Source organism: Centruroides sculpturatus, unplaced genomic scaffold (genome assembly GCF_000671375.1).
Source record: "Centruroides sculpturatus isolate CEXI.00-Female unplaced genomic scaffold, Cexi_2.0 scaffold578, whole genome shotgun sequence".
Classification (NCBI taxonomy): domain Eukaryota; kingdom Metazoa; phylum Arthropoda; class Arachnida; order Scorpiones; family Buthidae; genus Centruroides; species Centruroides sculpturatus.
In genome coordinates this window covers 251,827-396,005 of record NW_019384924.1, presented here as the reverse complement: position 1 = coordinate 396,005, position 144,179 = coordinate 251,827, and the positions used below count along the sequence as shown (strand labels likewise).

General features: G+C 26.9%; 2 protein-coding genes across 2 annotated transcripts; one reads left to right on the top strand and one right to left on the bottom strand.

Moving 5' to 3' along the window:
• The first annotated feature begins 32,025 nt into the window (after positions 1–32,025).
• On the top strand, positions 32,026–102,038 carry LOC111631903 (guanylate cyclase soluble subunit alpha-2-like). The gene is made up of 9 exons (XM_023376238.1): positions 32,026–32,329; positions 98,571–98,623; positions 98,972–99,093; positions 99,207–99,877; positions 100,049–100,367; positions 100,952–101,118; positions 101,184–101,327; positions 101,394–101,548; positions 101,619–102,038. Exons 1-9 carry the CDS (start codon positions 32,141–32,143, stop codon positions 101,833–101,835), a joined length of 2,037 nt encoding a protein of 678 aa, XP_023232006.1. The 5' UTR covers positions 32,026–32,140; the 3' UTR covers positions 101,836–102,038.
• Positions 102,039–141,360: 39,322 nt separating this feature from the next.
• Positions 141,361–143,024, bottom strand: LOC111631897. The gene is made up of 4 exons (XM_023376232.1): positions 142,943–143,024; positions 142,821–142,872; positions 142,571–142,738; positions 141,361–141,456 (listed from the first exon to the last, which is right to left on the bottom strand). The coding sequence occupies exons 1-4, from the start codon at positions 143,002–143,004 to the stop codon at positions 141,361–141,363; spliced, it is 378 nt and encodes a 125-aa protein (XP_023232000.1). The 5' UTR covers positions 143,005–143,024.
• Positions 143,025–144,179: the final 1,155 nt, after the last annotated feature.

Genomic DNA, 144,179 nt, shown 5'->3' with positions numbered 1-144,179 from the left:
AAGAGCAAACCGCTGAACGTAAAGAGGTGAAATTTGGTACACAGTTAGGGTACGTCATGAAAACGCACACTAAGAAGGGATTTTTCGAAAATCCCCCGCAGGGAGAAAGGGAGAGCATTAAGGCTTAACCGGAAAAACGGCTTCTATGTACTATTTTAGATAGGATTTTTTGTTTTATCTGCGTTTTAGTAGGGTATGCCATGGCAATGCACACTAAGAAGGGATTTTTCGAAATTCCCTCTCGGGGAAGGGAGAAGGAAAGAATTTAGTCCTCATCGAGTACTTATGGGTATTAAATTAATAACATTTTAGACACTGTTATAAATATTTTTATATATTTCAATTTTTTAACCAAATGTTCGAACCGTTTTAAATTCGAATTTGTTATTGCATATTGGTTCGATTATAGAACGATTGTAAACGTTCCAGAAAATTGATCAAATTGAAAACAGTTCGTTTGATTCTCAGCAATTCTCACCATTCTCAGCGGTAGTGTTATATAACAATGAATATGGTTGTTGAAATACTGAATATAAATGGGGTTTGCTTGCAAAATCCTCGCGGGAGAATTCGCGGGTAACAGCTAGTTAATCATAAAAAAGCAAGAAGCTTAATTTTGAAAATAGAGAAGAGTTTACAAGAAATTGTAAATGTCAATAACGAGTAAAATTTTTATTAAGTCCAACTCCACTCGAAATATGACACATGACTTCCCTCTATCTGTTACCCTCACGACCATTAGCCACCAAAATTTAATAGGATCACTGCTCCTTATGTACAAGTTACAATAACAATTTACGTTTTTTTTCCTTACCTTTACCTCATCTTGAGATATTACGCGAAACAGACATCAACACACGCACACAAACATTCACGCACAAACATATCCATGGAATTCCCCTCGTTTTTGATATTTCGGGATTCAGAAGCTCTCAAAACGTGCATATTTGCAAAAAAAAAAAAAAACCACCCGAAGGGTCAAATGATCCCTAACAGCCGGGAAAGTAAAACAAATATTTAATTGTAAGTGCTTATATTTTTAATAATATTCTGGGATTATAAATCCAGTTTTCAGAATAATTCATATGTAAATCATTTCAATAGCTCTTTTCTTCGTATAAAAAACCATAATATCTGTATTGAACGTTTTAAATAAGACTCCTCAGTAGCTTTGACTTGCATAAATATATTTTAATTGTATATTGATACAATTAAATACAATTAATCGAAGTTTTATTTACTATTTACTTGTAAATGAATTTTTATGTTCTTAAGTATAACAGAATAGAAGGTCAATATTAATTAGTTATTAATACTGTATTAATAACTTCACATCTAAATCGGTTGTAAAAGTGAATTTAACAAAGTAATTTGTAGATAAAAATTCATCTTAAAGCATAAATATATTATTTTCGAATTGTTGAAAATTGCATAAAGAAAACGAATATTGATAGGTAAACACTAGAGAGCTGAAAATATAAAAATAATATTAGTAGATTTTTTTATAAAAATAATGAACATACATTCAAAAGAAAAAAAACAATTTAATAAGAGAAATTACTTTGAATGCTGCTTCATTGTTCAATATTGTATTATTAAAGATGATCAGACCAAATGGTGGTGTAGATCTTTTGATCATGCAATTAAACTAAATAGAAAAATATATTAATTAACTATCATTAATATATTTATAATTTAATTCATAAGTTTAGATAATAAAATGAACAATATATTATTATTATTATTGTAATAAAATATTATTACGATAGGGTCTAGTATTGTGCGGGCTTGATACATAAATTTATGTTTTCACAGGTGGAGAACCCTCGGATGCATAGAAGTAATACTAACTATTAATATATGTTCTGACTTATGAAATTCGGTACATTTACTAAAAACATACTTAAAACATTTTAAACATATATATTGTTTTTCTATAGGCCTAAATATTCGGATAAATTTTTAGGCATTCATGTTGGACTCCGTGGAATAACGCACAAATGTTAACATACGTCGCTTGGCGTGAACTAGAATCTTTTTTCTATTTATTACATCCTCATATTATAAAACGTACTGTAAAATATAGGTTGCGGCAGAAAGAACGTTTTGATTTGGAACAATAAAAAAAATACAAAGCAAGAAAGAGAAAGAAATCTTTTATACCTGATAAGTAAACAGTATGCCATTGTCATCCACTAGGTTTGAAAGAGTATAGTAAATCAATTAAATGGCGACCGTCAATATCGATGCAGTTTTGAAGTCTCTTTCGGAAATATTTGCATTGATCTGCGGACCATGTCCAGCGGAATCGCCATGATTTCTTGCGTAATTGCTGCATTGAGTTCTTGGAAATCTGTTGGTCGGTGTTGGTACACTTCTGATTTGAGATAGCCCAGCAGAAAAAAATCACATGGAGCCAAATCTAGCGAACGCGGTGGCCAACCAATATCACCCCGTAAAGAGACAAGATGGCCCGAAACAAGTGTCTGAGAATTCCAAGTGACCTTCTAGAAGGCACTTGGAATTGGCCACCGCGTTCTCCGGATTTGGCCCAGTGTGATTTTTTTCCACTGGGCTGTCTCAAATCAAAAGTGTACCGACACCGATCAACAGATTTGCAAGAACTCAAGGCAACTATTACGCAAGAATTCTTTCGAATATTCATTCATTCTTTTATTGAACATATTATAAAAATACATGCCCTGATCCCGTCATAGACACTATCGGGGCATAAAAAATATTTGTTAGATACATAATAAAACACTGTAGTATACATGCTGATTCAGTATTAATTTGAGTGAAGTAAGTAAACATGTACAGTATACGAGTTTTACAGTAAGTATACATGCTGAGACCAGTTTACACATTGTTAGAAATATAAATTATAAAACAAAGTATACATGAGAATAGGAGAGTAAAAAATATAAAATCATTTTATGTAAAATGTCACCACGTGACATCTTGTTACGCGGTGAAGATGTTGTACAGATAATAGAGGGAACTGACAAAACTTATGCCAGGAACAGTAAGCATCAATTCAATAGCTTACTTAAGATCTGAAAAGTTTTTTGAGCAAGTCTTTTAAAAGTGCAGTAGATCTCGTTGGATCTCCAGATATCCACAGGTTGACATAGCCAGTCAACGTCTAGGTTTGAAAGAGACAGGCGGAGCTCCATACGTTCCGTCTCTGTAGACACACATTTGTAAAGATAGTGTAAGGCATCGTCTCTTATCATGCAGATGGGACAAAGGTCTGAGGTCCTATTAGTAAACCTTGGCAAGTAGCTAGCGAATCTTCCGTGGGTTGCTTAGTAGTTGCGTTGTGAAGTGATCAGGTACGTACCATCTGATTTTGAAGAATTGTTTTAAAGCTGGAACAAAGCGATAAGTGATGCTTTGGTTGAAGTTATTCCAACGTACTTGCCATTCTTCGATAGCCTCTTCCCATAGAATGCGTTTAAGAGTACAGTTGCTCATCTTCTGATAACTTATAGGGATGGATGGATCAAGGGCTGCCTCTTTATAGCGAGCATGTCCGCCCGCTCATTTCCCACCAAACCCTGATGAGATCTGACCCAAGCAATCTTGTAGTAGTTAGTTGAGGTTTTAGTTGATTTCTAATTTCTACTGCAATAGGATGCAGTTTAGTGCTGTGTATAATATTGTGGGCTGATAGAGAATCCGTGTGGATGTGAATATTAGTATATAAAAGAAGTTGTTATTAGCGCATTTGATGGTTTTGGCAATAGCCAAAAGTTCTGCCTGGAATACACTACATCTACCATGGAGTCTATATTTTTGATTGTGAATTTCCAGGTGGTTATCAAAGACTACGAAACTACAGCCAACCTCACCATCAATCTTCGATCCATCGATAAATATGTTGATGTCCGTGTTGGTATGTAAGTCAGTGCGAATCACAGTGTTGCTTTCTGGAAAGGTTGTTTGACAGAATGGAAAAGATCGTCCAATATCCTCAGGTTCTATGTTAGTTGATTCAACTTGAACTGCTTTACCCCAGATGAGTTGATGTATCTTCGTCTTCCTTGTGATTTCAATGTCTATGGGTAATTTGCGAGCTAAAACTTGAAGACTATTGTTGTTTATGGTCCGATATGCCTTGATGAGAATAAGTAGAGCACGTCTCTGCACGGACACTAACTTTCCTTTAGTGTGGACCTTAGAGACGGCCTAGCCACAAGTACCATAAGCGAAGCTGGTGATCGGGATGTAGATACCGTCATATATAATAGAAAGAGATTCAGGAGTTAGGCCCCAGTTTCTCCGGGCCACCTGAGCGAACGCCTGAAAAATGAGTCCAGTCCGGGCAGTAGTGTATTCAACATGAGCATCCCACGATAATCGAAAATCAAGGACGACGCCCAAGTACTTTAGTGATTTTTCTACTTTTATTGTTTTGCCATTCATTCTTAAAGTAGGAGGTCTGCGATATAGGTTGGGTTTTCTGGGCTTGTTGAATACTATTGCTTTAGTTTTATTCGCATTGAAGTGCAATTTATGTTTCACTCCCCAATTATGGATTTGTTGTAGAATCGTGTTGCCTTTCTTCTCTACATCTGCTCTCGATCTGCCAGCGATCAGCATCATCACGTCATCTGCATATGCTGTGCATGAATTTTGTCCAAAGTCCTCCCTGAGAAAGGCTTCAAAAGTTAAGTTCCAGAGCAATTACGCAAGAAATCATGGCGATTCCGCTGGACATGGTCCGCAGATCAATGCAAAATTTCCGAAAGAGACTTCAAAACTGCATCGATATTGACGGTCGCCATTTAATTGATTTACTGTACTCTTTAAAACCTAATGGATGACAATGGCATACTGTGTACTTATTAGGTATAAAAGATATTTCTCTTTCTTGCTTTGTATTTTTTTTTATTATTCCAAATGAAAACGTTCTTTCTGCCGCACCCTGTATTTATTGATAGTTTTATGAATTATTTTACAGTAGAGCCTCGATTATCGTACTCAATTGGGGACTGGGGTTGGTCGGATAATTGAAAAGTCGGATAACCGAAAAGTATGAAAAAATCCATTATTAGTGTAGTATATTATTATATCCCATGTAATTAGTATATTAGTATACTAGTATATCGCTATTAACCTACTTCGCGTTGAATTTTCATCGATGTTAAGCCTAACAAAAATTTTTAAAAATAATAATCGTCGCTATTGTATCGTTAAAAATAAGAAAATTAAGCCTCGTTTAAATACTGGCTCCTTTTCATGGTCGAATGACTGTTGCCAGCTAAAACACGTAAAAATAATATTAAATTAGCCAAGACATAGCCAAATATTGTAGCGCCACATCACTAACGGACATTTGAAATTTGCCGACTAGGACGGTCGGTTAACCGAAGTGTCGGTTAATCGGGGGTCGGATAATCGAAGCTCTACTGTATTGTTATTAATAATTTCGGAATTGAGCCAAATCCCGACACACTGTAAAGATCCTCGTCCAAAAAAGGAAGACCATCGTTAAGTTTCCTTGAACTATAAACTCACAGAAATTTCTTCCAATTAAGAAAACATACAAACATTATTAGTAGTGGTTTGGGTGGCACTAATCACACAATTAATTTCAGATGTCGATTAAATTAAAATTAGAAATAATTTTTAAAATTGCAATAAAAATTTGTTGAATGGAATTATTTCAGATCGCAAAATTAATTTTTCAATCACAAATCTTAATTTTATTTTAACAATAAGGCTGTATTAATTATTAAATTTGAATTAAATTAATTTTATTTTAACAACTAGCTACAAGGACCCGCTTCGTTGGGTTTTTATTTGTGGGCAAAAAGTAACGATAGTGAAGATTAAGATAATTACATTATAGTCAATCTTACCCGTTTTCACAGAATGCAAGAATTAGGTCCCCCGTTTCCAGACTAATTAGAGAATTTTTACGTCCAGTCAAACGAACTATTTTCAATTTGATCAATTTTCTGGAACGTTTACAATCGCTCTATAATCGAAAATTTTTAAAATGAAAATAGAAAATCTTCCACTTTCAACCACTNATATCAAAGTGAAGAAAGCAATTGATAATCTAATATTTTTATGTTCAACTATAAAAACCTCAAACTTAAATATCCATCTGAAACTATATAATACTATAATAAACCCTATCATCTATTATGCAAGCCCAATTTGGGCCTTGGATTATTTATATAAGCTTGAAACGCTGCATATTTACTTCGTAAATTATTTCAGCTAGAAAATACAATTCCCGGATACGCCATTCGACATGAAACAAGCCGTATTTGGACTTTTCCACATTTACTTAAACGAATTATAAAATTCCACTACAGACTTAAATTTAAAAGTGATGATAATATTGGTTTTTTACATCAAGAAATGATAAAGCACAGTAAAAACGACAACAATACTCAATTATGGCAATATAAAATTCATAAATTATTAAATACATTCGGAGTATCAGAATTACTTTTTGCAAACACAATTCAAAACTGGAAATATGAATATTCCCTCTTAATAAGTTCTACAATATCACAATCAATTAACAGGGATCAGATTTCTCTAAATCAAAGTAACTACCATCCCTGGTATATTAATATTCTTAACATTCCCTCTTTTCAACCTTACATGTGGGTACCAATAGATCTTAATGTTAAACGATTAATTATTCAATTACGACTCAATAAATATGCGCTGTTCGTCAATAAAACTTATATTAATCTATCAAATACTCGTTGTCAATTATGTCAAACTGAAGATTTTTCTGTACTTCATCTTTTGCAAAATTGCCAATCTCTAAATAATCTGCGTGAACAATACGATATCATAAATATATGTAATGGTAAATCATTTCTAGACTTCAAAAATGACTTAAAAAATATCAACAGAAAAAATGCTTATAGAATTTATAATTTTTTTTGTCAAATTCACTGAAAAAATTACTTTTTAATATTTAATTATTTGATTTACATTATTATTTTAAATCATTATCAATGTATCATAAACTTATTTTGGGTTTGTATTGTTTAAATTCACTAAATGTTGTTGTTATTTAAGCGGTCTTGCTAGACCATGTCAAGTTATAATTAATACACTTACTTGCAATTTGTATATTATTCATGTAAACCGAAATAATATTTGTTACTGTGAAATTGTATTCCCCCTTAAAAAAGGTAAAATTTTCCTTGGAAATAAATAATAATAATTATTAAATGTTTTTATAAANTCTTGGGAGGACAAGGGTTTAAAGTAGGGTGAATACTAGCTGGCGGTATATTTTTAAATATTTTAAAAAAATTAAAATTTTAATTGCAATTTCCGACTCCCCCGATTTAATTAAACTTATATATAATAAAATATATTAATTAAAAAAATTAAAAAACTATTGGAGGTCATTTTTGACATCAGAAAGTAGCTTTAAATAACTTTACCGAAGTCAAATTCTTGCACTACAACTTTAGAACAATTAATTAAATTTGATAAAAAAATCGCATTAAAAAACAATTAAGCGTTAATTGCGCGTCATTAAAGGTTGATTAAAATCGCAATAAAATTTTTTTGCGCGGGTAAAAATTTTTGAAAACATTTGGAGACTTAAAAAACATTCCAAAAATCAAAAAAAAAAAAATTTTCGGGGGCCGAAAGAACCGCATTTTCTGTAACGCTATGTAACCTGCCAGAGTTAACTCGGGTCTGGACGTTAAGGGGTTTTAATACACTTCTCCCAATGCAATAGAAATGCATTAATGCCAATTTGATGGAAATCACAACAACAAGAAGCCAAAAAGTCATTAAAGGTATTTTTTGTTGTGTTCTTTTCCTTGAAGACTTTTCTTGCCAAAAAATTGTCCAAATGTATAAAAAAAAGTAATAGTCTGTTAGCAAAAAGTTTGGAGAATAAGATGGATGGAAAGAATTTCATTTGAATACTTTCATTTTTATGATGAATAATTAAAGAACTGTGGACCTCTAAATGATGCTCCTTATCTCTCACTGAGTTTGTGTGGTACCCATTTGTTGAGCTTCTTGACTTTCCCTAACATGTTTTACACATTGAGAAATGATTGAATAATGTCCAGTATGTTCAACCTTTCTGCAACTTTTTGGACAGTCAGAAGAGTTCAATGATGATCTTCAATTCTGATTTTTGAGATTTGTATTCCTGGAATGAAATTTTTTGAATCAATCACTGGTGGCCTGCTCACTCACAGAACCTTCACCGAAAGTTTTATTGGTATTTCGGGTTGCTTTGGCTACATTATGTCCTTATACTAAAAAATATTATTCAATTTCCTTTTTTCATGCCATCAGGAAAAGTACTCTTAAACATGTAGAACTCACAATATAAATGACATTACATTTTTAAATTTACATATATTCATGCTCTTCCAATTGCAAACACACAGCACTGTTTGCATGGAAAAAAGTTGAACTACAAAGCTGGAAAGTTTAAATTTTAAAAAATGGCCATTTCATTTGCAATGACACAATATTAAAATTTAGGTTGTAGGTAATTAATGTATCATTTTGTAATTCTAGAGAGCAAGCACGAGAGATGTTTTATCATGCATACAATTCGTATATGGTAAGTAGAATATCAATATTTTCATATTAAAATAATAAACAAATATATTTGTTTTTGAAATAAGAGTACTATTGCTATGAAATTGATATACATTGTAGATGCTAAAATGTAAATTTAAAATTCATTAATAGAATAAAATAATCAAAATTTAGAAAGACCCAATTTGATATTAACACTAAGAACCTGATCAATTTTTTAATTTAGAGAGGTTAAAATACATAATTACTGACAAACAGCATGATTTAGATTTAATTAAATGAAAAACAAATGTTTTCATCCATTTGAAACGGTCATCATCAGATTTAGAACTAATAGAATGCATGTTTTAATATTAACATTAATAATTATAAATAAAATTAATTAATTTAAATTTAATGTTAATAAGAGATGGCGCCTAATGCTTACCTCTAGAGCCAAATTGGTTACATGTTTTAATAGAACAAAAATTTAAATTTTTAATAGTAATAATATAATATGAAAACTAATGAAATAATTTATTTTATGTTAAAGTTATATCATCGTAACAATTCATACACTTGCATATTTATTTATATTTGGTTAAAATTTAATACATACCTATAAACAGTCTAATGCTTACTTAAGTAAAGGAATTACATAATGAATTAACCATGTTTAATGAATAAAAAAATATTATTGTATTTCCTTAATTTTAACAAGTATGATGCACCTTTTTTACCCATATTTACTGTTCAAAATAGACACATATCTTAGAGTTGATGGTATTTACATTTGCTCTCCAGAACAGCAATCAGCAGTTTCTGCAAGTAGACCACATGATACATGTATGCTTCAATAATAAATGTTTTGAGTGTATTAAGCATTCATGAGAGTTTACTGGTAAAAAGCAAAAGTTCCTTTTAATATTTAAAGTACTGTACCTTCAAGACATTATTATGATGTAGAATTAAAACAAATAATTATTGTATAAGCAAAAGAGCATGGAAATAGAGCAACTGAATATTACACATTTCATGGTATTTATATTGTTTCCCCAGCTTATTTAACAAAAGTTAATAAAATTGATTATTTAAGTTTTCCCTCTATAAAAAAATATCTTAAAATTCAGTTCACACTTGTGTTTTAGAATTGAAGAGGTTTGAGCAAGTTAATGCAATGCTTCATTTTTCCACTATTTTAAGAAAATACATTTTGAAAGGTTGATCAAATTATCAAATTGCATTTGGTAACTGAATGTTGTTTGCAGTTCTTTATTATTGTTTTAGGTTTCTTAAATGGAGTATTGGCATTATTTATGAAGAATTATGATGCACTTACTTTCTATTGAAGTTTTTTCAGAGGCACTGTATCAGTATTTTGTGGCTTGGTACTATGTTGGCTCTAAAGAATAACAATTGTATGTTGCAAGTTTGAATGTATTCAAACCTCCAACATACAACCTGTACAACCTTCAAATGAATATTCAGACAGATTGTTGACCAGTTGGTGCTACTTTGTCATTTGGCATCACCATTTTTTATTCAGAATTTGCCTTATATCATTTAAGAAATCAAAAGAATATCAAGATCTCTATTACTCAGAAAAGAAAGAAAGGAAACCTTTTTTAAGAATATAGAATTTTTTGATGTTTCTGTATCTGGGTTACAAATGATGGAAGCATCTGTACTATCATGGTCTGCCATGATGTCCCAATTGGGTTAGTCTGCAAAATGAGTGGCATTTGATGGGAACATAATATATTAACTAGGGAAGGGAGTGGGATAAATACATTTCATTCTTTATTCCATGTTACAGTAACATTAAAAGAGAACTTCAACTGACTTGACTGTGACAAAGGACCAAACTACTGTATTAAACCATTAACTACATAGTTCCCCATCATGCATGATGGAGAACACTCTAGTATAGCAATAATTGAACTGAGTAATCTACTCAATTCCATCTGTGACCCAGATACAGAACCATAACAAAAATTCTGTAGCCTTGAAAAAGGTTTCCTTGCTGTTTTTTCTGAGTAATAGAGATCTTGATATTTTTTTGGTTTCTTAAATGAGATAAGGCAAATTCTAAATAAAAAATGATGATGCCAAATGACATGAAGTAGTGCTAGCTGATCAACAATCTGAATTTGGATATTATTAAAATAAAATTAAGATTTGTGATCGAAAAATTAATTTTGTGATCTGAAATAATTCCATTCAACAAATTTTTATTTGCAATTTTAATTTATTCGATAGTAATTCACTCAAAAAATTAATTTTGTGATCTGAAAAAATTCTAATCAACAAATTTTTATATGCTATTTTAAAAATTTATTTGTAGTTATAATTTAATCGACATCTGAAATTAATTTTGTGATTAGTGCTACCCAAACCACTACTACTAACATTTCAACTACAGACCTATGGTCAGAAATAGCCGACATAATTACTTGGCCAATAATCAGATTTGTTCGATTACAGATAAATTGAATAAAATACAAAATGGCATTAAAGAATTTAAAAACCAACAACAGACAGTAAACGAAAAAAGTAACAAGATGGCAATAAAAGAGTGGAAACTAAAAACTGAAAAAGCACAAATGCAATTTAAATTTAATATTTTAATATACAGCTCTAATTCATATAATACAATTGTTCAGCTAAAGAATATAATAAATTAGCATTATTTGATTATTTAATTAATATTTTGGAAACGAAAAATTTGACTTTGAAATAAATTAACAACGTATTACATGTTTATAACTCAAAAAACTGCATTATATATTTAACATTGAAATACTGTAGAATCAAATATTAAGTAAAATATTTCTGCTTTTATTATAATAAAACAAAATAAAGAACTTGGCGAATGACAGAAATAGGCATGTCATCTGACCCACTTAAAAATTTAAAGGATTTCTATAATGATTTTAAAAAATAAACCGTACAATTTAAATTTCGTAAAAATTACTTAAATAGCCAAATGAGTATACATACTGTATGTATAAATAGCCACTTTGTTATATTAAAGCATAAATAATAAAACTCACGATATTACATTCTTCTGATGACGACGACTTTACACTTAAATGTAATAAGTTTCTGTAATATTTTTCTCCCTATAAAACAAAATTTTTATTAAATAAAAAATAAATAATATATTCTATTTTTAAAGAGTACTTGCCTTTTGATATATTAAATGGAATAATCTTAAAAAAAAGCATTGGATAATAAATAAGACGAAAAACGCAATGACTCCAAATAAGAAAGTTTCTTTAGAAGTAATCGTAAACACCAATTCGTACATTAAATAAATTATAAAAAATGTTATATTTGTAATTACGAAAGTAATAAGGGGCGATAAAATGTCATTTAATTTTTTGATAAATTTCCATATATTGTAGTAAGAACTTACAACATTGTTGATGTAAATTGCGTGTTCTTTGTTAAAATTTTGTTCTAGGCCTATGTACTCTATTACAAAATCTAATATTTTAGATAATGTCACAATTAGAAGAAAAAAATTAAGCAATGTGTAAAAAACGACACCGGTTGAGTAAACGATAAAAAAAGTGTCTATTATAGTCAAAAGAAGTATTTCAATGTTACTAATGCCAATTCGAGTACCTGATGGGAATCGCCAGCTTAAACACGATATGGCATTTGCTATTATCGATATAAAAAGTATGCAAGAAATTAATGGTATCCAAATATACACTATTCGATTTAAATGTTGTTTGATTTTCCATTCAGTTAATTCTGAGATGTTTATCTCTTTTATGATATTAAATAATGATAAAAATTCCTTGTCTGCATCATTATATAAGAAAATAATTAGAATGAAGATAGTAAATGCATAACACATAATATTTGTAGTTTCAATTATAAAAGCGTCTTGTTTGAAGACTTCTATAACACTGATAGAATGATAATCTTCTTCAACTCCGCTACCTAAGACGATCCGTAAGCTTCTTCGAATACCGTAGACAAACACAAAAATAATAATTATGCTATATATTTTCAGAAAAATCTTCTTATAATACTGTCCATTTAAGTTTGCATTTATATAAACCCCAAAAACTTGCATACAACTTTCCATTATTCTGATCATTTGATAAAGCTGCTCAACCATGATGAATTATTTTACTTCTAATTACTTTTAGTATCCGCAAAAGACAGATGCTAGAAGTTTATATTAAAATGAACAGTTTAAGAACTTATATTTAGAAAGCCTTCTCCATATTATTTAGAGATAAACTACATAAACATTTTATAAAATTAAACATTGTTTCATGTAGACTACTTAACGAATAATCAATATATATCTATGCATTAGAGCTGAAACCAATTTCATTGTATGAGGAATGTTAATGGAACTGAAAGCTTGCTTACTATCGATTATCGATTTTATGGAATTAATGTTTTACATGTTAGCGTTGCAGCAAAATTTATGAACATGTTCAAATAATTAATATAGAAAATTAAACAATTGGAGTAAAGCTGATTTCAGTTTAAGAAAAAATTTATAAATAAAGCTTCTTATTTTAAAGTTTAATAAAATTCACTGTTATAATTTTAAAATCTTTTATATATTATTTTATATTCAGACATGATTATAATGTGTGCTCTAATATACATTCTGTATTTAAAAATTGTTATCTGTTATAAAAATTTATTCATTAACAAATTAATTTTCATAACTTTTATATATGAAATTAGTTTGAAATTTATCTTTGATATTTGAAGAATCTTAGATAACACTTAATTTATTTCAGTTAATTAAAATAGTAGCGAGACCATTACAGTAAATTAATTCGTGGTTTCATAAATTTTGATGGCGATATAATAAGTCAATATTTCATATCTAGTGTGGTAAGAGCATAAGTCAGCTGTACAATTTAAAAGATCTTTTGTGTATTTCCATAAATATCTACTGAAGGAGCCCAAAAAATGATCAAATATGATATTACAATAGTAAAATATTTGCATATTATGTGCAAGAAGATCTTTCGCAAATTAAGAAATTCGTAAAATAACTAAGAAAATTTTTAAGGTCAATGTTCATGGACTGCAAAATGAAGTTGTCCAAGAATGATCATGTGCTAGAATATGTAGAGAAATATAGGAAAGAAAAAAGATTTATATACAGAATTTAAACATATACAAAATAGCAGATAAAGTTTCCATTGTAATTATTGATATAATTTCTGTCGTAACATTTTTCTGCTTTAATATAATATGAGGAATGAAATGTTTAACTGAATGTATTTAAGAATTTTGTGTTAAGTAAGCGAATTATCTTTTAGTATGGAAATTATTTATGAAAGGCTGTAAATCACAATTGATAATACTTTTACAAATCTGAAATGTACAATGAACAGAAAATATCATTGTTTTATGCATTTAAAACAGAAAAATAATTCCACTAGAGAATGTTTTGAAGAAAGAGTTTCTTGCTATAAAACTTTGCACACGTAACAAGTAGATAAAGAAATGATTACATTTTCATTACTAAAGTACTTTTAATTAGAGTGCAATGGAAAGGTAGCGGTCATATGTCAGTATGTAGTAAAATCTCTTCTGGTGATGATACAAGTCGATATATGTGTGAGATTTCGACCCTTTTTCATTTCCACTTTCCTCCTGATTTGCGTTTTAGTCCAGTAAAGAAAGCAAAATCGTGTTAATAATTTAGCTAATCGTCGACCACCGAAAACGAGGAAACTTTCTCTTTTTTATGTCTCGTGATACCCTCATAAATAACATCGTTCACCTAGCCGTTCCCATCAACAATCCGTAGGATGTTGGGACTTATTTGAAAACACAGTGGAAACATACGATTATTTATGATGAATACCTGTAAAATTAAATAAAATTATGAGGTAAGGAAAGTCTTAACGCCAAGGAAAAGTATCAACAATCTGACCGAACCATCCGGTTCGCGACATCCCGTGTCAGCCAGACCCGAACACGGCTCGAACTCAGAGCTATTACATCAAAGATCACATGATAATTCGCTTCTCCGCTAAATTCATATAAAAGGGACTCGTACCCGATTGTCAGGGCGGGCGAGCACCAAACTCCTAGTGGACCTTGTTCCTGTCCTCCACCTTGACCACCAGCCCTATCCCTCGTCGCCAGAACGCTTATCGAGATATCGTGTTTTTTTTTCTTTCTTTATGTAAACTCTCTGTTTTGGTCAACTTAAACTTTAAGATAGCTTAACTGAGCTAGGGAATTAATATCCCGTTTTTTTATGTCGGTCTCAATTCTTGTCAATCGGCTGTCGCTCATATTTACCCTTCCAGTGTAATCTCATTTTTGTTTTTATATTCAACCTGTTCTGCCTGTTTAAATGGTTGATTACTCGTGTATCGCCGACATCTTATCGACGACCTCGCTGAGCCTCCCACTCGACTTATAGACCTTCTATCCCAAGCCATCCGTTGATCTAGTGAGCCAGATCGTCGCCGATGAGAGGGGTTTAGAGTCTCTCTATATCCCTTCTCTACTCCCCGATTTCACACATATGGCGCGAATTGAAGCAAAGAAATTTAAAGTTGTCCTGTAACAGATTCTGTCATTTATTCTGCAATTGTTGAGCTAGTTCGCTCACAATCGTAATGTCTGCAACTGTCTTCATAGCATATTCCACACATATTTGTCGAGAGGTTTGAGACTTGGCTAGCCAGAGAAAGGTGTGAACCTCACAGAGACATTGTTTAAAGATTCTGTCAGTATGAGGTCTGGCTTTATCACGCTTGTATATAGCCTCATAAAATCATGATTTCATAAGCAATACAATTGGCTGTAAAACTCGTTTTTTACCTCTCGATTGCTCTATTGTGGAGCTGGCCGAAGTCAAGATGGCTTTTAATATAACTGTGACGATCCAAAACCCTTTTGTTTTAGAACAATATCACTTTTCTAATAAACTTCGTGATTAGGTAAAAAGGGAAAGAGAGGGACTTCTGCGGTCGATGACCGAGATGATCTCCTCGAAAAAAATCGTTAGTATATCAATAAACGAAATCTCCTCCATTTGTTTAAAGGTAATTCTATAGACGTTAATATCAACAAGACGGGAATAAGAGATGTTTTTACCCCCTCTTTGGTTGCACGTGACACGTTGTTACGGCAATAAATCGCCTCCTTCGTAGTCAAACGCGACGTTTGATATAAACAATATCTAGATAGTTGACCAGGTTAAAGAAATTATTGTCAGATGAATGTTAATTTATGGATGAGAGCCGTCAAACCTATAGAAATTTATATTATAAAATCATATCTTCTAGACACTGATAGCAATAAATTAAACAAACTTCTCTGTGTCAATTGTCAGTACAAGCTAGGTCTAGACATCAACACACTAACAGGTGTGCGTATAAATCATGAATGATGTCATAGTTCTCACTCCCTCAAAAATAGTATAAAGAGGGTTTGGACGCAGTCCACAGGGCGGCCATCCCCAAAAAACGGACATTCACAAGGCGGACATTCACAAGGCGAACATCGACCGCCACATCTACTGACTAATACCGCCATACTGCCGTGACGATCCAGGAACGTTTTTACCAACGATCCATATTACGGATCGGGAACTTAGAGGTATTTGTTTTTGGATATCTATTTGTATACTCTCTCTCTGCGAAACCTCTCTCTGCGAATTCTCCCTCAGAGAAATCTCTCTTCTAGAGATCTGTCTCTCGTCTCTTAACTTAGAGAATAGAGATTAAATGTTTCATATGAAAGACGAATCATTGTCGCGACATAGAATAGAATTTTGTAGATCTTCTCCTTAGCCTTTGATATGTACTATTTTATAGTTGTTTATTAAATGTGTTATTCTTGTTTAACCTGTGTATTCATTTGGGAACCTGTCAACTTACTCACTGACCTCCCCACTCAATTTTATTTTGCCCTCCTATAAAGCCATCCTCTGACAGAGCCGCCGGTAAGTGGGGACAACTAACCCCCTCGGTTCTCACATAACCCTCTAAGTTCCCACGGGTTGGAAAGAGTAAAAAGAAAATTTACCTGCAGGATGTTGTTAACGTACTGAACCGTATGGCTTTTTAGACTGTAACGTAATGTGTGATGGCGTCCAAAGAGAAGTGAAATTCGTCAATACTATAATCCAATCAGACACTTTTTAGGATTCCCGTCATTAACACCACTCCAGATGGTACTGTATATATGGAATGAGCAATGATAGACGTCTTAGGAAACAATAAAAATGAATTTCCACTTTTTACAGATGTTGTTGAATGGTGTCTCTTAATACTACATTCTGCAAAGAGTATTTTTCTCTGGTTAGAGGACAAGGATGCCTTTGGTATTTAGAGAACTTTCTCCATGCCCAGTATAAACTTGGCCAAGCTCAAATTGGGGGCGGCTCGGTGGTTAGAGAAGAGCCCAACATATCCGAAACGATTCACCAACGTTGCTCGTCGGGATTTGATTTCTGATCCCCAGAATTGTATACTGCGCATTATACGTCACGCCCATCCGGCCGTTAGGTATCTTATATTAAAATTCTTCATTATTATTCAAAATGATTTAAAATACTGTATAATTAACATAAATTTCTCTAAGGTTATTAATGAAAGTATATTATTAAATAATGATCCTTAACTTTCTCATTGGAACTTTTACGTTACCTCTATTCATTATAAAGTTAAAACATAAGTGATCTTGATAATGATCAACAATATTTCCCATTTAATTCTCCATGCAAGACTTACTTGAATAAGTAACTTCAGTACATTAACAAAATTAATATATCTTCAGTACTTTTTGGAATGAAAAAGGCGCAAGGGACATTTGACTTACCCTGTATATATAAAAAATGCTTTTATAATAAATTAAAATGTAATAACAAAATGTAAACAATAAATATATTTATTTAATTGCACCTCGTAATTTTTTCGTCCGATGGTTCTTTTCATTTTTTAATAATATTTGAAGACAAGTTCGCCCATATAGGGATCACCATTTTTTGCTCAAGACAGTACATTTCCGGCGACCGACCTTCCTTTCTAGGTTACTATACGCCAAAAAGTTTAAAAAAGTCCTTTTAAAAACACAAAAAATATCCGATTAAAAACACAAAGATTTTCTAAAATCAGAACTGGTGTTATACGAACGTCTTTCTTGTTACCATCTGTACTTTCTCGGGAGGAATTATGACTGTAAAATATCGTCACTAGGGGAACCTTTCTAATCTACATTAGAAAGCTTTCCAGCGCTCTCTTCTCTGTGGATAAAAGGCCGAAACACCCCCGAGAAAGTACCCCGAGAAAGTATGATCGCATAGCGATCATAAACACATGTCTAGTCGGAGAAAGAGCCTATGTAGAGCTAAATTCTCCATATAAACAACATCTGAGAAGAAGAAGAGAGAGAGAAAGTACAGATGGTAACAAGAAAGACGTTCGTATAACACCAGTTCTGATTTTAGAAAATCTTTGTTTTAATCGGATATTTTTTGTGTTTTTAAAAGGACTTTTTTAAACTTTTTGGTGGCTAGCAGCCTAGAAAGGAAGGTCGGGCGCCGGAAATGTACTGTCTTGAGCAAAAAATGGTGATCCCTATATGGGCGAACTGGTATTCAAATATTATTAATTGCACCTTTTAAAATTAATCAAAATTTGTGACCGTGAATACTACGACATGAATAAACCGCAAAAATGAAATGATATTCAAATAAAAAAAGTATCTCAAGCATGTAAACAATTAAGGTAGCAACTTTTTATTTAAAAACGAAGAAAAATTAAATTTTTATTTCAATATTTTTTTCGTACAAATTTCTTAAAATTTCGTGTATCAATTTTTTTAATATTATTTCTCTGAAAAATAATATAATGATATATAATATTTTATAGCTGCATAAATGATCAAGAAAACAGAAAATCAGTCATCCATTTTAAGAATATGCTTTATCCCGGAGAAATATATGTTCATTTTTCATATCTTATTTATTACTTTTTACTGTTTGAATCACTGAAAAACTTTACTTTTATTTTATTTATTTTTTTCTGACAATTTGTGTTTTCTTTGTTAGTAGTAGTTTCTAAATTTCTATATTTGTATAAATGTACAATACAACTATTTTATATTCTTTAATTTTATTTTATTATAATTACATAGCTTACAAAATTTGCCAACAGATGGAACTCATAGTACCGTTACGTGCACAAACAAATGGTACTTTTAAGAATACTTTTTACATAAATTTGACGTCATTTTTTATATTTCAGTGACATTTTAGTAAAGATATAACAAAACAAAGATGTAATTTCCAATATCCAAATCAATTTTAATGATTAATCAAACGGTTAGACTTTTTTTAATATAACTTGATTCAGAATTAGGAATGATTTTGCAAGCGTATTTTGTAACTTTTATAATATGTTGATAATACAAAATTTATTTATATTAACAGCTTTGAAATTTATAAATCAATATAAACTTTCCATAAATTATCTAACAATCTGTCATTCTGGATTTGGAGTGATTATTAATAATCCACTTACATTTTACTGAGTAAAATTAAATTTTATTTAATTAAATCATATAAAGATTAATTAAAATTACTTTAAACAATTTTAAATGGAATTTAAGTTATTATAAAGCTCGGAAATAACATTTAAAAAATATACAGACTTTTTACAGTAGTTCATAGATACAAAATGTAATCATCAGCTAAGTTTAACATATAAATTAACGTCAATAATGTTGTACGTTAATTGTTATGTTTTATATACTGTATTTTGTATATATCAATAATATTCAAACTATTTTCAAATAAGACATATCTCTTCGATAGCGATAAAATATTCATCAATATCGGATACATTCCATGACTTATCACATTTTTTGATCGTTGAAAATACGATTATTTAAATAAATTTTAATATTCAAAAAATTAATTGTGTTTACGAACATTTTAATTAAGACAAGAATACCATTTCAATAATATAAATTAAACCAACAGAATATGCAATATAATATGTACAACAGTGGAACACTCAGAATTTACTCCTGGAGGAACCAAGTTGAACGGATAAAAAGTTTCTAATACGAACTGAATAAAAAATTCTCACCTTATGAGACCACTAATTGATAAATATTATAGTAATAAAAAGCATGACACAACATAAATAAACAAAATAAATTTTAATTAAGAAAAGATTTTTGGAAAATTTTCTACTGTTTGTGTTTCTTTTTTCTTGGAGGGTGTCAGAGCCCTTTGCTCCCCTCTGGGTGTATCAATAATAGCGTAGGCCTATATAATAGATGAATAAGCAATTATTTATTGTGACATCATCTCAACGCCGGGCAACAATTTTTAATTATATTTTTAATTTTTTGAACTTAAAATATATGCTTTACGTGTAAAATTAGTAGTCTCTTGCCCCTATATATTACACTTTTCCGGTAGAGTCTAAGCTAAGTCCGTACAGGAGAAAATTTTGAATTGAAATAACGCGACTTTCAGTCTAAATTGGATGTTTCTGCATAGTTAATCTGGGTCTATTGCCCCTATGTTGTTCAAATATTGTCATTGTTTTCATCTATCTAACTTCGTTCTCAAGAATAAGGGATGACAGTCAGCCAGACGAACTGACGACAGTGAGAATTTAATGATCTATAGTTTTTCAAATTGCAGCTCAATGAAAGCATCAAGATTTGACAATTGCCAGTACAATACTTTGTATTAATGCAAATGAGTGTCACAACTAAAAAATTTATTATTCATATAACTTTAAAATATAATAATATCTACGTTACCGGCAATGTATGAAGAGCAGGCATTGTATAGACATTATATAGAATGCTCGGTTTTTTTAGGAAAAAGTATGAAATATCCGAATTATTTTAATACTGTATATAGTTTCCCTAGATATTTTGTATAATACCTAGGCATTATATAGTGTGATAAATGCCATTTAGGGAGAGTATTAAAAGGAAGTCATGAAAGGCTTTTATTGAAAAGGCGTAAGGAAGTCAGTGAGAAGACACGTATCTTTCGACGCCCGCCTCAGACGGAGAATTCCCCATTTGAATTTCACTCTTTGTTAGAAATTGACGAAATGTGAAACTTTGAATTTGTTCAGCAACGACTCTTCCCCATACTGTGCTGTATAAAAATGGAAGAGTAAGATGTAGTTTTCGAGAAGGAATCATGTCATGTTGACATGCAACGACGATTCTATGATGAACTGTCTAAAGCGCGAGTCTATTCTGCAAAAAACAGTGTTTTCCTAACCGAAACTATCAATACTTACCAGAAACCAGTGAGCGACGTGAGAAAGGTCAAGATGATTACTAAGAAGGAACCACGGGACTATTTGCTGCTGAACCGCTATGATGTGGTGTTAATGGAAAACAAAAGTAAACTGATTTATCCTGTTAAAGAAGATGTTAGTACTATCCAGTTCTACATCACAAACTCTGAGGTATTTAACGAACTTCATGACGCTCATTTGACCATTAACCATGGAGGACGTGGCGGAATGTTGAGATAACTTTCAAATACAAGAACGTTACTCGCCATGATATTTAATTGTACATTCACTTTGTGAGGCATGCCAAAAAAACAAAAAGGTATTTAAAAAGGTGTTGTGAAGTCTATGGGTTTTTCTGAATTTAATTCCCATTGCCAGATCAATCTCATTAATTTTCAGTCCCAACATGACAGGGAATACAAATTATTATGGTGTATCAAGATCATTTTACTAAGTTCGTGGTTCTCAAGGTTCTGACTTCAAAGAGAGCGGACGAAGTAGTCTACAATCTAGTGGACAAATTCTCGTTACTTAGGGCACCATCCATTCTGCAGCCTGACAACTGTAGCGAATTTACGAATAAAGTGCTGAGTAGCTTGAAGGAGTATTGGCTAACACAGAGGAGTCCATGGAAAGCCTCGTCACTCACAAAGCCAGAGTAGTATCGAATGAGATAATCAAGATATTAATTAAAATATGCTATATACTTGGATGCAGGATGAAAAAACTGACCGCTGGAGTGAGGGATTAAATTTCGTTCAACTTAGAAAACATTATTCTTAGATTAAAAGAACACGATATGTAGCTCTTTTTGGTTGCAAAGTTAAAATGGGTCACGCAACGTCTTCTCTACCCCAAGATGTTTTACAAGACATACAAACTGAGGAATAGCTAGAAAAATTATAGATAGGCTTCGTCTTCTTGTATTTTTTAACGCTAAGACCCTATACAAGAAAAAGAGCCTATTGCACAAAACATTGACGCGATTGTAGTCGATGATGGAAGAAACCAATATGGTGATGAAGACATGTTTACCGAAGATGCTTTTAATTCTGCTACCTTTCGTGTGTGTTTAAAGAAAACCAGTGATGCACATACATGTAGAAAGTGTCGTCGAAAAATTCATAGATTCTGTGGTCATGCCAATAAAGACGATGGAGGAGAGGAAATGCATATTTTGTGTACTCTTTGCTTTAAAACAAAGGTGAGAATGTTGTGAGAATTGATTCTAAATTCAATCTGGAAATACAGGCCAAAAAATTAAAATGAATTCTGACCAAAAATTTCCTGCCTTTGGGAGCTACTGTGCGAGTTCCTATTCGACAAGGGACGAGGTGATTCGCGAAATCTATCGGCAAGTGTTATTAGTGTGACAGAAGAAGGTTTTTACCGAATTGAAACTTCTGAAGGGATTTTAAAACAACTATATGCGAGATCATAAATCACTTTATGTCCAAAGAATTTACTCAGAATTAAAAACATTTCTGACCGCGAAATACTTTTCCAGTTAGCTGCTATTGCTCAGTCCACAGGAAGCGGCCAAGGATTCGTCAAGTGTATGTGTAAGACCACGTGCCTAAACATGAAATGCTTGTGTGTGAAAAAAGTAATAAAGTGCAATCCAAAATGCCATTCAAGCCTTCTTTGTTGGAACAAATAGGTTCACGTTTTATTTTTTCTAGTTTTCCTCAATAAAAACGTCCTCTACTTTATTTTGTATTTCTTTCTTTTTTATATACGACTTTTCAATAAATGCCTTTTCATGACTCTAGTTTAATTAATACTTTGTGTAAGCAGCATTTATTATTTCATATAACGCCTAGGTATTACATACAATGCTAGGGAAAATAATTCGGATATTTCATACTTTGTCCAAAAACGCCAGGAATTTCATATTTTCCTGCATTTCATACTTTGCCGGGAACATATATAGTCTACTGTATTTTAATATATTTTATTATAATAATATAAATTAACTTATTTCTTTATGTCGTATCTTTTATCTTATAATAAGACCTAAACATCTATACTAAATTTAAATTTTAAATACAATTATTAAGAGTAGGTAAAACTTATATACAAACTAATTTAAACAACCACTTATTGTAGATTTATTAAAATTTTTTATTTACTGAGAAGAATAGTTAACTAAACACGATAAAAAATTGTTTATTCTTGTTTTTGTTACTCAAAATAGTTTTAAAAATACAATAAAAAATAAAGAAATCGTGCATTATTTTATACAGAAATAAAATATTTTAAAAATGAGTAATATTTATTCTATTACTTTCCGCTACAATGACCAAGAAATATTAAAATAAAATATCCTGTCATCGTCTTTTGATTTGATGTAATGTAATTTGTCCTATTTTGTGGTCTTCTTGTTCAAGTAATATCAAATATTATCATACACTTCTGATGTAATCATAATATATCTTGTGAATCAAGCATGCATTAGATGTGATATAAGAAAAGAAACACCAAATAGATAATTCTACATTAAAGAAATATTGATATATTTGTTTCTGTTTCTTTCTATATGGATTTAAATATTTATATACATTTACTACATTAATTTACTACATTAAATTATACATTAATACATCAATTAATTTATTTAAGTAGGTTCAAAAATTACTTAACGAAATAAGTTATTCCTTTTATGTTTCCGATGACAGATTTATGGCTTAGACTGTGCTAAATTTTTTACTATAAACTTCTGAATTAATATAGTTTTTACTGAATGTAATAAATTTCCTAGCTTATCATAATTTAGATGTTTTTATTTACATCAGTTAATTTAATTCATAAAATTATGTATAGGCCGGAGTACCTATTTTAAATCTCATGATTCAAAACATTTAAGCTAGAATTTTAAAAAACAAACAAATAATTTATCAGCATATAAAATGTTTATATTTAATAATAAATAACTTTTTATATAGAAAAGGGATTAAAATAAAATTACGATGGAAATCTGTCCAGTAAAAAAAATTTATTTAATATTTATTTATTATGCATATATGTATACATTTATACAAATATAGTTTTAAGAGGGAAAATTTATTGAAGATGATAATGTTTACTTTAAAACAGAAAATATAGTAAATAAACAACTTTAATTATATTACTTCGTTAAAAATTGCAGAAATAATTACACATATTGTGTTTATTTTTTTTTAAATAATCAAGAAAATTGTAATTAATTAAATTAAGAAAGAAAATTTTATAAATGTAAAAGAATACAATATAAATTTTTAAATTGTTTATAAAATTTATTAATCGAGTAATAAAATATTAATATTTTCTCACTTTATTTAATGAATAATATGACGAAGAAAAATTAAAACGGAATCGTTTACTCCAAAGAAAAATTATGTAAAAATAATTTGAATACATTAAAAAAAAATTGCTTTAGTTTAAATCTTTCTAAAATGTTAATTTAGCAAACATAATTAGTTTTGGGATTTTCGACACATTCTAAAGATATTAAACGAATAATTTAGTATTGATCCAAGCATATCTTTATCATTAATTCTACATCAAAGAAAACTATTATTTTATAATTACTTGCTTAAAAATTATTTATATTTGTTAAAAATAAACATCGTTAGAATTACATAAAATTATCATCATTATTAGTTATTTATTTAATAAAAATCACTCTAAATTTAATTAACTTGCATAATATGAGTATTTTGTTGAAGAAAAACTAAAATTTAATGATATTTTTATCTATTAACTTGAGTATTTTATAGTTTATTCAATTTTTATAATTGATATTTGCATAAATAAATAAAATAGTTTTTAAGTAATTCAAATAAAATTTATTAAACGCTAAAAACTTAATTTTAACTGTAAATTTTCATTTTAAAAAGTTGTCGTAAACGTGAATTTAATACAAAATCTCTTTATAATTTATTATAAATTATAAAATATATTAAATATTGTATATAAAAATCTAAATTATATCTTTTTATAATTTAAAAAATGTTAATTAAATTTAAACTTTTTATAACAATTTTTAATATATTATTAATTTATAAATGCCTTCTTAAATAAAACATTACATAAAATAAATTTAATTAATTTTGTACTTTGCTTTTAACTGATTTATTGCGATTTTAATTTAAATAATTAAACAATTAATGATAATTAAAGATATGCGATTATTAAATTTAAAAAGTTTTAATTACAGTTACGTTAAAAATTGATTAGACGTTTATGAATGAAAGAAACTATAATTGATTATTATTTCATTCATAAAATAGTGAGTTTTTACTATCAATTGTTTTTTTATAATTAGATTAATTGACAGTTAACAGTTTTGAGTTACATTTAAAAAACAATAATAATTTGAATTTATTTACTTAAAAATTTATTATTTTGGCCTCTGTTTTTCTTGTTATCATTATCTAAATATATATGTCAAGTAGTAAATAATCAAACATCCTTACTACACCCGATACGTTTAAAGCTATACATCAACCAAAGCCGGATATTATCGAGCTAGAAACGGCTATAATACAAATAACTTTGAGAAACGCTGATTTATGTCTTAAATTACATTAAATTAAATGAAAGTTTATTTATTAAATTATATTATTACATTATGATATTGATATTGTATGGTACTGTACTGCACGGTACTGTACTGTACAGTACATTATCTCTAGTATTAATAATATAAAAAGGAAGCAATAATGATGAAAAATACTTTAATCGTTTACTAAATATGTAAAATATTGTATTGTTTAGTAACCTTCAATTAATGATTATTATTGAAAAATAACTAGAATCAGTATTTAGAAACATATAAGAAGTATATTGTCGGAAAGTGTCAATTTTTGCGTATAATTTACAACGTTTTATTATTTTAAACCCAGAAAATTTATAAAATTGTAGTTTATATTGTTCAATATAACAAATACTGTATAAAAGTCATAAATATTCTTATAAATAAATATTTTAAAGTTAAAATATTTTTATTTGATAGTTTAAATACTTGTTCTTATATATTTATTCTTTTAATTGACAAATAACAGATAAATTATTTATATATATTACATAACATAGAATAAAACACACAATAAAATTCTTTTTCAGTTATGCTAAATTAATTATAAAACTGATTGACGAACAATATTTTACTAATTACCTATTTAACTAAATAACAATAAACTAATTAATGTTTCACGTTCTAATTTTAGTATATAATTCTTATGATTCTTTGAAGAAAAAAAAATATATATATATATATAGCCTATATATTTCATATATATATTAAATCTAGAAAGAAATTGCTTCCAGAATATAGTTAAAAGTTTCTATTAGAAAAAAAGTAAATTTTTCGGTACAGTTGTTTGGCAAAAGAAAAAGAATATTTGATATTTCAGCGAAAAGACGTGGGTTCAGTTTCCATTTTATTTTATATTTTCAATTTCAAATTTATTTTTGCTTTAACTAATACTTTAAATTTCTTGAATACATTTATGATTTATTTAAAGGATATTTTAAACTTGAATATTATTTTTTGTTAAAAGTTTGTATTTTTATAGAGTTTTTGGTTTTACCATTATATAATAAACGTTCATTTTATATCCATTATCAAAACTTGCAATTTTTCTCGTGTTTTATCTTATTAATCTCTTACCGTAAAATTCAAAACTAATTTCTGAAATTTCTCAGATTTTATTTCTTTTATCGTTTTTCTTTCTAAATTTGGTTTATTATTTATTTCTTAGAATTACAGTAATTATATAAACCCCCGTTCCAAATTCTTGAACTCATAAAAAAATTTAATTCACATTCTAAAATAATTTATTGTTGTATAAATATTAGTAATTTAATTCTTAACTTTTTGTAAAATATTCAATTTATTTATAACTAATTTAAAAATTATAAATAAATTCCAAAACTGGTCAATACAATTAGCCGAATTGTTTGCGTGCAATTATTTATTCTGACATTTTCACAATGCCGAGCTGCAATTTTTAATCATATTTTTTATTTGTTTAATTTAAAATATATGCTCTACACCTTAAATTAGTAGTGTTTTTCCCTGTACGTCATACTTTTCATTTAACAATATAGTCATGCCAGTCATCTAACTCCTTTCAGTGAATCGGGTGACATCTTGCCCCTAAGGCAGGAAATTTCCCGAATAACTATATTTATTATTTAAATTTTTAAAAGTAATTTATAGAATAAATTACTCGAATTTAATTATATTTTTTGAGTTTTACAATATTTTTATAACGAACAATGGCAATAATATGAGTCGAATATACAGCATACTTGTTTATAATAAGAATAAAAATGAATAAAAGTTATATAAAATATCATTTCTTCAATTTGAAAACAGTATTTTTAAATATAATCTCTTTACTACATTTTAGATTATATACTGTGTGAATGTTTATGTGCCTGTTATTTAAAAGGATAAAGGTATGAACAGATAGGAACATCTAATATAATAGTTTTCTATTGAATTTATATCAGATATTAGTATCATCAGTATTCTTCTAGAGTAACAAACCATCGTATATAGACCATAATTTCTTCTGTAAGTCATAAAATGAACTCGATGTGCATCTGTAAGATCGTTTTCTCTGTACAGTACATTTATACCGAGTTTAGTATAATCGTGTTCTGAATTAATGTACCTCTTCAATAAATTATTTTTTTAAACGTGAGAAAGTGACTTAATTTATTAATATAAATATAAATAACTGTTTTCTGAAACTGGATTGTTGTACAAATAATTCTCGAAGCATCGTTAAATTACTCTATAAGAAGAAACTCGCATTTGAGGAAAAAATAAGAGCTCTAAATATTACAAAATAAGATTACATATTATAACATTTTAATAAATGTCTATATAAAATAATACCATTTTATATTTTTCTGTAGAACACACATTTCGTTTTTTTAGTGCTTAATAACGTTAACTATGATGATTTCAGGATTGATTTTCTAATAATTGAGTCATTAGATCAAGAAGTAAATTGCTTAACATAAAAAAAAATACAGTCATATATCTGTAATGATTTTTAGTTACTGAAGCATTAAACGTGTAACTTATGATAGAACAGTTGAAGATAAGAACATAATAAGAACAGGGATTGAATGCAAGTCACTCGAGAGAGAGTAAGTGCATGATGTTGACATATAATGATTGTCAGAAAGCTTTGTGTATAAGAGAAAAAAGGAATTACAAAAGACTCCAAGGTATTAAGAAGCATCAAAACAGTTAAAATACATTAACTCCGAAGAGATCCTTATAAATCTATTTTAAATGGAATGATAGACTGTATTAATTTTAAATAAATTTATATTGTAAAAATGAAAACAACTATGTTATAGACCAGGGATGTTCAACTCACGGCTCACTTAATATTTTTATGCGGCCAACTGCACTCTTAATTTTTTAGGTACATTTTCATTTATTTTGGTAAAGTAGGTTGTAAAACTTATTCTCGTTTCACTGGATACACTTTGATGTCGTAATGACGTATTTGGTGCTAGAAAACTGTTTTATCTACAAAACTGTTATGCATGTGGGATAGTACTGTACATACTGTTGTGAACAATTCTTTTCGTGCATGACAAACATCAAAACTGCTGAAATAGGTTGCGAGATTCCCATTTTTTTCAACTAACATTCTTACAATTAAGACTAGTACCATAAAAGCAGATATTGACAATATTATAAAAAGATGCAATGTCAAAAATTGCATTAAATTTATTTTTATTTTGTGTATGTATAATTCCTTTTTTCACTGTCAATAAATAATACAGTATTTTTTGTGATTATATATATTTATTAAAAGTTGATATTCACATTTTGACTTGTTAAAAATATATATTTATATAAGATACCTTCGTGGCCCGCTGGATATATGTAAATTTCTAAGTTGGCCCATTAGGAAAAAAGGTTGGACAACCCTGTTATAAGCTATAATGCGTTGCTTATGAATATTTTTTGATAATTATTGATATTAATAAGTAATTTAATTTACGAATACTCAAATGAATTAGTATAAAATGAACAGTAAAATTTTGATTCATTTTCCAAAAACATATCTAATGTTTTTTACATATCAGTAAATATCTATAATATAAATATATTTCCACCTGCATTATAAATTATATCGTACAAATGAATTTATGCATGAATTTTCTTTACAAATTTCCATTTCTCAAATTATAATTGTTTTGAAATTTGTAACTGCGGTTATTTGTTAAAGGAAATAGATTCAAGATTTCTGTCAGAAACAGATTATTTTAATTACTGCAAAGAGATGTTTGGACAAATAAATGACAAGAGGACGAATTCATTATGCAAAGTTATTTACTTGATTCATTTACATATTAACAAAAGTCATTGCAATCCAGGTGCATTCCAACCTTCAGTTAAAGAAAATCAAACAGAGTAATTTGGGGTGAAATGGGTCAAGGGGTGAAAAGGTTTACATCAGTTTCAAAATCTACAACTAGAAAATTAATTAGTCGTAAATTTTGGTGGCAAATGGCACTTTTAAAGTTTCTAGAATCAGGAGAAACATGGTTGCTTCCAGTCCATGTGTTTTTTTCTCGCAACCTGTTACGACAATCACTGTCTTCGACAATTCTCCACTACTGAATTTTTCTACTCTATTCAATTCTGCACTCCATTACTACATTTACTTTTCACAACTTGTTGCAGTAAGAGTAAATATTTCCTTACTTCATTTACGTAAGAGTCAGATCTTCCTTCTCCATAACTCAGCAGTGCTGTAACGGTGTAGTAGCCTTGCTCCAGTAAACATGTAACATTTTCCAATGTGGCGTCTGTGAGGTGAATTGGTTCATATTTTATCACATAAAATGAAACACAGCGTTTAGAAGTTTTCAACATTTCTAGGCAGCGCTAAAGTAATAAATTGTTTTAGCAAAACTAAAAAGAGATAGACAATTGATGTACAGTACATATTTTGGTTAGCACAAAATATGATTGTCATATTGTAAACCGTGTGCTTGTTTTTATATATTAATCAAAAATCATAATTAATTTATAAATTATTTACATATAAAATAAAATTTACTTAGTAATTAATCATATTTATTGGCCCTAAAACAATATTTACTGATACAGTGTCACCGTCAAAAAACGATCTCGTGTCTCCACCATTTGCTTAGGTCTCCACCGTCGATGCGGTCGAGAGACTCAAATATAAAAACATGATAGAACTGACGACAGAGAGATGGATCCTCGGAACAGGAAATGAATATTAAAATTTCGTGACAGAAGTTTCCTAATAGTTTCTCCAAGTAGAAACTACTAAAAGTCTTAGGGAAAAAGTTTTCGATAGTGCTGCTTTCTTCCTACCAGTTTTGGATTTTTCAACTTAGAATAATGTAAAGGAACTATTTTCGACTACAGTAGAAGTGACTTTTGTCTATGAATCATTATATAGAATTTTCGTAATATTCATTTAATTCTCGCAATAATTTTCTTTAAATTTTGTGAATTACGTTAATATCATAACCTTTTTGAATAATTTTAATTAAAATAATACTTTAATGTTACTAACGTTGACATATAATGATTGTCAGAAAGCTTTGTGTATAAGAGAAAAAAGGAATTACAAAAGACTCCAAGGTATTAAGAAGCATCAAAACAGTTAAAATACATTAACTCCGAAGAGATCCTTATAAATCTATTTTAAATGGAATGATAGACTGTATTAATTTTAAATAAATTTATATTGTAAAAATGAAAACAACTATGTTATAGACCAGGGATGTTCAACTCACGGCTCACTTAATATTTTTATGCGGCCAACTGCACTCTTAATTTTTTAGGTACATTTTCATTTATTTTGGTAAAGTAGGTTGTAAAACTTATTCTCGTTTCACTGGATACACTTTGATGTCGTAATGACGTATTTGGTGCTAGAAAACTGTTTTATCTACAAAACTGTTATGCATGTGGGATAGTACTGTACATACTGTTGTGAACAATTCTTTTCGTGCATGACAAACATCAAAACTGCTGAAATAGGTTGCGAGATTCCCATTTTTTTCAACTAACATTCTTACAATTAAGACTAGTACCATAAAAGCAGATATTGACAATATTATAAAAAGATGCAATGTCAAAAATTGCATTAAATTTATTTTTATTTTGTGTATGTATAATTCCTTTTTTCACTGTCAATAAATAATACAGTATTTTTTGTGATTATATATATTTATTAAAAGTTGATATTCACATTTTGACTTGTTAAAAATATATATTTATATAAGATACCTTCGTGGCCCGCTGGATATATGTAANTCGTAAAAAAACGTAATATCTATTTCATATTTAAGGCAAAATTTCAGATTTTAACAATTATTTAAACTATTTTTATAAGTTAATGCCGAATTTTTATACTTTAATTCTTTTATCAAAGATAACAATTTTGATATAAAAGCGCTTAAAGTAACTTTAAAATGCATATTCAGTCTTGTATATAGAGAAATATAATTTAAATCATTTATATTTCAAAATTAGTTTCTTTTCAGAATTCTTGCTTAAAATATTTTATTTAATTAAATTATATAAAAGTCTGAATATATATTACTAAACGTATTTATTGCAAAAAGTATTCGAAGTATAAATCATAACAATTAAACGAATCGGATTTTATTTAATAATGCAGACAGAACAACTTTGATCTTATTTAAATAAGAAGAAAATTATGGAATCAACAAAATTCACAGCAAAATCTGCAAATATTTGATACTTTTATTATATGAATTTGTTGTTTTATCACAAGATTTAAAAAAAATATGGTAAACAAGAAAGAAATATATTTAGTATTTACTTACTAAATATAAAAGTAATATCGATAAAATATTAAAACAAATTTCGAAGTTTCTCCACTCTTAGATTTATATTGGAATTTTTACTTAGAATCATACTTTTGTATCTTTCTTTGCACAGTAAGTAAGACTTTATCATTTTCTATAAGCCACACGATTTTACAATTACAAACTTAATTAAATAACATATTTATTATCATAAGTGTTACTTTGATTATTCATTTAGCACCAAAATAGTTTACCTTTTACTCGCTGCTCGTCTCCACCGTCACGTATTGACCGGGCGACATATATAATGCCAGTCAAAGACGGAGTTCCCGGAGAGCGAGAGAGGGAAAGACTTTGCTCCTTACTACATCCTACAACAATGCACCAAAAACTGTTACAACTTAAAGCACTCCTTTCATCGCTAATAAGAATGGTCGTGCCAAAGTAACATACTTATAAATGAGAGCATGGGCTGTCCATTTGGTAGAAGTGCTTCTCGCTCCTTACAAACTCTTGTAGAAAATGATGCCGAAGAAAAATCGTGTACTGAAAACAGCAACGTGAATCTATCGAAACTTAAGTCAGATACTCCGGAATTGGAAAGATTAGATCTACGTGGATTGACTGTAGCTGTGTTGAGTCTCATTAGTCCTTCGGTAAGCTCTATATGTGGATTACAATGATAATTTATGATAAATAGACTATTCAGAGAAATAACGCGATTCTTTTTTTCTGAAAATGTTCTAAAGTATTAAAAATTCATTAATTTAATTATTTATTATTAAACTTTAGCATTTAATTTATAGAATAGTTTAATTTACTCTTTTGTAGCGTTTTCTATTATTTTAATCATATTTACTCTTTATTTAAAACTCATTACAATTTACATTTTTAAAACACAATTGCTATTTACTATGCAGTAGTTCTTACGTACTACTTGATATAAAGTAAAATATAAACATAAATGTATCGTTTTGTATTTAAATATTTTGATATTTTGCATATATTTTTATAAGAAAGTATGAAATTATTCTTACTTTTGTACTTTCATTCAAATAACATAACTTTTAACTGCTCAGTTTTTATTTTTTACAAAAATTATTATTTTTTAATTTTTCCGTACTTAGTATCAATATTTTTTATAGAAAATAAATATAAAAATGCGTGTGTAATTTTCTAGATGATAATCATTTTCATTGTTCAGCTGTCATGACCATTTTGATATAAAATATTTCCACAAAAGACCAATCGATGTTTAACTTCGTGGAAGTATAAGAAAATTGCCGTTTTTATGAAGTTTGTTTTTCCGTTTAATAATAATGAATTAAAATCATTTATCTTAAAAATATTTTTCTTTAGAATTTAATATTTTCCCTAGTTCATTATTTATTTGTATAGAACGTACTAACAGAAATATTTTTAAATGCAACAAGTTTTCATTATCAGAAAATTAATTTTATAAAGTAAAAATGTGTTTGGATTCTTAAATTAAATAAACTTATTTAAAATATATTAACGCTCTAAACAGCATTATATGTATGTATTCTATATTTATATATAATAGTTAGCTTAAAATGGCCAAGAAAGTTTTACTGTTATGATAAAAAAGAAAACGGTGGCACTGGGAATCAATGTATCTTAACGAAATTTCTAAATAAATAAGCGAAGCCTCTAGCATATAAAAATTTAGTTAGATTTTTTCTTTTAATTCTTTAAATTTTATAAAATTACATTAAGAATAGAAGAAAAGACTAAAAGAATTTAACTCTGTTCGACATATAAATTTTGTTTTATATACAATAAATTATGGTTTCTTCATTGAATTTTCGTTAAAAACTTAACTTGCATAATAACGTATTAACTAAAAATAATAAATAAATAAAGTATTAAAGATAAAAAATTTAATTTTGTATAATTATAATGTATATATATGAAACTAAATAGCCTACAGTAAATACATCCATAAAACTTACATTTAAAAAATTAACAAAAACTATTTTATAAACTAGTTACAGGAATTTTAATACTTTCGTAATTTTTCTGTTAAATAACATACTTAGTTTGAACATTTTTATATACATCGTGTAATTATTTATTGCGATATTGTCACAATAAATAATTGCACATTGCTTGGCTGCACTTATTAATCATATTTTTAAATTATTTAATTTAAAATATATATGCTCTCTACCTCGAAATTAGTAGTGGCTTGTTCCTGTATATCGTACTTTTTCTTTAACAATAGAGTCGTGCCGGTCATTTTTGGTGGAAAATTTTTGAATTGAAATAACATAATTTCCAGCTTGCTTCAAAAGTTCGCATATAGTTAATTGGGGTCTCCTGCCTTCAATCTTTCCGCAACTGGTCTCAGATTTCATTAGACAGACGGAGTGACAGACGTACGATAGAGGGAGTTCATAGTTATACAATTTTTATCAAATTTCAGCCCAATTACTTAACAGATTTTCCTGAGCTTACTTCGTAACTTTCATCTTGATTTCTGTTTCTGATCTTTAAACTTGATTAGACTTAAATAACGATTCCCATCACTCGAATACACGTTAAGATTTTAAGATAAATTTAATTTTAAGTAAATTGGGTTTAAATGCGATTCATTTATTCAAATTAAAGATGACGAAAATGGGACTTAGAAAATCAAAGAACATACATTAATTTATAATTACATCAATACTTTTGTTCAGCCGTTGAACTTAAAGATAATCTTTTACTATTTTTAATTATGAACTTTTCTGTAAATTTTTAACGAACAATTATATAACAATAAAGGACATTAACAAGAATGTATATGTTCGCATGATCTACCAGAACATCAGATGTTATTGTTATACTCTTAAATCTCTAAATATCTAGAATATTTCATATGTTAAATATATTTTAAATATAACATTTTCAAGTGACATTCTTAAGATTTCTAACATGAATAATCTTCTTTTTAAAAATCACTTTTATGAGTTGCAGAATGAATATTTATCCAGTATACTTGAATTATATCAGATCAAAGGATAACTAATTAAGAATCTTGTTTCTCTAATTAGCAAACTTACTCATGTTTCCTATTAATATCACTTCAATTCCTTCTCGAGTTAACGTAATTAGTATTACAACAAAAATTTATATATATTAACTGCATATAACAACGTCTATAACTATTTCCTTATTAAAAGACAACAAACTTATCTTTGAATTAAACTAAATGTTTCTTGAATAATAATTTATTTTTTCTTATGAAAGCTGAAAAGTTTTATTTATAAATGTTTATTCTGTTCTTTCTTGAATGTAAATGTAACAAAAATTTACTTTTTTTTTAAATCATTTATCTTAATTTTATTTTTTAAACTTGTGAAAATTTTATAAACTTATGTTATGTATCAAAACTTTTAAATTAATTTTTGAGATATTTTTATTTTTGGCTTCTTTACAATTGATTTGTATTCAGTTTGATTTTTTAATTAAAATATTTCTTAAATTTTTTCAAAATCAATTTATAAATCTTTAAAATCAATAACAAATTTGTGTATTAGGAAATAATCAAGAAAAATTAGTGATTTTAGCGAGAATAAATGAGACTTGCATATAGAAAGTATTATTCATCTCTTTGTATAATCAGTTTTGAAGCTTAATTTTCAAACATTTATTCAACTTTTAATGGATGTAATAAGTAAATTTATAAAAAAAATTTTAAATTAAATTTTCAATTTATTAATTTAAATCTTACTAATTAATTGTTCGTATGAATTCTTATTATAATACACTTTACATTTTCTATAAAAACATATCAAAATAATTTCATAATATTTATTATTAGGCTAAATATAACTTATATATCAGGATACTAAAACTTCTTAAAATTAATTTTTAAACTAATGAGAGAATTCGATTTTTTAGAAATATTTTATAAAACCATACCTCTATTTGGGTAAATTTATTGTTTATATTATAAAATATACTTAGAGTTGTAGTTATAACAATAACACAGAATTGAATTGTAGAAGCCAAGCCCTATCGTGTCTATTGTTTGAGTATCATTTCAGTTCGATAAATGTATCATATATCTTGTCAATGACACAAACTGAGTACCATTGATAAACAAGTAAGCATTAGTATCAGATAAGACTTAACTATTTCACACATATTTCTGTTTCGTTATGGAATATGAAAGAACATTACACTTCCTTAATTATAATATTTGCTTTATGTCTTAAAAACTCATATAAATTAATTTTTATATTTAATCTTTCCTCTTTTGTTTCCATATATATTTAGATTTTAAAACTTAATTTTAACTGCTAAAAATTGAAAAAGAAATCTTCCAGATATTTAAAAATTAAATAACAATCATTCACACGTTCTATATGGAAACAATTCAGTTTTATGGAATATAAACTGAGTAAAAAATTCATTTTGCAGAGTTTTGTTTACCTTGAAAAATCAATAATTAATTATTATATATGTAAAAACATTTATGTAACTTAGATTATTATAAAATTTAATTTTTCTCATTTTGTACATTGTCGTACAGATATAGAAACGAAGAGAGAGTTTCGTGTTTAGAATATTATTTTAATTAATACTGCTAAAATTAATTATTTCTATGTAGAGATGTGGATAATTTTCGAATAGAAATTTTATAATTTTTGTTCTTAAAGATTGTTATTGTCAATTATTGTAAAAAGTGTTACAAAGTTAATTGCACAAATTACTTTTTGTTATCTTTTTTTTCATATTAAGAATATAATTAAAATTAATTAATACAAGAGTATCTTTGTAATGAATCTTACTAAAATAAATGTTGTCAAAAATCTACAAAGTACTGCTATTTTATATATCTCAATTATATTAAATTATCAAATGAAACGGTGTAATTACCCTGTAATTTAACTAAGCTAATTAGTAAATTAATTAAATTGAATTATTCTTCTTGTATGTTATTCTGTAGAAAACAGTTTAAGAATTCTTTTTTCATAGTTTAAGCATAATTGTTAGCGTTTTATATTAAACATATGCACATGAACCAAAAATCGTATAAAAGCATTATATAACTAAACTTCAATGCAAATAATCTATAATAAAAGCCCTGTTGACATAAATAAAATGTCAATTTTTAAATAATTTCGCATAAATAGATGCGATAGTATTATATTTAGTTTACTCAAATTTATTTATTAAAAATATAAATTAATAAATAATAATCAATATGAACATTATTTATTATTTATTCAATAAAATTATAAATTTTTTATTTTGTAAATAAAAAAACTTGTCACATATAAAATCTTATTCTATTTAGAGAAGTTTATTTCTGTCTTTATCACAAGGAAAATTCGTTTAAAGGATAAATTTTCATTGATTTCCTTAAAAAAATAAACAAGAGATACAAATGTTTCTTTATTTACTCTTGTAACAAAAATTTCGATAAAAATATTTTAGTAATTTGATTTATTTATATTTCTATAATAAAATTCCGCTATTTATGGTTATAAAATCTTTTTTTTTCTTTACTTTACTATTGATATTTTAACATGTTTTTACAATTTTTGATAAAGTTTTCTTTTCTAAATTACTTTATTGTATGTAATAAATAAAATTTATATAGAAATCTGAAAGAATTTTTAAAAGTTTTTAGTAAAATATCTGTAAAATCGATTAAATTTGATTTAAAGATTATGGTTTTGGCACTCTTGCAGAATGGAATTTCTGAGTCAAAGCCAATTTATAATAAAGAAAAACTCAATAATGATTGTACCAAACGATGCATTTTATATAAAACAACTGATAAAGGTTAAAAAAATAAATTAAACTATCTCAGTATTACATAAAGAATTCGTGTTATTTATTTTATTTCTGTAAAAAAAATAAACCAGCAAAGAATCAAATGTACAGTAATTTCAGATATTCGTTAATGAGAATTACACGAAACAGAATTATATTTATGATTTAATTCTGTTTCATTAACATTGGTCACTTATTAATTAATAATTTGTAATCGACAAATAGATCAGATTAATTTTGATCCTTCATTATAATTTACTTCTCCTTGATTTATAATTTGCGTGGTTTAGCTCTAGGTATTAACGGTATAGATATAGTAATTTAGCTTCCAAACACTACATAATAGTGCTACTATATTGATCCTAATTTATAAGTGAACATTTATCACAAATTGTTAGCAATAATTAAATGTCGTATTGCAGTACGATTCGTTGAAAGATTACTAATGATTAAGTGGAAAATTCCAGAATATTTATATTTTAAGAGTTTAATTTATTAACATTTAACAATAAGCCTTTAATCTCTTTTTTTAAGCAAATATACTATATTACACATACGTAAAATATTATTGCAATGAAATACATGATAACCCTTTCATTGTAATAATATTCTACGTATGTGTAATAAAGTATACTTGTATTAAATATTCAAATTATTATTAATTCTTATAGTATAATTTGATTTTTATTATAATATTCAATCTATACCATTTCGTCTTTAGAACATATAATGTACTGTACATTTAAAAGAATGCTTCTGGCTGAATAGCGAAAAAAATTTATAATGAAGAATCTATATTTTAACAGAATCACTGCTGAAAATATCTTTCAAAAAATTTGAATGCTTCTTAAGAGTCCATGATATAAGAGAGCCCAAATCAAGACCCGAACACTGATCCCATGGAACAGTATAAATATGAGACTTTTTAATTATATAAGAAAAACGTTTATGTTTTGTGCTCGTTCTGATTAGGAACGATTACTTTTAAATAAACGTATACTATTAATTTATTACTAGAAATTATACATCATAAATATGAAATTATAAAATATGTGAAATTTCTAAGCATTAGAGGGCCCTAAGATTAGGAAGGCCCATCGCTGAAGATTAAAGGATTAAAATTTCTACAAGTAGTTATGTCACATTGAAGGCTTTATAATACAGATAAAAATATAANCAATAATGATTGTACCAAACGATGCATTTTATATAAAACAACTGATAAAGGTTAAAAAAATAAATTAAACTATCTCAGTATTACATAAAGAATTCGTGTTATTTATTTTATTTCTGTAAAAAAAATAAACCAGCAAAGAATCAAATGTACAGTAATTTCAGATATTCGTTAATGAGAATTACACGAAACAGAATTATATTTATGATTTAATTCTGTTTCATTAACATTGGTCACTTATTAATTAATAATTTGTAATCGACAAATAGATCAGATTAATTTTGATCCTTCATTATAATTTACTTCTCCTTGATTTATAATTTGCGTGGTTTAGCTCTAGGTATTAACGGTATAGATATAGTAATTTAGCTTCCAAACACTACATAATAGTGCTACTATATTGATCCTAATTTATAAGTGAACATTTATCACAAATTGTTAGCAATAATTAAATGTCGTATTGCAGTACGATTCGTTGAAAGATTACTAATGATTAAGTGGAAAATTCCAGAATATTTATATTTTAAGAGTTTAATTTATTAACATTTAACAATAAGCCTTTAATCTCTTTTTTTAAGCAAATATACTATATTACACATACGTAAAATATTATTGCAATGAAATACATGATAACCCTTTCATTGTAATAATATTCTACGTATGTGTAATAAAGTATACTTGTATTAAATATTCAAATTATTATTAATTCTTATAGTATAATTTGATTTTTATTATAATATTCAATCTATACCATTTCGTCTTTAGAACATATAATGTACTGTACATTTAAAAGAATGCTTCTGGCTGAATAGCGAAAAAAATTTATAATGAAGAATCTATATTTTAACAGAATCACTGCTGAAAATATCTTTCAAAAAATTTGAATGCTTCTTAAGAGTCCATGATATAAGAGAGCCCAAATCAAGACCCGAACACTGATCCCATGGAACAGTATAAATATGAGACTTTTTAATTATATAAGAAAAACGTTTATGTTTTGTGCTCGTTCTGATTAGGAACGATTACTTTTAAATAAACGTATACTATTAATTTATTACTAGAAATTATACATCATAAATATGAAATTATAAAATATGTGAAATTTCTAAGCATTAGAGGGCCCTAAGATTAGGAAGGCCCATCGCTGAAGATTAAAGGATTAAAATTTCTACAAGTAGTTATGTCACATTGAAGGCTTTATAATACAGATAAAAATATAATTTTTTTTATTTAAACATATTGATAAAATATAAATGTTTGTTTACTTTTGAGATAAAATTTATTGTAAATCTTTAAGATATATTACATATTATTTATGAGAAAATTTATTAATTTTCTTTGCGTTTTCTTTTAGATCTTTTTAAAAAATTATATTTTTTTACTATGTACCCAATATAAAGTTCATAGCAAGTTTGTTCAAAATATTATTAAAATTTTTAAATAGGTTTTATATATAAAAATTTTATTAATAACTTTATCGTATATATTTAATTTTATCGAAACATTAAATAAAAGTATATTTTGAATGTTTTAAAATATAAAATACGCTTGAAATTCTCTAATTTATGCATTTTTTTTAAATCATAGATTAATTTATAAATTGATTTAACTCTATAAAATTTGATGAAAACTTTACTTTTTGTCCTTACAAAAATTTTTATTTCATTTTTTATTTATATCTTTGATGTTTTTATTAATTGTATGATTTATAAAATAAAAAAAATCCTATATTATATATTATACATATATGAAAAAATATATTATAAAAATATGAAAACGAAATTTATTTTTGGAATTTAAACAAGATAAACGGCTTTCTAAACGACGTTATTTTCAAAAATTCTAAGAAGAATTTCATCATATGATAAATTTATTCGATAAGATGAAACTCGTCATTCGCATCTGCCATTCAAATTACTACTGTTTAGAAATGAAGTTTTAAAGATTAAAACTAAACATTACTCCATTAAAATGTTTAATATTTTCAGCAAAGAATTTATGTTATTTTAGGAACCATCAATCATAAATTATTTTCGTAATTTCGCATTTTATTCGTTGAATAATTTCAACAAATTAAACTACAAGTATAATTCGATTAAACTTAGTTAAATTTTTGAAAATTTTCAACATTTTATTTATTCTTGTTAATTTTACATCATGCTTCGAATATTTCTCAATCAATAAAGATATTTTCGACTAAAATGTTTATATTTCTGTAATATTTAAAATATTCAAATTATTATTAATTCTTATAGTATAATTTGATTTTTATTATAATATTCAATCTATACCATTTCGTCTTTAGAACATATAATGTACTGTACATTTAAAAGAATGCTTCTGGCTGAATTGCGAAAAAAATTTATAATGAAGAATCTATATTTTAACAGAATCACTGCTGAAAATATCTTTCAAAAAATTTGAATGCTTCTTAAGAGNAATTACTACTGTTTAGAAATGAAGTTTTAAAGATTAAAACTAAACATTACTCCATTAAAATGTTTAATATTTTCAGCAAAGAATTTATGTTATTTTAGGAACCATCAATCATAAATTATTTTCGTAATTTCGCATTTTATTCGTTGAATAATTTCAACAAATTAAACTACAAGTATAATTCGATTAAACTTAGTTAAATTTTTGAAAATTTTCAACATTTTATTTATTCTTGTTAATTTTACATCATGCTTCGAATATTTCTCAATCAATAAAGATATTTTCGACTAAAATGTTTATATTTCTGTAATATTTAAAGGATTTTGTTTGTGTTTAATATGAGGTAAACTGAATTGATGACACATTAAATGTGAGATCGGTTCATTCCCATAATATTTCACAATTTAGATCATAAGTTAGAAGATTTTTTTTGCTCATATATCATTCAATATCTTAAAAAGTTGTTATAGAATTTTTTCTTTCTATTTTTCTATTTAATATCATGTTTTCTATTTTCACGTTTGTTGTGATTACCATTAGGTACAAATCAATAAAGTAATTTGCCACAAAAATAATAATTTTAAATAAAATCAATCTATTTTAAATTTAGAAAACAATTTTCTTTTCGTCTGAATGAACCGAATTTTCACAATAAATCTTTAGATAATGATATTTATGTATCTCTGTTTTATTATTTTATATAATTTGTTATAAAGTTTATTTTTCCTTAAGATAAGAAATATTATTTACAATTAATTTACTACTTTTGTATCAGATTTATGGTCGTTTCTCTTCATCATCATCATTTGTCAACAGAGGACTTTAATAATATCCTTTTGTAACTGGCTGATGGTTAATCGTAATTTTTTTTTTATCCGTTTATGACTTACAGTGAGGAGTATTTATTCAATCTAGGTTTTATATATTCTTCTAGCATCAACTCTTCTTTATCACTTTAAGATCACATAACGCCAATTTTAATTTAATAATTGATACAGACTCGTAAATATTGTTACCAATTTTGTTTAAAATTGAATATATTTAAAAAAATTAAACTTGTTTATTTATATCTTATGCTTATGAAAAAATTTATTAAGAAGAACTCATGAATTTTTTCACTACTTTCTTTGATGTTTTCAGAGATGCTGCAGCTTTAATAAGTCCAATATTAAAAAACGAACTATTTTATAATCGAATTTTATCGTATAAATTAAGGAATAAATATTCCATGCGAAATTTAATGATTTTTATTACATGAAAATCTGTAAATCAGTAATTACAGATGCTATATTTTAATTCGAGATAAAATGAAAAATAAACGGTTTATTGAGTTATTAAGCTTTTTAAATAGAAAATTAGCAAAACAAACATTTATAATTTAGTAAAAATACGCATTTCTTTTGATACAAAAGATTGATTTCTATTGTAGAAAGTACATTTATAAATTTTCATAAAAATATTTTTTCTAGATGATTTTTTTACGTTTCTTTATGAAGTAATTGCACAATGATGTATGTATAAACAGAAAATAATATTATATATACTTTATTGAATTAATATTATGTCTAAATGATTTTTTATATCCTCTATTATTGATTTTTATATTAAGGTGAATTTTTTTGAAGAATAAAAAACTTAATTTGGCAGGTGACAACTTAAAAGACAAGATACGATATAGGTTACATTTTCCGGTGGAGATTTCAAATCTCGACTAGAAAATGTAATATAAATGAATTTGAAAGCTTCTTTGAGTTGTTTACTTTGTTCTCTAGTAATTTATTTATATCTACAACTGAGTGTTGTTTACCAAAGTTCGAAAATTTTTTTAAAACATAAGAGAATTTCATTGATAAAGTTATGTAAAGCTGTTTATATTCTTTCGGTTCCTTTTCTTATATATATATACATAACAAAAGGAATATATATATATTATAAAATCTACGAAATATTTTGAAGCGTCATACGCATACTTAACGCATGTAAAGATATATTTTTTAAAAATAAAGTAAAATGACTCATGCCCTTTTTAAAAATAAAAACAATATTATAACTATTTTTCTCTTAAAATATAATTCAATGTACAGTACTCTTTTGGTTGGACATTTAGGAAAATATTAATGTCTTTTAAAACTGTATTATTCTGCTCTTTCATTGGCTAATTCAATGTACAGTATTTTGTTTTCATGTAAACAATGATTGGATGCAAGTTATTTAATTTTAAACTTTTGGAAATAAAACAAAGTTGAAATTATAGTATAAAAATAATAAATTAATGAAATTTTTTTTCTATGATACATCTTATTTTAATTATCTAGATCGGTGTTCCGCAACCTTTTTCTACTCGCGGCACACCTATGAGTCGAAATGGCTCAACACGGCACACCAAAATGTTATTCCCCTCAAAAACGTATGATATGATACTATTAGTGGAATTTCGTAATGCCATAAATCTATTATTATTATTATTATTATTATGTTGAGTTTTGTGAGTTATACTCGGTTGAAACCGATGGCTGTGTACTATGCTGGACCAGAGTCAAGGCATAGTAACCAAAACAAGACAAAAATTAAATAAGTGTGTCAGTGTGCGTCTGTATTCAGGAATTTCCTAACAATATGACATGCATTCAATATAGTGGCCTTCTGTAGTGTGATGTGTGTTTCTATTCAATTTGAATGTTCCCAGGCTTTTCTGTAGCATGTGTGGTATGACACCTTTAGAGGAGAGAACGATAAGTACAATAAGCACCCTATCCATCCTCCACAGATGCTTTAGTTCCTGGGCGAGTTCTGTGTACTTGCTGATTTTTTCACTGCATATGTTTTATACAGTGTTTGGAACAGATATGTCTATAATGTATATGATTTTATTGTGTTTGTCAATGAGTGTGATGTCTTGTCTGTTGTGATAAATTGTTTTATCTGTGATTATGGCTGTTGTAGTACATTTTGTGCGTGTTGTTTTCCAACAGTCATTCTTTATCAATTAATGTAGCAATATTATCGAAGTTAATCATCACTAATAAACATAAACTGCTAATAATTAACTGCTGGATAAAAGAGCTTTTTATGGAATTTCTGTTTAGTTTTATCCGGAAAAAGTATTCATTAGTTTTAAATTTTGAGATCCTGAAAACTTCATCAATATTTTTTTCGCGTATTTCTTCTTATGCCATAAAGGCTGGTCGAATGTTTATTCTGATTATTATTTTATCCTATATTAGTTTAAATTTCCTCATTAGTATATTGAAACGACGCTTTTACATCTGGAATAGTATATTGATTTCTTCATATAATTGTTAAATTTGTCCATTTCTTTAACCAAATACTGAAAAAATGCCTTAAATCACAAAATATTATCATGCACATTTCTTATATAATTATTTTTTAATTTCATTTCTACAGTTAAGTAAATTTTTTTAATTAACAAACAGTTAGCTAAGTCTATTTTTTTACATAACTTTGAGTCATTTATATCATTTTAAAGATTTATAAAATCTCTTGTATATTTGCATTTACATCGATTTAAATCTTGGATTTGTTTCTATCTTCTATGCTTGCATTTCTTAAATGATTTTTTCATTTAAACTCCATTTATTCCTTTAGCTTTTTCGTTTGATTATTAGTTTGTTTCACTTATACATTAATGTTGACTTTATATGTATACTTTTTTCTTTTTTTTTCTTCAAAAGTTTACTTTAGAATATTTATATTTTATGTTTAGACATTTTGAGATACTTTTGATAAAAATTTATTCATTTTATGAGCTATATATTCTATATATTTCTACTTCTGACTTCTGAGAAAAGAGATTAGAGAGCTGTCCGTCTTTTAAGCGACGTACTTAGCCCTTGGAAGTAGGAAAGAAGAGAAAGCATGAGATGTGAAGTGTGAAAAGAAAGAAAGATAGGATAGTGTGAAAGAAGGCATGGGACTCGTGGCGTCTGCATCGGCATTTTTTGAACAAAATAATACAATATATACAATTATAATACAGCTGGAGTCTTTCCAGNTTTACAGCAGTATTTATTACACAAAATTTAAGTAAAGCTTAACATGCCGATCTTGCCTTGATCTCCCCTATATGTTGTAGTTTCCTTCCAAACATTAGTCTTTATTTTCTAAAATTAAAGAGTTTTTTTAATTTGAATGATTTAAAAATTCATTTAATTTCCTAAACAAACTATATTTCTTTCCAAATATTTACTTATCCTTCAAGTATAATTGAGTATATATTTTTTGTTAATCTTGTAAAGAACTTTATTTAATATATTTAAAAGCTGTTTATTTGTTTTGACAAAAAAAAGTGAAATTGTCAAGCATTTCACGAGAATTAAATGTAAATCTAAGCATTCTTCTTGGAAATAAATTCATTAATAGGATTTTTATTACAAAATTTTTTATTTATTTGAGAAAAACTTTTAAATAAATATATAGTATTAAATATCATTTTCAATAGATTTTTAATAACTTTGCGAATATAAATAAAAATATTTTAATTTATGTAAACTGAATTTTTTCATATATTTTTCTGTCTTAAATTCTAATTCTAATTTATACAACTGACTACATGTTTTATGTTTTAAAAAATTACAGAAACCATATAATTAAAAATATCTTGTTATATTTTTATAAAATTTGAAAAATAAGTCACAATAAATCACATTCGAAATGCTTATCTTCTAGAAAAACACTATAAATTTAAATATTTTTTATAGTAAGCAATATATTTCTTTTAAATATTTATTTTTTTTAATATTTATCAAACAAATCTAAATCTTTTTCAAAGCAAGTTATTCAACTTTGTTGATTTCCCAGTGGTGAGATTTCTGAAGAAATTCTCCTTTTATAGAGTTAACTGTATAAACTCTCCTCAATAAATCTTTTACATTAAATAAGGATCATTTTCAACAAACAGCGATTTTCTTTTTAACTTTTCGCAATAAGATCTTTAGAATATAGAAAACTCTTGATACTAGTGAATGATTTAGCTTAATCTTTTAAGAATTTATTATATCGAAGATCCACTCTAATTGATAGGAATTTTAAAAATATCCAATTGAAATTCTCTTTGTGTTAAATATAGCTTAATAAAAATAAAAAAACGAAATGGGTATTTTATAGCCCATAAAATGTGTTAGATTATCATATGTACAGTTGAAATTTATAAAATAAAACACACAACATTAAATTTATAACAAGTAACCAATTTTACTTTCTAAATAAATAAGATCTGGTTAATATTTTCTAATACAATAATGTTTATAAAGTTACGTAAATAATATAAAAGTTACATACTGAAAGATTTAACATAGTTCACTCACATCTTTTATCTCATTAATGCTGATAAATTCTTATTTTCCAGATATATTTTCTTATTATACACTTATTAATTCTCAATTTTTTAAGACAATATTTTCTCACATGTAATTGATTTTATTCTAGCGATAGTTTATGATGTATTAAAGATAAATTTCTCTTAAAATTTCAATAATTTTAATTTTTTGTTAATAATTATTCGAGAAAATTTAATGATAAATATGTAGTAAATACTATACGAACACATAATTAAAGTTCAACTAGAGCTAGTTTAATTGATTTTATAGTCTTATAGTATTTAAATTTGTTTATTTTTTATTTATATAGTCTAATTAAAAATTAAATAGTATAATTGAATAGTTTCAACACAGTTGAAAGTAAAATTTTTATTAATAAAACTGTGTATATAAGTGCGTTATAGATATTCGTGTTTCTATAAATCTGATTCCATTTCTCATTAATTTTTTGTAAATTTAAAATTATTATATTACCATAAATTTAAAAAAGTAAAAATCAAAAGTTGCTCTTTTGTTTTCTTTTTATCAGTTAATTGTTTCTGTTAACCGAGCGAACTTAACAAGAAAATTGTTCTTCTACGAAGCAAACGACAATTAGAAATCCGATAGGAAGCTAAAGGCCTACTTACAGGATGAAATAAATCCGTGTTCTTTGTTACTTGACACTAATATTTTTCTGATATGAAGAAGAAAACCTTTTTAGTTTTCTCAATTTCAAGGGTTAGTAATGAGATATAAATACGTTCTTTTCTTATTTGCGAGCCAAAACATCGAGGACTTTGCACCTCTCGGATGATTATGAGTTTACATGACCTATGTGAATGTAAAACTTTTAAAGAAACAAATGGTACTATAGATTTCTAGAGAAGAGAAGAAATTATGTCCCGTCAGAAGGTAAATATGAGCCAAAAATCACATTGATATCAGATGTCTAATAGCGATAATCGGAACTCTTTGGTTGTCGCTGAGACAATAAATGTAACTTAAGGAAAAAAAAGGTGAAGACAAGTAAACTCACTCGATATAACATTTTTTTAAAATACGTGATCGAATTACGTGAAAAGATGAGAAAGTGAAGCATTTAGAAAGCAAGTTTTTTAAAAAATTTGAGAAACAATTGGAATGAATTGGAATAGTTGGAATTGGAAACGAAGTTTGAATGAGTTCGAAACACAGATGGGAGAAGTAGTTAAAAGGAAAATACGTTCGATAGAAGCGTGGTTAGTGATAGAAAATAGTGCAAAGCTTAAGAAAAGGAAAGAAAAAAAGAAAAGAAAATTAGATAACAGAAAATTTCACCAAATAGGTTGGAAGCCGATGAAATGGACTCATCCTCTCCGTTACGACAATGACTGTAAATTGACCTAAAAATATTCGTAACAAAAAAATGGAGCCACTGGTTTGTCAAGGGATAAGCCATCGAGAAAACGACTAGATTATAATAGTAACGAACATTTAATATGCTATATCAGTCAAACGCATAATAAAACTGAATCCAATAATCTAACGACAGAAAGAAGTTAAATGGGCCATGGAGAAATTTTGTGTATATGTTTACGATAGAAAATTTGTTATGGTAACTGATCATCATAGTTTATGTTGGCTTATGCGTCTAAAGGATGCGAACGGTCGTCTCTGTCGATGGTCATTAAGCTCCAATGGTGCTTATAAACAGCGTTCTTACTATAATTGTCCAGATTGTCTCAGTAGATTTCCCAATAATGTTAGCAAAGAGCTGGAAAACAAGAGGATAATTTCGTTATACTTATCACCACTCTGGTATATCTTGATGTAATAAAAGTGCAATCAGGAGATAAGTTTTCTACAGATCAAAATCATCCTGTTAGAAATTAATAATACAGTCAACATCTCAGAATAGGATACTTAATATGAAAGGTTATTTTCTTCTTAATGGGTTCTTTATAAAAATTTATGTCTCTCTCGTGAAACTAGATAAGATAAGTTCTTTTACTGCTAAAAGATCTACAATTAAACTTTCTTGAGCTTCCTCAATGCAGTAAATTTGTGAACACTTTTCTGTTAAGAGGCTTTATGAGAAAATACACACTAGATATATCTGGCTTCAACTTTCTTGATCTGTAAAAGATTATGTCAGTACAGTAAGTGCATGTCCATCAAGTTCGACATGGTTTCACCGGACTTTAACCCGGATTATTAATATCTATGCCGCTAATTGCACTGTTTGAACCAATCTCTATTGACATGGCAGGGACATGGCGAAAAGAAAATTTAGGAAGAATACATGCCATTATTGAAGTACGTAATATTGCAGGAAACATTGAAATTCGAGCCCTCAATATTGAACGCTAAGATGTTATAAATTTTATTAAAAATCAATTATTTCTATGGCACAGCTGTCTTCGTGAAATCATAAACGATATGGGATTCAGTTTCTAAGGCCAAACAAACATTTTTGCGGTTAAAAGCATAGAGTATATCTACAAAGTAACGGGTTAGCATAGCAGAGTGTTAAGACAATTCAGAATATTTTAATTCATTTAAATGTAAAAAGTCCAAACGTAAAAACTAGACGGATCTAAATATTCTGCGTTTGAAATACATCTTATGATGCTTCTTCTGGTTTTCCTCTTTTTATCTCGCGTATGGAAAGGAACTACTATTGCCTGCAGATTTACAACTAAACAGAAAAGAACTTGCTGGTAGTTCTGAGTTAGACGGAACAATTATCCTAATCTGTATAAGATGTACAAAGGATGCACGAAAAATAATTACTTTTGGTTATATAGAAAACGTGGCTCAGAACGAGGGTTGTGGAGTCAGAGTCGGAGGCGGGGTTCTGGCCAGAGGAGTCGGAGTCCGGAAAGATGTGTCGACCCTGACTCCGGCATTTTAAATTAAATTTAATTTTTTTCTATTTATATGAAAGAAAATTTATTTTATATTTATTAATTTTTTAAATAGTTTTTGTATTTTGTTTTAATTCTTTTATTTTAAATACAAAAGGCAACAATTTAATTTATTAGATATGTATCAATAGTTTTCTTTGTAGTATTTGTGTTTAGTAGTTAATTTAATTAAATTATTTTGACCCAATTGAATTTGCATATTTTTGATTCATTCCTTTATTATCCCTGCTCTAAATAAGTACTCTATTTTTCTGAATGACCCAGACTAATTGATCAGAGTACCTATTTTTCTTTTCTGAACAAGGAGCTGAAGTAGCTAGATCGCACACTTTTTAGTTAGACTAATTTTTCTGGATAGGTGAAATTGAAATGCAAAAGCTGTAGAATAAAGATACATAGATGAAGAATTTTATCGCTCCCTCTTTTTCCTCTTATTAAATATTTGTTAAAAATTGATTAATTTCTACAAATAAATATTAATGTAAGTTAAAAATTAAAAATACTAACTATAAAAGTTTTGTGTAAATGCCGGGGCTCCTTTCAAAGTTCAGAGTAGGTAACCCCTATGAGCTCCTCTGCCCCCATAAAATGATTTGCTATTTAATTTTGCCGAAGTCGGGAGTCGGAGTCGAGTGTTTTTTTACCGACTCAGCAGCCTTGCTCAGAACATTGCAAAATGCTGTACAACGAACATCAAAGGTATTGTGATTATTCCAAAGAACAGTTAGTTTTGCTGTCCATTCTAAAACAACTTCAAAAAGGAAACTCAATTAAATATAAACTGTATGGAATATTCTCGAAAGTAAACTGCAATAATTATAAAATAGAGGACTAAAAAGTAATAAAAATAGTTATTACTGGCACGATGTGGTTCATATACTGTAGAATGGCTGAAACGTTCTTACTACACTATGTATTATGAAATCCTTGGTATCAATTTTTCCTTCATCAGAAGAAAAAGATAAAGATTCAAATTGTTAGGATAATGTTAAATAAAAGATCAGAATTACGTACCGTATAAAAACTCTCTCATACTAGAAACGACTTATAATTAATAAATACTTACACAACTAAAAATCTAGTTCGTGAAACACTAAACGATGAAGAATGGCGAACGTTTTCAATTGTATTTAGCATCTTGAAGTTAAAAACGTATTCGGAAACGGATATCAGAATAGAACAGGTGGTAGAAAGTAATAATTTAAAATATAAAAGGAACGACGTCTGGTCGGCAGTCGGTGGTCACGTGTTTGTATTGGAATGCAAATATGCTAATGGAATGTAAATATGCAATGTCGAGCTAAGGGAATGCCCTTAGCTCGACATTGAAATAAAAAATTTACATTCTCAGACGTTGGACAAATTCGAATTACCAGTTTTCAGTTCGTTTTTAACTTGAAAGTATTGCTAAAGGCAATTGAAGACGTTTGTTTTTCTCCATCGTTTTGTGTTTCTCGAGCTTGGTTTCCAGTTTGTAAGTGTTTTGTATATTATACAGTTTTTAGTGCATTTATTACTTTATTAGATGGCTACGCCGGACAAATTTTAAAGGAAACTGATAATTCGAAATTGTCGAAATACTTATAATCTACGTTTACAGATATATCAGTAAAAAAGAAAACTAACTTATTTGGCAATTGTCTTCAATAATACTCGTATAGTATTATGCTTTCGATGTAGGACGTATTATTTCGTCGTAACATATCTAAAAAAATAATTCGAATCACATGAAAAGGTGGAAACGTGAAGCGTTTGGAACGCAGTTAAAAGGGTAGGTACGACGTTTGAAAGAAAATAGCGCAGAACTTTAAAAAAAACAGCAAAGAAGAAAATTCTATCAAATAGACACAAACTGGTGAAACTGACTCATTACGACAGACTGTTTGATTTATAAAAATATTGTATAAAAGTTAGGTATAGAAGAAAAATTTTTTAGAATATAAAACATTCCTTCTTTAGAGGATATCTTTGAGGACAAAACACTACGACTGCTAAAATTTCACAAATAAATAAATAATTTAAACCTTTAAAACATTCTCCAGTAGTGTTTTGTCCTCAGTTTTGGAAAAGTTCGAGCGTTTTAACTCGAAGAAGGAATATTTTTTATTTTAAAAATGCTTTCTTGTATATATAATTTTTTTTTTACAAAATAACCAACTCGATATAAGAATTTTATATTCAAAATATCGTATTTTGTAAATTCGTAACACTCAGACAGAAAAGTGTGCTCTGATTAATTCTCGTAAACAATTTGGAGATAGTTCAGATCCAATTGAATAGTGAAGTGAATCGATGTTCACCCAAGAGCATTTGTAGCTTTCTTTCTCTCTCATTCGGATAACGTATTGTAATATCGTTTACGGGAATACGCAAAGGCAAACTATCATGATGCATATCGATTAGGTTCAACCAGAATAAATTAAATTTAGTTTTAAAATAAAAGAAAGTCGATCTCTTGTCTTCTTTTATCGGTTGTGCTTATTTCATCGGGAGAAAACTAAAACTCCACTAAAGTGGGTTGAGTTTTTCGATTCTCGATAGCAATAAAATTCGATTGGTGTCATCCCGACGTAATCAAACGGGCAATTTCAACTCTAGAAATCCCACATATTTTAATATATAGCCTATATATCTTTCTCATTGTTGCCCCTTTATAAGTCATAAACTTAGGTTCATTATGGTAAATTCTACAGTTAATATGAGCAATTACTTATTGTGAAATCGTCACAATGCCGGGCAGCAATTTTTAACCATGTTTTTAATTTTTGTAATTTAAAATATATGCTGTCCACCTCAAATTAGTAGTCTTGCCCCTGTACATCATACTTTACCTTTAACAATGGAGTCGTGCCGGTCATTTACTTAATTCTTTTAAGGGAAAAAGGTTTGAATTGAAATAACGTGACTTCCGTTTAGCATAAGACGTCTTATACAGTTAATCATTGCCTCCTGCCCCTAAGGTTCCCATTTGTAATTTGCTTTCATCTCTAACTCTGTTCTCGAGATTAAGGAAGGACAGACAGACGACAGCGGGAATTTATATGTCTACAATATTTTCAAATTGCTGCCCAATAAGGAACTTAAATGTTTTAACGAGAAAAATGTGAACGACATTAAATTTATAAACTTTTTTCACGATCTTCATTGAAATAGTCATTCTTAGATTACGGCCATTTATAGATGCGTTAAATAAATTTTTTAATCATCTTTTGGTATTGGTATATAATTAAATTAACATTTAATGTTAATTTAAAAACATAAAACATGTTCTAGTTTTTAAAATATATATGTTACAGTTAAAACCCGATTTTAGTTAAAACCCGTTTTAACTAGTTAAAACTAGTTTTTACTGGATGCCTTTGTTAAAACTAGAATTTACTGCTAGTCAAAAATGAATTTCAGTTAAAACTAGTTTTAACTAGACAAAACGGGTTTTAACTAAATGGCTTAGTAAAAACTATTTGGACCGAAATCANCTAAATAAAAAAAATTAAATTACAGTAGAATATTACATTATAAAAAATATAATTAAATTAAAAGATATTTCTTATCAAGTTAATGAAATTTTTGAGAAAAATGTTTGAAAGGATTTTCAAACATTGAAAAGTGTTATAAACCAAATAGAAAAAAATTCCCTTCTTCGTTTCTTCTTGCGTTAGTTTATAGCATTGAAAAATTATTTTAAAACATATAGTTTAAAACTCACTTTATTACTTGATTATTTATTTTCTGCATTATGCATAATCTTAAGCCATTAGTTACTAATCAGAATATAATCTACTTTTTCGATTGTACAACAGGAAGAAATCAAGAAAACTTTTTGAATTATAAAAATTTGAATTAACCCGTTTTTGAGAAGAAACTATTGTTTTACTAGTTTCTAGTGCTCAACAATATTCTATATTCTTTGAAAATATTAGATTTTATTTTTTCCTATACATGCAAGCATTTGTATTTTAAATTTAAAGATTTACTTTTCTACGTTCTATTCGTCGATATCGTAAGAACATAATTTACTTAATACAAAATTTAGAGATAGGCGATAGTGTATCGATACTATGAACTATCGATTCTTACCACAGAGCTTTTCATTTCGATACCGTCAAGAATCGATAGTTTTCGTGCGGTATTCGATGATTTCTGCGTTTAACTGTGTAAATATCCAGGAATTAAGAACGACGCATAATTTTACCCAAACCTTTTATTGTGTGTTACACACTACGTGCAAACAGGATGGACAGAAGGTGAATGACAGTAAGTTGTAGTCAAGATTTCCAGGTGATTGAAAATAAAATTGCCAAATATTTCATTAGAAAATCGCCGAAATTAGCTAAAAATCACAAGTCATTAAACATTCACGAATTTCTTTCAAAATTACAATTTATACATTAGAAAATTTTTTCCGTGATTACACTATTTTCATATAGAGTAAAAACAATAAGTATAAATACTTTACTTTGATTTGCAGAATACCGATATATATATATATATATAATAGTGTATAATGTTGCATAAAGTGCAATAAGTCATACATAAATTTAACGTTTCACAGCATAAAATATAGCAAAACTATAAGTATTTTCAAACAAACTATTTACACACCGCTTCATTTTACGACAGCAACGTTCTGCTCTAACAAAAATTGAATTGTGTGTTTTTTTTATACCGTGTACAGATTATGATTCTCACGTTAATTCACATATGGGTTACTTATTTGTACAATTGTTTTAGTTTATTTTAATCTAAAAACAAAGTGTTTTTAATTTTGATTAATGATTATCCTCGTCTCATTTTAAGCATGCCATTTTTTATATTTATAAAACCAAATTTTCTGTTTCTCTTCATTTTTCTTAACACTGTTAAATTTTTAAGCAGAGTCAAAGTATCGAAATTTTTGGCTCTAGACAGAACTCGTCATTCCAGTTCTTGCCATTGAGAAAATAAATTTATTTAATATATTCATATAAAAACATAAAATTTATTATACTGCCACTATATTCACTTTTTTTGCTAACTACTTAAACTTAAATATAAAAAAATAAAAGTCTTCAAATCGATTTCAGGCTCTCTTCAGATCTGGTCCTAAACAATTGTAATTGTTTATTTTTCTCTATACCTACTCATTTCCATTTATTGTATATTCAATAGCACTTATGTAGTAGATTTTTTCCAGAAGCCACACTGATGAAGAAGTGATCTTTCCTATAAGGATATTCACCGCGGCATTTTTGTCTGTGTTCAGTCCAATTTCTAAAGAAGCTCTCGTTTACCACCACATTCAATATAGTATTTTATAACATTTAAATTATTTTCGTATATTATGGTTTACAGTAGCATTAGGGGAGACCGGGGCAAGATCGGCATGTTAAGCTTTACTTAAATTTTGTGTAATAAATACTGCTGTAAACTGAAAAAAAAAAGCTTTGCATATTGTCTATTGGAATGTTACCTTACTATAGAACTGGTTAAAATCAGTTTGGAAATAAAAATAATTAAAATAATTACAACTTTACAAGAAGAGAGAAATTGACGAAGTTGCCCCGGGTATAGGGGCAAGATCGGCAACTTCTCTCTTTTTGTAAAGTTGTAATTATTTTAATTATTTTTATTAAAGTTGCCCCTGGTATAGGGGCAACAGTAATGGGGCAAGATAGGCTCGTATATAAAATTATGTTATTAACAATGTATAAGTTGGAATTCACTATTAAAACAAAGAAATACAAATCCAACACCCATTTAATATTATTACAACGAAATGCAAGTTCAAAGACATATATACATGAATAACAAATGCAAACATGTTTTCATTTATCATTTGTTTGATTTTTATCCTCTGCTTCTAATGTGGCTTTATGTTGCCGATCTTGCCCCGCTAGTCATGATTTCGAAACATTAAGTACAACCCTGAGAACAGAATGCCAAGCCACGATCTGGCCACGTGAATAAGTTGAAGTTACATCCTTCTAACAGTAAAAGTAACTTTCGTTATCATGGAATTATAACAAAACCTGCCAATTTAATATAAATGGAAAAAAAATATTATATGGAATTGAACGAAAATGAAAATTTGCTTGATAATTCAACTACGCTTGTTGGAGAACAATAAAAACACTACACTCAAGCCACCAATAAAATTCAACTGCCTAACCTATAACCAAAGTCTCCTTTTAATTTGTTTTTAAAAAAAAGCGCTTGACAAACTTGCCCCGCATGCCGAAGTTGCCCCGGTCTCCCCTATATCAGTCTTTTTCTGACATAAATAATTTCAAGAAAAAATTTCGTCTTATATAGACGTTATTTTTTTCACTTTCAAAGCAACTATCCGTAGAAACAATGCAACGGTAGACGCGAAGAAACTACATAAGTAAAAAAAATATTATTATAATTTATAATGTGGGATTAAAAATCACAAACAATAAAACTAACTAAGATTTACTTACATGAAATATGGTTTCGTTGGTAATTATATAAATGCGAAAAATTATTAAACCAAACGGACATGTAGCTTTTTTCATCACGTGAAAGATCTTTAAAATCAGACAGTTATTTGTAAGTATATATATAATACAGATGAATACAGATGTTATTAAATAAAAGCACTAACAGATTACATCTGCTGATATTCAGCATTGTTTTCACGGAACTAGAGATAGGAAGATGGAACTAATGACAAGTTTATCAGTTTTCGTTCTCTGTCTTATTGTTTCAGATAGTTAAACAAGCAGGCTTTGAATAAATTAAATTATTTTTTCAAAGGCATGAAGAAGCGTCTTCTTATAGTAATCTTTTTCATTTTTTGTATTTACTTATGTCCTCTGTTTTCATGAAAATGAGTTATTGAAATGAAGAAGCATATACCCTGTTAGCTTTAGGTGCTTACCACCAAAATTATTCAAATGCTGCAAATATTTATGCCAGTCTTCATGGAGACGAATTAAAGAAATGATTTACTTTCAGTGCCCTTCTACAGAAAACATAAAAATTAGAATTTAGGAACGTTTTCCTAAGATTAGTAGATGTCAATTATCAAATGTATTAAATGCCTTTCCTAGAAGAACAAATTCCTATACACTCCAAGAAGGTAGATATTTTCAGCAACTACAATAATTTGAGTAAACTTTGAAATGCACTTTCATGACTATCATGTTTCAGTAATGTAAAGCTTAAACTGATAAACTTAGTTTCCAGCATAGAAACTTTCTGGAAAAAGATAAATTAGATTTTTAGAAGAAACTGGTCGATATCGTGAAAACCATTAGGTTTGTGAAAATGTGACTTATTATAAAGGGTGTTTATTTTGTCGAGCACTATTCATGTAATTTCTCAAAAGCGCCCCTTATAATTTGAAAAAATCCTATTTTGTTCTGTATCTAAAAAAAAAAAAAATCCGCTTATGTTCAAGATGATCCAAGGTCACCAAAAATTGTCTCTATTCACTGTATAAAATTGATTAGTCCAATCATCCTATCTCTAATGTTTCCAAGGAAGAAACTACTGAACACCACCAGTAAATGTATACTTTTTTCATCCAATCAGAAATTTATGAGCTTTTGAAAGTTAATTTCGAAAATTGAACACATAATTACATAATTGTTTTTTATTCTCAAATAACATATATAAATTATTAAATAATTAAACATCAATACTTGCTTTATGAAAATTTTCTACATAATGTATTTAAATAAATAATAATTGACATATACATGGACTTTGCACCTCTCGGATGATTATGAGTTTACATGACCTATGTGAATGTAAAACTTTTAAAGAAACAAATGGTACTATAGATTTCTAGAGAAGAGAAGAAATTATGTCCCGTCAGAAGGTGATATGAGCCAAAATCACATTGATATCAGATGTCTAATAGCGATAATCGGAACTCTTTGGTTGTCGCTGAGACAATAAATGTAACTTAAGGAAAAAAAAGGTGAAGACAAGTAAACTCACTCGATATAACATTTTTTTAAAATACGTGATCGAATTACGTGAAAAGATGAGAAAGTGAAGCATTTAGAAAGCAAGTNAAATGATTAAAATTTAAATATAAATAATATTATTTAAAATATAATTTTATTTATTTATATAAACGAAAATTTTATATAACTCACCATAATGTACTCGTTAACTGGCAATGCATTTGTCATATATTTTAGTAAATTCCATGTTTATTTCTTTCCCTTTAAATGATAACACTTAAATTAATACAAATGAAAATTTTTCGATAATTAAAAATTTCAATAATTTTACCTGTTCGTGAACTGAAGCAAATATCTTTGGTACTATACATAGACCATTGAGAACAGCTAAGATGATTAGAAGGGAAACTTGAATAGACTTCTCTGAAGTAAGTTCGAAATTAATTTATACAGTGGAAAAAGTGTAAGAGTAGAAAATATAAATATTCCAAAGGAAATAAAATTTGACAAGATTTCGTTTAATTTATCAATTAGCTTAAATATATTAATATATAATTCTAAAATAGTTAAAATTGGAGTTTTTTCTTTATTTTCACTGTCATTGATATCTTCGAGAATAATGTTTGTTATCCCAAAAATCGATTTTATCAGCATAGATAACGAAATTACGGTGGATAATGATGCACCGATCCCACAAACGATTTCTATATTCTTTAATATTGTGACAAAAAATGTGTGTATCATACTAAACGGAAGTGAAAAACCTCCAATTTACGTATATCATTGCCATAATTAATGTATCTGCGAGAATAAATAAAAAGATACAGGAATCCAGAAAGAAATAATGCGAGCTATCGTTTGGTTTATTTTATTTTCTAATTTCTTCAATATGTCAATATAACTAATAAATTTTATTAAGTCGGTTATTTCATTTATTGTATTTTTATATAAGAAATTATAATATAACTTTATAAGAAAGTTGCAAGAATAAATTAGAGAGATGACAACGGATTCTTCTTTCCAATATTTTACAAAGTTGGACGTAAGAAGTACATCGAATAATTGGAAATTCAATACAATTAACAAATATTGTATACAATACTTACATAAATGAATAAAAAAATTAGCACTAAACTATAGGCTTTCATAAAACGTGCATTATGATCAGTGACTTCTACATTTAAATTGAAATACAGTATAATCCAAAATTTTTCATATAATTTGGCATTGTCTTCTGAAATTCATAGCGCTACTGCATTATGTTTAAATTAAGTTTCTTGTTTAAATTCGGTGTTTTGTGACTATGATTCTAAGTGAAATATTGTAATTCTCGTTAAAGTAGCTTATACAATAAATTATTTATAATTAATTCAATAACACTACTGTTTACTTAAGTAATATATATAATAAAACATGCACAAATATTTTGATATAAATTACACCGAGTTTTCAAACAAACAAGTATGCAAATCAATCGCAAGTTAATTTAATTTTCTAATTTATTGCTAAAAATAAAAAAATTTTAAATTTAATAAAAATTATTTATTAATTCTAAAATTAATTAATTAATTAATTAAACGTATGAATAGTGAATATACAGTAGTTTTGTTTAATGGGGTGAGACAATATTTTTCAAACTTTTTCTTATAGGCGCCATCCTAACTTGTTAAATTTTTTGTGTAAATCCTGCTTCTTTATGCAGTTTGTACGGTACATATACATGCATTTATTCAGGAGGAGCGTATTCACTATAATTGTTGTGTTCATTCTCAAAATTTAATCGATCGATTTTAATAAAACTTTGATATTTTCAATTACTTGCGATAAGAAATCCGAAAATTTTATGGGAAAATGGGGTTCTATGACTTCGTTTTTGAGATATAAAGTTATAGTACGAGCGCACGCAACAAAGGGATAATACACGAATTTCAGAAGGTCGCTAGCAAGTCTGTTGCTTATAAAATTGAGTCTGTTCTCAAAATTTAATCAATAGATTTTGATAAAACTTTGCCACTTTCCATTAATTGGAATAAGAAATCTAAAGATATAATTGAGACATCAGCCTAACATTGTGACGATATGTTAGGCTGAAACTTTTCGTCACCATGTTCTGAATTTTTTAGTATCTTGCCCTGTATACTATACTTTTCCTGTTAGCATTAGAGTCGTGCCGGTCTTTGTTCAGGAAAAAATTTGAAATTCAAGTAACATGACTTCTGGTATGCATCAGAAGTTTGTATATAATGTGACCAAAGGGTCGGCACCAGATCATCGATGCCTACGTCGGGACTGACACCACTGTGCCTTTAAGGGTAGACACAGAAATCTTGATGGCCGCTAATTTCGTTTTTGCGCGAGCGGTTGCGTTTGTAGGCGCTTGAGCAGGGAAGGAAATGGCCAGAGAGACGACTGGAAGAAGTGCACACCACAACTTAATTATAAAGAAATAATACCGGTTTATTTTTGTAAATTATTTACACATATACATAGGATAACAGAGAGTTCCGTTATAGCTTTTATATAGCGTAACATAATTGATTAGGTTTCATACTATTAAGTACTGTTTTAACGGGTTTCAAGACGAGAGAGAGAGCTTACATTATTACGCACAATGCTAAATATCTTGATTAATAGATTGACATAATAAAACTTAGATTGCTTGATGAATGGGATCGTAGATCGTTAAGGAATTTTGAATTTGTTGTGTCGGAGATCAAAGTTTTTGGATCGAGAAGTTCAAATGTTCGGAGAATGACAGCAATGGTCAGAAAGGGCGGTTGAAGGGATCGGCGATGGAGCACACTCGCAAAGGAGGTGAATCGGCGATCTCTCGGACCCCAACGACTCTCTCGTCCTCGATTCTACCCTTTTATTTCGGGGGTCCTCCTCCTTGATTTCGACGCCTTCTTTAAACCATGTTACTATTTTCGACCAACGGTGAATATTTATAGTTAGTTCCCGGTGAAACATTCGATGTGTCACCTAGGAAAGGAAGTGACTCCAGGGTGAAAGATGCGATCATTCTCCGGTAATTAAACTGAAAATTTTTTCACTGTGATTTGGACTAATTTAACTTTTGAAAGAAAAATTTTTTCCCTCAATGTTTCGCCAAATCCGAGCTCTTGCAACAGCTAATCTGGGCTTCCTGCTCCTAAGCATTCCATATCTTGTTCCCGAAATTCATTTATCTAAGTCCGTTCTCGAGATTAAGAACGGATAGACAGACAGAAGACAACGGGAATTTATAGGTCTACAATTTGTTTACATTCGGCCCAATCATACGTGACTTCGTTTCCGAGATACAATAGGGTAAAAGTCACAATGTTCATGCTCCTTAACGCGATTCAGAGTGCCAATCGGAATTTAGGGGCAAAAACGTTTGCTGAGGCCTGATAGATAACAAGCCCGAAGAACGAATGAAACGCAACTACAAGCAATCGACGTCGACTGTTTTGTCCTTGTGCTTGATCATCTCCTACGTAGCAGCAAGTGCAAGGATTGTCTCTTTCTTTCAGTCTCCGCTTTTATTCTATCGTAATACAATATAGTTGCACATAGTCCTAGTAACCTTTATTACTGCATATATTTTACGGCATATAAGACTCATCCGCATTTCAGCACAGAATATTTAAAAGTACTTAGTTTATTTAAATCCTCCCTCGCCTTTGACACTTGGCCCTAAATTTTTTTTATTGTATTTTGATTTTAAAAAGTAAAATTGAAACGGACACTTTTAGTCATCGGAAAAAACAGGAGATTATAAGAAATAGTAATTTACAATTATTTATTTATTTGAAATTAATACAGGTATGCCCATCGGACAAGAGAAACCGCTTCCCTATTTACAAACCGTCCCTTAGATACAAGCAAACCAGCAACAACACTAATATGTAAGACACCGTTAAAATATTCAAAACAGATACCTGCAAAAGCTGCTTAGCTGTAGCAATAATAATATTATGGTCAATTAAAGAATAGCATTTTTATTCTATTTAGAGATAACCTGTAGTCTATTCAGGCCTTTTAGGAAATTTATTGGAGAATTTATTAGCCTATAACGCGAGTATAAGACGCAAGATGATTTTTGAGCCTTTCTTTTAGACATAAATTTTGTTTTGTATTTAGTTAAAATTGGATATACAGTCGACCCCCCTATAACGTGGGTTCCTATAACGTAGCGAAAAAATTGTAGCAACATTCGTATAAAGGAACTCCTAAAACGTCGTCGCTGACTCGTGTCGCGACAAGATTGATAGAATCTGGACCAATAGTGGATGAGCAGCCGAACTACTTTCCTCCGCTCTGCGCCACGCTATGGAGAGTTTAGGCGGCTAAATTGAGTTTGCTATCGTCTGTTTAGTATTATATATAAATTATATATAAATTAGGTACTGTACATATAATTATATATTAATTATATATAAATTAGGTACTGTATATATAATTATATATTAACTTAATTTATTGTAACTTTATTATAATTATATATATGCTTTCTGCCGCCTGGCAACACGCTACGGAGATTTTAGGCTAGTAAGTTGAGTTTATTATCGTCTGTACAGTATGTAAATTAGGTACCGTGAGTCTAATACAGCACTAATTTTACACATTTCTTGTGAAAGAAACATTTCTTATTCAACGGCCATAAAAATTATTTATATTAATGATGTCTCCAAAGGTCAAGTTATTTTTCTGCGAAAAATTCGTTATCAGATATCGCGGCCGCCGTTTCGTGCGCTGTTCCGCGACGAAAACAAGTTTGAGCAACGGCGTAGTCGAACGGTGCACACTCGGTAAGTAATCCTACAATTTTTTGTTTATAGCATAATTTATACGGATTATTCCCGAAAAATTATACGTGTTTTGGAAATGTTGAGTGGAATTAGTCAAGAATCGGTTAATTTTATAAAAGAAAACCTTTCAAACAGCCTTAGTCCGTAAACTTCACACGTGTCGGGCTGCGATTGGCTCATGTATTTAATGATTCCTACAACGTAAAATTCGATTAACGTGGAACGTATCTAAGCGTTATAGGGGGGTCTACTGTAATGTATTCAATATAATGATACAAAAGTATTATTTAACTAGCAGGTAGGCCCGGCGTTGTCGGGCAAAAGTAACGATAGCGAAGATTAAGATTTTTACGTTATAGTTAACCTTACCCGTTTTCACAGAATGCAAAAATTGGGTCCCCCGTTTCCAGACTAATTAGAGAATTTTTAGATGGGTCTAAAAATATCTTCGATTTCCTGCAAAAACGAAAAAAGAAAACTGCACTTTCTCTTAAAACGTCGCCTTCTCTTAACAATTCCATTGTTGACACTTCCATTGTTACATAACACTTCTATTGTTGATGGAAGTGTTAAGCTTAATCCTGTCTCTCTCCCCCGGGGGGAATTTCGAAAAATCCCTTCTTAGTGTGCGTTTTCGTGACGTATCCTAACTGTGTACCAAATTTCAGCTTCCAACTCCTAATCGTTTAGGCTCTGCGCTTATTATTATTATCAACTCGTCTCGATTATATATATAGATTTATAATTTCAATTATGTATGTATGTATAAGAGATTATTAGCGAGCAATTATTTATTGTGACATCGTCACAATGCAGGAGTGCAATTTTTAATTATATTTTTAATTTATTTAATTTAAAATATATGCTCTCAACCTCAAATTAGTAGTGTCTTGCCCCTGTACGTCATACTTTTCCTTTAACAATAGAGTTGTGCCAGTCATCTGTCTATCACTTTTCGGGGACATATTTGAATTGAAATAATATGATTTTCGGTTTGTATCGGAAGTTTTTATATAATTAATCAGGGTCGTGTGACCGACTGTTTTCATTTCCGGTCTCTATTTTAATTTATCTAACGCTATTTTCGAGATTAAAGAAGAACGGGCGGACAACGGGAAATTTATAGGTCTTCGATGTTTTCAAATTGCATGTATAAAAAGTTTATGGTGTTGTCCATCACTATATTTCGAGGCACTGCTGAAGTTTCATCGTGGCACCCTAGTGTGTCGCGACATCCCGGATGAAAATCATTGGGGTGAGACAACACAAGAGGAAGATTGAATGGATTAATGGAAAAGGTGGACAGTCCGCCAAGAGTGGAGTGCCTACTGAGAAGACTTTCTGTAGGAAACAGGCTTATATTTACTTGTTAATTATGTGATAAAACACGAAAACTCAACGCTTAATTGAAAGTCTGTTATTTAAATTATACAGTAGACCCCCCTATAACGCGGTAGATACGTTCCTCGTTATACGAATTTCGCGTTGTAGGAATCCTTAAATACATGAGCCAATCGCAACCCGACACGTGTGAAGTTTAGGGACTACGGCTGTTTGAAAGGTTTTCTTCCATAAAATTAATCGATTCTAGACTAATTCGGCTTAATATTTCCAAAACACGTATAATTTTTTGGGAATAATCCGTATAAAGTATGCTATAAACAAAAAATTGTAGGATTACTTACCGAGTGTGTACCCTTCGACGTCGCCATTGCTTAAGCTTGTTTTCGTCGCGGAGCAGCGCACCAAACGGCGGCCGCGATTTCTGATGTTATTTTTCTGCGAAAAATTCGTTGAACTTTGGAGACATCATTAATAGAAATAATTTTTATGGCCGTTTAATAAGAAATGTTTCTTTCACAAGAAATGTATAAAATTACAGTGCTGTATGAACTTACGGTACCTAATTTACATACTGTATAGACGATAGTAAACTCAACTTACTCGCCTAAACTCTCCGTAGCGTGGCGCTGGACGGCGGAAAGTAGTTCGGCTGCTCATTCGCGATGTCGAGTTGGCGATGACGTTTTATCGCGTTTTACGCGTTCCTTTTAGCGTCTTTATACGAATATTGTCGCAATTTTTTCGCCGCGTTATAGGAATCTGCGTTATAGGAACCCGCGTTATAGGGGGTCTACTGTACTGTTTATCATCTATTGATAATTTGAATCGTAATTTAGTACATCTTAAAGGTGACAACTTTTCAACTTAAACTGTTTGTTAACCAACATATTTTGTAATCCTTTCAGCTAAACTAATATACTAATTAATAAATTAATTACTTAATCTATTTCGGTGACTACAGGCAAATGTCACTAAAAGTATGAAATACCGGACAATTTCACGTCATTATTTCGCCAAACCCGTAGCAAAATTATGAAGCAAACACTTGCAAATCGCATTGTATATATTATACATCATTTTCAATTTTCATATTCGAAATATAGAATATATTAAATTCAAATTAACGATATTTCCGTAATAAAATTCGAATTAATTATAACACTAACTAAAATACGAATTTTAAAGATTCAAATTAAGTAAATTCAATTACATATCATTATTGCTATAATCATCGCCATATAAAAATAATTTATGAATAATATCAAAATCCTGTCTAATTATTTAAATTTAAATTCCCATATGATTTTAATTGTAAAATTTAGAAGATTTTACAATTACATAAACCTTTATATTAAAACTTGAATTTTTTAATTTATAAAAATATATTTTATCTTCATTTAATTTCCTTTTATCGAATTATATAATCACATTTCTATTATAAAAAATATATTATTAATTTCTTTAATTCAAATCGAAAGAGCAATAAAGATTTTCACTTAAGACAATTTATTTTTGCTTTGATTTTTTTATTTTTAATTTTATTTATTTACAAATAAATTGAATAAATATAGAAAGAAGTGGATTGAATTCACTTTAATTTCTATTATTTAACTTATTCTACTGTTAAATGTTTACAAATTGTATACTTATTTAAAATTTATTTATAATCATTTTACTAATTAAACTGTGAAACTATTTATCTTAAATGCTATCTGTTACTTTCTAAATAAAATTAAATATTTAAAATTAATTGAATATTTGTATAAATTTCAGCTACTTGAAGCGTATCTTTCGTTCTTGATTTTGTTCGCTTTGGAAATAGCTGCCTTTTTAGGTCTTTTCCTTTCACCTGAGCTTTTATGAAAAGCTATTCTAGAAAACAGAATAGAAGTAAAATGCTAGAGGGCACTCAACAATCTTTTTTATCCATTTATATTCTAATAGAGCGACCGAATTTCCTATTTTCTGTTGTTATTTTTATTCTTGAAAACGTTTTTGAATCTTGTTTTCTATTTTTATTTACCTGTAAAAGTATTACATTATTTTTTCTATAACATTCGTGTCTTTTGATATATCTTATAAATTTACAGTATTAAATTTTTGTTAAAAAATGTATTATTTTTTAAATGAAGTCGATCTATTGTCTATTCAATATAATCTGTAAACTGATTTTGTTTATTCTACAAAAGTTTGCTTCTTATTAGATTTTCTTGAAAGAGGTAAACCTTAAATCTTGAATTTGTCTACATAAAAAAAAAAGAAACTACACTCTCCTAATAGACTTTCCCAATTCTTTTTAATGTTTAAAATGATATATATTTGTTTAATTTAAAAGGCGTTATAATTGTTAAAAACTGTGATTATTTTTCATAAATTTTTATTGCATAAAACTTTTAATATTTCTTTAAAGTTTTACATAATTTTTACACGTTGTTTTAATTAAATATTCTTTTATAATTAAACCTTAAAATTGCGGCATAAAAGAACTATAATTTGTGTAGAAGTGTTTTCTGGAGCAGAATCATCAATTTTTCACATAACTATTAATGTTTAAATGTTTGTAACTTATGCTAAATTTGTGTTCTTGCATAACTTAGAGGTGTAAATGTATATAAAAATTTGAAAATTAACTTTGAAGCTACGTTCTCAGAAGAATTATAATTAATGTTATTTAAAACAAAAAGAAAAATTAAAGAATATTTTAAATAATGGGTCATTTTAATACGTGCATTTTAAAAGTCCGAGTTTGAATTTTTATGCCAATAGATGAACAAAATATTCTTGTCCGGATGATGAAGTTTACATCCGTAAAAAAAAAGTATGGTTGAAAAATTTTGTGTATGTAGTTTATTTCTCCTTAAAGAATATATATAAGAAATCTAGGAAGATATATTGTACATGTTTTGATATTTATATTCACTTCGCGTGACGAATAAACTTTTTCCTTTGAACTCTAAATGAGTTATGTAAAAATAACCATAAGTATTGAAATGGTCACGTTATACGAACATTCTCCACTATTTTACTGCGTTCTATAAAAGTATATTAATGTAATTTTAAAGGCGCTAAGAGTCTATTTAAAGCTCTTAATATCATTTAAAATTAACAGGGAAAATGAGATATGAATCTTTAATGATGTCTTTCTGTATTAAATCAACTTGATTGACTTAAACAGTTTTAGCCTATATAAACTTTACATTAAAATTTATAAATTTTTATAATGTTTATTGTTAAATCAAGTAAATAGTTGTAGTAGTTTTCTACAGAAATTAAATTGTTTATTAAAAAAGATATTTCTATATACTGTATTTATGAATTAATTTGGAATTTTGTGTTTATGAATGAATTAAATTTAATTTGATTAATACATTTTTAGTCCAATTTATCACGATTTTAATTTTAAGAAATTTTATATTTATTTCATTTGCCATAAATTTTATAAAATAAAAAGTGTTCTTATTAACTTGATTCATTCTTATAACATACGGTACATTAAATGTTCGACTGCTCTTAAGTTTAATATTGTGTATTTATTATTTCTAATTTAAAATTTTACACTATAATAAATTATTTACTGACATTTACAAATTTTAAACATAAATTTCTTTATATACGTACAAAACTGTAAGCTTATTCCTAACAGAAACTAAATTGAATAAGTGACATTTAAAAGTATTTCAAATTTTATATATAAAAAGTGCTTGTTATAACTTGTTAAACTATGCTTTTATATATATGCTTTAAACACTCATTATATTAAATTTAAAATATAAATTATAATAAAGAATATAGCTTTTATTTTGTTTTTAAACGATTTTTCAAAATTATTTCTCTTGTATAATTTGATATAATTAAATAATTACTGATATATTAAAGAGTAATAAAAGAGATTGCTTACAAAATTACTTTAGAGAAATTAAAAATAAAAATAAATTAATGAACTGGAATATTTAAGCCTGTTTTATATGAATTTCTCCTTTACATAGGAAACACTTATAAAACTAAAGTAAAAATTTTTCCGTTTTATGAAAATATTAAATTTTAATCGCTATCCATCTGTTCTTAACTGCTCTTTCATTATTCATTTGCTTTAATATCTTATATAACGGCATTTTCGTTTTGAATTATTACCAATTACTCTTTAAATAATAACTTAAAAATCTAATTAAGTTATTTAATATATATATAACTAACAATACTTAGTAGATTATTATTTAATTACTATAAGTTACAACACTGATAGGAGACAGCGGCGAAAAGACACGAAACATCGACTTTACCCGCATTTAAATCAATTTTATTCCACGATTGATACGTTTGTATTGCAAAAACATACTAAAATAATTGATTCATCAGTTGATTCATAACATTGTTTCTTTAAGAAACAATAGAAACTTAATTATATAAATTATTATTAAATAAAAATATTTCGAATATTATAAATTTCGGAACGATATCATAGAGTATAACTCAATGACAGGTAAACAATCAATGTAATTAATATTATCAAAGTAAATTGTCATGATTTTGATATAGATTTATAATAATGAGTTAAATATACTCCATTAATTGTCACATATACACGAATATATCAATAAATTGAATTTTAATCACCATATGTTTACAGTAATGTAATCAAAAAGCAATTTTACTCGAATTGCTTTGTAAATAGTGAACGAATAAAAATAAATTGTTCGTGCTAATAATGTGTCCAATGTATTTTAGCATTTTAACATATCGTATCAAAAACACAGCCCGAAATGATTAATTTCGAATAATTTATGAGCGTGATTTCAGAAATAACATTAGCTTTTAATATATTTTATAGTTCAGAAAGAAATAATCTTTCCAGAATTAAGCGTAGATAGTTCAATTCATAGAAAACTATATCGGTTTTTTTCTAGGTGTTTAATTTGTCATCTCTCAACCGAGATAAAGAGATTGACGAAGCTGAAAGATATGAGAAAATTAACGATTTAGAGATTTTTAACGATGTAGTATAGACAAATTATAATTGAGTTGGTTAATGTGCTTTCGTAATATTATGTTATGATTTATAATACTATTTAATCTTTTCCTCAAATTTGTTTAATCAATCAAATACACTTAACAATATAAACATTTAAAGATGCCAATAAATTTATGTCGTTTATAGTTTAATTTTGGAATTAATACACATAGTATCTTAAAATTTAATAGATTATTGAATCATAAATGAAAAATGGTTTAAAATACAACGATTTTAAATGTGAAAATTATTTATTGTAACGACAAAAAACAGATTGATTTTTAATTAAAAAAGTATTAAACTTATGGATGTTTATGATAAGTTACTTATTGCTTGTAACAGTATGCTTTCGCATTCATAATGAAACAAGACTCAATCTCGATGTGATTATCATATTCAAATATATTAATAAATAACTAATTAAATACAAATATATAAAATAAAAACTTGAAAAATTAAGTAAAGTGGTTATGTAAATCTACTTTTCATATGATAAATGCAAATATTCAATAAATAAAAAATAAGTTACGTTGAAATTAATTAATAAATATGAAAAATTACAAAATATGCATTTTTATGATTGTTGTCTTGGTTAGTCGAATTATTTATATTTATATTTATCTTGATTTTTAATTTTTAATGTATCAGTTGAAGTACTTATTAGTAGTTATTAGTACTTACTAGAATCTTCCATGGCCGGAGGAACTTTTAAAAATGTTATCTCTCTATTGTTCTCGTGGTATCCTTTGTTCTGATAAATTTATGTACAGTACTGTGCCTAATAACTGAACATATTTTAGAATTTGTCTTATTTCCAGTTTCATTATTTCTTATATTTGGGAAACATGCTTAGAAAATATCGCATTGTTTGCTTACAGCAGTTATTAAAGAATACATCAATATAAAATTAAATACAATACAAATTTTAAAAAATAAAAACAAAAATAAATAGAAAAATAGAAATTTAAAAAATCCAATTAACAGGTTATATCTTAATATTAAATGTAAAATTTAACTTTAAATTTTATTTTATTAAATCATTTTAGTTGTATAATATCTTTAGCTGCAATGGAAAATCGCCCCATCAGTGGTCGAGTGGCTAAAACCAAAGAACACTAGTAGTTGATCGCGGTTTCGTGCGTCATCAACGGCCAGGCCATATGAAGTTTTCTGGGTTTTCATGTGTCTAACCCCTAAATAGAGGATAGTTTCCCCGCCGGAAACCATCTCTCCCTTGGCAGATTGCCCAATTGTTGCGTTGCCTATTCCGTCAATCCAATCCAATTCAAAACCCATAGATTTTATATAAAAATGTATATTTTATAAAACAATCACTTTTATATTTAATTTGGAATTCGATTAAATGCTATATAACCTTTAAATTTTATTTATATTAAATTCATTTTCAGTAAGAAGATACATTTGATAAATATAATTAATTTTTTATTAGTACAAAACAAATAGTTAGAACAAAAAGTGTAAGGATGAAATATAAATAAAGATCTTATAATAATCCAGATATTTCAAGATCCAGGAATCCCGAAAAATTAAACTTAAAATTTTCCCGAGAAATGAAGGAAATTACCGTAAAACTCGATTTTTAAAGGCGATATTATTTAATTAAAATTATATAAAATCAATAAATTATAAATAATTAATATATATGTATTGTAATATTAGTAATACCACAGTCCATTAGAACTGCTGTTTGTTTTACAACTCGAAAGTCGTTGGTAAAATAAAACATATTTTGATACTTTTTGTACACTACTATAGAAAATTAAATTGTCTTATAAATTTTATTTTTTTATGATGCGAAGAACTAAAAAAACTAATGTATTTAATGCATTTTATAAATAAAAGGAATTAATAGTAATATTAGTCTCTAAGTAAAATACTGTATTTGCACGACTCGCAAATTAAAATGAACGCAGCAAGACTTCTCTATCCTGTGCACATATGACTAAAGCAAAAATGTTCCTGACAAAAAGTGACGGGCAGTCTTACTTGTCTCTGTTATCGAAAACACTGAATCAATATTCTGAATCTATTGAATGAGAAATAAACAAGATAGAATATATGGTAAATACTCAACACGATTCGCTGGAGTTATATTTTCTCTAAAGACGATTGGTTTATTTTAAGGAGGGCGGAGATATCAATATTTTCAGTTTAATTTCATAGGCAATTAGTGTTAAGATAAAAAAATTATTTTCAACTTCCTATTTCTTATTCCAGGAAAAAATTCATAAATTCACAAAATATTTACAATTTTTTATTTAATGTTCATTTTACATTTTTTAACAATTAAATATAATTTTTAAATATTTTAAAAGTATAAATAAAATTTTTTTTTACCAAGACTTAAGTGTGCTTGATTCTTAGGTCATAAATAGATCTTTCAGCTAAATTTAATCCAGATAATTGAATGAGAAACAAATTCTAATACTGAATTAACTTTGGAATAAAAAATATTATTTAAAACTTCTTCCATCCATTAATTATACTTCAATTATTATCGATAACATTTTGAATTAATTCTGATAAATCTCAAAATGGAACTATTAAATATAATTAAATAAAATCGAGGTTTGCATTAATTTTTTTCGGAAATTATTAATAATATTCTGGAATTTTATTATTAAAAATAAGAAAAAATATTATCCTAGTATTGGGAGCAATTGAAATTCATCCAAATTGCAAGTAATTATTAGAATTAATTATAATCTTTCGAAGGTAAAAAATATTCCAAGAATTATTTGGAAATTTAATAAATGATTGATCGAAAATTCAATTTGTCGTAATTGCTCTTTTCTTGAATAACTGAATAAGTTTTTTTATAATTGAAAATAAACAAATCTATTTGTAAATACTCTTTCTTATGTAGAGGTAATAAGTACTTTGCGATACAATCGAAATGTTTTAAAGAAAATTTCATTTAATTAGCTCTTTTTACATAGAATGGTTATTAATGTATTTAAAAGATCAATTCTAACTTTTTCTTTTGTTAAAAAGATTTAGTATCCTAAAACATCGTTAGCATTTAAAGAGAAAGAACTAATTATATAGGTTCTAGATAGATTCTTGAGTTAATGTGATTTAATTATTTAATTTATTATATTTCACTAATTTTAATATGTATTAATTTAATTTGCTTTTACTATAAAATATTTTATTGTATTTAGACATTTTCGATATTTTAATTTCGTATAATATATTGCAGTTAATTAGTTCATAATAAAAGTTTGAATTTTTTAAATTAAAATAACCATTTAAAATGTACAGTACTATATTATTACAGTATATTAATTTTATGTTAATTTACAAATTCCACAACAGCTTAGCAATCGAAATTTTAAGCATTCATTGGTATAATTTTTAAAATTCTTGAATTCGTTGAATAAATTCTTCCTTGGCATAAAGAAGAAAATACATTTTTATTTTTTCGGCCTATTATTTTTAAGAATAAAAGTATAAGATATAAATAACTTTTTAAAAACTTCTATATAATTTCTATGAATGTTTCGTTGTTGTAATATATATTTTTTAAATTTATGTTTATTGAAAATCGTTACTAAATCTAAACTTAAACTTTTAATATTGCTAAATATGTAAATGTCAATCTATTCAGAATTTTTTAAAGAATGATAATCCGGATAAGATTCTTTGAATGTCATTAGAATAAACAAAATGATCATTAAAAGTTTTTATTTTAAATTTATGAATGTAACTATTAAAGTTGAATAAGATTTTAAAAAGTTTTGACGGATATGAAAGATGTCTAAACTTTTTCTTTAAATTTTAATATCAAATTTTATCAAATATCCCGAATAAACAGGTTTAAACATTAATGAAAATTAAGAGCTACACAAGCTAAAACTCTTTACTCTTACTTAAAAATAAATGCCGTTTACTCTCAGGAGGATCAATAATAGTTCACTTGAGATTTTCTTACATAAAATATGAACAATGAGTGGTCAACAGCATTAATTAAATAGACAAGAATCGTCAAGAGTTTATCTGTATATTGATTTAATTATTAATAAATGTATTGATGAAATTCTTCTCACAATTATGTTTTAAAGGTAATATAAACGGTAAGTTAATAAAAAAATGTTTTTAATGACACAAACGACTAAAACAGTTTAAGACAAGATGTTAATAATTTTAGATTTTAATACATTAAAGATATAATGATTATAATTATAACTCTGATTATTTTTAATGAACTAAGGCATACATAAANATATTGCAGTTAATTAGTTCATAATAAAAGTTTGAATTTTTTAAATTAAAATAACCATTTAAAATGTACAGTACTATATTATTACAGTATATTAATTTTATGTTAATTTACAAATTCCACAACAGCTTAGCAATCGAAATTTTAAGCATTCATTGGTATAATTTTTAAAATTCTTGAATTCGTTGAATAAATTCTTCCTTGGCATAAAGAAGAAAATACATTTTTATTTTTTCGGCCTATTATTTTTAAGAATAAAAGTATAAGATATAAATAACTTTTTAAAAACTTCTATATAATTTCTATGAATGTTTCGTTGTTGTAATATATATTTTTTAAATTTATGTTTATTGAAAATCGTTACTAAATCTAAACTTAAACTTTTAATATTGCTAAATATGTAAATGTCAATCTATTCAGAATTTTTTAAAGAATGATAATCCGGATAAGATTCTTTGAATGTCATTAGAATAAACAAAATGATCATTAAAAGTTTTTATTTTAAATTTATGAATGTAACTATTAAAGTTGAATAAGATTTTAAAAAGTTTTGACAGATATGAAAGATGTCTAAACTTTTTCTTTAAATTTTAATATCAAATTTTATCAAATATCCCGAATAAACAGGTTTAAACATTAATGAAAATTAAGAGCTACACAAGCTAAAACTCTTTACTCTTACTTAAAAATAAATGCCGTTTACTCTCAGGAGGATCAATAATAGTTCACTTGAGATTTTCTTACATAAAATATGAACAATGAGTGGTCAACAGCATTAATTAAATAGACAAGAATCGTCAAGAGTTTATCTGTATATTGATTTAATTATTAATAAATGTATTGATGAAATTCTTCTCACAATTATGTTTTAAAGGTAATATAAACGGTAAGTTAATAAAAAAATGTTTTTAATGACACAAACGACTAAAACAGTTTAAGACAAGATGTTAATAATTTTAGATTTTAATACATTAAAGATATAATGATTATAATTATAACTCTGATTATTTTTAATGAACTAAGGCATACATAAAAATAATAAATGATATTCATTCTTAAAATAACCGTAAGAAATATGTTAAAGTTATTAAGAAAGAAGACCTGGTAACTATTTTTTCCATCATAATAATATAAGAAACATTTTAATTCTGTTTAATGAAATTATTACACTAAGCTGTAACAAATTTTAAGAAATGAATTGAACATAAAAGAATGTAATTATTAATTTATTAACTACATTCTTCAATAAAAATAAAGTTTTTATAATTTTACATCACATAATATATTAAATTTCGATAATGGTACCTATAAAATCATAAAATTTAATATTAAGATTTGTATCGTATCTCCGATTTATTGAGGAATATTTTTAAAATTCGATATTATTTAATCTTTCATCGTCATTAATTAAAATAGAACAATGTATTTTTTACATATAACGCATTCATTTCTTTGTTTACTAAACACGCAAAAATTTATCTTAAATATCACAGTATAAAGTATAATAATGAAAATTTCGTTTAATCCAGAGTAATTTTGTGAAGCATTTTATTTATATTTAAAGGATTTTGTGGTTATTTAATTATTAAAAATTTTAAAAATTAGTAGGATAAAACTACTAAACAGTTCGTACTCAGACCACAGCTAACAAAGGAATGTTAATTGTCAAAAATATTATTTTTTTCAAATCAAAATCAAAATTCAATTTCAAATTGTGTCATTCAATCATAAAGGATGCTTACTCTTAATAATATTTGCAATGAATGTCTGCACGTCTATAGTAACCTATTCAAGAAAATAAATAATGTTTTTTGTTATTATTGCATGAAGATCAACGAACCAGTGTAGAAGATAGAATTATATTGTTGCTGTAGACATTAAATTCTATGTATTCCTATAATAACCTTTATTCAAAGAATGTAAATTAAAAGCTGTACAATTCAAAGTACACAAATGTACTGTACAGTACATTTAGAAGTTAAAAAATTTTATTATAAATTATATCTAATGTTATATGATGTAGGCCTACTGTACATTTCTGTAGTCACCATTTTCATTCTGAATTGGATAGATCTAACCGAGAACGTTTGGTTTATCAGTATATTATGAGAAAAGGTATAATCGGAAAGCAATTCGACAATTTTTCAACACGGTATGTGATAAACTCGGTTAGGTGCAATCTAAACCTGGCTGAGGTGTTTAAAACTTACAGCAAAAATAACTAGTTAACTGAACTGTTTATAAACTATAAGAACTGGAATCACTTAAGCTCATTTTATATTCGATAACGCAAGAGCATTGTTGTTCATAGCAACATGCATTCAATCAATTAAATTGATGAAATAGGAGCATCAATATCGTGGATTAACTTATTCCAGCAATTGATTTTTTAACAAAATAAAATTGCTAAGTTTCAATGGGTCTACGGATTGTCTTATTCCATAAGTTATTGTTATTATTATTATTATTATTATTAGTTTTGAAGTTAACTTATTACAAACAATCCTTTGTAGATGAATTTTTCTTGAAATTTGCTTAGCCTTTCTGTTTTGGTTATTCCATATTCCACAAATTTTACGTTGAATCCAGTTTTCCTGTAAGTTAGAGTCTTTCGGATCTTTCAGTCATTGACGAGTCAGCCACTGTCTTATATTCCATGAACTATCTGTTACATCTAGCTAGGCCAGGTTCTTCTGAAAGTGTATGTCCAGGTCAATCCGAATCTTCCAACCAACTTAACACTCAATTTGCATGAATATTTCCAGAATTTAAGAGTTAAACGATGTTTATTCTGCTCCCGAAACTTCAAGTAACCCAAATGACATAATGACAAAGTCCTTACATCATATTTGTCAGCTTTTCAACTGGACTTTCATCAAATTAATGAATATGATTTCTCCCTTAGCAAAAACCACACTTTTCATGGATGCTTTATCAGACATAGTGTGAAATGTTTACATGTAACTTACTGGTACCCGTTAAATGAAGCACTGTTAGTACGGTTTCAGGGATGTAATATAAAGTGTGTAGAGCGCATTAACTTAAACAGAATATCATTACTCAAAAGCATGTTAACCTTTGATGGCCAGGTTTATACGATGGCCATATTTTACTTCGATCACATTATAAAAATTATGAANTTGCATGAATATTTCCAGAATTTAAGAGTTAAACGATGTTTATTCTGCTCCCGAAACTTCAAGTAACCCAAATGACATAATGACAAAGTCCTTACATCATATTTGTCAGCTTTTCAACTGGACTTTCATCAAATTAATGAATATGATTTCTCCCTTAGCAGAAACCACACTTTTTATGGATGCTTTACCAGACATAGTGTGAAATGCTTACATGTAACTTAATGGTGCCCGTTAAATGAAGCACTGTTAGTACGGTTTCAGGGATGTAATATAAAGTGTATACGCAGTAAAGTGTATAAAGTGAACGCATTAACTTAAACAGAATATCATTGCTCAAAAGCATGTTAACCTTTGATGGCCAGGTTTATACGATGGCCATATTTTACTTCGATCACATTATAAAAATTATGAAATTTGCTCTATAAAATTATAAAACTTATAAAATTTAGAAAAAGTTGTATGACCCTTTTAAAATTGTGTACTTTATAGTATATGTTTGTATATTTGAAACAAATGAGCAAACTTGACTAAATTTCATATTAATATTTTTATATTTTAGAATTTTTAGTGAGCAGGATTTTATAATTTTAATATTTAGGTAATAAATTTTTAAATTATACATTTGCATCAAATTAATCGCATGCCGATATATAATTAGTTACAGTTGAATTGAAAGTATTTTTTTCTAATTATAATTATACAAATAATTGCCTTAAAAATTTAATATTAATATATAAAATAACATTTTCTCCAATTACACGATAATTTATAAATTTCTAACTGAAAATTTGAAAACTATTGTAATTAACTTAATAACTTTGCGAGTTATTGCATACGCTATATCTTGTACTTCGTATCTTGTATGTTATTAGTTACATTTATACTTAAAAAAACAAAAAATCATAATCATAATAAGTTAATAAATATTTAATTACACTTTATTTAAAAATTTCCTTAAAATTAAATTGTAAATCTTGTATTAAAACTTTAATAAGCTTTATCACAATTTTAGTAAAAGATTACATTCAAAAATAAACAAATTAATTAATTTTAGAACGTTTTTTAATTTGGTTTTCCTTACTTTTATAAAATCATAAATATTTTTTTATTTAAGTTTTACGCAAAATTTTCATAGATTTTTTCCCTGTTATTCTTAATTTGTAAAGCAACTTAAAACTTTATGTAATAACTATTCAAATTTTTTATATAAATAATATTTAATGATAAATTTATTTGTAAATGTCAGATAAAGATTTCATTTATTAAAATCATAAAAATATTTTGCGAAGAAATGTAATATTTATAGCTTTTATGCTAGAAATCTTACATTTCTATTTAAAATATCGGATTCTATGAGATTTGATCAAAATCACATGTGAAAATTAAGTAAAAATCTCATAAATGCTATAAATTCAAAATAAATTAAATTTGTCCAACACACATCTGTACGTGTAATGAGCCAGTATCAATGCACTGTAAAAACTTTCGTTAACAAATTCTCTTTTGTTTTGTTTTCTATTAAAAATATAACAATTTCGAATTATAAAGTTTTTTTAACAATTTTTAATTGTCGTAAATTACTTGTTTTTAATAGTTTTATTCGAATTTACTTTTTAGCTATAAGAGCTCAGTTATGAAACTCGTCAATTTTTAATGTGCTACAGTGTGGAAGTAATTTATTTTTTTGAATATATAATAAATGAATTGAAACTCAAAAAAATTTTTTTAAATAACGGCTGTTAACCGTTAAACTTTTAAGATTACTCTAAGAAAAATTTGAATTCAAACGTAGTTGATGTAAAATAACACGTTTCACAAATAAACAGAAGTTTACAGAGCTTCAGATATACAGAATTGAATATAATATTAGTAGATAATGCATCAATACATAATACTATATAATCAATTATTGTAAAGCTAACTTTATTTGTTTGGTATAGAAAACACACTATTAAATTGACCATTAAACATTTGTCCGGTTAAACTTTGAAAGCTTTTTTTCTCTTAAATTATACAAAACTGTCACTAGAAAGACCCCCAAGATCTGCAAAAATTTATTTATGAAAATTTCCTTTCAAATTTTTCATTGGAATAAGAATAAATAAAAATAATAACAATACCAGGATTTGATTTTCTCGAAAATTTGATCGTGTAGGGATTTTGACTAGAACATGAGCTATATATACATTGCACATAAAAAATTTCAACTATAAATAAACTAAAAACAATAAAATATAAATAAGTTTTGATATTTTTCCTTGATTTTAACATCGAATAATAAGAAATAAAAATTTCTTAACAGCAAACGAATGTAGATATTTAAAAACTAGGCCCTATACTTAATATAAATTAGTACCTAACAGAGATGAAATCATTGATTACTTCACCTAATTTAAAATTTTTATATTTGATTAAGCATCTTTAATTCAAATATATTCTTTATAATAATATTTTGAATTTTTATCTCCAACAAATGTTAATTATTGTTATTATGCTTAAATGATAACGATAGGTAATATTTTCTGTACATTCAAAAAATTTATAACAAATAATAATCAGAATAGATTTTATTTAATTAAAATTAGCATTTATCGATGTTAATTATTGTTATTATGCAAATGTTAATTATTGTTATTATGCTTAAATGATAACGATAGGTAATATTTTCTGTACATTCAAAAAATTTATAACAAATAATAATCAGAATAGATTTTATTTAATTAAAATTAGCATTTATCGATGTTAATTATTGTTATTATGCAAATGTTAATTATTGTTATTATGCTTAAATGATAACGATAGGTAATATTTTCTGTACATTCAAAAAATTTATAACAAATAATAATCAGAATAGATTTTATTTAATTAAAATTAGCATTTATCGATGTTAATTATTGTTATTATGCAAATGTTAATTATTGTTATTATGCTTAAATGATAACGATAGGTAATATTTTCTGTACATTCAAAAAATTTATAACAAATAATAATCAGAATAGATTTTATTTAATTAAAATTAGCATTTATCGATGTTAATTATTGTTATTATGCAAATGTTAATTATTGTTATTATGCTTAAATGATAACGATAGGTAATATTTTCTGTACATTCAAAAAATTTATAACAAATAATAATCAGAATAGATTTTATTTAATTAAAATTAGCATTTATCGATGTTAATTATTGTTATTATGCAAATGTTAATTATTGTTATTATGCTTAAATGATAACGATAGGTAATATTTTCTGTACATTCAAAAAATTTATAACAAATAATAATCAGAATAGATTTTATTTAATTAAAATTAGCATTTATCGATGTTAATTATTGTTATTATGCAAATGTTAATTATTGTTATTATGCTTAAATGATAACGATAGGTAATATTTTCTGTACATTCAAAAAATTTATAACAAATAATAATCAGAATAGATTTTATTTAATTAAAATTAGCATTTATCGATGTTAATTATTGTTATTATGCAAATGTTAATTATTGTTATTATGCTTAAATGATAACGATAGGTAATATTTTCTGTACATTCAAAAAATTTATAACAAATAATAATCAGAATAGATTTTATTTAATTAAAATTAGCATTTATCGATGTTAATTATTGTTATTATGCAAATGTTAATTATTGTTATTATGCTTAAATGATAACGATAGGTAATATTTTCTGTACATTCAAAAAATTTATAACAAATAATAATCAGAATAGATTTTATTTAATTAAAATTAGCATTTATCGATGTTAATTATTGTTATTATGCAAATGTTAATTATTGTTATTATGCTTAAATGATAACGATAGGTAATATTTTCTGTACATTCAAAAAATTTATAACAAATAATAATCAGAATAGATTTTATTTAATTAAAATTAGCATTTATCGATGTTAATTATTGTTATTATGCAAATGTTAATTATTGTTATTATGCTTAAATGATAACGATAGGTAATATTTTCTGTACATTCAAAAAATTTATAACAAATAATAATCAGAATAGATTTTATTTAATTAAAATTAGCATTTATCGATGTTAATTATTGTTATTATGCAAATGTTAATTATTGTTATTATGCTTAAATGATAACGATAGGTAATATTTTCTGTACATTCAAAAAATTTATAACAAATAATAATCAGAATAGATTTTATTTAATTAAAATTAGCATTTATCGATGTTAATTATTGTTATTATGCAAATGTTAATTATTGNAATTTTCTGAATTTATTAATAAATCTTAATTGTTTCTGTTTAATATTAATTTATATACAAAAATACAAATTTATATGAATATTTCTTTAGATTAACTTAAAGGACTTGAGTATACTGCTATAGCTTTGAATTGTTTTAGTAGAGAACTTATAGATTTAACGATAATTTTTTGTTATTTTTTTAAATTTTGAAAACTTCTTAAAATTATGTTTTAAAAATTATACTAAAATAAAAATATTTTTATACTTTTTTTTTAAGTTGTATGAACATCAGAATAATATTTTTACTATCTTCCTAGAATTCAATAAACCATTTGAAAAGTAATGATTTAAAGATGTTTTACACAAAAAAAACTACAATTGTAATTTTTATAACTAGTTAAATTATGAAATAATTCCCATTTTATTTATAAAGAGTTATTAGTCTTTAGTTTTATTCCGGATTTTTTAAATTATAGTCTAATTAATTAATATAAAAATATAAACTTTATGCAAATCATAAATCTACATTTATTTATTTAATAAATTGACATATAAATTATTATGAAACGTAATATTTCATGTTAAAATACTGTTTATGGATTAAGAAATGTTCGCTGTTCTCCAATTTAATAAAAACATTATAAAGTTGTGCATCATAAATTAAAATAATCTAAAGTATATCGAACAATAAAAAAATATATTAAATTAAAATTAAAAATAATGTCAAACGGGGGAAGTAATTAACTTCTCAATGCATAAATTCGTAGAGGATTATTTATTTGTTAGCTGTTGATTCGATATAGATTCGACTAATATCAACAGTACGATTTTTTTATAGGGAACTTCATCTAAACTTAATTGAAATGTTATGAAATGAGTTGATTTTAAAGGTGATATCGACAGGCTAATTGAGTTTAAGCAATATTATTAAATCAACAGCAACCGAAACCTGAAAATTTGTATACATCTGGAAAAAAGAATAATTTGCAACGAACTTCTATTATTTATTTAAAATGATTGAGTTTATTTGTTTATTTTTTTATAGCCCTACAAATAACATTTTTTTATTGCATGATATATTATTCGATAAAATACAAACTATTATTATCTATTTTTAGCGAAAGTGATTGATAAAGAGTTGTATAGAAAGAGGTGACAGAATGTCAATCTCTACAAATGTCTACCTTTCACGCGTCATTGTTCAGCTCAAATTACTAGTTCAATATGTCATTTTAATATTTTAAAATGGTAAAGCATAAGAATTATAATTTTTAAGATACGCTATTTTTGAGAATTGGTTATTTTAAATATAAAGTTGTTAATACTGTGCTTAAATCGATTGTAATTTCTAAGAATAAAATATTAGCGTTAACTCTTCAGTGCTTTTTAAATATATTTAGATATAGCTATAATACATTTTACTTACAGTTTTGAGAATAAAAATGATCATAAAATCTTATATGAGATATAAATTGTAATTTAAATTAGTATTTAGAATTTATACAATTCTAAAGAATTTGCACGCATTTTATGTAAAAATAAACATTTTATATCACTTTATTTTTATAAATATTTATATAAAATAATTTTGAATTTTTTTATATTTTAATGACGTAAGTTTGAGAAATCATTTTATAGAGAATGTTGTACAATGCTGGATTTTATATGTAAATATACAGAACATTTATCTAGTTTTACATCCAATAAATAATATTTTGATTTTTCTTTCTTTTCTCTCCATAATTTTCATATAAATATCCATTATTCAGAATTCGCATTTCGTCCTTTCCATCAATAATGTAACTTTAATGTAAAAAGTTTTAGCGCCTTTTATACTTTTAAATTTGCTTCTAAAATCTAATTTAAAGTCCATATTATAAATCTAAAATATTCTCTTTATTATTATTAATGTCGAAATGGTAAGAACTTGTCTTTATCGTTGTAAAATGTTACATATATATCATTTCTGAACTAATATGAAAGACATATCTCATAATATTATTTATGTTCTATCTCTGAAAAAATTCTATTTTCAGTTACTTTTAGGATCAAATCTATCTTTTTAAGTTTAAATAAAATATTCTTATTAACCGTTCGCTAGTGAAATATTGAAATATTAATATTTTACTATAAAATAAATATAAATTAAATAGTTAATGTATTTTATAATTAAAATTTAAATATTAAGAAAACATGAATATATCTGAACTTAAAACTCCATTAATCTGCTTTAATAAATTAAAACTCTTTTTTGAAATTAATATATTTAAAAATATTAAAATAAATTGAAAATTTAATTAATATTAATAGAATAAAGTAGAGCGATAAATTTTATGTATAATTTTCATGTTTTTTTAAATTATTTTCCATAAAATTATATTAATAGGCCTATATAAAAAATTGTTTTCTTTCAGTAAACAGCTGAAAATTATTTAAAAAAGAAATGGGTATCAACGAACTTTCTGAAAATTTTATTTATATTGATGTAATATTATAAGTCAACAAAATTTATAAAATTAAAGATGCATATTTTATAAATAATGTAGGGCATATGCTTTATGTTGTTAATATGTTTTTATTAAGTCATAAATTTTATATCACAAATTACTTCTTATATTAAAGAGAATTAATCCTAAATAATTAAAATTTAAAACATGATTATATAAGAATAACTCTGATTTTCATTAAATAATATATAAGTATTATGGAAATCAGTATGAATTTTATGAAAAATACATTATATATTTTCTAACATAATCAAGAATATCGTCGAAAATATTTTCATAAATTAAATCCAGAAGAAAAAATAATAAAGGTAAACACCCCATATTTAATTACTGTAATTTATCTGTCTTTAATGTTGCTGAATTTAATTTTTTAAATTATCATTAAGAAAGTGAAGCAATTAATATTAAATTATAGGTTAGAAAATATTGCATAGTATCTATTTTTATAATTTTATTTCTGACTTTAAAAATAAGAGTAAAAGATAATTTAATATACTCAATCAAAACTTAAATAGGTTTCATTTCTGTTTAGTATTTAACCATTTTTACTGTCCCGGCTGTTATACGGGAGAAGGGTGCAAAAGCAGGTATACTGTTGAGAATCTGAGTAATTCAAATGTTTTATTATCTCTTATTAGTTTGTATTCCTTATTTGTGATTTAATTTGTACATTAAAAATTAAATGTTTTTTCTTCCTATTTTCTCCCTGTATGTTTTTCTCATAATAACAAATGTATACCTTACTTTTGCACCCTCATGTATATAACAGAGGGAATGTGTGGCGATTGGCTAAAAATAATCCCCAAGATTTTTACATTCTTGGGCTGGGAATCTTCGAACGTTGAGCAATGCAAAAAAATGCGGTTTTTTCTGTATGTACGAATGTGAGTGAGGGAGCACGATTTTGTTCAGCCTGTTAAAGCTCAATAACTCCTGTGCTTTTCGTTGAAAATTTCTGAAATTTTGCAGAGAGGTTTGTGTATTAGGAGCATTGACGGCGTTAAATTTTGGTGATTAAAAGTCAACAGGTAGGGAGATAAAAAGGGTTTTGTGTATCTCCAGTAGGGTCGGATTTAATGACGATTTTATTCGTCATTAGCGTTTATAATTCTTTTTATAAAACTCATCCTTTTCCTCAAAATAAAGCTATTTATCATTTTATAATAATTAATTATATAAAAACGTTTTAAAATAAAACTCGTTGTTAGATATTTAATATAAGCTAGAATTAAATACAAGTCTTGAATGGAGATGTTTGGATTTTTACAATGTTGAACTTTAATGTTTTCTACAGCAAATTTAGTTTATGCGTTGATAACAGCGACAAAAGAATAAAATAAGAAAATTAATTATTAAAAGATAAAAGTTATTATATTAATGTTGTAAAAACTGACTCCAATTTAGGTCTAACACCCGTATATTGGACTGTTTACCATAGAATGTCAGTTTCTTCAGAGAATAAACTACTCTGTTCTCTTTCTTAGAATGTAAATCTTCTGAAAATGCGTGAATTTATGAATCGAAACATATTGGTAGGAATTTTAAAATATCATTATCTTTCTAATTTTCAGTTTAGAAAAACTTCGGCTCTAAGTTAAAACATTTATTTACATATCTCTAAAATATTTTGAAAATAAATTTTTAATTTTTTTTAACAGGTTTAGATTGTAGAAAATAGTAAATACACACAATTTTATATTTTAGAAGTATTACACGCGAATAAAAGTTTATAAATTAAAATATTTAGAATTATTGTACATTGATAACATTAAAATTAATCTGAAAAGCATTCTAAATTTAATTTCAGTTAAATATTTTTATAACTTTTAATATAAATAATATTACATATGTTAAAACTTGGATAACATGACAAGTATTTTAATATGTCAACAAAATATTTGATATTTTTCATTTTTATAAATAATACTATTATATAATATATGAGATAAATACAGTAATAATGCATTTAGGTAAATTAAAATATTGACATTTTAAAAAAATATCACTTTATATTTACTCTCTCTTTAGTTATTTAGCTCTAATATAGCCTAATATAAAATTTATATTAGGCTATATATTAGGAAATCTCAGAAGAGTTTTAAATACATCTACCAATTATCATTTTAAAGTACGTGTTATACAGGAATATCAAATTTAATCTGTTTGTAAATTCTGCATTAGTTTAATTTTGTAGAAATGTCACTCAAAACAACAAATTAAATTTTATTTAATTTATGTGCCGATTTTTCTCTTAAATCGAAAAACGAAGCTCTTAAGACAAAAATTAAGTTAATAATAGTAATTATTTATTTAAAATATGTGAGTCTCAGTCAACTGATTCTTATATTACTCACTTTAAGTTGCTATCGAATATCGAAGGATTTGCTATAGAAAGTTAGAAAGATAGAATTTATTTTCTTCAATGTAAATGCAATTTTTATACAATGTAAATTTAGATTTAAAATCGAAAAATATTCTTTTTCTGGTAGAATTTCTTTTCTAAAATTCCCAGGTCAGGCCATAAACAGTGTAAAAACGTTGACCAATCTTTGCATGTAAAAGAATGTAAGAATGAGAAATGGTGCCGTGAGCAAACGGTTTGCATGAATAGATGCAATTTACTGGAGTTAGAAAGACTGGATTTATCTACATTTAATGCAGATGTTTTCAATCTCATCAGCCCGTTGGTAAGTACTATATGCAATAGTGTACGACTTCGTTTTTTAATGCATACTAAAGTTAAATAAGAAATCTGTAAAGACAAAAATTTTATTTATGAGTCAGNTTTATGCACTGATAACAGCGACAAAAGAATAAAATAAGAAAATTAATTATTAAAAGATAAAAGTTATTATATTAATGTTGTAAAAACTGACTGCAATTTAGGTCTAACACCCGTATATTGGACTGTTTACCATAGAATGTCAGTTTCTTCAGAGAATAAACTACTCTGTTCTCTTTCTTAGAATGTAAATCTTCTGAAAATGCGTGAATTTATGAATCGAAACATATTGGTAGGAATTTTAAAATATCATTATCTTTCTAATTTTCAGTTTAGAAAAACTTCGGCTCTAAGTTAAAACATTTATTTACATATCTCTAAAATATTTTGAAAATAAATTTTTAATTTTTTTTAACAGGTTTAGATTGTAGAAAATAGTAAATACACACAATTTTATATTTTAGAAGTATTACACGCGAATAAAAGTTTATAAATTAAAATATTTAGAATTATTGTACATTGATAACATTAAAATTAATCTGAAAAGCATTCTAAATTTAATTTCAGTTAAATATTTTTATAACTTTTAATATAAATAATATTACATATGTTAAAACTTGGATAACATGACAAGTATTTTAATATGTCAACAAAATATTTGATATTTTTCATTTTTATAAATAATACTATTATATAATATATGAGATAAATACAGTAATAATGCATTTAGGTAAATTAAAATATTGACATTTTAAAAAAATATCACTTTATATTTACTCTCTCTTTAGTTATTTAGCTCTAATATAGCCTAATATAAAATTTATATTAGGCTATATATTAGGAAATCTCAGAAGAGTTTTAAATACATCTACCAATTATCATTTTAAAGTACGTGTTATACAGGAATATCAAATTTAATCTGTTTGTAAATTCTGCATTAGTTTAATTTTGTAGAAATGTCACTCAAAACAACAAATTAAATTTTATTTAATTTATGTGCCGATTTTTCTCTTAAATCGAAAAACGAAGCTCTTAAGACAAAAATTAAGTTAATAATAGTAATTATTTATTTAAAATATGTGAGTCTCAGTCAACTGATTCTTATATTACTCACTTTAAGTTGCTATCGAATATCGAAGGATTTGCTATAGAAAGTTAGAAAGATAGAATTTATTTTCTTCAATGTAAATGCAATTTTTATACAATGTAAATTTAGATTTAAAATCGAAAAATATTCTTTTTCTGGTAGAATTTCTTTTCTAAAATTCCCAGGTCAGGCCATAAACAGTGTAAAAACGTTGACCAATCTTTGCATGTAAAAGAATGTAAGAATGAGAAATGGTGCCGTGAGCAAACGGTTTGCATGAATAGATGCAATTTACTGGAGTTAGAAAGACTGGATTTATCTACATTTAATGCAGATGTTTTCAATCTCATCAGCCCGTTGGTAAGTACTATATGCAATAGTGTACGACTTCGTTTTTTAATGCATACTAAAGTTAAATAAGAAATCTGTAAAGACAAAAATTTTATTTATGAGTCAGCAGATTAGAGATTATTTTATATAATCACAAAATAAAGTTTTAAAATATTTTATATTAAAAAAAATTGATGTAACAATTTTCCTACGGTGATATAAACAATATAACATCATTAACAATGAGTTTCAGATTATTTAGAGCTATAATTTTTCTTTAAAATATTTTAAATAAAAGCAAAGGATATTTGTATCAACTATTTTAATAAACAGTTACTTAATAAAAAACATTTTGAAGATTTATTTATGTGTAAATTTACGTTATAAACTCGAAGCAAATCCTTTAACTTTCTAGCCTGGATGAACACGTTTTTTCTGGACATGGGAAACCAAACGAAAGTTTATGGTGCCTCCAGCCATGCCGCATGTTTTCAACAATGTTCGTCCCGGTAGATGGTCGAACAGCCAATGGACGGGTGCACAGCACAGATTATTCGATCCCCGGGTAGAGAGGGTTCGTGACCGGTCACAGTACGGAGAGAGAGTAGAGATAGCCAAGAAGTGCCATAACAACGCTTGACAGCTAGGGCAGACTCTGGATGGAGTGACGAACTGAAAATCAGATGCAGCGATCTGTCGAGTGGAGGTCACCAGAGAAGAAATGTGAAGTGCACGGCAAGAAGGTTCGGCTTGAAAGAAAAGATCATACGTTCGGAAAATTCTTGCCTGCACGACCACACAAGGATTAAGAATCAATGTACGAAGGTTAATTCATTATTGAGATTGTGTTCATAACTAGACAAATTATATATAATAAAAATATATTAAATGCACTAGTATATTTAGTTATAACGAAAATAGTTTTTTTAATTTAGAAATTAATTTTTTTTAATTCCTTAATTAAAGAAAAACATCCAGTAACGAGTTGCTTAACTTTCCCAGCATCATTTACTGGCGTTATCTGTTGTGATATTTTATTTAAAAACTTTTTATATTTTTAACTATTATAAAATAGCAAATAGTTTAATTTTGAAGATAGGAATGGATTTTAATGGATTTTATTTTAAAAAATGTAAATATTAATAACGAGAAAGATCGTGATTAAATCCGATCCTGCGCGAGATATGACACATGACCATCTTTATCTTCTCACTCCGTCGACTTTTAATCTCAAAAATTTAATAGCATCAATCCTCCTAATAAACAACCCTCCTCACAAAATTCTAGAAATTTTGACAAAAAGCACAGGCGTTAAATAAGCTACAAAGGAGGTGAACAAAATTGTGCCCACCACACATACTAACATTCATACATACAGCAAAAACCTCCAAATTTTTTGTATTGTACGTTTTAAGATGTCCAGAGCCCAAAAATGAAAAAATCTCGGGGACGATCATAATTAAGAATTTTAAAGGTATACGTAAATTTAAAAATGTATATATTTAATTAATGAAACTCAAATATTACTTATTTATAATCTACAGAAAAGTTTTATTAATTAAGCTATAATTAAACTACTTTAATATATACTAGAAAATAAATTAATTATAAAAACTATAATGAATCTTCTACTAGGAATGGAATAGAAAATTAATGATTGAAATTTTATAACAATGCTTAATTGTAGATCCGATTACTTGAAATTTGATTGGTGTAGAATTAAAAGAATACATTAATCTGTACGTAAATACGAGTATATGAAGCAGGCGGAAATAATTTCACTTTTAATATTCACTTTATTACTTATCAATGAATCTATGTTAATATATTTTATATTTTAATAATTACCAATATTGTAATTCGTAAAAATACATTTTTGTTTATAAATTTTTATGTTGTTTGTATAAATTGATTTTGGTTCTAACTAGACTAACAACTACTGCAACGATATCCCAGGTGTATTTTCCGTTGCAAGGTAGTCTTAATGATTTTTTCACATAAAAATAACTTTCTTTGCTTTGAGATAATGAAACAGTATTACTCTCCATTTGTTGAATACCAATTGCTACAATTTTTTTTTTTTTTTTTTGTTTCGAATTGTCTCATCTGATTATAGTAAGTATTTGTTACTGTTTTAAGCTAAAAGAAAATTTTTATTACGGATAGAAGGATATTGAATTCAATTCTGCTTTTCAAATATAATATTTATACATTCTTAGATTCAATTCTCACAAATGATACGCCAAAAATTGAAACTAATAACTATTAAAAATGTTTTCGTAATATTGATTTATTATGACAGAAAAAATCAAATCGATTATGAACTTAGATATATATATTATACTTGAAAACAAATATTTCATGCATTAATTTTTGTCTTTAAAACAAATTTTTCCGTAATTAATTTAATACGAATACAGTAATTAATCATCTATCATTTTTTTAATATTATATACACTGTATATCCTTTACAACAAGATTCACTATCTCCAATATAATAAAAGATCCATCAGTGACAAAATGGAAGAAAACCACTAGACTCTTGTAGTTGGCCTTAGTTTTGAGCCAATCTATGAGTTGATCGTGTACAGTTTACTAGGTTTTCTTCATATGTTTAATACCTAAATGGGGAATAGTTTACCACTGGAACACTCAAACAACGGTCGCAATATCATAGGAAGCCCCCGGAAAGTAGCCCTTGGCAGATCGCTCGTGTGTTGCATTGGTTAATTCCATAAATCCAATCTAATATAAAATTTTCTCGTTGAATTTTATCACTTTCCCGTATAAAATATGTTCAAATTCTGTTTTACTTCAAGAAAAAATATTGTATTGCTAATAAAAGATTCACTTAATATGCTGAAAATTGAAATCAACTTACAGTAAGCTGCTAACTTGGAGTAATAGAGAAATACGGTTGTCCGAGTTAGTGAGGTTTTCCAAGGTGGATCTAAATTACAGTAATTTATTACAATCAACTCTGTACAGAAGTTTTACTGAGCTTTAGTAGGTTATACTAGTGAATTTCTTATTAGAGGAAATGAGCTCAAAAAATTTCATGACATCACAAATAGCTATATGCAGTAGTCTTCAGTAACTTATCGATCACAGTAATATAATGCAAATATTGCAAAGGTTACCGATACCGAAAGCACTCGTTAATTGTAATTTTTCTATTGTGAAGAAGTTTTAAATTACTGTTTCCAAAAAACTGTCTGAGTTAGCGGAAGTTTAGTGAATAGATAACCTTTGAAATTTTAAGACCGAAGATAAAAGTAAAGTATTTGCTCCAATTTTAATCGTGAATCCTAAAGCTGACTTATTTTCTTATATAATTTTCTTTTGTAATTTATAATAAATCACAAATAAATAACATTTGGAAATATTTTAAGAGATATTTTTGAAATGTAAACAATTCAAATTTCTTTAATCTATATTTTTAAATATATATATAATATTTGAAGGTAAAAAAATCGATTATAATAAAAATATTTAATTTTTATGTCTTCAAATGTGGAAGCAGTAAATGCTTTCTTTTCTAGCGGATGCGTTTAAAAACTACATGAAATGTTGTGAAAAATAATAATATACTATATTGTAAAACGTTTTTATATAAATTAATATAACATCGTAATTTCAAAATTTTGAATTAGAAGTAGGCCTAACATTTATAAATGGATTTTTATTATAAATAGTTTAACAGTTTCAAATTATTTTCAGGAAAAATAAACTTAAAAAACAATTACATTAACAAAAATTATACATTGATAGATTTATAAGAAAACATTTAAGAGCTAAAAATATAGAAAGTCAAGGTTATTTTATTTTTAGTACGTTTACACGTTTTCCATTAATCGAATTAAGAACAGTATTTTATTAGGACTAGGCTAAATATATGATTATCGAAGTTACAACTCTAAAAGCAAATATTGTAAAAGTTTGCCACAGAAACTACGTGTTGGAAATCCCAGAAATATGTCTGTGGAGAGTCGAAAATTTCACGATTAATTCAATGTGATAGTTACTACTTGATATAATAATTAACTGAAAATCGATTTTTATACTGAAGCAATATCTAGAGATGTAATATCTTAGTAAATGTTTAAAAAGTTATGTAATATGTATTTAATTTCATAAATATTGTTTATCGTGCTTTTAGTATTTTAAAGTTGAAAATTTTAATTTTTACAAACATATTCAATTTAACGATTAATACTTACTTTAAAATATCTGAACTTTTTATAGCTTTATAGAAATAATACAAAATGCTATTATTGCTAAAAAAAGAGAGATGTTAAAATTAGAAAATTAACACTCGTTTATGAATAATCCATTTAAAATAACGAAGATATGTTATAAGTTACATAAGACAAAAGTTAAAATATTCTGAGTAATTTATATATGGTTCAAATTAGGAAAATTTATAACTTTTAATGAGAACTAAATAATTAAATTTGCTTCTCCTGTTTGAAGTTTTATAAACTAATCAAAAGGATACACATATTAAAAGAGTAATTAAAACATCTACATCGCTTGATTTTCTATCTAATTTATTTTCTAAACTTATAATTATATTAATCGTGAAGTTTTTGTTATAGTAATAAATTTATATTTTTACTTTAAAATATGCTTTTAAAATACTTTAATATAAAATATTTAAGCATTTTATATTAAAATATTAAAATATTTTATGTATTAAAACTTTTCAAAAAATTTATATTTAACAATATTTTTACAAAATAACGATATTATTTCAAATTTAAATTATGTTAAATAAATTGATTAAATGCGTACAAGTAATTATCTCAACGATCATTGGTTAAAAATATGCTTACTAGTAAATAAATCAGTTTTATCAACCAATCCCAGGAAAGGTATGTATTGTAGCTTAACCAATCTCTTAATACAGTACTGTGTCAATTTATATAGTATATGACATAGAACTGCTATAAATTTGTCTTTAAACTGTTTTAAATTTCATTATATCCTTAAATTTCTTTAATATTTTATTCTGTATTTTAATTAAGTAATTGGATGTAATATATTAATAAAATAAGAAAGAAACAAATTTTCTAATGTCTAATTTAAGTACTATTATATCAATTAAAGAAATTATAAAACTCGTCTTTATATAAATTTATTTAAACAATTTTGTTATTATAATATATTACAGTATTATTATTATTATTATATAAAATTTTATATTTAAAGTTGTATGAAGCAAAATTAATTCAAAATACAAAAACATTTTTAATTGATTATAATTTTGTTATTAATCGTATATTTAAGATATACAGTCTGTAAAGAAATTATAAACTCAAGTGAAATTTCTCTGTGTTTTAATTTCTTTTCATCCACAGTTCGTTGTTGCTATATCTAATGATTTTAATTAGTGTTACGAATTTATAATGAAATAAACAAGTCTTTGTATTGTATCATTTTAATAAACAATCAAAAATTTTAATTGTTACAATTTTTTGTTGTAAACAATTTATAAACTCAAGGGTGATTTAGTACGTTTTTAATACTTTGTAGACCCTCCCTTGTTTTCAATTACCTCCACAACTCGTTTAGGCATTGAATCAACCAGGTTTTGAATGTCACTTAGTTTAATTTTGTCCGAGGCATTATACAATGTAACTTTAAGCTCATCGGATGTGTTGTATTGTTTTCCACGGCGATAAACTAATGCCACAAGTTAACTTCAAAGGTTTTCAATGGGATTAAGGTCTGGACTATGTGCTGGCCAAACCATAACTTCAATTTTTTTACGTGAAAAGCACTTTGTAATACTGGCTGACTTGTGAACAGATGCATTGTCCTGTTGATAGATCCAGTCTTGATTACCAATGATATGACTAAATGGGATTAGATGTTCATATAACATAGCTTGGTACATCTCAGAATTCATTCACCCATTAATAAATGCCAAATCTGTTTTTCCTTCATATCTAATTGCTGCCCAGATCATTACTGAACCTCCACCTTGTTGTCTACTGAATTTGACCCTGGGATACTTTCTTGTATCATGCCAATAATATGCTTGGCCATCCAGGCCATCCAGGTTAAACTTTTTCTCATCTGAGAAAACTATTTTTCTCCATTCAGTTGTCCAATTAACATGATCTTTTGCCCATTGCAGCCTTGTTAACCGATGTAACTCTGTTAGCTTTGGTTTGACTTCAATTTCATAAAGTTTATTGTTTTATTCTTTCTCAAGCTTTTCCACACAGTTTGGTGGGACACTGAAGTTGGTAAAACTGCAGCTATCTCACGAGTAGACAATGATTCATTTGTTGCAAGACTAGCGATGCGGCGATGGTCACGAGGCTGCAGACTTGGTTTACGTCCCGTATGTTTAATTTTGTTATAATTGTCACCCTTTTTTAGTACATTTTGTACTGCAATTTGAGATCTACCAAGTTTTGAAGCAATTTTTCAAGTTGGCCATCCTTTTCCCTTAAAGAAATAGATTTTTCGTATTTCACTTTCAGTTAGGGTTACTCCCCTTGGTATTTTTGTCACTTTTTTAGTTTGAATTCTTAGACTCACCCAAAATGTTATACATACTAATTTACATTACTATTACAGTTGAATGGATTGTTCCATTCAACTGTAATAATCAGTTTTCACCCTTGAGTTTATAAATTGTTTACAACAAAAAATTGTAACAATTAAAATTTTTGATTGTTTATTAAAATGATACAATACAAAGACTTGTTTATTTCATTATAAATTCTTAACACTAATTAAAATCATTAGATATAGCAACAATGAACTGTGGATGAAAAGAAATTAAAACACAGAGAAATTTCACTTGAGTTTATAATTTCTTTACAGACTGTANTGATTCATTTGTTGCAAGACTAGCAATGCGGCAATGGTCATGAGGCTGCAGACTTGGTTTTCGTCCTGTACGTTTAATTTTGTTATAATTGTCACCCTTTTTTAGTACATTTTGTACTGCAGTTTGAGATCTACCAAGTTTTGAAGCAATTTTTCGAGTTGGCCATCCTTTTCCCTTAAAGAAATAGATTTTTCATATTTCACTTTCAGTTAGGGTTATTCCCCTTGGCATTTTTGTCACTTTTTTAGTTTGAATTCTCAGACTCACCCAAAATGTTACACATACTAATTTACATTACTATTACAGTTGAATGGATTGTTCCATTCAACTGTAATAATCAGTTTTCACCCTTGAGTTTATAAATTGTTTACAACAAAAAATTGTAACAATTAAAATTTTTGATTGTTTATTAAAATGATACAATACAAAGACTTGTTTATTTCATTATAAATTCTTAACATTAATTAAAATCATTAGATATAGCAACAATGAACTGTGGATGAAAAGAAATTAAAACACAGAGAAATTTCACTTGAGTTTATAATTTCTTTACAGACTGTATTAATATAACTTATTATTGAATAATTTTATATCATACATTTAAGAATTTTCTTATCTAATTGGGTCAAATTATTCGAATAAATTTCTAAAAAATTTTGAAGATAAATATTAAAATAAATGTAAAAAATTAATAAAAATATTTTACTAATAAAAAAATAATCGAATTTCGCAAAAGTTAAGAAAAAGGTTAAAAAATTTAGAACTATTTTGACTGAAAACAATATATTACTAATCTTGCACCTATTTAAACTATTCTTATTATTAAACTAATAATTTTGAAAATTATTTTAATTTTATTTTATACTTAGAAAATGAATCATTTACAATAGTTAAACGTCTATAGTTAATGTTTATTTATAAGTAAAATTTCATTTAAATTTATTTTTAAATACTTAATTTATCTGTGTTCCTTTTAAAATTCTACCAATACCAGACATTAATTAGCCTGATCTTCATGAACGCCACATATATTTTAAGTACAATTAGGCTAAATAAAATTTTGACAGTCAGAAATTGAATAAATTTCAATATTGAGAACTGATTTCAATTCCTGCTAATTACACTATATTGAAGAATTCAGCGAAAAGATTTCACGAAAGAAAATATGCATTTCAAACAATAAGAACTTTGCAATTATTCTCACAAAAATTTCACGATTGACAAATAAAATTTCACGAACAACGTGCAATAATAAAATAAAATTTTCGCGATTAAGTCATAATTTTTCGCGAAATTTAAGACATAAAGCTGAGTAGAGACGACGGATTTCGCAAATTAAAGACAGAATTTCAATAAATTTCTTCGCTAAATGCTGCAACGGAGTGTAATATAAGTAATTTAAATATTTTTAAGATAGAACAATAAATATAATCTTTCTTTCTTCGTATGAAAGGGCTTTTCATAACATAAAATATAGGTATCAAGCTCGTAAAACTGAATTACAGATCACATTTGTATTCATTAGAATTGGTAAAACAACAAGTAATAACTTAGTTTAATTTGAATATTTAAAATGTTAATCTCTTCACAATAGATTGAATTTACAGTATATTGTAAAATATTATTTTATCTTCATTTTTAACTTAAAATATTCCAAATTATTTTTATTATAAGTATTCAAAATAAATTTTCATGATTAAAGAAAATGTACTGTACAGTACGTATTACAGTACAGTAAGTATTTTTTATAATTATTTCTCTTATAAATTAATATTTATTAAAACGATTTAAAATTTTTTACATTATAATTTTAAGAAATTTTCATGTAAATTAGGAAAATAGAATGTATTTAATTTTATTTTATTCATTACATAGTTGATAAAGATTTTTGATCAGTCTTGAATTAGATTGTGATCTTGTTTATCCAAAGATAATTAATTATTGTCAAGTTAAAGAAGTAACGAATTGACAGGAATCATTTTCTTAACTGCAATCAATTAAATTATGTTAAAAAAGTTAATGATTGTTGATTTTAATTTGCATTTCATCAAAATAAAAAGTGCTTAATTTAGAAGCTTGCAGATTAAGTCGAGTGAAGTAAATCAATTTAAGAGTGAATTCTAAGTTTATTTAATAAAAAGAAGTGTATATAAATTGTTTTAAAATATTTTCAAACAATTTTAGAAATGTTTTATCACTTTATAAACTTATGATGGTGGAAATATCAATATTAACACTCAGCCACAGGACGCTCAGAAAATATCAATATTTCAATAGAGATAAACAAGCTCATATTAAAACTATTTTAAAATTAATTATACAATAAATGGAGCGAATATATTGATATTAATAGGAAACAAGAGAAACTCAATTAATTAGAGTAATAGGATGCTTCATCACTTTCCTTTGATCTCTCAGTATATAGTTTTGAATCAACGTCACTGCTTCTTAATGAAGAAAATTAATTTAACATCGCAATGCTGTATAACTGTAAAAATATTAATGATGCTGAAACTTAATTGGATATGATTATAAAAAATTAATTGATAATTTTACTTAAATTCGATATTATATACGGTAATTATAATAATAAATAAAATTAAATAACAAATATTAATTTATTAGTAAAAATTAAGTTTTATGTATATTGTAGATAAAACTTAAAGATTATAAAATAGCCGTTTTATTTTTGATTATCTTTCACTTATCAGAAAAATAACGATTTTATTAATATTGAAAGATGATAAAGAAAAAAATATTATAAAAATTATTTTTTTGTAAATAGATTGAATAAGTCGGCAAAATACAAGGGTGGTCTGCCTCCCTGGAGGATTTTTTGTGGCAGACTTTCCCATATTTCGGTGTTGTTAAATACGTAAAAAAAACCCAGAAAACTGCACGCTGCCAGTGAGGCACGAACTACCATTGTTTAGATCAGGGGTGTCCAACCTGCGGCCCGCGGGCCGCATGCGGCCCAAGGCAAGTTACAATGCGGCCCAATAAACGTGTAAACAAAACCGACAAATTTTAAATTAAATTAAATTTATTTATTTCAACGGCATAAACTCAAAAAAAGAAGTTTCACAAAGCCGTAAATCTTTATTTGTATTTTACTTTTGAGTCGAAAGGAAATATTTACAAATACTTGGAAATGTGTGAATGAGGAAAGAATACTAAATAAATCTAAAGTTGAGACTCGAAGAATTATAGTCCCAAATTCGAGGTAAGGAGAGAAAGGCCAAAAGATAAAACGTAGTGAGAAAGATTAAATAGACTTTCTGTTATGCAAATATGGACCCTTAATTTTCCAACTTTCCTCACTTCTTTATCTTTTGTCCTTTCTCTCCCTTCCCCGCATTTGGGTCTATAATCCTTTGAGTCCAACTCCGGCTTTATTTAGTATTTATTCCAGGTTTGCATGATTTGGCTACTTTGCGCCAAAGTTGGCTACCCGTTTTTTAGTTTGCCGTAAAAAATATCATTTGGCGCATTGGCTATTTTTTGGGCTACATCTTATTTATAAATATATTAGTCGAATAAAAATGCATTTTAAAATGGTGTTTTGTCAATTTTTATTAATTAGAGACCCAAATATTTGTGTTTTTCAAATACATTTTTGTTCGTCTCCTTTATAATAAATGAATTTATCCATTTCTAAGTAAAAATTAGAAGTGTCTGTAGAAGTAATTTTTTAATATATCCTTTTTTGTGATAAAGATTTAATACTTATTACTATAATCTAGATATGTTAATTCTTAAATATACTAGTATATTTAAGGATTGGGCCACAAGTATATATAATACACTTGTGGCCCAAAACTCCATGACATTTTCCAATGTGGCCCAGAGAAACAAAAAGGTTGGACACCCCTGGTTTAGATGTTTCATCCATTTGGCCACTCTGGTGGCTGTCTACAAACGTAGTCTTCGCAAATAATTAAGAATAAATGTAAGCAATTATATCAAGAAAATAAATTACAGGCGTTGTTTTTTAAAACAATCATTTCTTAAATTTTTTATATAATAATCAAATCAATTTTGAAATTTTTCTTTTTATTTTTACGTTTCTTTGTTTCTGTTTGCATAAGATAATGAATGTCCAGAAGTCGCTTTTAATATAGCAACTGAATAAGTTTTAACAGTTTTTAAAAACATAAAATGAGATATATTTTATTATTTTGAAATGTTGTTTTAATTTTTTTCGATAACTTTACCCGAAGTGATACAATTCAAAACTATATAATTAATAATATATTATTTTCATTTATACATCTTTCATGTATTATGTCGTTATTTAAATTTTTGTTTATAATTGTGCGTTATAATACGTTATGATAAGCATCTATTCAAAAGAATTTCGTTTAGATAATTGTATTTTTTGCCATTACAAATTAACACAAGGAATCGAAAGTTGTTCAGAATACTTTCGCAGGCCTAATATTGTTCTGTTTTTTTCCCCTTGAATCAAACATAACATATTTTCTTCCAATTTCCCTAGGGTATGTGAACAAGTAAAAGAATAAATAGAAAACAAAAATACTCTTTCAATTGCTTTTTTCAAACTAAACATTTTCTGAGGAAATTATTACATTAATTAGAAAAATGAATTAATTTCCCTGTCAGTGAATTTTGTAAAACTTTTCAATACCATTTAGCTACTAATCAATTGCATGAAATCATTCAAATTTTGCCTTAATTAAGCTAATTTCTTTCACTTGAGTATATAATTAAATTTCTAGTCATAAATTTTTAATTTATATGTTAAATATAGAAGATTTTAACTAATATCACAAAAATTTTCTAATTCATCTATCGACTTTTACAAGGATAAATAAATATTTTTTATAAAATATCTTTCTGGTATTTGAAGCAACTTAACTTTACTTAAAATTTTTATGTTGTGTAAAGTAGTAAAAAAATATATAAGTGGTCGTTGAGTTTGTCAACGAGGCAGAAGGCGTGTTGGTGACATACTTTGACAACTTCACTAAAAGACTGTAAAACCCAGTTCTAGAAAGTATGACAAGAAAATCGATAAATCAAAAAACACTGATATAATTTCAAAGCTGTGTTAAAGATTTATTATTTTTAAATGAAAACATGATACATATTTATATTTTTATTTCAGAATTATGTACTATCCTCGATTGTTGAGAATATAGCAAAAGAAAAAAATCATAAGTAAGTAGATGTTTCTTTATTATAGATATGAAAACTTCGCACTACTACTTTAAAAGACAGCCTCTTAATTTTTTATAAATCTAATTTTCGACTAGGTCTTCCATCTTTTGATTTAGCATAATATTAACAATAGGTATTAAAGTTTGCCTGCTATTTAAAAAAATTGCATACTGTTAATATAATTTTAATTACAGCCAAGAAAACATGTTTAATTTAATCCTTCCCTTATGTAAATTGCTAAAATTGTAAATTAAAAAAGTTAAGACAGAGTCTTTAAAGAAAATCATCTTGTTTATGTTTCCTTCTTTCTTAATTTTGTGAATTAAATTATTTTATTTTTTAATCAAGAGAATTTCAATCTGAGAACGATGTTCAATTTTTCAATTTACAAATGGATAAAAATGAAAGTGATTTTAAAAATTTTGAAGATGACCATCTCAAGAAATTGTCTGAATATTCTTCTTTGTTCGGTTAGTATTATTATTAATGAAGAATTAATAGACTATTTATTATGCATTAAACTTTGATTTTAAAATGTGCCACAATTTCGATGCACATTAATCAAGAAAAGATACTTTTACAGATTTGGAGAAAGATAAGCTTCTCGAAGAATGTGGAAGTCTTCATGCAATAACTTGTTTAAAATCTCATGAAAGAGCTCTTAGTTTTCTGGGAGGTACAGCAGTTGATTTCTTTACTAGTTTGGAATGCCTCGACTATGTTCTCGATAAATCGGACCAGGAAGAAAGAGAGACACTTAAAGTATTGCCGAAATCATCCAATGATCATCTGATTCTAGAGTTATCAACGAAGAGGTTATTCTGGGCTAGAGCATTTGTTGGCGTCATAAAAAGGATTTTAGATAGTTTATTCCATTTAAGAACTATCATAGAGATGCGAAGAAATTCTGTCGCTAGCTATTTATACGAAGTGAAAATAGGAGAAGCGAACGAAAAAGATCCTCCTGTATTGGAATGCAACTCAATAGAAACAGGAGATACTCGATTGTCTGTTACTTCATTTTGTAAAGCTTTCCCATTTCATTTTGTTGTTGACCGCAATCTAAAGTTAACTCAAGTAGGTTTAGGTTTATCTAAACTTATTGGAGATAGAAGTAAGAAAATTAGAGGATGTAATATCATGAAATTCTTTCGAATACAACAACCCAAAATATCTCCTTGCTTTCAAGCTATTTACGCTAAGATGAACATGCCTTTTTTCTTAACCATTCACAATTGTCACAAACAAGTCGAGGTATGCATTAACTTTACTAACAGTTTACTCTATCTGATCCAAATATTCTAAAAAATAATTGAATATTAAATTTGAATATCTTTATTTAAACCGAAGTAATTAATTATAAAAATTGAACTAATTCTAGTTTAAATTAGAATTACAAGCTAATTAATTTATAATATATTTTAGGAGATGTCGTTAAAAGGGCAAATGATATATTGTCCAGAATCCGACTCCTTATTGTTTTTTGGATCTCCAGTTGTAAACGGTTTAGACGAGATGAATGCTAGAGGTTTGTACTTATCTGATATCCCCATCCACGATGCTACAAGGGATATCATTTTAGTAGAGGAGCAGGTGCGAGCTCAAGACGGATTGAAAAGGAGGATGGACAAGCTAAAGAACTCCATACAAGAAGCCAATAAAGCTGTCGAAGTTGAAAGAAGAAAGAACGTAGATCTGTTGCACTTGGTTTTTCCTCCTAACGTTGCTAGAAAATTGTGGCTCGGTAAGTTTATTTATTGTTTCGATTTTATTCGCATTTGCTGTAATGACTGTTATATATATATATATTTTTTTTTACTTTTGGCACAAAGAACTTCTTCCAATCTTTCGGAAATACATTTACTAGTAATAAAAATAATTTACGTTACTTGTTCATTTTAAAAATTTAATAGAACATCATAAAAGCGACTAGAAAAATAACGTTCTGTAAACTGTAAAATCACATTTAATCTGGATATTTATTTTCGTAAAATTTTATAATAGCATAATCGAAAATAAATCTATTGCATTTTCTTCCTTCTTCTAAAATGTTAAATTCGATTATTTAAGTGAAGATCTACGAAATAAAATATTTACAGCTTTTTCTATTAAATATGAATCTTTAGCAGCTAAATGTTTCTAAAATATCAATTCTCATTCCGTTCGAAACAAGAAATCTTATTTAAAATTTGAAATGTTTTATTTACATACAAATCTGAATAAACACAGTGATGTTACATTTATTCCTTAATTTATATAGTTTCTATTTAATTTAATAGAACAACCATGAGATATAATTATCAAGTCGATTAATTTTTATCTTTACAGGTGAACAGGTAAAAGCTCAACAGTACGATAACGTGACCATGTTATTTTCTGATATAGTAGGCTTCACCGCTATCTGCTCAACTGCTACTCCTATGTTAGTGATCAATATGCTTAACACGCTCTATACAATGTTTGATATTTTTTGCGGTGAACTAGACGTTTATAAGGTAATTATGAGTTTTTATAAAGAAATTACGAGAAGCTAATTTTCAGAAGTGTAATTTATTATTAGACAGAAACAATCGGTGATGCTTACTGTGTTGCCGGAGGTCTTCACCGTCCAAGCAAAACTCACGCTCAACAAACAGCATGGATGGCTCTCAAGATGATGGATGCTGCTCAAACTGTATATTCTCACGATGGAAAACTACTTCAGGTGAGTGATTACATTCAAATCTCGTTCAGAAAATAAATATATTTGTAATTATTTCAATTATATCAGATGAGGATCGGGTTACACTCGGGATCAGTTTTGGCTGGAGTGGTTGGAGTGAAGATGCCACGTTATTGTCTTTTTGGGAATAACGTTACTCTAGCTAACAAATTCGAATCCGGGAGCGAACCTGGAAGAATAAATATTAGTCCAACCACTTATAGGTAAATCTATATTAATTCTAATTTAGATTTTTGAACAGATTTTAATAATTTTTTCTTTTCATATCTGCAGCTTACTTATAAAAACTGAAGGATTCTCTTTGATATCGCGATCGTCAGAATGTCTCCCTCGTGAATTTCCCTCTGATATCGAAGGAACTTGCCATTTCCTAGATTCGTATCAGCATCCAGAAGTGGAGAGGCACCATCCTCTCGATGTTCATGTAAAAAAAGTAATTGAAGAGTTAGAATTAGATGTCACAACTCCGTGGCATACGGAGAAAACATAACATTCGCACTATAAAACACCACAATAACGTGTCTGAATGGTTGTCATTTCTTCATATTGATTCATATTCGAAATAATTTATTAAAGGAAATGGTATTCGAGCGAACCAATTTATATTCCATTTCCCATTTCCTTTCATTCACATAATTTTTTTCTATTTTTTTCGCTGTTAAATATGTTTTCCCGTTTATCAGCGAAGAATATTCACAGATTATTACCGTATAGGAAATTGATATTTTCCAATTTATGTATATTTTTTGAATGAAAATCAGTGTAAATTGAATTTCGTAAATTTTATTTGTATTTAGTTTTCATTTCACGTTTTAATTTTATATAAAGTGGATTTAATATTCTTTCCTGTTTATTGATTTAGGAAACTTGTAATTAACTGTTAACGACTTTTGAAAATAATTATGTGTATTGTTTCTTCAATGTTTGTGAATTTTCACATGAAATTATTTTTTTTAATTGTAAATTTTTGCACACGAAAAAATAAAAATATTATTGAAAATTATAAAAGTTTCTTGTCGTTAAATTTATTATATATAAATTCTTATTTGCATTTTAAAACTTAAAGGGTTGTATGTACAAAATAGGCTAAGATTCGTTGTTTCAAAGTATATAAAAATTATTAACGTAATTACAAAACATATTTTAAAGAATTTAAATGAATATTGTTTATTATTTTCAATTAATACATGATCTTTCGCACTGAAATGTTTGATTTTAATTCAGTGAACATTTTTCAATAAAGAAATAATAAATAAATTTAAAATACTGTTACAATTATTAAAACCTTATGCTATGTTTAATTAAACTTTTCTTATTTTCATTTTTAAATCAGTCTTTTTATGATTATGCTGATTTCTCTTCTCAGAATTTTTAAATTTATTTTCAAATAAATTAATTATATAAAAATAGATAAGCCTAATTCTCTTTTAACTACTACAGTTTTCTTACAGGAAAATTTAATAAAATTATTAATAAGTTGTTACATTTCTCCGTAAATAACGTTTATCTTAATTCATTTCATAATGAACTTTCAATCATAAAACAAAATGTTTCCGGTTTTTACAATGAATAAAGTTACTTTTTCTGACAAAAATGCTTTAGATTACTCGAAGAATATTCACAGATTACTCGAAGAATACTGAATTAGATAATAACGGAGTTAGATAATATAATATTTTTATTTAAAATATATTAAATTTATACAGTTTTTATAAAAAAATTATACATTTATAAAGAATTTTTTGTTTGTTTGTAAATCTATGAATTCTCAATTCACACAATATTATCATATTTTGTTAAAAAAAGTTTAATTAATTAAGAAGTGATAATAACAAATAAGAGAGATAAAATGGAAAATGTGAAAGTTATGAAATAGGTGAAATTTAAAATATAATATAAACTTTTATGAAAATTGTGAAAGTATTTATAAGTAGTTTTGCGCGAATAATTTCTTCAGTATCTGTTGTTAAGAACTTGAAAGGGCAGCATCATAACTGCTATCTTCATAATTTTCTTTTTTTTACATTTAAGAAGAAAGGAAAGAAATGCAGAGATGGATAATAGGCGTGAATCACATATTACCTGAGAAGATAACTGAATAAGAACATGATCGAATCACAAAAAGTACCTTTAATACCTTTAACAATTTAAAGACTTTTTCCTATTTCTTACTGCTCTCTGGAAAGAAGGTCAGAGGAGAAAGCGAGAAGTTATTTTATTCTACAACAGAATAAATCTCAAAGGAAGAATTTGAAATGATGACATTTTGTTTGAATTATTTTTAAATTATTTTGATTCTAGGTAAAATGTTTTTATATTATTGTGATTTTTGAGGCTTAAAACTTCTGTCAAACTTAATAAATTTAATAAAAAATAGCATTCAGTTTTAAATAAAAGGTGCAATTGTTACGGCTAACGGGAATCTTAGCCAGGCACAAGTTCAAAGTGGTGAGTCCGTACCCCAAGGTTCAAATCTATTCTGGGGTATACGTTCGTTCTTCTTGCTTCTCGCACTCGTCGACGTCCTAACAACAAGTGACCAAACCACAAAGTGACTGACCCTGCGGTTCCTCTCGTACCGCGCAGGATTACTCTCGCAACGACTTACGTTTCCGTGGCTAGGGGTCTTCTGCCTTAGGGGCGTTTAGTCATAATCCCACGAACAATAGCTTCGCGCCACTGGCCACTCGACCAAGCACAGGTACGGTACAAAGTGTCCGTTACAGAAATTATATCCATCTTTTAACAATTATTTAATAAACTGATTATAAAAACAATTGTTAAAAGGTGCAATTATATCCATCTTTTCCACTTATAAATATACAATATTTAGAATTAAACTTTTACATTTCTATTTCACATAACGGTTATTTTATTGGGCTGCAATTACAAAAAAACTGTAGATATATAAATTCCGTCATCCGTCTGTCTGCCTCTTCTTCCACAAACTCGAGACCGGAGTTAGATAGATAACAGCAAAGACCGGAGATAGAAAGCGTAGAGATAGTAAGCCCCGATTAACTATAAAAGAACTTCCAACGCAAACTGGAAGTGACGTTATTTCAATTCAAATGTTTTCCCCTTAAAGGAGTTAGTAGATGACTACATGACTCTGTTGCTAACAGGAAAAAGATGATTTACAGGGGCAAGACACTACTAATTCGAAGTGGATAGCATACATTTTAAATTATACATTAATACATGATTACAAATTTCAGCCAGTCATTGTGACAAGATCATAATAAATAGGTACTCGTTTTATATAAAATACTTATCATAAAATAATTATTTTTTAAATATGGGTAATTTATAAAAAAAGAATTTAACGTTTTAATGTGTTTAAACTTTTTAATATTTAATTTTAAAATTATGATAAATTTTCTTATTCAAATACATATGCACTACACCGTAGTAACTACAGTATACTGTACTGTACATATGTATTTTTTAAACGTTAAGTTTTAAAGGATTTATCGTTATTTTTTTAAATTTTAATTTTAGAATATTCTGTCGAATTTTTCAATAAGTATTTGCTATATTTTGTTATTTAAAACTTTTACTTTATTTTTAAATTCTTTTAATAATATTTTAGTTATGGTATCTTTGGTTTCTGATAATTTTTTAATGCATTTAAGTAAATTTTGTTTTTTTTCTAGAATATTTTATTGAATTTTTTATAGACTTTTGGCATTTTTTAAATTTCATCTAGAAACATTGCACAAATGGTCCATCTCTGAAATTGATTTATAACTTAAGATATATGCAAGAATGATGGAAATTCAAGCAAGTTGAAACAATCTGAAAAAATAAATTTTAAAATATAATATCCATATTAAATTTAAATATATAATAAAATTAATATACATATGTATTAATATTTCGTTTTATAATCAAATTTCTGGAAGTATTTTTATTGCTAATTTATAGTGTATATTAATCAAAATTCACCCGAATTTTAGTTCAATTTGTTACGGAAATTTACCCCGTTATATGAATAATACAGAGGCCATTTAATTCTTTTATTTTATTATTATTTTTTTTTAATTTAACATCTCATTCATCACATCCGTCATTGTCTAATGAACGTATCCATCAATTAAAGCTAATATATTAATATTTAAAGTCCTATTACGTTAAATTGCAATTTTTGATGGATGTTTTCTGAATTAGTGTAAAGAATATCATATTCATGATTTAATATTCAAAAAATAATTTTCTAACGTTATATTTTAAGAGTCATTTTATCAATTAATCTTCATTTTTATTATCGAATGTTAGCTTTAATTAGTGATGCTTTAATAAAGATTTTAGTGANTTGCGTGTAGCGACTACATCAGTCCAGGTCAATTTTGATGCACTTACTTGTTAGTTCTGTAAAACAAAGTCATATTTTTAAATTGTCTAATAAATATGTTTCTCGGTTATTAAATAAATGATTCTCGGTTATGTTTTATTTTCTTCAAAAAAATAAATATACCTATTTTTTGTGTTTTTTTACATTAAACCAGGCAAGTGTTTGACCACGATCTCACCTACTGGAAAGCAACGATGCGGTTGAAGCTGTAGCACGCTTGCTTGTTTACTTTAATTTTAAAAAAAAATTAGGTGCGTGGCCCGGCATGAAATATTATTTCTGAAATTTGGCCCGCCTGCTTAAAAGGTTGGCCACCCCTGCTCTAAAGGAAGCTTTTATCATACATACTTATATAAATTAAGTAACAAAATATAAAAAAAACAGTTTAAAAAATTAATTAATTTCATTAAAAACCTAAAAAAACTTATTATTGCTGAACTTAGAATGAAGTTGAATTCAACATAAAATAAAATCTTTATGATATGATGAAAGATCATTACGTAGAAAATTTAAACAATTTTAATCGATTCTACAATTTAAGCACTAACCACAGCATTTATTATTAATTTGGATTGTATATAAATCCTTTACAATACATACGAATTAACGCAAATAGTGCAGATTAAACCAAATGAATATTAGAGAATTAAGTATGGATAGAAATCGTCTCTGAATCATTGTAAACCTTTATAAACTCATAGGATAATGTAAGATACTTTTGGGAATTTCGATCAATTAATAATTCTCAGTGTACTCGATGTATTTAATCTTTATATTTTTCACATGCCAACTCAGCGAACAAAATGATAAAGGATGATGTATTATGTATGAAAATGTTAATGAAGGGAATCTGAATCACCTTTTAAATTCATTTATATATTAAATCTCATATTCCAACTTGAAAGTATCAAATTAGTTTATTGTGGAATGGCATAAATACATAATCTTAAATGAGAAAAACGGTGTAAAATATCAAAATTCTTTTGTAATAGAAGCAACTTGTACACATCCTCATTTACAAATGAAGAAAAACATAATGTAAGTAACTAATATAAATAAGTACGATATTTATAGAAATTGTTATAAAAAATTACAACTTTTTATATAATTAAAAATTGAAAATATACATTTATTCCATTTATTTATCATTATTAATTTATTATTTATTTTTATTTCGTATTTATNTCTTCAAAAAAATAAATATACCTATTTTTTGTGTTTTTTTACATTAAACCAGGCAAGTGTTTGACCACGATCTCACCTACTGGAAAGCAACGATGCGGTTGAAGCTGTAGCACGCTTGCTTGTTTACTTTAATTTTAAAAAAAAATTAGGTGCGTGGCCCGGCATGAAATATTATTTCTGAAATTTGGCCCGCCTGCTTAAAAGGTTGGCCACCCCTGCTCTAAAGGAAGCTTTTATCATACATACTTATATAAATTAAGTAACAAAATATAAAAAAAACAGTTTAAAAAATTAATTAATTTCATTAAAAACCTAAAAAAACTTATTATTGCTGAACTTAGAATGAAGTTGAATTCAACATAAAATAAAATCTTTATGATATGATGAAAGATCATTACGTAGAAAATTTAAACAATTTTAATCGATTCTACAATTTAAGCACTAACCACAGCATTTATTATTAATTTGGATTGTATATAAATCCTTTACAATACATACGAATTAACGCAAATAGTGCAGATTAAACCAAATGAATATTAGAGAATTAAGTATGGATAGAAATCGTCTCTGAATCATTGTAAACCTTTATAAACTCATAGGATAATGTAAGATACTTTTGGGAATTTCGATCAATTAATAATTCTCAGTGTACTCGATGTATTTAATCTTTATATTTTTCACATGCCAACTCAGCGAACAAAATGATAAAGGATGATGTATTATGTATGAAAATGTTAATGAAGGGAATCTGAATCACCTTTTAAATTCATTTATATATTAAATCTCATATTCAATTTATAATTCTATTAAAGAGAATTTTAATATATTAATATTTTTATGCTACAGTTTTAAAACGTTTAATTTTAATGCACATTTTAAGATAAAGTTTAATAAATTTATTTTTTAAACAAGTAACTCAAATAATAAACAATCGATAGTATTTATTAAATCAATCATTTAATTATATAAACCTACTTCAATAAAAATATTTAATTTATATTAGTTTGTTATCTCAAATTAATAAATTGTTAATCAAGTAATTATTTTAATGATATTTTCTGAAAAAGTAAGATTAACATTTCAGAAAATTAAGACTTTCTTTCAAAATTATCACGTAAAATATTAATCTTATATTCTCTAGACATATAATTATTTTTACATTTTTGTCATTTTTTAAAATTTATTTTTAAAAAATTAATATTTTTATATTAACTAAATAAAGTTCGTCAGTTTTATTTCTGTTATCGCATATTATCATCATCATCATGAGCGGGATGTGGGCAAAAGTTGAATAGAAAAGAGAATGAGGGAATGAGAAAGAGAATAGAGAAGATTCCAATAGGACACTGAGCAGATAGGGAGTTAGCGTATATTAAAAACTGAAAATTAAACATTTAAATATCAAATAAGTTTACGTAAAGAAAACTAAATTCATATTTTTTCAACAATTATCGTATGAAAACATTAGCCTACAGTAGTATCTTTATATATAGGCATTTTTTCAAGAATTAAATATTAATAGGTTGTATATAAAGTTAAAAACAGTAAAAGATTTAATCAACACAAGATAAAAATTAGTTTCAGAACGTTATTTCTTACATGCTTACAATACTTTAGAATCTATTTAAGTTAAAATTTAAAATATACACCTACAAAAATTATAATATATTAATTACGAAAATATTTTAATTAAAATATTGTATAAATCTGTTAAATTTTGTGGAATAAATTTAGTTTTTACATATTACAAATAACTTAAATTAGATTTAAATTAATTTTTTCGTTGAAAAAGGGCATGTCAATTAAAAAAAAAAAATTTAATGTGGGAAACTAAAAATTTTGCATAAAATAACTATTATATCTAAAAGTATCCGAGGAATTTAACGTTATAAATTTTACAATAATCAAAAAACAATTTTTAAAAAAATGATATTTTTTATCCTTCTTCATGGCAAAATTCGATAATATTTGACTGTATTTGTTTTCTAATTCTCATTTTTTTCATTTTTGACAACAAACTTTCTATATCTTTGTCTGTAAACTTCGAAATTAATTCCTGTTGTCACTTCAAATGTTGCAAAATTGTAAGATACTTCAGAAAACACTTTTTAAAAATTAAATAGCGTATTTTTATTTTTATAAGTTTCTCGTTAGAAAATAAATTGTGTTTTTCTCTTTATTACTAATTACTCTTTATTAACAGTTAAAATCATTTTTTATACCATTAAATTTTTTATAGTAGTCACATAACAAAAATGCATAAAAACTTTCTCAAAAGCTTTCAGATAATCAAATTTTTGTATTGTTCTAATTGTTAGAAAATACATTAATTTTGAAACTAATTTGTATTTATCATACATATTTTTTAATCATTCTGAGAACTTTTATGTACTTCAAATATTTTTTATCTTGACAAATATTTTTATGTTGGTCTAATCCAAATAATCCAAGGTTATTTAAATAATGCTTACTTGCATTTATTTTGCTTGCACATATGCATTCTTACATATACATAGAATATATATTTATATTCTTTTTTTAAGTATGAAGAAGAATTGTGAAATAGATTGAAAACATTAATTCTATAGAAATGTTTATTGTTGGAGTAAAGTAAAGGCTATAATTATTTTTGTCATTTAATTTTAATGTATTTCAAATATCCATGAAGTAGTTTCAAATATTTCTACAATAAAAGAATTTACTATTTTCAAATGCTCTATTTATATCAAATACTAATACAAGGAATATCCAAAATTAATAGTAAAGGTCTGATCTCAGTACCCTACTGAAAAAATCAAAAATTAGACAGAGATTGCATTTCTTAGTATGTGTTTACCTCTTAATAGACATTTGATTACATAATTATATCACTCCACAGAAATCACTGAAGTTGATATAATGGTGTAGACTTCCAAAATGATGTTTACAACACAGGAACAAACGTTTTATACAAATTCAGGTCATGCTTGATTAGTAAGAATTTATGCCAAAGTAAAGAAAGCCTGCAGGAATAAAGCTTTGCTCTTATCAACTCTATAGAACTGCAGCCAAGTGGGCTGATGCATTTCACAAGGGTAAACAAAAATATATGCATGGAGATGGTCATCTACTAATGTATCAATCAGATCAATATGCAAGTAATCAAAGCTTTGCTGGATGTTGATCAAAAATGGATATGTGAGAAGAGTTCTTTAAAAGCAAAGATTTCCACAGTTAATTGTTTTCAAAGGTAATTATATTTAATATAAGTGTGAAAACTATAATAAGGACTGATTGGATGAGTTATCATTTAAACTACAGAATAACTGTCCATACTAATAACTATATATAATAACTGAATATTATCATAACTAAGCAATAAACTAGTCACTGCACTTGGCAAATAGCTATCATCTAGCCAACTAAAAATAATTCTTACTGTATTACCAAAAGCATAGATAAACAAGATAGAGAAGCAAAAATGAGTAATCCAAAGTGCAGTCCAAATTGGCATATATACAAAAATATACATTAGTAGATTTGGTAGATATTATCTACAATATTTTAATATATGCATTTTATAATCAAAAATAGTTAATTTTTATGCAATATAAAATAAGATTTGCTTAATTTTGACAATTAATATAAAACTGTGGCATTTTAAATCTAAACAGATTCTTGAACTTCACTATATAAAATTTAAAATATAAACTTTTTAAAATATTCTACCATTATTAAAATAAAATTTATTTAAATAGTCTAAATACAAATTACCCATATTGGAATCAGAGCTGATTAGCCATCCTGTTTCTTTACTACGATACAGAATAAATTTTAACCACCTAAAATTAGCTGNTATATAATATATTTATATATAAGTTTGATGTTTTAAATCTTTCTTGAATTGGAATTTTTCAAAATTCAAAAAATGAGGACATTTATTTTTTTATAAAAACTCAGAAAATGGCCCAGTTTCTCATTTCTTTTGTGCTTTTCGATACAAACTATCGACTATTTCGAATATCCAACATTTTTGAAATTGTATTTCAAATAATATTTCTTACGTCACAAAAATTTAAACCTGTTTTTGAAGTATGGAACGTCCCAAGTAAAAAAAAAAATTCCTAATATTTGAAGTGTAAGAAAATATATCAAAAGCAGATGTGATACAGTTTTGGAAACTTCAAAATACTATTTTTTTCTTGTTAAAACTTTATTACTTTATATATATGATGTATTATTTTTAACATTTAAAAGTAAATTAAATGATTAAAATTCTAAGATTTAAAACATTTATTTTAATCGAGCAATAGAAAAAATCAATTGAATTGCGAAGGGTTGTGAATCAGAAAAGGAAGCTCGTATGAGTTAGTTTAATTTTTATTAAAGTAAAATTTCGGAAGCTTTATTTGAGGAAAATAATAATTTTTTTACAATGTTTCTTTATAAATATAAATAACATTCTTTCATTTTATTTTTCGTAATATTCTTTATTATTATTTGTATATATTTATGTAATGCAGTACTGTTAGAAATCAGTAATGTGGATATGATGGAATTTATAAATTATTTTGGAAGAAGTACAGAGTTGTTGCGTATGTCCTCTTTTCCTCGTGATAGAAAACGTTATTCTCAGTATAAAAAAAGTATTAACAAAACAGTGTTTTAAATTGCATACAAGTAGAGTTCCTTAGAGATGGGAGCGAATTCTGCGAAATCAAAAAACTACGAAGCTTCAGAGGAATAAAATTTATCTGGTATGAAAAGCGATATTACTTTGTATTTCATCCTGTAGACTGTACTAATATTTAGAAATTGATTTTCTGGTCAAACACTGTACACATGAAAGAAACCTACGACGACCTAAAACAGCTGTTAGACACTCTACAATACAGCATATCTGTGGTAATGTACTAGAAGTGGAATTTTTAATCTGTGAGAAAATATGAGAGTTTCTACGCTCTAGTTAGATTTTAAATGTAGTGAAAAGAATATTATATTTTTAAAGTCATGTTAAGAAACGTAGCCTATAAATAAGCTCATAATAATGGAAAAGATATCGATTTAAGTACAAAAAATGGGAAATTATTTCACGAGAGAACTATAATTATCTGCTTAATAATTATCTGAAAACATTTCCAATTAATTTATTATTTATGGCTGCAATTTCTGATAAAATTGGTTGTTAACAACATATAGTCGTTAGGGGTTAATGCAGAAAACATTATTGTGTTAAGAATGTAACGAAATCCTGAATAAAGTTTCTTGGAACAGATAATTTTTTTTATTTAGTAATTTCCTTGACAAAATAATAAATCATAAGTATCAATATTGTACTTAATTAACGAAGCTTTACTATCCTTAGAGAATTCGGTTTTGATTATACTGTATATCAGTAAAATGAATGAAAATTTATAAATTTACTATAATAATACTATAATACTATAAATATTAACAAAAGTAATTTACATAAATGTCAATGTTTTAATCAAAAATAATGTCAAATTCTATCCAAATATTTGCAGAAGCAAGAAATATTTAATGGAATTTAAATAAGTTTAATTTATTACAATTAACATAAGGGAAGATAAACAAATTCATAAAAAATTTATATTCAGCAAAACTTTTCCAGATTAAAATCAAATTACAATATAAGCGAATATTATATTCAAAGGATCATTTTTAAAATTTTATAGGAAAACATCTTTTAAAATGATTTTATAGCATATAATATTTCATACAATGAAATTTTTATGAATTGAATTAAAGTTTCAACATATTTATAAAAGGAATATTACCATAATTATACAAGATCATTAAAATGTATTGTATAAAAAAAAAACTCTACAAGGGACACGCTTCTTATGCGAGTATACACATCACAACAGAGTGGTTCAATGTGCCGTTACAGTAAATGCCATGTATGCCATTATGCCAGTGAAAAGTAAACATTTATATATATATTAAGTTAAATTTCGCTCATTTTTATCATATTTCATGAGTTATAGAAGAGTGCATATAATGATGAGAATCCTTTATTGGTATATACACACTTTTAAATTATCCTGTTTCTAAAGCTTAAATTATGGTTTCAAACTTAAAATCGAAAATATAAAGAAAGAAACAAACTTTTATTCATTTCAGATTCGATATTCCTTACAAAAGCATATAAAAGATATCGTTTATTTGAAAAAATAAAGACAATAAGAACAATTTCCAAGTCCTTTAATTTCTTTTTCTCTTCATTCAGGAACTAAACAGTATATGACTTGAAACAAAAAGCTTCATAAAATTGACTAATAAACATTATTAAAATTAATCTGAATGGAGTGAAAAAGGATTTAAAGGACTTGAATATTGTTCGTACTATCTTTAATTTTTTAAATAATGTAACGATTTTCAACGTGCAAAGACTACGAAATAGAATTAAATTGTATCGGATGATAAATGAATTTTGCTGTAAAATATGTCATTTTCAAGATAATAACAATCATTATGTACAATGTACAAAATTATTTTAAAAAATGCTATTATAATTATGAAAGATTTGCTTAAAAGTAAATGGTGTATTTTCTTAACACAATACAATATTATGGTATAAAATTGGTAATAATTAAATGTTCTAAATTTAGTTCTTTTTATCATGAGAAATTTTTACAATTATAAATTTGATTTATATAAGTTTATGATTATAATTTTTCATTATATACTACAGAATAATAATCGATTATTTTAGGTAAGAAAAAATATTTTTTTATACTTTTTATTTTGTAACAATGCAATATATAATAAATAAAATAAATCAATATTTTTAAAACTATAATTTTCTACATTTATCTGTATAAATATTTATTTTGAGAAATGAGTATACGCTTTCAGAAATTGTTATTTATTTCATATGAATGGAAACATTTTAAACACATTCTTTAGATAAATTTAGTAATTTAGTAATTCGAATCTAAAAATATATCAACAAATTCTATATTAAATACTTTTTGAAACGCAAAAAAATTCTTTTAAAACATTAAAAACTCCGAGAAAATTTTTCTTTCGTAATTTTTCAATTTTGTTTAAAAATAAATTGAAAATAAAAGAAAATTTTAAAATATACCACTTTTAAAATTTACATTTTCTCATAAATTTGCAATTTTGTTAATTTAAAATAAAAATTAAAAAATGTTTTTTATTCGTTTTTTTTCTATATTTTAACAGAAAAATCTATGTTTTAACATTATTAAATTTAGAACATTATTTAATATTAATTAATGTATCTAAATAATCGTGATCCTATAAAACTGACAAACTATGAACAGATATTAATTATGAAAAGAGCAATTTTAAATTAAAATCAAAAGTATCAAATTAGTTTATTGTGGAATGGCATAAATACATAATCTTAAATGAGAAAAACGGTGTAAAATATCAAAATTCTTTTGTAATAGAAGCAACTTGTACACATCCTCATTTACAAATGAAGAAAAACATAATGTAAGTAACTAATATAAATAAGTACGATATTTATAGAAATTGTTATAAAAAATTACAACTTTTTATATAATTAAAAATTGAAAATATACATTTATTCCATTTATTTATCATTATTAATTTATTATTTATTTTTATTTCGTATTTATTATTTATAAAATAAAATAAATATCGATATTGTACACATATATTCTTCGAAATTTGTCATATTATTGATAATAAAATACTAGTTACATTTAAAATAGAATTTCAGTAATATACGTGTGCTGTGCTGTACATATATCTGCTTAATGTTTATACATCTTTATCTACACATGTAATTATTACATTAGTTTTAGATATAGTGAAATAATAAGAAAAACAAATTTGTTAGAAAACAAAGAAAAAGAAATATGTTGATATGCTTACATCAATGACGTCTCATTCATCTTCAGAGAAAATCAATTTTTCAATCGTCAATTTATTATCTCGAAAAATTTCAAATAATGAAAAGCGAATTTACTACAGAAATATAAAATTCATAATTTATATATTGTATTTCAGCTGAAATATAAATTATCGTTATTTAATAGAGTCTCCTGAGTCATAATTAAAATGTTTCTATACGTTGTTAAGTGTTCAAATTATGTTCTTAACAATCCACTCTTGTTTACATTAACAAACCAGACAAATATTTTTGTTTTTGTAACTGTACTTAACTGTAAATGTAAATTTAATTATATTTCTTTCTCCTTGAATAAAGTTTCCTCTAACTGTTTAAAGATCATTATATACTATTCATACGTGAAGTATTTAATGGTTACAATTAGGTTACGTTCACTACACTATTGAATGAAGTTAAATTAGGTTGAATGTTTCTGGTTTTAATTCCTTTTAGAAAATAATTTATTGCGGGTATTGTCATATTGTGAGAGTGAAACAAGACATTGTTAAGTCTTATAAGTTCTGCATTGAAAGTAGACCTGACTAATGTAAAGGCATTGCTATTGCGATGTTTTTTTCTTAAGCGAATCTACTGTTACAGGAAAACATTTAACTAGAAATGTTGTCGCTATACGCGTTTTTTTAAATTTCAGATTTGTTGTTTAATATAACTTTTCAACACAACTACGTTTCGGGTCACCTACTTGTGTATGCTCTAAGCAAGAACTTTCAAACGATTGGATGGGTCTCCTTGGACTCATATCATAGCCACCCCGTTCACCCGATTTCAATCCATTAAATTTCTTTTTTCTGGAAAGATAGTATGTATTTCACTAGGATCCCTAACAGCCTCTTCATGTATACCATTCCTGAAGGAATAGCAACCATCACTGAAGATTTGTTGCAACAGATCTGGAACGGAATTGATTATCGTGTATCTGTTTTTTTTTTATTCTAGGAAATAAATTTAAATTTGGAATATTCAAATGGAACAGTCTGCATATATTATGATATAGGCCTACATTCTATATTATGAAATTTATAAATATATTTTCGTCGAAAATTAACTTTTCATATTTCACTTTCATTTCACAATATAGTATAATTACTGATATTAGAAAGTAACAGAAATTTACAGTATATTTCATTATGAAGTTCAGAATAAAGAAGAAACATTACATATATATAATGTATGTATGTATTCACACATATACTGTATATGTGAGGGCCAAAATTAATTTTAATTAAAAAAAATTTGGTGTAGTTTTCTTTGTTTTTATCATTTTAATTTATTATCGCCTGCTTGGAACCCGAAGTCAATAACAAGGAGATCAACCGATGAGGCGATCAGCCGATACAGCACGGAGTTGAACCAATTAGCAAACGAGTGCCAGCCGAACTACGAGCCAATTAGCCGATCGAACCAATCAGTAGTCCCTATCGATTATGAAAGAATAAAAAGGCAACGACTTGGGGAACAAGAAAAAAGAAGAAAGAAGGAGAAGATAGAGAGAAAGAAGGGGAAGATAGAGAGAAAGAAGGAATGCAGAAGTAGAAGCATTCTAAGCTTGGACTTTATCCAAATTTAAAATAACGATGCACAGTACAGTACTATACTGTACTGTAGATTGGAGGACCAATCAGTTTCTTAAACCTACTTATTGTAAACTATCTTTTTACGTAATTATTAAATATTTGTTTCATTGTTAAACTGCTTATAGCGCTCTTAATTAAACTCCACATGTATATTATTATTATTATTTTATATACAAAAAGAAATGTCACAAGACAATTGATATCCTTCCCGATAAATAATGCCCGTAATAAAGGATTAAAATACAAATAGCAAAAAAATGAATAGAATTGATAAATATATATATTTAATTATAACTAACAAATACTGTATAATAAAAATTGAAAAATTATAAAGTAAATGTTTACATATGTGTTTAAAATGTAAACAGTCTTGTAAAGATTATTTCACTTGGCCCATATTTAAGTAGACCGATAGAAAAAGGGTTTGAAAGAAATAACCAGCCTAAAGAATGAGGTAAAAAACAAGTTTGATTACGAGTAACGCCTAGAGGAACTCTAAAATACAACCAATCAGAACAAATAAAACCATGGAAATATATATATAAGTAAACGATCAAAGTATTTGAAACGTTCGGAATTCCCAATCTTGGCCTAGCTAAATTAGCATTAGGAACAAAATAGCTAGGGATTTAATGATTTTTCCAATACTGTATGTCCTTTGAATGCAAGTTTAGTATCGAAAATGACCTAAGGTCTTAAAGGAATTAACATATTTATGAGCTACAATTTGAAAAAGTCGTAGACCTATAAATTCTCACTGTTGTCTGCTTGTCTGTCCGTCTGTCTTTTCTTAGTCTCGAGAACATAGTTACATAGTTACATAGATGAATGCTGAGACGAGGTATACAAAGATTGGAAGCAGTAGGTCCAGAGTAACTATATAAGATCTTCCATTGAAAAATGAAAGTCATGCTATTTCAATTCAAAATTTTTCCCTGAAAGGAGTGAGATAGATGACTGGCACGACTTTATTGTTAAAAAAATATGATGTTCAGGAGCAAGCCACAACTAATTTGAAGGTAAAGAGCATATGTTTTAATTAATTTAATTAATTAAAACATATGCTCTCCATCTCAAATTAGTGTGGCTTTCAAAAGTTCAGCCCAGCATTGTGATGATATCACAATATAAGTATTTGCTCATTTATATTATTATTATTTATATACAGTACTTATTACTTTCCCGGCTGTTACATATAACATAGGGAAAATATGGCGATCAGGCAAAAAATGACCCTCCCCAAGATTTTTAGACTCGAGACACCTTGAAACGTCGAGAAATGAAAAAAATTCAGGGATAATACCTGTATGTATGGATGTTAGTGTGTGTATGTATGTGTTATGTGTGTGTGTGTGTGGTAAGATTTTCTTCACCCTGTTTGAGGTTTAATAACTCCCATGATTTTTGTCTAAAATTCTGAAACATTGCAGAAATGTTTCTTTATTAGGGGATTGATTCTATTAAATTTTGGTGGTTAAAGATCAAGGGAGTAGGGAAATAAAAGAGGTCGTGTGTATCTCCAGTAAAGTCGAACTTAATGAGGATTTTACTCGTTATTAGCATTTACAATTTTTTTATAAAACTTATCCCTATTCGCAAAATTTTTGGCATTTTATAATAGTTAAAAATATAAACATTTTAAAATAAAATATAATAATAGATGACGCCACCAAAATTTTAAATGTTGCCGGGAAAATTGAGCAACTCTATTTTTACAGGAAAAATGTAGAAATAATTCAATTTCATAAATGAACTACATTAATAAAAATTTTCTTTGAAATGTTGTTATTGCTAACATTTTTTAAATTGTCCGAGAAGAAAAAAAAAAGAGTAAATGGCGAATATAATCATCAGAAAATATTTAGTGTATAGAAAAGAATTCGTTGTTAAATTAGAAGATTATTTTGAAATTCTTTAAGATGAACTGACAGTGAGATAAAGAAAGCGATAGAAAGTATGAAAAAATTCGTGTGATTGCTGGATAAATGAACTTTAAATTTTATATTACAGATTTATAATAGACAAAATTTTCATCTGTCTGTTATCAAAATTTAATGCGATTTCTAAGATTTACATGATTAGCAACTAACAATTTGTAAGTAAAAAACAAAATTAGTTCGTTCTCATTTTTAAGTTTTTACAGAAAACTTAAATTGATAACGTCTTGGAAAATAGAAACTTTGATTGATAACTGAGATATTGGGAAGATTATCTTAGAAAATAAAAAAAAATATATTTCAATTTTGTGCACGTTTCTATTTTCTATTTTTATTATTTCTCTTTTTTAACTTAAAAACCTACTCTAATATAAAAAAATGTAATGTATTTTTATATTAAAAGTTATTCATTTTAAATCGATAAAAATATTTTTGATATATTTTTACACGTTAAAAAAAAAGAGTTTATATTTCTGTATATTAATTTCTTTACTTAAAAGTAAATAATGTAAAATGAAATATAAATGAATGTTGAAGTGATACAAGCATAAAATTTAGAAATTTTTAATTAAAATATATAAATTTTAATTCTTTATTTTAGCTTAAATTAAAATGTTTTGAATGATAAATAAATTTGTTATGAAAAATACTTTAAATTTAAAAACGTTAAAGTAATCTTTGAAGTTTTTAAATTTTGATTTATTCATTTTAATTTTATAATTTACATTCAATTTCACACTTACTAGATGATTAATTGTTTCTTTATTATCAGAAACTTTATATCATTTACAACTTATTTTTTTTATTTTGAAATCTTTTATAATATTTATTCTAATTAATCTCTATGAAATTTCTCCTTTTATTTATTTTTATTTTTATTTTAAAAGTAGAAAACATGTTCATAATTTAAATTATATTTAATAAAATCGATAAACAATTCGTCATAAAATTTGAAATGCCTTGTAAGTTCTTTTACATTTTAAATAAGGATAATTGTTTAATGCAGAATGAAATATAAGTAATATTGTAAAAAAATTATTAAGTGAATAAGCAGAATATTAAAAATTTTTCAATAATGTGTAAATTTAAGTTTCGTGACATAAAAATAACATCTTTCTAAGTATTACTGCAGCTCGTGAAATTAATCATTTATCTTTCTTATTGAATTGTATAAAGTACAGTACAAGATAATTTTATATATTTTTTTGCTTAGAAAAGTTTAATCGATAGAAAACCTCGAAAATTTCATAAACTTCTGGCAATCTTCATCGTAAACACGTGCCAAATATATAGTTTAATTTCAATTTTAATACCTTTCATTCACTCGATCAAGAATTGGAACTTATAAAAGCAATCGATGAAGGAATGCTTTGAGGAATAATATACTTTTCTGTGAAATATATTTAATATTTTATTGAAAATATGCTCATAAATTTAAAAACTTACGGAGGAAATGCACATATGTATATTAATTTTATATAAAAGTGTAGACTTGTCACTTATAAACGTTTACTGTCCTGTTTATTTATATTAGCTAGATAAAACGAGGAAGATATACTGCTTTTATTTTAAATTAATTAAAATTTTCTGTGATTTAATGACAAAGATAAATCATTTACACAATACATAGAGATATATCAATGGTTTTCAATCTTCTTGTTTATTCACAGATAATATTTATTAAAATTTATTTATTTATTTATAGACTTAAGTAATTAAAGAGATATCCTTAAATTACTTTATAATATAAGCATATCGTTTGCAGGATTTCTTCTTAATAGGCAAAACATATAGGCCTACGATTTAGATCAAATAATCGACATGTTGATTCACTTAAATTATGTTTTTTCGATAAGATTTCTTTTTATTTATATTTATTTTTTCATGTCATATAAAAATGTATAATAAACACATATAAAAAACAAATGAGAACTTCAACTGTATATAAAATGTATGTTTGAAATGGCAGAGTTCTTGCGTATGACTTAACACAGAATTAGAAAAAAGACTTTTTGGTATGCGAACTGTAATTACCTCAGAATTACGACTACTAAAATAAACCTATGCTTAACAATAAGCTTTCCTTTATAGAATTGTTGTTCAAAGAAATAAAATAATAAAATAAATTTCAGTGAAGGAATTGTCCCTCTTGATCCCACTCTGCGAGCGCCCTTGAATGGAAATAAAAAGAAATTTTACATTATATATTTATAATCTGTAGACGTAAGCAAAATGTTTGTTGAAAATTTGAAATAAATCAATAATATCGGATATTTATAGTAATATGAAAAAAAACAGAGAATACTAAGCATGCAAGAATGAGAAAGTCATAATTTTAATCGTTTTATATAGGTGCTGTACATTTTATACTGTGGTTTATTAACCGAAAAAAAAAGTAGACAAATATTAAACTTTCCTGAATATTTTATCTTTAAATAATATTTATAAATCTTGCAAAAATTTAACTTTAATTAATTCATAAAACTTAACATAAAACTTAACATAAAATCATGATTAATATTTCAGTTATGTTGTACAAAAATAATGCTAAAAGATAAATGAAATATGTTTACACTTAATGTATATGAGATTATTTTCTTGTAATATAAATATTGATGCTTTTCCTTCTACTTCTGTTATATCAATACATTATATCGCTCATTTTTACGAACAAACTTTATACCATTCTTGTATTATTTTCAAGGTTTTTCTATTTTTGGGTTGCAATTTGAAAAATGATAGACTTATAAATTCCCACTGTCGTCCATCCGTCCGTCCGTTCGTCCGTCTTTCCTGAATCGAGAACGAAATGAGATAGATGAAAGACAAAACAAAATATAGAAAGCGTAGGGAAAGGATGTCCCGAGTAATTATATAGGAACTTCCGATACAAACCGAAGATTACGTTATTTCAATTGAAATCTAAAATTTTACATTTTTATTTTATTTCTGTTATTTATTTATTTAATTTTAATTTTTCTTTTAATCTTCTTAAAGTGGCCATTTCACAGATCTGCGCTATACATTTTCTCGTACGGTTTCTATAAAATATACTGTGTAAAATGTTTTATTAAATGTCATTATTTCTGTGTTACTTTCTTGTCATGAATAGTGTATGACTGAAGGTCTACTTTTTCTGATAACTTTTTATTAATAATCTTTTATAAACACTTACAATACTGTATTAATTTAAAAAGTTCCTTTACAGTTTACAAGTTTTGTATCTTTTTTAAATATTAATACTGTTATGCTCATTTTTCATTCTTTGCCATTTTTTAGTATTGTTATCATGTTAAATCAGTTATTTAAGATAATATTTTGTTACATTTTCTGTACATTTTTGCTTATATTATAATACTTTATCTATTGAGTTATTTTCTGCTGTGTTTTTTTTTGTTAAAAATCCGAAAAATGCAATTATTAATATATTCTTTTAGGCTACACTCAATGAATAATATTTATTGTATTTCTGATTTTAATACTGTATAACTTTAAGAAAAGTATTTCTTTTTGCTTTTAAACATTTTATTAAATTGTTTATTGTATTGATATATTTTGTATATTTTATTTTACTATTTACCATATTTTTATTTTTAAATATTTTATAAAATTCATCGTTTGATAAACTGATTTACTGATGAATTAAAAGAATTATTATTAATTATCTCTTTCAATTCATTGTATATATTAAATCAATCTCTCTATTATATTCTTAACTTTTACAGTATCTATTGTCTAATGCCTCATTAGTTTCTGTATAAATACTTATAATGATAAATGTCTTAATTATTTTTCAGCTTAGTATCTGTCAATGCATCGTTTATAAATATTTCTGGTATAATAATGCTATTGTTATACTTCTGTGCCAATTTATAATTATTTTATTAAATAATTTTATACAAAAATATATGCTTTTTCAGGATAAGCACAGACATTAGTTCGAAAATATATTATTTTTTTAAACCTAAACACGAATAATTTAAAATGAAACAAGAAAAAACCAAAGAACTAAATGTGTAAGATTATAAGAAAATGAATGGCAATTTAGTTTCCTTTGCGTGTGATTAGAATTTTTTTTATAAAAGCTCGAATAAATGTCTGAAGTTTTTAGAGAAGAGAATAAAGTTTTAATATAGTACAATTGCTCTAAAGCAATTTTAAAGAAATGAAAATGACTGAAAAGACGAAAATAACAGTCATTAAATGCAAGAAAGAGAATATTTTGAAAAAATCAAGCAATTTAAAATAAAAAATAATTAAATTTAAAGTTTACTGCTTTGTTATTTTCTTTTATTAAGAAGAATTTCTTTAGTTTACGTTCGTTAAATGCTTGAAAATCAGAATCGAGTGTTTTTCTGGAAAATCAAAGGGATCGCAATCTTCTAGTGAAGTGACTTATGAATAAATACTTTTTAAAATTATGTAAATAAACAAATTGTATACGCTTACAATTTATAATGTATTGTAATTTATAAAAAATTGCAATACATTTTGAAATTATTTTAAGCTAATAAAACATAAAAATTACTTTAAAATATTTTAAATAAATTATTTTATATCATTTATTATATGCTACTTGTTTACTCAAAATCATTTTGATGTTAAATCTCATATTCCAACTTGACATTTATGAGAGATAAATTGACTCAATTTGACATTTATTATGTGATCCAGATAATTGATTGATGACAAATCATTCCTTAATTTCATATAATCACTTAATTAATGTATTATGATCAGACAGTTTCCTGTCAAAGTATCAATCCAACAGTTTATCTAATAAGTTCGATAATTGTCATATCACAGACAATGTCAATCTTATATAAATAACAATCTAAAGAAAAAAATTTATAATTAATGAGAGAATAACAACAAATACTTTTAAACATTTATCATAAAAAATAAGCCTTAAAGGTTAATAAAATACTTAAATTATCAAGAATTCGAAGCATCTACATATGAGCTGCTCATATGACAAATCGATTAACTTCACAAAACCAAAAGTAGAAGAANAATGGCAGTGTTAACAATGGAAGTGTTAAGTAACAATGAAAGTATCAATAATGGAAGTGTCAACAATGGAAGTGTTAAGTAACAATGAAAGTATCAATAATGGAAGTGTCAACTCAATCTTATATAAATAACAATCTAAAGAAAAAATTTATAATTAATGAGAGAATAATAACAAATACTTTTAAACATTTATCATAAAAAATAAGCCTTAAAGGTTAATAAAATACTTAAATTATCAAGAATTCGAAGCATCTACATATGAGCTGCTCATATGACAAATCGATTAACTTCACAAAACCAAAAGTAGAAGAATTGACTATATAATATACATTCGATTTCAAATTTCCTTTAATATTTAAATTTAAATAAACACTGTACAATGTATTATTACAGACACAGCTTTTATCTAACAACATATAAAATAATAACGATTATTCCAAGGATATACTGTTTTTACACTTTTCACATTACTAGGGAGATAATCGATTTATCTTGTGTACGGCTAATGTATAGTTCTTTATTTAAAAATATACAAGATGATTAAGAGAAATTAATCATTGATACAGTAGATATTAAACATCATTCTGAACTAAAAAAAAATCAGCAAACATAAATCGAAAACTCAACCGTTTGTAAGATAAATAATCCGACAAAAATAGAATTTTTTAGCAATTTTACGACTCTGTAAGATGAAAAGGGTGCATAGAAATTGAAAAAAACACGTAGGGGAGATCGGGGCAAGATCGGCATGTTAAGCTTTACTTAAATTTTGTGTAATAAATACTGCTGTAAACTGAAAAAAAAGCTTTGCATATTGTCTATTGGAATGTTACCTTACTATAGAACTGGTTAAAATCAGTTTGGAAATAAAAATAATTAAAATAATTACAACTTTACAAGAAGAGAGAAATTGACGAAGTTGCCCCGGGTATAGGGGCAAGATCGGCAACTTCTCTCTTTTTGTAAAGTTGTAATTATTTTAATTATTTTTATTAAAGTTGCCCCTGGTATAGGGGCAACAGTAATGGGGCAAGATAGGCACGTATATAAAATTATGTTATTAACAATGTATAAGTTGGAATTCACTATTAAAACAAAGAAATACAAATCCAACACCCATTTAATATTATTACAACGAAATGCAAGTTCAAAGACATATATACATGAATAACAAATGCAAACATGTTTTCATTTATCATCTGTTTGATTTTTATCCTTTGCTTCTAATGTGGCTTTATGTTGCCGATCTTACCCCGCTAGTCATGATTTCGAAACATTAAGTACAACCCTGAGAACAGAATGCCAAGCCACGATCTGGCCACGTGAATAAGTTGAAGTTACATCCTTCTAACAGGAAAAGTAACTTTCGTTATCATGGAATTATAACAAAACCTGCCAATTCAATATAAATGGAAAAAAAATATTATATGGAATTGAACGAAAATGAAAATTTGCTTGATAATTCAACTACGCTTGTTGGAGAACAATAAAAACACTACACTCAACAAGCCACCAATAAAACTCAACTGCCTAACCTATAACCAAAGTCTCCTTTTAATTTGTTTTTTAAAAAAAGCGCTTGACAAACTTGCCCCGCATGCCGAAGTTGCCCCGATCTCCCCTATAATAATTCTGTAAATAAAAATTTGGCAAGAACGTCCTCTTTTTTCACGTCTCATCCGACACATAGTAGCCAATAAGTTAGTCTTGAAATAAACATAATATATCAGAAACGATTGAGCATTCGACTATATAAACTTAATGTTATTACAAAGCTTTTATCTAACTAAATATTTTATTTTTACGAGAGTAATACAATTTTCATTACACTAAAAATAAAGAAATGTTTAATTTAAGTTTATCTTTTATAGAATTTTAAAAAGTTATTTAGTGACATAAATTTCTAATTTATCACTGAAACATGCACATTAGTCATTACTAAAACATTAACGTTAGATGCTAATTATCTTTACACTGTTATGAAGTTCAATAAACAACTTTAAAATTTACTTCTAATTATTTTAAAAAATTAACTATAAATATATTTTTTAAGTTAAGTTGTTTCATCATAAAGATGAAACAACTTAAAGACAAATTTAAATAATCTTTTAGCAGTTAATATATAAATTTATTTTATTACTTAATCTTTATTCACATTTAAATAATATTATATAAATTAATATTAATTTGATTAAAAACGGATTAGTTTTTAATCGAAATAAAATATAGCATTTTTATTGTAAATAAATGAAATTTAACATAATTATACAAGTGTTTGAAAGAAATTTGTAGAGAATTCAATGAAAATGCAAAAATGTTTAATTTTTATAACTTTTTGAACGTTTATTATGTTGATAGTTTTCTATTTTCTGATTAACTGCATTGTTATTATGATCATTTTTGAGCTTTCCTACATGAAGAACGTTTAACGCGTTTCACATGTTAATTTGTTCTTTTAATTGTCATTGTTATATAATGAAAATTATATAATAATGTCTATAATAATCTATATATATAATCGAGACAGGTTGATAATAATAATAATAATAATCAGTGCAGATACGAAACGGTTAGGAGTTGAAAGTTGAAATTTGATACACAGTTAGGGTACGTCACGTGAACGCACTCTAAGAAGGGATTTTTCGAAATTCCCCTCGGGGAAGAGGAACAAGATTAATTATTTAAGGTTTCGACAATGGAAGTGTTAAGTAACAATGGCAGTGTTAACAATGGAAGTGTTAAGTAACAATGAAAGTATCAATAATGGAAGTGTCAACAATGGAAGTGTTAAGTAACAATGAAAGTATCAATAATGGAAGTGTCAACAATGGAAGTTTTAACAATGAAAGTGTTAAGAGAAAGAGACATGCAAGATTTACAGGCGCAGATGCGGTTTTTGCGTTTTTGCTTGCGTTTTAATAGGTATGTCACGAGAATATACACTAAGAAGGGATTTTTCGAAATTCCATCAGCGGGGGTGAGGTTGTTAACACTTTCCCCGCAGGAAATGTGAACAGTGGAAGTGTTAAGAGAAAGCGATGGGCAACATTTACAGACGCAGATGCAGTTCATTTTCGTTTTTGCGGAAAATCGAACATGTTTTAACTCTTATAAAAATTCTCTAATTAGTCTGGAAACAGGGGGTCCTAATTCTTCCATTCTGTGAAAACGGTAAGATTAACTATAACGTAATAATCTTAATCTTCGCTATCGTTACTTTTTGCCTGAGCAACGCCGGGCTTATCTGCTATTTATATAATAAGCCTTTTGTTTATTGTAATTTTTTTAAAGTTTGACCATATTCTGCAATAANTTTACTATTTTGTTTCGAGCATGAATGATTAACTTTAAAAAATAATTATTTATTATTTTTCTAAAACGAGAATTGAAATAAATTTCTTGTTTCTCTAAAAGAAATAATTAGAAAGTGAATTTCTGAGAGATTTAGATATCACTGCTATTACAGTATATCTGAAGGCATTGTTTGATGAGTGGATATATCCACTTATCAAACAGTGAATGTTACTGTCATACTAATGAATGTACTTGTCCATACATTTGATTTTCCAATGTTTATGTTATAATATAATATAAGTAAATAAAATGCATATGAAAATTTATTAAATTAAAAATGAATAAAATAGTAAAAACTGTTCTAAAAGGTATTCCTGTGAATTTTCTTATTAATTCAAAAAACAAAAATTATATACAGTAAATAACAGTACTTTTAGAATCTTATCTAAATTATTCTAGGAGAAATTTAATAAACGAGCCTTAAAAATAGCACAAATAAACTTGAAAATATGTAAGATAAAAGTTCTATAAAATAGTTTACATATTTAAATTTTATTTGTTTCTATAAACTAGAAAATTTTCGTTGCTCCAATTAGTGTAAAAATTTAAAATAAAATAATAAGTACAGTATTATCATAAACAACTATCATTATAAAGATGCATGTTAATCCAATTTTAATAACATATTTTCTCTTTAGTCTCTTGCATGACACAATTAAGTTGATTTCTATACCATAACAATATTAGATGAAGAATATGAATATATTCTTCATTTAATATTGTTATGGTATAAAATATATATTGCAGATGACGCGAATTGTAATCATTATTTATATTTCGAGTGATAATTAAAAAATACATATCATAACATTCATTTTAATATTAAATAACAAATAATAACAATCCATGAAATTTATTTTATCTGAATTAAATATATCTTTATATATAATTAATATACTTACTGTACACATTTTTTACCATTATAAAAAAATTTTATAATAATTCTTCAATTAATAAAACTTTCCATTTTATTTTTATTTCACTTTAATTTCTATTAATTACGATTTTCATGACGATATTTAACGTTATTTAGATATTCTTTACAATGTTTTATTATTAATTATGCAGAATTATTGATTTTTCACTTGTATTAGGGAAAAGCATTAAGAAAATATATGTTATGAACAGAAATTATGATTTTAATCAATATTGAAATAAAAACTTACATCAAATTACAGTCAAATATATATAAAATATCAAATCAAAATTTAATTTGTTATCGTTTGTAACAGCGATTCTTAAAATCTCGGATTCATGCATCCTTAGTGACTAAAACACCTCTTATAAAGATGAAATTTCACTGAAAGGTTTACACTTCTTTTACTTTCATTGATTAAACCGTTTTTACCTTTTTTTCGTTAAAAATTGAATTCTTATATATATATGTAAAGAGAAAAATCTCTTTCAATTGAAAAACAACTTTATCCATGCGTTGCGCTCTCATCGACATGAGACATAAGAAAAAATAATATGGCGTAATCGATACATGGTGAAGCGGGAAAAGATAAATAATAAAAAGGAATTGATATAGTGAAGAATAAACTTTAAATGTCGTTTCTTTGTTTACACGTGAGAATGTCTATTACATTTCAGAAGTGTTATTTCGGTAATGTAACTTTAAAACTAATAAAATAAAAAAACTTTGTTTACAGAGCAACACATCGTGGTTTATTTCATTTGTCGAATCATTCCTTTTTTGAAGAAATTAAAAACTAAATATATATATATATATATAAGGTCTTAATTAAAATGTATCAGTATTAAATTTAAATGTATAGTTAAGTATTTTTCTGTGTTATATCCCTAATCTAAATGTAAATTAATTCATGAAGATAAATTTCTCTTTTTGTGGCGTAGTAAACACTAGTATTGTGTTTACTACGCCATAAATATAAAACAGGACAAATAATTAATTGGTTTAAATAATTAAGAAGAGAAATTTATTTGTTTCAAAAAACAAATAAATTTCTCTTCTTAATTATTTAAACCAATGGTTTCCAATGTGGGCGCGATTCCCGTGGGCAATGAGGGACTAAAAACATATCAGTGGGTGGCAGGGGAGCTGGAGTACTGCATGACACTGAACAGTAACTGTAGGCGAGGGCCTGGGTCACCGACAATTTTTCCCTTTCCTCCGTTAAAACGGGTAAGAACAAACATTGCATAATGCAATGTGTGTTCCATTAGGCCTAAATGCAATTTGCATTTAATGGTTCCAGATGTGAAGAACAATGTATGGTAAGTGCGAGTATTATGGAAAACTTTTTCTAAGAATATTTTCAAGCCTTTCTAACGGAAGAGAAAATGGATTAGGAGCGTTACAGTACGGATGGAAGCATTGGGTACAGTAGAACCTCGAAAACTCGGCCTAATGTGGACCGAAGGGTGGCCGAGTTTGTGAAAATGCCGGGTTATCGGGAATGGGGTTAAAAAAAATAAGTACGAGTGTTTCCTCAGAAAATACTGTACTGTACTTGTATGTATTGTTTACTTGAGAATATAACAGAGAATAAACTGCCCAAATACCCTTAAACAAAGGAAAAGTACGTCCTTTATGAAGGCATAGAGCCTTTACTACATGAAAATGAAAATTAATGAATACACTGTGTACAGTAATTTACCTGATAAGACAGACCTCAGAAAAATACTTTATGAGAGCTTTTATACTTTTATAAAGCTGTCTATAATGAAAATTAATTAACTAAGGATTTTTTTGCCCTGCCAGAGTGTGGCCGAGTTATCCGGAGTGCCGGGTTATCGAGAGCCGAGTTTTCGAGGTTCTACTGTATAAGTTTACGGAACCAAGGGGTAACTTTTTCGAGCAACTGCGCTCGATAAAGTTTCGGAATCACTGACTTAAACTATACATAATGTTAAGATAGATATACGCGAGTAAAAGGGGAAATCTTATCGTCTTCATAAAATACTTAAGAAGCTATTTAGGGATACGAGAACGCTGTTTAAAAGTTTAATGGGTGCAGGCAGCGAAAGAGGTTAAAACACTTTGATCTTGTACTTTGCTCATTACGGATGCTGTAAACAAAGTAGTACATAAAAATTCATACCTGAATTTTTTTTCATAGATGCATATTTATTTTCTATTTTTACTTTAATACTGTAATTTACTCAACAAAAATTTGACTGTTACAATAAAGTAATAAAAATATACCGTGATATTCTCTTTCACACAATAAATGATGTAAATTACATTTGAATTAAATTACTTATATAGATTGATATTAAAATAGCAAAATATTTAGATAATCTTTCTTAGATATTTGGTTATTCAAATTATTTAGCCTATGTGGATACTTAGTTTATTTTTTCATTAGAACAGAAATAGTGAGAGATATTTTGCAAAAAAATAATTTAAATTTGAATATTTGAAGTTAATAATAAGCTATAAAAAGCTTTAAAAATTAATTTTAGAGTCACAAATGTTGCTATTTTGACGAATTATATCAATAATAATTCTGAATAATCACTAAAGCATCTTTATACATTCAACACTTATAAGTTGTAATACATTATCATTTAAGGTTAGAATTTGCAGAATAACTTCGCTAATAAGTTACAAGTTATTCGAATATTTGATCGATTTTCCATTTAATTATATTTTGATAACAAATTCCTATATACAGTATATCAATCGACATAAAAGAAACACTAAGCACTACTTCTTAGTAATTACATAAATAAATAAAATCTCCAAAAAATTGCNATCGCGATAAAATTTTTTCGCGCGGGTAAAAATTTTTAAAAAATTTGGAGACAAAAAACATTCCAAAAATAAAAAAAAATTTTCGGGGCCGAAAGGACCGCATTTTATGTAACGCTATGTAACTTGCCCGAGTTAACTCAGGCCCGGACGTGTTCCTGTTAATAGTTAATTAAGTGCAATGCAAAAGACATGCAACATGTCAAACAACCACAAATAATACATATGAATAAATTAGGAATCATTTAACGTGAAAACCCAAATTCTAAATAACTCTTGCTTATGAAAATAAATGTATGCGTAATATCAAAAGCTCCTGCAATATATATAAAGGACTTGTTAAAAGAAAAACACATTCTATAAATTTTCTAACAGTCTCTTTCCAGTGTAGATTCATATTTAAGTTTCCATAGATATACACGGTGTTTTGTAAAATGTTGTTCGTTAACCGAATTGTTTTCAAAGCGATGCAATATCTTCCTGCGTATAAATTTTTAGAGTAATATAACTTTCTATATGTCGAATTTATTATGTTGAAAATACGTTGATATTTTAAGTAGAAATTAAAACATTTTAGATGTCCATTCGCTTTTTTATTTCCTCCCATGTGATGATTGATGATGCACTTTTTCGTAATACAATATCTATATGAGAAAGAGAGAATGAGTTCGCTTTCTTTTTAGTCTACTTGTCCTATCTCAGTTTAATTAAACAGTGTCTTAAAGCCATAATACTAATACTATTAATTAAAGAATCGAACAAGAAAAAGTTAAAAATGTTACGATACTAGATTTTGTTTTAAACACTTTTATATACAGGTTAAATTGATGTTACTACAATATTTATTATGTATTTTTAAAAATATTACTAAACTATTTCATAATACTATGTTGTATTATGATAAATCATCAAGTCCATCTAAGTATATTTCTTATACTGTAATTTTATATAAATGTGTGGTATCTTTATATAAAGCAGGGGTCGCCAAACTTTTTTCACCGTCGACCCCCAATCACTTTCCAAAGCCTCACATTGACCCATACCGTAAAGTTTTATTACAAGTGTATGTGTATGATCAAAAAAAAAAAAACGTTGTGGTCTCTGTATAAGCAAAAAAAAAAAAAAACGGTTGTGACCCCCTAGCCGCAACGAACCCCCAATGATGTTGCATCGACCCCTGGGGGTCGATATCGACCACTTTGGCGACCCCTGTTTATATAAACAAAACAACAAAGACATACATTTATAAAATAAAATGTTAAACTGAATAATTGAATATAAAAATAAAAAAAAACGATTTAAGGAAAAAACAGCTTGCAACAAAACAAATAGTCTAAGTAAAAACTAATTAAATTGTTTCAGATAATTCGTAAAAAAATGCATATAACTTCTGTATTAAAGTGAGTAATACATGACGATATTTTTAATGTACAAGTTTTTCAATATTTTAAAAACATATTTACCATCGTTTTTTCTAATGTGTTCCGTTTGTGATAGTATTAGTTAATTGGGCAGAAATTTTGAGATTACAAATCTATAAATTTTAACTGGTGTACTTCTTCCGTATGTCTGCATGTCCTTCTTGAAACTAATCTCGAGAACGAATTAAGATACGGTACGTGAGAGTCGAGATAAGATTTAAAAAACGTAGGAACAGCAAGTGCTGATTACCTATTTCTAAATTTCCGGTCCAAATCAGAAGTCACGTTATTTCAATTGAAAATTTTTTTCAGAAAGGAAAGTTATATGACCGAAATGACTCTATTGTTATTAGAAAACGTATTGTGTACAAGGTCAAAACACAACTAAAATAAAATGCATGTATTTCGAATAAAAAATTAAAAATTGCAGTCCAGCATTGTGATACATATGATATTCTTACCAAAGAAAAAACACAGGTCGCCAAGCTATGATATAATTATTTAGTAAAAGCTAAAAGAGAAAGTTACAGGTAAGAAATTACTTAGTTTTTACTTTAGTTCACTCCCTGAAAGTTATCGCGAAAAATACACTCGCTAGCATTTCAACAGTTGGAGCTCAAATTTTAACGAACGGTTATGTAAGAGAAAACCGTTTCATACATTTTTCTTATAATGTATGCAAAAAAACAACACAAAAAGTTTTGAGAAAAAAGCGCAATTAAGGGTGCTGTCTTATAAAACGGTTTAAAATTTGATGGGCTAGCTTATAACATTTTTTTTTCTTTTTTGAAGCAAAAGTAAACGAATGTCTCTAATATCTTTGAAAAAATGTAATTGGGGTGCCAAATTCTTAAACCTGTTGAAGTGACAGGGGCGAACTAGAAAAGTTATATAAAAATTATTATTAAGATAACTTAATTATTTTTTAATAAACATGTTACTTGGGTATATTAAAGGTATATCGAATTTCACTTAACTTGCCTGTAGGTTGTTTAAAGGTGTTAACTTATAACAAAAAATTTACAAAAGGAAAAGTTAATTACTTCATATAGTTCTTAGCGCAAAAAATTTACAGAAAAATTTGGTACTTTTCGAACGAGGTGTTGTATACTGACGTAGTTACAAATAGCCAAAGAAAGTAAAAGCGCAATTTACATAATTTTTAACGGTTAAAGTTACCGTATTCGGCGATTTCTGTAGAGAAAACAAAGGGAATAAACTTTAATAAATTTGGTTTGCATACTTTCATACAACGAGACAGAGATTTATGAAAATACAATTTCAAAAATCGCCGCTACAGATGCTAATCACGAAAATTCTATGTGAGTTTGATTTCATCACATTATTTTAAAATTCTAAAAATAAACATGATTAATAAATCGCCGAAATATTACTTTTTATTTAATATTTGATCAGTTAAATAGTTAAACTACTTTTACATCAGTACTCTTGTTGTCACAAAGCCCTGCAATACAGAGACACACAAAAACTTTTTTAATGACTTTCATGAATTTTTACGAAATTGAATATTTGCAAATAAACNGAAATAAATTAGTAAATATAATCCTAGAAAAATAATTAGTAATATGAGTAATCACAACAGAATTACTATGAATGCTAAAGAGCACAATACGCATCCACATATTATACAAATGAATGTGAATGTAGCAATCATTCCTAACATTTGATTCTTCATGAAATCGGGCAGATCTAGAAATAAATATGCGTAGAACCAAAAACTTGTTAACCAGAGGATACCAAAATATATCACACCAAACAGAAAATTAAATTTGGTGTTAAACTGGTTCATAAATGTCCAAAGTTTACCGTGACGGAACATTAATTTATTCAGCTTTACCCGTGAATGCAAGTCGCTTCTTTTCAACATAAAGAGTTTGCCGGCGAGCTCATCATGTTCTCTATGAGCGATAAACAACAACAGTGCTCCTAGAAACAAGCCAGTACCAATTCCTCCAACGAGTAAAGTTGATTCAAGGAATAATTCGAAACTGCACAGAACGGCTTCTCCTGTAAATTTCTGCTTTTTTATCATTCTAGGAAAAGTGAAATGAATAACAGGAATTTCAAGTAAAATATTTATTCCTATTAAAAACAATGAAAGCAACAGAGAAACATTTCTTAAGGCGTTATTTCTGTTATTCATCATCTTCCGGAAATATTCATGCTTTAATTCGTCAATCACATCGAACTTGTTATTTTTGATGAGTGTAAAAGCTAGAGAGTAAGTTGTGCAGAAAAGAGTATAAAATACTTTAAAGAATATAGGATCGCTTTTGTATATGTCGAACCATCCCGTGCAAATTGCATATTTATTCAAAGTCGGAATCGCTTGGCACATCAGTAAAACTACAAATTGCCACAAACATAGTTCAATTATTCGAATATATCGTTTTTTGAATTTTATGTTTTCAAATATTTCAATTGCATTTTCGTGGTAGCAAGTTTCAAATAGATCCAAGCCAAAGACGTTTGCTATTTTTCTACATGGGCTAAGAAAACAAGCCATACAAATCCCGTGTTGTAAAGTGGACCTCATGTTGTTTCCTTCTACCAACATTGATTGCAGAGACGCAGTTCAGATAAAGGATCTTAGTCGGTTTGTGTTTACTAACTCTTGAGAGTGGATAATAAATAACAATCTACTTATGCATAATCTATTAAGATTTTTTAAATATTTTCAAATATCTGGTAAGAATATTCATGTAATATTTTATTTTTGACATAGTTTACTAACCAATAAATTAAATGTTTTGTGTCAAACTACACGCCTAATTACGTAGAATTAAAATTCTGAATAGCAAAATACTTTCACTGGAAGTTATGTTGCGTGCTTTCATTGTGAATTTTAATGACTTTTAGTGTACAGTACATATAAATATTTATATACATATTAGGATGAATTAGGTTTTTACATGTTATACAATACATGATAATATAAATGCTTTCATAAACATGTAAATTTTTGTACATTATCATTAAATACATTTATATTAAAAACTAAAGAATAAAATGAAGAAAACAATTTTCAAATCAAAAGTCGTTTCAAGGTCTCCCTAGTTCAAAACTGTTAATTAAACACTCGAGCCATGATATTTTCGCCAGATCGCAATTATGTCCTTCTGTTATATATAACACAGCCAAAAAAGTAAAAATGGTTAAACGAAATTGAAAATGGAAACTTGATGTCCAACCAAAGTTTNAATTTTCAAATCAAAAGTCGTTTCAAGGTCTCCCTAGTTCAAAACTGTTAATTAAACACTCGAGCCATGATATTTTCGCCAGATCGCAATTATGTCCTTCTGTTATATATAACACAGCCAAAAAAGTAAAAATGGTTAAACGAAATTGAAAATGGAAACTTGATGTCCAACCAAAGTTTTAATAACACAAATAAAATTTTTAAAATGGTTTACTAAAATCAGGTTCTTGGTAACATTTAAAATGCAGTTTCAGTTTTAGAATATAAGAATAGTCCCAAAACTTAATAGTTCGTTGTACATAAAATTAAATTATAAGGGGCACTTATTTATTGTGACATCGTCACAACGCCATGCTAATATTTTTCATCATATTTTTAATTTATTTAAAATATATGCTCTCCGCCTTAAATTATTTGTGGCTTGCCTCTGTATATTATATAACATCTCTGTATATTTCTTTTAACAATAGAGCCGTGTTAGTCATCTATCAACTGCTTTCAGGGTATGTTTTAAATTGAAATAATCTGACATTTTTCGATTCGTAAGTTTATATAGGCTATAGTTAATCTAGATATGGCCTCCATCCCTCTATGGTGTCCATATCTGGTTTCGGATTTCATGTGTCTAATTCTGTTCTCAGGATTAAGGAAACACAATCGAATGGAAAGATCACAGTGGGAATTTATAAATCTAAATTAATTCTAAATTGCAGCTCAATAATAATTAATAAGTAAACCTAATTATTATAATCGAATAGAGTAATATATAAATTATGTTGTTCGAGTATGTAAAATTATGTTGCTCAAATCAGAGGAAAGTTTCAATGAGCATTCTTACACAATCAAAAAAATTCAGCAACGAGTTGCTTATCTTTTCTGGTATCATGTAAAACTGCGTGTGTGGCGCCATCTGTTATGATGTTTTATTTTAAAATTTTTCATATTTTGAACTAATATAAAATTGCTAAAATCTTAATTTTGCGGGTAAAGGTAGGTTTTTATAGAAAATTGTAAATGCTAAAAACTACTAAAATCATGATTCAGTCTGACATTACTCAAGTTATCACAAACGGCTCTCCCTTATCCCCGCATCCTGTCGATATTAAAAAGGAAATTCGAAAATCATTTAAGTGGTCTATGAATAAAAGTGAGAGAATATTTTGGAGAGAAAAAGGTAGTGAGAAGATAAATTATAAGTATAGGGAACTATTGTGTGAGATTCAGAATCAGTCAGTATTAACGTTTGAAGGTTTGACTCATTTAATTAAATCTTCATTTTCAGATTAGTGTCAAAGACCGATGGGATTTTCCAATTTTGTATGGTTTGATACAGATTGTAAGTTGAGTGTAGCAAGAAGAAATCAGGCGTTCAACAGGATGAGACGAGTAAAGATTGGAAATAGTGTTGCTGTGAATAATTTTGTAAAAGAACGTAATGTGATTCGCAATTTATGTAGAGCTAAGAAAAAGCGTTTTTTTCAGAAGATCAATATGAATTTGCCGTCTGCTGATAGTAAACATTTCTTGCGATTCATTAATTTCTTTGTTAAGATTAAATACAGGGATCTTCCAGATCTTGATTGGGTAACTTTTTTTTCAAAGAAAGTTTATTCTAGTAAATATTTACCAGATATGTCTGTATATAACTGGTGTGTGAATTGTCAGGATGATATGTTGGATACGGAGATAACAGAACAGGAAGTGAAAAAGGTTTTAGCTACTATAAAACATGGTACTGCTCAAGTTATTTATGGGATACCGGTGGAATTATATAAGAATTTTCCCGATCTGATTAGATATATGGTAGGTATGTTTAATGATGTGTATCAATCAGGAATGATTCCTTTAGACTGGCGGATATGTAAGATTATTCCTATAGTTAAAAAGGGTCTTAGAGATTTGTCTGATAATTATAGAGCAATTTCGTTACTACCGACAATTTCTAAAGTCTTTTGTAAAATTTTATGTACGCGTTTGGTATTTTGGTTGAATAAGTTTGAAATATTTTCAGATTTCTAGGAAGGTTTTCGGTGTGGATTTTCGACATTGGATAATATTTTTGTTTTATATGCCTTAATACAGAAGTCTTTAAACAAAAAACGATGTAAACTTTACGCCTTTTTCGATGATTTGACCTCGGCATTTGATTCGTTGGATAGAGATATTTTTGGAGTCAACTTCTGGAGATTGGGTTGAGCTATAAATTTGTAAAGTTTTTGATTCAGTTGTATACTAATACAGAGGAGAGCGTGTCTACTAAGGAGGGTACGACTGATCTGTTTTTTTTAAGTTAAAAGGTGTGAAACAGGGTTGTGTATTGAGCGCAATATTGTTCAACATATATCTATATCGACTCGTAAGTAAACTGAATGACTAATTTGGTGGGTATTGATCTTTTGGGAATGGATGTGAAAATCTTGACTTATGCAGATGATTTGGTTGTTATGGCAGATTCGCCTATAGNTGAGTTCGCTTTCTTTTTAGTCTACTTGTCCTATCTCAGTTTAATTAAACAGTGTCTTGGAGCCATAAAACTAATAATATTAATTAAAGAATCGAACAAGAAAAAGTTAAAAATGTTACGATACTAGATTTTGTTTTAAACACTTTTATATACAGGTTAAAAAAATATTACTAAACTATTTCATAATACTATACTATATTTTTGTACATAATTATACAGTATTATATAATGGTAAATAAACAACAGTAAGCTATTTATATTTTGCGTTAAACATTCTTTCTTAATTTCCTAACAAATTACTAGTAATACAAAAATTATTTTTTTTATCTACTAGTTCCTCAAAAGAAAAGATTGCGAATATAGTAGTTATTGAAGAGTTCGCATCACATAAATAGCTTATCTAAGTGGAATTTTCTGAATTACTTTAACGTGTCTAAATTCTAAATAGCAATAAATTTCCATACAGTGTTCTTTTCGGAGGGAGTCCTTCTTGGTAGATCGCCCGAGTGCTGAATTGCCTTCTAATAAATCCAATGCAGTCTAATCTAATATAAAACATTTCTTTTCTTACTAAATATATTATTTATGGTGCATAACAGTTCGAAATATCATTTCCATATTATTTCTCATTACAGCAATGAAATATTATAGAAAAACAGTTCTACAATAAAATGTTCNTTTTCGACATTGGATAATATTTTTGTTTTATATGCCTTAATACAGAAGTCTTTAAACAAAAAACGATGTAAACTTTACGCCTTTTTCGATGATTTGACCTCGGCATTTGATTCGTTGGATAGAGATATTTTTGGAGTCAACTTCTGGAGATTGGGTTGAGCTATAAATTTGTAAAGTTTTTGATTCAGTTGTATACTAATACAGAGGAGAGCGTGTCTACTAAGGAGGGTACGACTGATCTGTTTTTTTTAAGTTAAAAGGTGTGAAACAGGGTTGTGTATTGAGCGCAATATTGTTCAACATATATCTATATCGACTCGTAAGTAAACTGAATGACTAATTTGGTGGGTATTGATCTTTTGGGAATGGATGTGAAAATCTTGACTTATGCAGATGATTTGGTTGTTATGGCAGATTCGCCTATAGGTCTAAATAGAATTATTGACTTTTTAGGTTACACACTACAGGAGTTAAAACTTTCTGTTAATATTGACAAATCTAAAATAATAATATTTCAAAATGGAGGAAAACCTTCTAATAATGAGAATTGGTTTTTATAAAATTGCAAAATAGAAATAGTTGACAAGTATAAGTATCTGGGTATAGTTTTCCAGTCTAATGGGCGTTTTTTAAAACATTTAAACTATATTTGTTGTAGTCAAAACTCGTTTTCAGTTACAACGCGTTTTAACTAGTTGAAACTAGTTTTAACTCAAATTCATGTTTGACTAGCAGTAAATTCTAGTTTTAACTAGACAAAACGGGTTTTGTCTAGTTAATTTACTGCTGTACATGTTGTACTTTTAGATAAAACTAGTTTTAACTTTTAACGTTAGTTAACACTAATTTTAGTTACATAAATATGTTTGGGGGAAATAAATAAAGTTATGTATAGTGATTCAGGGGAAGATGCCTAACATTTTGCTTATAAAGAAATTTATAGCAATAATTTGGGTTTTGAAGCTCTCTAATGAAAATATCATATTCTGGAGAATGTTATTCAAATAAAACTTTGCAGTTTATTAAAAAAAGTTGTATATTGTGTTTGCAATGACGACTTTTTCACTGTCTGGCATTTTAGGCCTCTCCCCCAAGTATCCGAGTGAAATGCCAAATGCCACTAGGGTAAGATAACAAATATAATTGCATAAAATTAATTTTTGAATTTGTTAACCAAATTTAATTTATTGCATATGTAATACAAAATACTTCATAGTAAGTATAACAGTACAGTATAAGTATTGTTAAGTTTCCACCCGTTCTAACGTGCTCTATAGCTTGCTGAAAGCTTTATTCAGTCCAAAAACCTTTTTGAGAAGTCCTTATATTATTTCTATGCATATCCTGCAATAAAACGAGAAAACAAAAGTTTATTAAAAATAGGCATACAGTAGAGCGTCGATTATCCGAATCAATTGGGGACTGCGTTGTTCGGAAGATCAATGTTTTCGGATAACCGATTATATACGAAAAAATATATTAATTTATTCCATCTTGACATTTATCTCCGTTGCGTGTCGTTTCGCGTTGAATTTTCGTCGATGTTAAGCCTAACGAAGACTATTGTATCGTTAAAAATTATTTTTTTTTATTTTGTACGAACAAAATAAATATATTAAAAAATATAAAAACAGTAAAAAAATATACTTCAGAAGTTAATTTACTATCAAAAACGTAAATTATTTGAGTAGCCCAAGACATAGCCAAAGATTGCAGCGCCACAGCGCTGGCAAAAATTTAAATTTCTAGACTGGAATTCTTTCGGATATTGACGTTTTCGATGATTGACTTTCGGATAATCGACGCTCTACTGTATTGTAATTCAATTAACAAAAAATAGGCACGTTACCCCAAGAAAAATGTGGCATCTTTTCTATTTGTTGGGGTAAGATGCGTAGTGGAGTCATGTATTTTAGCATGTCCTATCGGGATTGGCGGTAGCTGACAATGCAAACTTTAGAACCTTAACTACATCACACATTAATTGATTTTTACAATTTTTAATAAATTCTATTTTAACTTTCAGTTTAAATTTACTCTTTAAACATTTCACAACAAAAACTTCGTTCTTATCTAGCTTTTATTCTTCTCGGATGTAGAAAATGAAGTAACGGTAGCCAACTACAGCTTTCCTCACTCAATATTCGCCCAACGATTCATTATACAAACACATGACAATACGTGACGTCACCGTTCGAAAATATCAAAATTTAGGCATCTTCCCCCACTTACTATCTTACTTCGAATCACTCTATATGTTGCAGTCAAAACCCATTTTAATTTAGAACGCGTTTTAACTAGTTGAAACTAGTTTATACTGGATGTCTTTGTTAAAACCCGTTTTGTCTAGTTAAAACTAGAATTTACTTCTAGTCAAAAATGAATTTTTGTTAAAACTAGTTTTAACTAGACAAAACGGGTTTTAACAAAGACATCCAGTATAAACTAGTTTCAACTAGTTAAAACGCGTTCTAACTTAAAATGGGTTTTGACTGCAACATATTCACAGTAAGGGCGACTTTCGGAATTGATAAGATTATTAAGGCTTGTGTATCTGGTAGATTGGTACGTTGGAAAGAAAAATTAAAATTATTTGAGTCATTTATTCAATTAGTAGTGTTATATAGATCAGAAATCTGGAGAAATTGGAGAGATAGAGATGATAATATACAAGTTAATTTTGTTAAGCGTTTATACTCTCTAAACAGATGGATTCCATCGTATATTATATATTTGAAGTTTCAAAGAGTCCCCTTTCACTTTAACAAAATAAAAAGTAATTTAGGACGGTTACGCAAACAGTCGATTAGTAAACTTACAGAGTCCGCTAGATTATTTTTAGTTTCTCAAAGAGTAGCGTAAGGAGATCGAATTGCAGCTTTTTTGCAGAAGTTCGGCTATCGAAATGATCTGGTAATGTTAAATGAAATCGAGATCTCTGATATTTTAATGAGTTTGGCGAATAATTATATAATTGAGTTCAAATATAGATCGGTTAATTATAAATATAATAAATGGTACTTAGATGTTTTTAATGAATGGGGGTGGATGACCTATTTGAATATAGAAAGACCTTTTTGTATTACACAAGCAGTATTATATGTGCGATGTAATATAATGGGAAAAATGATAAGTCCGTGTATAGAGTACTGTGAATTTTGTAATGCTAATATTAATTTTGACGCTTTTCATGTAATAGCTGAATGTAAGGCACTGACAGGAGTCAGACAATGTTTTGGTGAAGATTGTTGTTGGGTCCAAGCATATAAACGGTTGTTACAGGACTGTAATAAATATTATTGTATTTATAGTTTTATAACTAAGTTAAATGGATTATTATTTGTTTGTTAAAATTAGAAGATCTTTTTTTTCCAGATGCTTTCCACCAGGAGGTATAAATTTACTATTTAAGTGGACAACTTAGTGTTGATAGTTGACAGCGTTTATGGTCGGCGATTTTGAGCTTAAAATAAATAATTGTTCAATTTTTTGCAGGTATTTGCTCAGTTTTTTTTCTTTTATTTTCTTTTGTATACGCCGATCATTCGCCGCCATTTTTCTTTTTCATGTTTTTTTCTTACAAGAATATACATATTATTGTTGTTATTTTAAATATTGAAAGTAACCTTGTGTTATCTAAATTTTTCCCTTTCAGACTAATTGTCAGGCGTTGTGTTGCTGTAATATTGTTATTTTTTTGTATTAATATTTATAAGTTTGTAATTTTGGTATAATAGCCCGTACATACAAGGTTTCCTTTGTACTATATAAATGAAATAAAATAAAAGAAAATAGAAGAGTTTTTTGAAAATGAATTTTCTTTAAATTCGGCTCGAGAAAACAAGTTTATATGTATAATATAATTTAACAAATTCTTGCAAAAAATTTTATAACATCTTAAACAAGGACAGCAATCTACTAAGAAAAATTCACTCAAATGAAAAAGATGCGAAAGAATAAGGAGTTTTTGGAAATTTACAATAGTATTTATATTTATTATATTTTTAAATTTTACATATGTTGAAATTATTAAAAATATAATACAGTACAATATATTTTTTGTGTTTTTTGATGATAAAATTTTGTTGCTCTAGAACAATTTTTTCAACAAGACAACCACTCCCCTTTCCGTCAATTTTGTTCGGATTTACCAATGTTAAAATCTGGTCATTTTAATATTCTGTGATAAATTGCAACACCTGACATGTACTTCTTCATACCTTTAAACTGGCAAGCCACGATTTTATAAATAAAGTACTTGGGTTTATAATATAAATAGAGTCGTCTTCAGAGTTAAAATCTGCAAGTTTTTTTCTGGTTCTTAAGTCTACAAAATCAGAAAAATTATGATTTACGCAATTTGCTGACCGAAGAAAGACAGAAAGAATAAAAACTTACCTCCGAATCAGAAATCTCGCCCGAAATGCAGCAACGTAACAAGAATTTATGGAATAAATGTCTGAAATATCCGACAGACCTTTCTCCTATTTTCGGGTTATTTGCTCGCAACTGCGACTCCCCTTTGTTCCAGGAGTCACATTTCGTCGCAGGCAAATCTTCGTCATTCTACGAAAGATAAAAATTAAAATTATCGATAATCTCATTAATGAATCATCTTCAATTTCTTAGAGAAAACTCAATCGTCTACCTGAATTGGGTAAACTTTGTTTTGCCGTACATTCTGTTTGGCAACTTTTCTCCTACAAGATAGAAATTCTGATTTAATGTTAACTAATCTTATAAATTAACATAATTATCTATTCAATTTACCTCTTCCTCTCCATCTTATCAGTCGAATTTCGCAAAATAACTTTCCGAGCGCACTCAATCATTCCAATCAACAATCGCAACGATTGGAAAACAATAAATCAGAAATTTTTGTTGAAAAATTCATTATAATGACTTCATAGGACTCTATATTAATATGAAATGCTTTTAGTATAAAGAATTTTAAACGTTAATCTGCGTTTTGTTTAAAAATTTTGAGGTAAAACGAATACGTGAATATGTCTCCCAGTAAAATAACTGCGGTTAAAATCGATACAAATACTTTAAAGTTGTTGTTACTGAAGTAGTACCTATAACTATTATCTTAGCAAATGTAAAAAAATGCAACAGTTTCTTGTAAAATAGTATTTTGAAACAAACATCAATCCTCGGTAAAGGATATGATGACTTTTGTATAGATCGACCGGTGCATAAAAGCTAATCACGTGACTCCTACTGTACATAAAAATATACATAAAATCTTTGGTATTTCTGCTGACATTTTTAGAACAAAGAGTACGGAACGAAGAGTAATAACTAAACATATCTTTTCTTTACCTGTCCACTGTACATCATATTTTTTACTTTGACAATAGCGTCGTTCGATGAATGACAATAGAGTAATACATGTTACACTTTCCATAGAAAGGTTTTGAAGTGAAATTATGTTACTTTCGGTTTGCATCTGTCGGTCTTGTATAGTTAATCAAGGTTTCGTGCTGCAATTCCTTCCAGGTGTGATCTTCGATTTTATTTCCCTAATTCCGTTCTCGAGATTAAGGAAAGATAGTCTGACAACCGACGACACTTATTTTTTTATATGTTTTTTCTTATCAGATAAGAAAAGAAATTATATATTGTAAATACTCATTCAAATTTACATTTAATGAAAATAACACAGAAGTCTTCGAGCAATGTATAATAATTATTTTTTGGCATTTTGTAGTTTAAGATCATAACGTTTTAAATATTAATACGCTAAATTACTAACTAAAAATTTAAATTAACGTTATAAACGAAAAGAAACAAATTCTATTTATGTATTAAGAATTTTTTTACATTTAATTAATGCAGTAGCGTTTAACAAGAAATAGTTTTTACTTGATGCAACTTCTGATGCAAACCGGAAGTGACGTTATTTCAATTGGAAAATTATCCCTGTGAAGAGTTAGATAGATGTCAGAATGACTGTTGCTAACAGGAAAAGTATGATGTAGAGACTAAGTCACTACTAACATCA

What these genes read in the sequence shown, in the direction of transcription:
- LOC111631903 (XM_023376238.1), top strand. Translation starts at nt 32,141, where the DNA reads ATGGGCTGTCCATTTGGTAGAAGTGCTTCTCGCTCCTTACAAACTCTT. An exon ending in TGCTAGAAAATTGTGGCTCG is followed by an intron (nt 100,368 to 100,951) that starts GTAAGTTTATTT and finishes TTATCTTTACAG; the next exon opens with GTGAACAGGTAAAAGCTCAA. An exon ending in ATTAGTCCAACCACTTATAG is followed by an intron (nt 101,549 to 101,618) that starts GTAAATCTATAT and finishes TCATATCTGCAG; the next exon opens with CTTACTTATAAAAACTGAAG.
- LOC111631897 (XM_023376232.1), bottom strand. Translation starts at nt 143,004, where the DNA reads ATGATTGAGTGCGCTCGGAAAGTTATTTTGCGAAATTCGACTGATAAG. An exon ending in GATAAGATGGAGAGGAAGAG is followed by an intron (nt 142,873 to 142,942) that starts GTAAATTGAATA and finishes TCTATCTTGTAG; the next exon opens with GAGAAAAGTTGCCAAACAGA. An exon ending in ACAAAGTTTACCCAATTCAG is followed by an intron (nt 142,739 to 142,820) that starts GTAGACGATTGA and finishes TATCTTTCGTAG; the next exon opens with AATGACGAAGATTTGCCTGC.